This window comes from Salvia hispanica, chromosome 5 (genome assembly GCF_029641045.1).
Source record: "Salvia hispanica isolate PSC_SH4W2 chromosome 5, Shi_PSC_v1, whole genome shotgun sequence".
NCBI lineage: Eukaryota > Viridiplantae > Streptophyta > Magnoliopsida > Lamiales > Lamiaceae > Salvia > Salvia hispanica.
This window is the reverse complement of record NC_142696.1, coordinates 39,467,972-39,610,803: the sequence shown is the minus strand read 5'-3', so window position 1 is coordinate 39,610,803 and position 142,832 is coordinate 39,467,972. Positions and strand designations below refer to the sequence as shown.

The 142,832-nt window shown below is 37.7% G+C and overlaps 13 protein-coding genes and 1 non-coding gene across 16 annotated transcripts; 8 read left to right on the top strand and 6 right to left on the bottom strand.

Annotated features, from left to right (window-relative positions):
• Nucleotides 1–3,253: 3,253 nt before the first annotated feature.
• LOC125188625 (uncharacterized) lies at nt 3,254–8,256 on the top strand. Its single transcript, XM_048085586.2, has 5 exons — nt 3,254–3,447; nt 4,472–4,904; nt 6,467–6,495; nt 6,624–7,601; nt 8,033–8,256. The coding sequence occupies exons 2-4, from the start codon at nt 4,577–4,579 to the stop codon at nt 7,578–7,580; spliced, it is 1,314 nt and encodes a 437-aa protein (XP_047941543.2). The 5' UTR covers nt 3,254–3,447; nt 4,472–4,576; the 3' UTR covers nt 7,581–7,601; nt 8,033–8,256.
• A 3,060-nt stretch (nt 8,257–11,316) lies between these two features.
• Nucleotides 11,317–12,404, top strand: LOC125198824 (uncharacterized). Its single transcript, XM_048097085.2, has 2 exons — nt 11,317–11,683; nt 11,994–12,404. The coding sequence occupies exons 1-2, from the start codon at nt 11,429–11,431 to the stop codon at nt 12,177–12,179; spliced, it is 441 nt and encodes a 146-aa protein (XP_047953042.2). The 5' UTR covers nt 11,317–11,428; the 3' UTR covers nt 12,180–12,404.
• On the top strand, nt 12,207–14,963 carry LOC148926828 (uncharacterized). Its single transcript, XM_089059262.1, has 3 exons — nt 12,207–12,210; nt 13,244–14,209; nt 14,658–14,963. Exons 1-2 carry the CDS (start codon nt 12,207–12,209, stop codon nt 14,005–14,007), a joined length of 768 nt encoding a protein of 255 aa, XP_088915388.1. The 3' UTR covers nt 14,008–14,209; nt 14,658–14,963.
• Nucleotides 14,964–19,302: 4,339 nt separating this feature from the next.
• LOC148926827 (small nucleolar RNA R71) lies at nt 19,303–19,409 on the bottom strand. The gene has a single exon (XR_016131879.1). It is a non-coding gene; the product is annotated as a small nucleolar RNA R71 (small nucleolar RNA).
• Nucleotides 19,410–57,959: 38,550 nt separating this feature from the next.
• Nucleotides 57,960–61,311, top strand: IMPL2 (inositol monophosphatase family protein). Of its 2 annotated transcripts, none has more exons than XM_048083531.2 (9): nt 57,960–58,497; nt 58,622–58,700; nt 59,311–59,405; nt 59,498–59,598; nt 59,674–59,798; nt 59,984–60,050; nt 60,497–60,586; nt 60,867–60,981; nt 61,070–61,311. In XM_048083531.2, exons 1-9 carry the CDS (start codon nt 58,161–58,163, stop codon nt 61,138–61,140), a joined length of 1,080 nt encoding a protein of 359 aa, XP_047939488.1. In that variant the 5' UTR covers nt 57,960–58,160; the 3' UTR covers nt 61,141–61,311. The 2 variants fall into 2 exon arrangements, with proteins under 2 accessions (XP_047939488.1, XP_047939489.1); XM_048083532.2 differs by having other exon boundaries at nt 57,961–58,497; nt 59,498–59,547.
• Nucleotides 61,312–61,967: 656 nt separating this feature from the next.
• On the bottom strand, nt 61,968–65,481 carry LOC125186511 (26S proteasome regulatory subunit S10B homolog B). The gene is made up of 10 exons (XM_048082883.2): nt 65,276–65,481; nt 64,272–64,391; nt 63,778–63,914; nt 63,496–63,657; nt 63,329–63,415; nt 63,172–63,258; nt 62,937–63,074; nt 62,623–62,814; nt 62,425–62,523; nt 61,968–62,205 (listed from the first exon to the last, which is right to left on the bottom strand). The coding sequence occupies exons 1-10, from the start codon at nt 65,376–65,378 to the stop codon at nt 62,131–62,133; spliced, it is 1,200 nt and encodes a 399-aa protein (XP_047938840.2). The 5' UTR covers nt 65,379–65,481; the 3' UTR covers nt 61,968–62,130.
• Nucleotides 65,482–66,060: 579 nt separating this feature from the next.
• On the bottom strand, nt 66,061–70,842 carry SAE2 (SUMO-activating enzyme 2). Its single transcript, XM_048086332.2, has 11 exons — nt 70,570–70,842; nt 70,400–70,489; nt 69,646–69,729; nt 69,341–69,559; nt 68,952–69,053; nt 68,159–68,617; nt 67,847–68,076; nt 67,525–67,618; nt 67,234–67,416; nt 67,053–67,150; nt 66,061–66,749 (listed from the first exon to the last, which is right to left on the bottom strand). Exons 1-11 carry the CDS (start codon nt 70,600–70,602, stop codon nt 66,404–66,406), a joined length of 1,938 nt encoding a protein of 645 aa, XP_047942289.1. The 5' UTR covers nt 70,603–70,842; the 3' UTR covers nt 66,061–66,403.
• A 2,845-nt stretch (nt 70,843–73,687) lies between these two features.
• On the top strand, nt 73,688–79,938 carry DRD1 (SNF2 domain-containing protein / helicase domain-containing protein). The gene is made up of 6 exons (XM_048082461.2): nt 73,688–73,850; nt 74,143–74,219; nt 75,031–75,614; nt 75,917–76,123; nt 76,966–77,124; nt 77,998–79,938. The coding sequence occupies exons 2-6, from the start codon at nt 74,150–74,152 to the stop codon at nt 79,777–79,779; spliced, it is 2,802 nt and encodes a 933-aa protein (XP_047938418.1). The 5' UTR covers nt 73,688–73,850; nt 74,143–74,149; the 3' UTR covers nt 79,780–79,938.
• A 178-nt stretch (nt 79,939–80,116) lies between these two features.
• On the bottom strand, nt 80,117–84,652 carry BLH7 (BEL1-like homeodomain 7). Its single transcript, XM_089057963.1, has 5 exons — nt 83,794–84,652; nt 82,247–83,209; nt 81,411–81,790; nt 81,264–81,324; nt 80,117–80,963 (listed from the first exon to the last, which is right to left on the bottom strand). Exons 2-5 carry the CDS (start codon nt 83,102–83,104, stop codon nt 80,325–80,327), a joined length of 1,938 nt encoding a protein of 645 aa, XP_088914089.1. The 5' UTR covers nt 83,105–83,209; nt 83,794–84,652; the 3' UTR covers nt 80,117–80,324.
• A 9,742-nt stretch (nt 84,653–94,394) lies between these two features.
• On the top strand, nt 94,395–95,684 carry LOC125189358 (uncharacterized). Its single transcript, XM_089059261.1, has 2 exons — nt 94,395–94,678; nt 95,192–95,684. The coding sequence occupies exons 1-2, from the start codon at nt 94,395–94,397 to the stop codon at nt 95,682–95,684; spliced, it is 777 nt and encodes a 258-aa protein (XP_088915387.1).
• A 2,636-nt stretch (nt 95,685–98,320) lies between these two features.
• LOC125191355 (chromatin remodeling protein SHL-like) lies at nt 98,321–101,237 on the top strand. The gene is made up of 5 exons (XM_048088900.2): nt 98,321–98,488; nt 98,604–98,949; nt 99,811–99,879; nt 100,077–100,212; nt 100,717–101,237. Exons 1-5 carry the CDS (start codon nt 98,416–98,418, stop codon nt 100,741–100,743), a joined length of 651 nt encoding a protein of 216 aa, XP_047944857.1. The 5' UTR covers nt 98,321–98,415; the 3' UTR covers nt 100,744–101,237.
• A 1,618-nt stretch (nt 101,238–102,855) lies between these two features.
• Nucleotides 102,856–107,646, bottom strand: LOC125186052 (Transducin/WD40 repeat-like superfamily protein). Its single transcript, XM_048082371.2, has 12 exons — nt 107,184–107,646; nt 106,367–106,476; nt 106,130–106,199; nt 105,371–105,515; nt 105,129–105,266; nt 104,797–104,936; nt 104,646–104,693; nt 104,034–104,144; nt 103,761–103,942; nt 103,547–103,668; nt 103,393–103,469; nt 102,856–103,285 (listed from the first exon to the last, which is right to left on the bottom strand). The coding sequence occupies exons 1-12, from the start codon at nt 107,385–107,387 to the stop codon at nt 103,175–103,177; spliced, it is 1,458 nt and encodes a 485-aa protein (XP_047938328.1). The 5' UTR covers nt 107,388–107,646; the 3' UTR covers nt 102,856–103,174.
• Nucleotides 107,647–131,135: 23,489 nt separating this feature from the next.
• On the top strand, nt 131,136–133,268 carry LOC125190352 (uncharacterized). 2 transcript variants are annotated; one of them, XM_048087632.2, is made up of 4 exons: nt 131,136–131,367; nt 131,777–131,865; nt 131,980–132,077; nt 132,741–133,268. In XM_048087632.2, exons 1-4 carry the CDS (start codon nt 131,358–131,360, stop codon nt 132,820–132,822), a joined length of 279 nt encoding a protein of 92 aa, XP_047943589.1. In that variant the 5' UTR covers nt 131,136–131,357; the 3' UTR covers nt 132,823–133,268. The 2 variants fall into 2 exon arrangements, with proteins under 2 accessions (XP_047943589.1, XP_088914657.1); XM_089058531.1 differs by lacking the exon at nt 131,136–131,367 and having other exon boundaries at nt 131,743–131,865.
• A 453-nt stretch (nt 133,269–133,721) lies between these two features.
• Nucleotides 133,722–136,699, bottom strand: PAP10 (purple acid phosphatase 10). Its single transcript, XM_048088294.2, has 8 exons — nt 136,322–136,699; nt 135,827–136,027; nt 135,626–135,737; nt 135,195–135,424; nt 134,929–135,067; nt 134,547–134,767; nt 134,245–134,366; nt 133,722–134,132 (listed from the first exon to the last, which is right to left on the bottom strand). The coding sequence occupies exons 1-8, from the start codon at nt 136,502–136,504 to the stop codon at nt 133,934–133,936; spliced, it is 1,407 nt and encodes a 468-aa protein (XP_047944251.1). The 5' UTR covers nt 136,505–136,699; the 3' UTR covers nt 133,722–133,933.
• Nucleotides 136,700–142,832: the final 6,133 nt, after the last annotated feature.

Genomic DNA, 142,832 nt, shown 5'->3' with positions numbered 1-142,832 from the left:
CAGTGTAAATAGAGATATAGAGATGTCACTAAAATAGAGTAATTTACTGTATTTTACTTCAACAAGGCCTTCCACCGTGAAAAGAAATAAAAGAGATATAAAAGGTGTGTATGAGTTGGTCTAGTATTAGAGTGGTAATGTCTGAGACTAAACGTCTCAGATTCGGGTTTCGAGTCCACCGTAATGCAGCGTTTAAATTTATACTCATCTATCTATAGTGGTATAAAGAAAGTATAATACAAAGAAAGTATAATACTTCTACAAATTTCAAATAATAGGAACTAGGAAAGAAACATTGCGGATTTCTTCAAACATTTTGCTCTGATAAAAGGGCAAAAGCTAAAGTAAAGTCTAAAAGAGACTATTTGCTTACTTAGTGTGTTATATCTTTTCCTTTACCATGTAAATTTCATAGTAAACACATTAAAATAGTAAGGCCTAGTAACAAAGCAAGACAATACAATTATACAAATGAATACTATATACTCCACAAGCAAAAAAAAATAATCAGATTTCTTAATTCTTATTCTCGAAGACTTCCTATGTAAAGCCAATGCTTTTCTGACTCCACTTCCTTTCCCTTTTCCTCTCTCTCTCTCTCATCAACGCTCCAAAAATTATAGAGAGAGTTTCAAATGATCACACAAAACATGAATTTGTGGTGTTGCCTTTTCCTTTGATTACTTCCTTCATCTTTCCCCTTTTCAGACACTTCCACTTCTGCCTCAAATAGTCGGGCCAAACATTCCTGAAATACGGGCTACAAATAGCAAAATGGGCCCGACTCAAAAGCCCTATTATTTAGGACCACGAAATCTGTTTCAATAATTAATTACAACTGCCTTTGTTTTCTTTTTTTGTTTTTTTTTTCAGTATGTAAGGGTGTATGGATTGATTGCGATTGTTCCTCTGAAAAATGGAGTATGTTTTTTTAAATAATTTTGTTTTGTATTTATCTATCTATCGATCTATATATAGTGTTTATTGTTTTCACCTAGGCTTGACATGTGTGTTTTGACAATCAATAAAAAAGAAACAGAGACAGAGGTTGATTAATGTTGATGGGTTTTGTACCACAAGACAAAAGTCACCTCTTTCGATTGAGTTTTAAATTTTATAATTATATGGTTTCTATATAATGATTAATTTGTTATTTTAATTTTCCAATGTATCATAATCATTGTTCGGGCATGTACATCAGTGGATGTATAATATGTACGATAAAGGATTGATGTGGCAATAGCGTGAAAAATGTTTTATTCCAAGATAATTTTATATTTCGAGTTCCATATACCATATCTTACAATTTTAATGAATGTTTCGGAATCGATTAATAATAACTATTTTATAATACTAATATATAGGATAGACTAATACCCGGATATCCCCAATAACATATACTCCCTCCGTTCCATAGTAATAGAGACGTTTCTTTTCGTCACGGAGATTAAGAAAAATTATGTTAAGTGAGTTAAGTAAAGGGTGAATAAAGTGGAAAATAAAAAATAGATAGAGAGATGAAGAGAGAAAAAAAGTAAGAGAGGGTAAAGTAGGTGTGAAAAAATGTGTTGACTTTTATTAAAAAGGGAAATGACTTTATTACTATGGAATGTATCAAAATGACAAAATGACTCTATTACTATGGAATGAAAGACGGGGAGTCAGAAATTCTATCAAATTATCTCCCCCTAAAAAATCATCTAATGATTCGTTGTAGTAAGAAATCTAATAATTTATCAATCCACGTGTTAATTGTAATGTTTTAATTTATTTTAAACAAACTATACAATAGATAGACATCATTCACAATTTGTCTAATACTATATTTAATAGTAGTAAAAATTATGAATAACATGTGAAAGATCACAGAAATTTGTCTTGATTTATCTAATTGATTTCTCAATCACTCGATCAAAGAGTTCTATTGGAAATCTTAATTATGACCTACAAAAATAATCTAGCTACGTACTTATATTTACTAACTCTGATGTAGTTACAAGTACACTATAATGACAATACTCCTACAAAGTTGAGAATTATTACACGTTTTCTTGATATTCCAATAAGGTCAATTATAAAACAGTGCATTGTTTTCTACATTTCCGATGGAAAAAAATTGCAGTAAATTCTTATAAGTTCAAACTGAATTTATGTAAGTATATGCAGATTTTCAATATGTAATTGAAAAGAGTAACTTTGTTTAGTCAATAATTAATTTTTGTTACACGATTACATACGAAATCCTATAAAACAAAAGCTTGCAAACAACACGGACTATATCAATATAAAATACTACTATCTTCGTCCTTGATAAATAGAAATTTTTGAAACGACATTCAAACGTTTGAATGCACAATTAAAAAAATAAGAGAAAAAATTTGTAAAATAAGAAAAAGGAAAAGAAAAATGGGAAAAATAAGAATGAGAAAGATAGTGCATTGTAAGGTCCACGTCACAAGGTAAAAAGTTTAGAAAGTTTCTATTTTTAAGGGACGATCAAAAATGAAAATAGTCTCTATTTTTAAGAGATGAAGTAGTATATATTTGTAATGAGCTATATTTTATAATTTAAAATAGAATAAAGTATTTTCGAGCTTGACCCAATAACTTATAATTTGAGCTCCAATTAGACATTTGGATTTAACATAACTCAAATATGCCAAATTTGACTCAATTATTTGTACCTTCTCTTTCTCATGGTGTATGATTGTTTCACAATTTTAATTTCTTAAAAACTCGAATGACTTTTGAGTCCGTTCAACTCACTCTTTTTATGTAGTTGCACTATAAATTTTTAAGATACTATTATTTATGTAATTCATAAATACATATATGTTGCATAAATCAACTAAAATATTGTCCGAAAAAGAACTCCTACGCGCAAAAAAGGTCAACAGTCATAATGTACAACTTGACAGGCATAAAGTACAACTCCACACAGCACAGAATCTTCTGCGAGCAACCAAATTTATGAATTATTTTACCGACATTAATATTACAGGAAAAAATAAAGAAATGAATAAATAATTCACAAAACTCCCAAAAATAATAAAATACGCATGGTCAGTTGCTTTCGGTGTTTGCACGCTTTCTTTAATCCGTCCTTCGCCGTTTGGAATGAAGCCTGCGCCGTTAACCCCATGGAACTAAGACAGTGCGCCAACTAACGCCGTCAAACAGATGTCCGTCTACTCCTTGCCTTCCTGAAAATAATAGCACTGTCGTTGAAGAGGTAGAATCAGAGCCCTTTTTCTCTCTCTACTTTCCACGTATTTCTTTCACCACACACACACACACACGCACAAATCTCATACATACATTACAATTACATACACACTGCCGTTTATATATTAATGACTTTCAACATACTCTGCAATCTGAATACAGCCTCCTCTTTTCGCCTCTTTCTCTAGGATTCCTCACTGCTGAAAGGGCACCGTCGATCACGTAAGTTTGCTTATTTTATGCGAATTAATTAGCAACGAGCTATGTGGATTTGTTATTATTGCTTTTTTATTTTATTTTGGGAGAATTAGGTTAATCGGTGATGGAAATTGGAAGTTTGTGGATTGGAAATTGTTAATGATGGTAAAATAGTTTAGAATTGGTTTTCAGTTGGATTCAGGAATGAGTTTCGGATCTCTGTTGACCTCCGCCAGTCTCGACTGTTCGTATTTGTAGGGTTTTTGCGAGTCTTCTTCCAAATATAGCTCTTAAAACTCGAGCATAACTGCATCAGTTTTTCATTTATATTTATATTATTTGTATGTATCCAATATATAGTTTATATGTTCGATTTATTGTGGACTGTGTTACACGTTTTGTGTTCTGTGCGTGAATAGCTGATTACCAGTTTTTCGGAGTGTGAAATTAGCAGGGGTGGTTTACTAAAGTAAAAAGTGTATTCGGATTCTCGATTAGTTGAATGTTTAACTCAGTTTATTGATATGTTTACCTGAACCCTATTTGTTCTCGAAATAAGGTTTTTGTACAGGCTTCTTCATTTATTTTGATTTCTAAAGTGTATTCCCATACCCGATTAGCTGAATGTTTCATTCAGTTGATTAATATGTTTATTTGGTTGAGATTATTTGATCTTAAAAGTAAGGCTTTTGACTGTGGAAAGTATTTTACAACAGCCATGTGCAGTTTGTGAGAATCTTGATTGGTAGTATTATTTGGTGAAGGCTTGTTGCACAGTAGTTCCAACTTTTACTCTTTCGTTCTATGATAATCACATTGCCCTAGTGATTTTCATTTTCTGCAAGGTGTAAACTGATTTGTCCTTTTCAATGATCTATTGAAATGGTATTCCATGTAGTTCATCTGTGTCTTTTAGCCTAGTAATAATTGAGATATTTATGTTTTAATTATGATTTTCTAAGCCCTTATGTTTAGATTAGGGTTTATGAATGTTTTCCTGAATCGTTGGATGGATAGTTGATTTTTTCTTTTTCTTTTACTGTTGCAGGTAATTTGTATCCTTCTGGTCCCATGCAAATAAATTTTATTTGGTCATCAATGTGAAAGGAAATCGATCACAATTATCACCTTTTATACCTATCTGTAAAGGAGAATGGGGGCTGCTTGCTGTGTTATTGCTAAGGACAGAACTATTACAGATGGATCACCTGGTGACTCTTTGCAGAGGCATATCCGCTATTCTCCAAACTGGAGCTTTCGATGGGATAATCGTGGGAGGGTAGCTGGGGAAGAGACACATGGGAATTGGCCCCATGATCGTGGTTGTCCCGATGATAGAATTGAAGTCAAATCTGGTACTACGGTTGAAACTGCATTTGCTTCTGAGGAGGGTAGTCCAATTGATAGTTTCCGATCGGTTGTGTGGCAAAAGTCCCCAATATCTGAAGGAAATGATGGAATTTTAAGACTTCCGTCATCTGGTAAATCGCTATCTGGCACTTCCTGTCTTCCAAGTATATCATTCTAAAAATATGAAATGTTGATTGAGAGAACATTTTTTACTGCTATTTTATGTGTGATTGAGATAGTATTCTTCCCAACTTCCATGCACATAGTATATCTACTTTCCAGGTTAAGAACAATATTCTGAAAAGACTTGTATGTGCAACTCTTTAGGTAAAAATAAGAATTATCTACAGCAATGGTAGTACTAACCAGAAAATCCTTCAATAGACAGTTAGTTCTCTAGTGAAGTAGAGAGAGATTGGATTTCTTGTATGGGAAAAAAAAGAGTGCTGAGAGCTGGATAAGAAAGATAGAGGATCATTATTTTCAATTAACAGAATCGTCAAATGAATTAGGAAAATGGGATGTCTTGTAGGAGGAAGGCGTGTTGATGGCTGGATGATGAGGATGGAAGGATTGTTACTTTAATGTATAACATATTTACAATTATATGCTGTGGATCTTTCTTCGCCTTGCATAAGTTCAAGTTGCAATGAGATTGGAACTGCCTACGCATGAATATTATGGATGTTTAGTGTAACAGACTGGAAATTTCGTTTGCTAAATTTAGGTTTCTCTTTGGGTGCCTTTTGTTTCAAGAAAAAGGTGGAGTTAAATTTGTGTACAGCATGTGAGTCTAATCCACTGCTAAGTGCTGATATACCACATTCAGTAATGTATAATGAGTTCCTTCATACTGTGTCATTAGCATTTAGCAGTAATGGTGCCCCCATACTCAAAATAGAGTAAGGGCGTTATCACTCCAACTGCTAGATATTTGTATATCCCACAAAGTTTTCCCTCTTTTATGTTTTCAGTTTTGTAAGCATTTTGCTGTTATCTGTGCTTGAGTATATAGGTATGTTAAACAATGTTGGGCTGTTTTAATGCTGTTTTATAATTTCTGAAAGATAGGATTAGTTGTTATATTGAGATCCAAAACTGTAACACCCCACTTTTTCGAAAAAGTGGGGTGTTACAAAAACAATGAGCTTTTTATGTACAAAAACATTAAGCTTTTCTGGTTTGTGGGAGGGGGTGTCTCAGGCCAAATTGGGGATGTGATTTTCTGGTGGGCTGAACTCAGTCATTCTTTAGTCATGGTAATTATTGCACTTGTAATAGGAGGCTTGCAGTAATTTTCAAACTTGAGAATGTTAAGCTGTGTTTGTTTGTGTGTGTCTATTAATATTTAGGTCTCGAACTATACAATTACCATACCTGGTTTTTATAATCTCAAATTATTTCATGTTGATCCAAGAGATTATGTTTAGGGTTTAGGGACCTCTGAAACAGGTTTTATAATCTCAAATTATTTCATGTTGATCCAAGAGTTTATGTTTAGGGTTTAGGGACCTTGATTAATTATTTCATGCGACTTGTGCTTATTCTTTTACAGTATATGAATTACCAGCAATCAATGTGTTACAATAAATCTTCAACATTTCGCTTATAAATACAAAATGATATTAATGGATATACTTTTCAGACTGGATTTTTTTTTCATATACTTACAGTTTTATGTATTCTTTTGCAGATCAAGCTACGCCACAGAATATTGTAGAGGTACGTGGAGGGCATTGAAAGTTTATATTTATTTTTTTGGTCCATTTGAACATGCCACTATGCAATGTGGAACTCCTCTGTGGCTAAACGTAGTTTGCCTTTTGTCTTTTTCTTTGTTTGCTGTTCAGGTGAAGGAGTCAACAGACTCATTATCTGTATCATACCCATCACCAACAAAGCTATCCCCTTCAGTGCCTTCTGTTTCATCAATGTCAGCATCTCCTGTGTCCTACCAGAGCCACCTGCCTCCTCCGAGCTCGACTCCTTCAAGACGGCATCATCGATCTCTGGGATGTCGGTTATTACGGCAAGTATCTGATAGTAGAGTTCCTGAGTACAAGTCGCCCACATTCTCAATATCTGAAGAGCCATCTATATTTATGCCCCCTGGTTGGGGCAACGGATCATCTAGGGGTTCTAATGGCGGTTCTTCAGATAGTTGGTCAGTCCCTGCCTTCTCTGAGCTCATGAGTACTCGCAGGGAGAGGTGGTCTTTTGATAGCGAAATATCAGGCTTCAGCCGAGATAAAATTTCCAGAACAAGTGGTCGTGATTCAGGATCTTCTTGTTCTGATCTTCAAACTTGTGGAATTTGTACGAAGCTTTGTACCCAGAGATCTTCGTGGGGATGGAGCAATCAAACGATGGTATCCACCAATGAACTTTCTGTGGTTTCTGTTTTAAATTGTGGACATGTTTACCATGCTGAATGCTTGGAATCTATGACTCCTGAGATTAACAAGTATGACCCAGCTTGTCCGGTTTGTACTTTTGGGGAAAAAAGGGTCTTGAAGATGTCGGAAAAGGCTTTGAGAGCCGAACTGGATTCAAAAGCAAGAAAACGCTCTAGGAAACGCGTTGTTGACAGTGATCTGAGTAGTGAAATTATGTTTGGTCGTCATAAAAGTGGTGGACTTGATGGAAGGGGTCCGAAGATGAGCTCAAGTTCTAGCATGAAGAGCTCAGCTGGAAAGCCTTTCTTGAAACGGCATTTCTCATTCGGCTCCAAAATAAGTAGATCGATGTCTGCAAATCAATCTGCACCTAGGAGGGGCTTTTTCTGGACAAGACCTAGCAAGGGCTGAGCTTCATCATGGATTTCCAATGTAAGTGCCACTTTTCCTCTCTCACGGAAAACATGTTGCATTTCTTCATTTAAAACATCATATAATCTTCATCTCCTATGTATCATAAAAACTTGCGTCCAACTTACCCCACCCCGCGGGCATCTATATGTGAATTCAAGCCCATGCCTGGTGCACTTTTTTGAAATTTTGATGGTGTTCGGCTGTTTTTTGGATCTGAATAAGGATATGCCGTCCATAAAAACTGTGAACAAAGCATACTTGTATTGTTCAAAAAACATTGTTTTATGTGTAAAAAAGCATAGTCGTAGAGAGCATAATCTTATGTGTGTTAAAAAGCACATGCCATTGGGAAAATAATGAATCCAAGATCTGTGGACAAGATTTGATCCTTCTCCTTTGAATATATGTTTACAGTATAGATTTCTGAGATGCATTACTTTGGCTTGCAGCAAATTCTCCATTGGACAGTGAGTAAGAAGATATTGGGATAGAAAGTGATTGGGCATCTTCATCAACATAGGATAGCTTCTGCAGACAGTGTAAAGAAGGTCGTAAAATACTAAGTGAAGTTTCCAATTCATCGTGATATAGAAAAAGGAGATTCTTATGAAAATGGATCATATGTTTGTTTGCTATTTTCGTCATATAATTTTAATATGTTTTTGTTTTTCCATGTTTTTCCCCCTGTGCTCGAAGCATGACAATCTCTTTTATAGTTTTTGGAAATTTTGCACCATAGATCTCGTCTTAACCACAGCTGCAATCTGCACCCATAACTGGTGATTATTTGGAATATGGATATGCATATTGAAACTGAATTTACGTTCCTACCCATTGGTTAAGTTTCATTGGGCCCAACTGGCCCATAATTGAGCCTTTAACGTGCCATTTAAACTCTGGGATATAACCCGATCACGACTACGAAATTATAAGTTTTTATATTTTTTCTAAATGTCGCCCCTTGTATTTAAATATTTGACTATTACTACTATTTATGTAAATCATAATGGGCGTATGCCAAGGAAAATTGGGGGTAAGAGCACTCCCAATGGCCGGCGGCGTTAAATCCGGCGTTTTATCGCCGGATTTCGCCGAGAAATCGCCGCCAATGGGGTGAATTCGGCGTTTTTCTGGCGTTAATTCTACCGAATTAACGTCGGGCCCCGAAAAAACGCCGAATTAAAGCCGAGTGAACGCCGGCCACTGTAGGCGCGTTCGGCGTTTTCCGGCGTGTTTTTTTTTTTTTTTTTTAATATTACCCAACGGGTATTTTTTCCCCTATATATAATTCCTCCTCCTCCTCCTCCATTCATCACACACAATCTTCATTTTCTCAATTTTCAATCTCATTTTCTCAATCTTCTATATTCAATCTTCAAAATTATGAGTTCAAATAGGAAAAAATCTCGAAAAGGTAAAGGCAAAGAGTCGAGTTCCCAAAATCCCACCCCCACTGATGAAGCAAATCAGCAGTGGATGGCCTCGTTGTTGTCGATGGGTTCTCCCCCCGGCCAATATCCATATGCGGGTCCGTCCCCATTGCAGACTCCTCCGGTGCGCAGACTTTCTCCGTACTTCCAGTCTGCCCTCAGCATGCCCTCTCCAACCGACGATGTGTATCGCCCCCAGATAGTCACATCGTTGTTCGACACCCCTGGAGCCACTCCAGACGACGAAGGATCTCAGGCCGCGACGTACACAACGGATCCGACACTTAGCACGGACGACTACGAGGTGGAAGAAACGCCCGCCGACCCGCCTTCCAGGAGCAGGAAGGGGAAGGCGCCGTCGCCGGAGTCGACGGCTGCGACTGATACGGCTTCCGATGAGAAGCCGAAGCGGGCCAGGACTACTTACACTCTGGCAGAGTCCGAGCTTATAGCCAACTGCTGGGCGGACACGACGCAAGACTCGGAGCGCAGCAACTACCAGACTGAGCTCATTTTCTGGGAGCGGGTTGCGGAGAAGTACAAGACCAACAAGACTGCCTCGATGAAGGACCATGGTAGCGAGGCGATCCGCCGGCATTGAAAGCGCCTCATGAGGGACTGCGGCCACTTCAACGGTATATACTCTAACTTGATGACGAACATGACGAGTGGCCAGAACGAGCACATGGTCTGAGATGAGGCCATGCAAAGGTATAGTGGCAAGTACTTGACGAAGGGCTTCAAGTATTGGAACATCTATGAGACGCTGAAGGATCTCCCCAAATTCCGGACGGGGATGCACAGCGCGCTGCACGGGAAATCGTGCGCTCGCGACTTAGCGGTGCGGAGAGTGAGGGCAGCGCGATCCCCATCGACTTGTCTGAGGATGGTCCGCACGAGCGCCCTGTGGGAGCGAAGAAGGCGAAGGGGAGGCGGAAGGGGAAGGACACATCGTCAGATGCCCAGTCGGAATCCCCGTTCTTACAACAAGCCACGTTCTCTTCCAATGCCGCCACTCTGGCGCAGTTTTACACGCTGTACTTCACCGGCGGCGGAACCCCAGAAGAGAAGTAGTCCCTCTGGTCGACCATCCAAAATATGAAGATCAAGATGGGCCTTTCGCCGGACGCTCCTCCCTCTTAGTTTTTTAAATCCTTGTTTTTTATGGTTTTTTATTTGTAGTTTTTTTTTTTCGTTGTATTATATTTTCCAATGATTAATACAACGACGAATTGTTCATTTATAAATCTATTTATTAAACACATTTGTAGGGAAAATTAAATAATATTAAAAATGATGATGTAAAAATGAAATGTTGAGTTAGGAAGAAATAAGGGAGAAACCATTGGAGCAATTGGCTAAAAGTTGGCTAAAAACTGGGGATAAATTTTGGTGCTGATGTGGTGCTGATGTGGTAACTCGTTAGAGAGAAATAAGAGAGAAATAAGGGAGACCATTGGGAATGCTCTAACGATAAAATTTTCAAACGCCTAGTTACTGATAAGCAGTGGATTTGTAAGGAGATTAGAGTTATTGGCACAAAACATCTAGCAATGGAACGAAGGATCTAATCTGATAACCTCATAAACCTTTTTAAGGAAAAAAAAAAAAAAGCTAAAGCAAACAATTGTGTTCAAGATTCTGTTTATTAACAAGTTATGAATTATTATTTACATCTTTGGTCACATTTTATTCTGTTTTATATGCTGATAATACTATTTAGAAAATAATCACTATGAATGATGCGTATTGCATAAGGTAGAGCCCTAAATTTCTGGAATGTGATAGATACAATGCTACCCTTAATCTAGAATATCATCCTGATTTTATACTTTTACCGCCAATTAAATAAGTACTCTCTCCGTTCTTCAGTACGTAGACTAAGAAAAATTGTGTTTGGTGAGTTAAGTAATGAGAGAGTAAAGTGGAAAATAAAAAAGGTAAAGGGATGAAGAGAGAATAAAGTAAAATAGAGTAAAGTAAGCGTGTAAAAATGTATTGACCTTTGCTAAAAAGAAAAATGACTCTATTACTATGAAATGTACCAAAATGACAAAATAACTCATACACATGGAAAGGGAGGGAGTAGTGCAGTGCAAAGATTCAAATCATATTCCTACTATATCCAATACCAATTGGTTAAATATGAGCACAAATCTTACGTGTCCCCATGTCTCTTACGTGGCAGCTTACAATGTCATGCAAATCCGCATCCAACACGTACGTGTGAAGATCTCATCAACATGCAGATACAGACAACTCTTTTCTTCTCTCTCAATATAACCCACTGCTCATCCAAATCATCAAATTCCCAAACAGAGATAAAAACAAACCAAAAATTATCCTCGAGAAAAATTCCCCACCACTTTTGAAGCTCGACTTTAGGTGTGCGGATTTATCGGCTATCAATAAATTATGGCGGATTTGCGCGACGAGCACGGCAACCCGATCCAGCTAGCGGACCAGTTCGGCAAACCGGTTCAGCTCACCGACGAGCACGGCAACCCCATGCACATCACCGGCGTCGCCACCACCCACGGCGCTGCTTCCGCCTTGCACGTGCCTCCGGTTCCTCCTGTGGCTGAGCCGCTTCACGCCCCACCACCGGAGCCTCAGCATCACTCTCTGCAGGACCAATTACATCGCTCCGGCAGCTCCACCTCTAGCTCGGTTTGTTCACTAAATTAAATATACTACTCTCTCATTCTCTAAAAATAAGTTAATTTAGAAACGGCATGAGTTTTAAAGCTTAATTAGTAAAATAAGAAAGACACGGAAAGAAAAAAGTGATTGGAGTATCATTAGTGGGGGCGGAAAAATTCCTTATTTAGAATTGATCTAATTTTAAGGGATGGTCTGAAATGGTAAAAATGGTCTATTTTTATTTAGAATTGATCTAATTTTAACAGACAATTGATCATTTTTAAGGGACGGAGGGAGCATAATTTTACTTATTTGCATTGGTTAAATTTGATTGTAGTCGGAGGATGATGGGCAAGGGGGGAGAAGGAAGAAGAAAGGGGTGAAAGAGAAGATAAAGGAGACCTTTAGCGGAGGGAAGCATAAAGATGCGTCACACGAGACGACGACGGTGCCGGGGCACGAGAAGAAGGGTATAATGGAGAAGATCAAGGAGAAGCTCCCCGGCCACCACCACAATCCCTGAGGGAAGGGAAATCATTAAATAATAGTAATGGGTAATAAATGATGATATCCGGTGTGACCAAGTATATATGTTGTTGTTTGGTTATGTTGGTTGTGTGATTATTTACATGTATGTTGGAGTTTGTTATGCACATGAAACCTTGTGGGACTTTTGTTATGCATTCGTGTCTCACCTTTCACGATTCGGTGGTTGTGTGATTATTTAATAAATTTGGTTTTAGTTTTACGGTACTTGTTAATTATTTTATGTGTAGCATAACCTATTCTTCGAAGATGGGAGCTATTTTTTTCTATGAAAGAAGGATCAATAACGGTTTTTATTCGACGACTCCGAACTTTTTATGAGAGGAGAACATCATACTAATCAAGTTATGCTTTAATTATATATTGTCAATTTTAAGTCGTGATCCAACAATAGAGGAGAGAATATATGTTTTGCATACCATCATCCTTTTGAAGAATGGATCTTTGGGTATTCCTAGATTATTAATATTAATGCGATCTCTCTTAAAGAGTGAACAATAAGCCAAAGTGTGTGGTACGCAATATTAATCAAGTAATAATCAATGTAATGAGATGGTTTTAGTGTCCGACAACTTGTTCGAAAGAGAGAATAATTTTTGTGTTGGATATTATTTATATTAACATGTGTTAGAAGATATTGCACAACATCAGGAACTGATACGGGAAAATTTTGTTTGTAATAGGAGAATATTATTTAATTTAGGTTTACCAGGTATAGAATATTCTAGGTTATATAAATCTGTAAACTCTACATTGTTGATATATTGAATAAGAAACATCCCTTCTACTGATTTCTACATGGCCTCAGAGCAACAACGATCCGGGTTCAGAAAATCTTCATCATAGCCCTAAAATACCTATCCTGACCTTTTTTCATTCCAACAACAGAAATCGAACCCTATAATCAGCCAAAATGTCAGACTCAGACGATGCAAAACTAGAACAAAGAAATAGCAAGAGTGTCACAATCGCATTCAAATTGAATGGGAAGAATACCCCTGTGGTCAAGATTGATCAAGGTGAAAATCGGAGGCCGATGAGCCTATTCGTACATCCGGAATGAACCCCCAGAATCCGGAAGTAAGGGGTTTGACGAGTGGGAGGAGAACGACTTGGTGGTGTTCTCGTGGATCGTTGACAACATCGAGAATGATATCGTCGCCGATTTCGCCCACCACCAGACAGCTAAAGCGTTGTGGGATAACCTCGTTGTGACGTTTGAGAACAGAGTCGAAAAATATCACATCTACGACCTGGAAGAAAAGGCGATAAACATCAGACAAAGAATTCTCGATCTCGAGACGTATTACCGAAGGATCCATGGGCTGTGGATCAGCATTGACAGAAGCCAGAAACAACCGATTAGCTGTTTTGATCAGTTCCGAACGCATTCAAACGGGAAGCGTTTGATTAAGTTCCTGACTGGACTAAATCAGGAGTATGATTCGATTCGAAGGGACATTCTGAAGAAGGAGCCGACCCCATCAGTAGAGGCTGCGTATGGATGGGTGAAGACGGAGGCGGCTCGACGTCGGATCATGCCACCGACGTCGCCTCCACCCACCGGAGAAGCCTACGGTGGAACCACCGATTCATCACTTGGGGAAATCGGCCAGGGTTTCGCCGCACAGACCCAGCGACCTCCACACCGTACCGGACCACCACCGCCACGCTCTGCCACCAACAATCGACCGGGAAACAGGCCTGATATGTCAAAATTATGGTGCTCCCATTGTGGAAAACAGAAACACACTTGGGAGACTTGCTTCAAACGGCTTGGATACCCAGAATGGTGGGAGGAATGACAAAAGGCAAGGGCATTACAAGCCCAAGCAAAAATCGCGATCGGGGTGAACAGAGATGGAAGGCCACGGCGGATTGAAGCCGGGAACCATGGGGAACCGACCGGAACTGGAGCAGGGACGCATCAGGAAGCTTCACCGGCCGGCGGTGGAGTGAGGGGTGCCGAGAATTTTGCAGAGAACGTCGGCGGCGCATCTAGAGGAGGTAAAGGGACCCCATGTCATTAAGTTTGAACCCCCAGATTTACCGAAAATTAGAAATTCACTCTTCCCAGAAATTAAATATTTACCCCAGCTTTGAGTCAGAAAATCACTTTACACCCCTACGAGATTTTTCCGCTGCATTTCATGTGTCTGATATTACTGATAAAAATTCGAAGGGCTGGATATTTGACTGTGGGGCTACTGATACCATGACTCCAGATAGAGATGATTTTCTTGACTTTAGTGAGGTTCCGAGATCATATATTAAAACTGCGGGCGGGGATTTGATTAATGTTGTGGGATCTGGCACGATTGAAATTTCACCCACCCTCCGTCTTAAAAATTGCCTATATGTCCCTACTTTATCTTAGAGGCTGATGCCTATTAGTCATGTGACTAAGGAATTGAATTGTACACTCCTGATGCATCCCGACTTTTGTATCTTGCAGGATATTCAGACGAGGAGGATTCTTGGGCGTGGCACTGAGAAGCAAGGACTCTACTACGTGGACGAGATAGCTCAACATGGTAGTGCGATGCTGGCTCACGTATTCACGAAGCAGGAAACTTGGCTATGACACCCCTCCCCTGGTTATTTTAAATTGCTCTATCCGAACATTTCTATTCCTTCCGACTTTTCTTGCGAAACTTGTGTTTTGGTTAAGAGCCACAGACAGTCATTTAAACCTACAAACAATCTTATGAAATCCATGTTTTCTTTAGTACATTCTGATGTATGGGGTCTTGCACCAGTTATTGGGGGGAATGGCTTTTGATATTTTGTTATTTTTGTTTATGATTGCACTAGAATGACTTGGATTTATTTTTTGAAACATAAATCTGAAGTTTTTGATAAATTTGTCACCTTCTTTAAACTGATACAAACACAATTTCATACCACTGTCCAAACCCTTAGGTCTGATAATGTGAGAGAATTTGTTAACAGCCCCATGAACCAATTTTGCAAAGAAAACGGTGTGATCCATCAAACCTCTTGTGCCTATACACCCGAAATGGGGCAGCTGAACGGAAAAATAAGGACTATTTTAGAAATGACCCGGGCCCTTATAATTGAATCCAAAGTACCCAAGTTTTTCTGGCCAGAAGCCATTGCCACATCATTTTACCTCCTCAACCGCCTCCCAACCAAAATCCTCCACATGAAAACCCCCCTCGATACACTATCCAAACAGACCAAAATTCTACAACATATGAACCTCTCACCCAAGGTATTCGGTTGTACTGTGTATATTCATATCCCAAAGCATGAGAGAAACAAACTGTCTCCCTGTGCAACCAAATGTGTGTTTGTAGGATATGGGGTGAACCAGAAGGGATACAGATGCTTGACTCTCAAACCAGAAAAATCACCACGACCATGAACTGCAATTTCATGGAGACTGAATTATTTAATATAGTCAAAGGGAGAATCAATTAAATAATTAAGTTTTATCTTAGATAATCATTATCCAATTACTGATAGGATTTATCAAGATAGAGTTAACTATCTAAATCCATTCAGGATAATTCTAGATTTTATTTCGATAAAATCATATCCTACAATTCAAGATAACGTTGATTTAGGATTATCATTAATTAAATCGTACTAGGATATTACTAGATGAAAACAATTCCATCAAAATCCATTAGATAAATATAAAATCTTTTCAACCATTTATATCAATCTCAATTCTGTTTAGAATAGACATCATGGATATATCAAACATTACTTAGAATTTCTTAGATAAATAAATTTATCTAAATCCAATTAAATAAGGATTTTCTTATATATCATTAACATCCTAATCTATCTAGGATATAAATCCAAAAGATAAGGATAACTTGGATTAATACTTATTTTAGTCCATCTAAGATTTGTCTTAATAGAATTAAAAACATTCAAATCCATAGGATAAAATAAATTAATATAAATGTTTATCCTAATTCATCAAGGATTTATCTTGGAATAAATCCATACAAATCCATAGAATAAGATAATATTATATTATAACTATTCAAATCTATCCAAGATTTATCTAGGAACAAATCCATATAAATCTATAAAATAAGAATAAAATATTATATTATCACTATCCAAATCCATCTAGAATTTATCTATGAATAAATTCATATAAACTCATAGGATAAGAATAAAATAATATTATCATTATCTAAATCCAACTAGGATTCGTCTAGGAATAAATTCATAGGATATAGATAAAAAATTAGATTGTCATCTTCCAAATATAACTAGGATTCATCGGAATAAAATCCATATGAATCCATAAATGATAAAAAAATCTAATTAATCATAGTTTAATTCTTAAACTAAATCTCATATAATATATAAAATCCACAAAGATATATTCAAATTATATTTCCAAATTAATCTTGAATACTTTCCAAAATTAATTGCAAGGATTTGGAAAGCGAATTCACGGAACTCGAGTCCGGTAAACTGCCCAAGAAGGGCTCCCACTCGAAGAGCTGTCGCCCCCGGAAACCTACTGTCTCGCGCAGACATTTGCTGCGCTGCTGTTCCGCTTTACGCAAACTGCCCAGCCCAAAGGCTTGGGCTGCCGCCATAGCCTACCCAACAAGCCACGCAGTAATCAAACTTCATGTATTCCAAATTGAAAACAAAACCAATCAATTTGATTCTTGATGGAATAACAAGAATTGAAAATTCTTTTCCACCGAAATTGCGCCGCAAGAAATTGATTCCACCATTAAAATTGATTCTGATTTGTTGGCTGCCCATGGGTTATATTCCGCATCACGATGTCGTGACTGGAAATCTCAGCCTTGATTCTCATCTTCGTAATTGTTGATATACGACATAATCAAACAACATTAACAACAAACGCTCAACGAAGAAACCCATGCATTCAATCAATTCACATAACATGAAATTAATCCACATGATTAGAGCCAAAAATCTTGCTCTGATACCAATTGCTGGGGTTTGTTGCCTGATACGCCCGGATTTTGCACTGTTTTAAGGCCATTATTTGGTCCGTTTTTGTTATCAAAATCACTCTACATGTCCATTATTTGCATATTCTATACATTTTGGTATTTTGACGTGTTTTATGAGAAATGTGCATATTTGAGCCGAAAAGGGGAGTAAAAACGCATAGTCTGGAAATCTGGAGTCAGACGGCGACCAGCGACCGCCGCGAAGTTGTACGGCGACCGCCGGCGCCCGGCGGGCAGAGCTATGTGGCGGCCCGCCTCGGAAATTTACGCTAGGAGAAGAGTCTCGCCCGGCGACCGCCGGAGGACATGTGGCGGTCCGCCACCGAAGGGTCAGAATCTCTGGACTCCAACGCGGCGACCGCCGGCCAAGGTGCGGCGGCCCGCCGGAGAAAGGCGGCGAATCCGACCAGCCCTAGATTTGCTCCAAGATTTACCAAATTTTGCAGATCTTTCCCTTCTTTGATGAGGAATAATCTTCCCCTATAAATAGGACCTCAAGCTTCATCAAAAGAGAGTTTTTGGACACACAACAAGAACACATTCATAGAGATCAAAAGCTAGAGTACTTCAATTGTGCAAGGAGTTGGAGAAGGATTTCAAGAACATCAAGAACGACAGGGATTCAACCTACGGGTTTTATTTGCTTTAGTTTTATGTTCAGATTGTTTTCCCTTCAATCTATGTTTTTAGTTTATTCAGTCATGTGTAACTAAACTCATAGGATTCTAGGGATGTGTTAGTAGCAACTTTGGTTATACAATTCCGTTTTCTATTTAATATCCGTTTTGTTTTTACTTTGTTTCTTCCCTAAGTTAATCATGATGCTTCATAATTGAGTGACACAATTATGTATGATTCAATACAACTTGCTTCATAACTGTGACAGAGTTCTAGCGAGTTAGATCCACTTAGTAGACACTACAGTTAGCTTCCTTTAAAACGGCACTGTTAATTGAGAGTGAGGACTTTTCAAGGGTCTTAGGAGCTTTTTGGAGTTACGTGTTAGGATTGACAACCCTAATGTTAGTAATCAACGTTTGTATCGCATGAGCATAAGCTAGGTGACTCGTCCTTTCAAAGTATTAACTGTGCCAGGGTATTGTAGTTTGGAATTTGTATAACCATAAAAGTGAAAGCACATCCCTGGAATTCCCCTTATCTCTATACTTTTCTCTCCGTGATTTGCTTGCATTTAGTTGTTTACTGTTTTTAATATTTACTGCTTTCAAAAGTTTCCAAAAAAAATTCTTGTTTCTCCAGATAGTAATTGAGTTCTAGTAGAAGATAGACACTTTGTGTACATGTTCCCCGTGTTCGATACCCGGTACTAACCTTTTGCTATACTATACCTACTCTGTATACTTGCAGGTATTTATAGTGCAAATAAAAAGTGCGACAAGTTTTTGGCGCCGTTGCCGGGGAAGACAATTCACTTTGGAGTGATATCTTCAAACGGATAATTTTACTACTTTGGATTTTTATTGCTTTCTGTTTTAATTTTTTTTTTTAGTTTAATTTGTTTTTGTTTTCGAGTCTTGCAGGTTTTGTATGCGAACGCGTTCTGGGAAGTACATCTTAGAGCCGCTTGATTTAGAACTTGAAAGAACTCGTAGAGCCATAAGAAGTGAAAAAGGATCAGAAACAATGGGTGACCGAACAGATATTGAGAAGCTGCAGGAGATGGTGAAGTTGCTGATGGATGAGAGAGATGCGGAGAGAGCAGCCCGAGAAGCCATGGAAAAGAAGAACAGAGAAACATTACCTGTTATGAACATGTTCAATCATGGGAATATGATCACTTTTCCTAACGGCCCTCGTATTGATGCTAACAATTTTGAGTTACGCATGCCCCTTATCCAAAGGGTCGAGCAAACTCCTTTTGCAGGTAGGGCGACTGAAGATGCTAACCGCCATCTCTCCAAATTCGTGGAAATCGCAAACACTCTGAAATTAAATGGTGTCGACGACGATGCCATACGGGTAAGACTTTTTCCATTCTCATTGATTGATTCTGCTAAGGAGTGGTTTGAGTGTATGCCACCAGAAAAGGTCTCCACATGGAAGGACATCGTAGCTACCTTCCTCGACAAATACTACCCGCCAGGCACTATTTTGAAGCTCAAAAGTGAGATCTTTCAGTTCACACAAGGCCATGACGAGCCCCTCTATGAGGCATTTGCTCGTTTCAAAGCTCTTCTTCGAAAGTGCCCAAACCATGGCTTTTCCATAGACCATCAGGTAGGAATCCTCTATAATAGATTTAACGAGAAAATATGTGCTATGCTTGATTCAGGGGAAAATGGAGGATTTCTAAGAAAGACAGGAGAGGATGCCATGGCGGTGATCGAGGAGTTCGCCACCAACAGTCGGGGGTGGTCTAAGGAAAGGCATGCCACGAGAAGAGTAGCAGCCATAGAAGAGACCGAAGAAAGTTCTTTTGCTAAGGAGTTAGCAGAACTTAGAGTCAGGATTGATCAAATGGACATATCGAGGAAGGAAGATCCAATTCCGGCAACTTCCATAGTGGCGGTCAATGCACCCGAAACTGCCATATCAACTGTGGAAGAAATCAACTACGTGCAAGGAGGCGGTCCCAGAAACTACAATAACAATTATCGCCCTAATCAGGGGGGCGGTAATTTCAATAATTATAATGGGAACCGTCCGCACCCAAATCTTTCTTATTCTAACAATAATTACTTGCAACCCCCTGCAGGATTCAATGTTAGCAAAGGAGGAGTGGTTGAGCCGATGAAGAAGGAAGACAAGTATGAACAAGGAATCACGAAGATCTTGGAAGTAATTACGCAAGATAGGAAGATTAATGACACCAAGATCGGAGTGGTCGAAGCAAGGATAAACAACCTCGAGCAAGGAATGAACACAATCTCGGCAGCTGTAACCAATATTACCACTCAAATGGAGCAAATTCAGAAGAAGATAGATGAGGATAGAGCAAAGGTAGCAGCAAGAGTGGATGATATTAACAAGAAGTGGGTGGCAAAGCAGAAATCTGGGGACTGCCCAGTCGCCGGCGGACCGCCGCAGACCCCGCAGCGACCCGCCACTGAGACGGCAGAGTCAACCACGCAGGACTGCCCAGTCGCCGGCGGACCGCCGCACACCCCGCAGCGGCCCGCCACTGACAAGGCAGAATCGTCCACTAAGCAGGAGCTTGTGCGGCACAACGGGATTGTACTCCCTTTTCAGCCAAAGAGGAAGTTCAAGCTTGAAGAGCAGTTCAAGCAATTCCTTAACATGTTTTGCAAAGTCCATACTAACATTCCACTTGTTGAATCGTTGCAGGAGATACCAAAGTATGCGAAGCTACTAAGGGAGGCGGTAATGAGGAAAAAAAAGCCGACTAAAGCCGACCTTAAGCTACCGCATCATTGCAGCGAGATCATCCAAAAGGAACGAGCAGTGAAGCAAAGAGATCCGGGCCAGTTCATCATTAGGTGCCGAATTGGAGAAGGGAAGGTTGACAAAGAACTGTGCGACTTAGGATCGTCCATCAATCTCATGCCACTGAAGTACTACGAAAAGCTCAACATCGGGCCACTCAAAGACTGTAGGTATGATTGAGGATGTCTTAGTTAAAGTTGATGATTTTATTTTTCCTGCCGACTTTATTGTGCTTGACATGAAAGTAGACAAGAACGTCCCTCTAATCTTAGGGAGAGATTTTCTTGCCACTTGCAAAGCTTTGATTGATGTAGGTCGTGGCGAGATCACAATCAGTGATAATCATGGTCAATCCACCTATAAGATCGAGAGCGAAATGCTAAAGTTTGAGGAGGCAAAGCGGGCAAAAATGGAACAACAGTGCAGAGCAGTCATGGCTACCGACTTGACCAAGTCCAAAGATCCCTTTAAAGCGGAAGATCCTTCAACCTCCACTATCTACATTATCAAAGAGGTAAGACACTCTTCTAAAAAGGGTGATGCTAATTCTTCTACATCTGCTCCACAGAAGAAGAAACAGAAGAGAAAGAAAACACCCAAAGAGGACCCCGAGATATACGTCATCAAAACGAAAGAGGGGAAGTACAAGTGGTGGAAGAAGCTAGGGACCAAACTGCTCCCTATGCCAATTTTCAACACTCGAGTTATTGATCCGCCCAACTAGTGGGCCACTTCAAGTCGAGCTAACGACTTTAACAAAAGCGCTTATTGGGAGGCAACCCAATTTTCTTTTATTTTTTTTATTTTTATTTTATTTTCTTGTTTTTTTTATGTTCTGTTAAAAAAAAAAAAAAAAAAAAAAAAAAAAAAAAAAAAAAAAATTGGTGGCGGTCGCCGCACTTAAAGCACGGCGGTCGCCACACGTGTGTTAACATGTGCAGGAAGGATCGGGCTTAGGGCGGGCCAGAGTAACCGCTGCACGGGCCGCGGCGGCCCGCCAGGATTGCTGTTTACGAAGGCCCGTGTGGCGGCCTGCCACGAGAGACGCGGCGGTCGCCACACGCAGTCCAGAGACGGGATTTCCACCATAAAAGGTATGTTTTCCATTCCTTTTCACATTCTTTCTCAAATTCCTTCCTTGCACACAACCCCCACCTATATAAATCACCAAATTCACACACCCACACTATCATTCTCTCAATTCTCTCAAAGTCTAGAGCTCTTCTTCTACAAATTCTCTCCACAAAAAGGTATGAATCCTAACTCAATTTCTGGGTTTTTTTTTCTTTACTTCTTCCATGGATTGTGCTTTATTTTGGGTGAATTGTTTGGTAGAATCTCTTAATTCATGATGGGGGATGATTATGTGTATGAATTTTTGAATTCTATGGTTTAAAATTTGCTTGATTGGTGATTATTAAGTTGTGAATGATGATTCTCTCTTGGTTTTTAGAGTTTAAAAGTAGCAATCATGTTCATAGCATTGTGAGGCTATTATTACTTCTATGAATTGCAATATATGTGATTTTGTAGAGATTGTTGGTTTTTATGGATATTTGGTTGATACGTCTCTGCATGGGGGATGAATTCACGTTGGAGGATGATTTTTTGTGTCCTAATTTGGTTGTTTTTGCTTAAAATGTTATTATGCTAAAAATTAGGATGCTATTTTACCCAAGCTTGCATTTAAGTTCTTATCTCTTGATTTTTACTTGGTTGAATGCAAGTTTGGGGGAACTTTTGATCTCCCACTTGTTGATGCTCTTTTAAGAGTGTAATTTCTTTTGTAGGATAATAGGATCAAAAGGGAAACCGGAGAATGCAAAGAACTTTGGCATTAGCCTTGCCACGGAAGAGCAAAAGGCTATGTGGAAGAAAGTGTCGGCCCGAGAAACGGCACCTTCTAGATATCCCCACGATTTCCCTCTCCAAACTTTGGGGATCATGGAGGATTTTTGGAAGTTGCGCGACGTGGGTGATGGGAATGGCCTCGCCTACATGTTCCAAAGGAAGTGGCCATCGTTTCGAAAGTATACTCTCGAGTTCCTCAGCTCGCTAAAGGTTACTAAGGATCGCCGCCAAAATTTTCCACTTAGCATCGATTTCCGCCTAGGGAACCGTTGGCACTCGCTCACCATGGAAGTGTTGGTGCTGGCAGCGGAAGAGCATGTAAATAAATCACATAATAATCAGATCTATTTAGCAGATTATTTAGACAAAATCTATTCGCGTAATTATCACATGTATCATGCTCATAACTTGAATTAATCATGTTTTAAGAATATTGAAAACCTAAAACATGCTTTTCTACGGAGTAGAATAATACCTTATTAATTCTCCAAAGAATTGAAGATGGCTAGCGACTTCTCCACGTGTAGCTTTAAGTACTAGACCACAAATCTTCTCTCTGGTTCCCGAACTGTACTCCAATATCAGTGTGGGCTGATCTTACTAGAATACTAGGACTTAAATAAAGAAGGCAGAAGAAATCCTTTTTGGAATAGGACTGAAATTCGAAATCCTCTTCAGCTTGGGAGAGGATGAAATTTTCGAAAATCACAACAATGAGAAATTTTTTTTTGTATTTTCTGTCTCCTTTATTCTCCTATTTATATTAAGTTCCTTTTGGGCCCAGACAGGGATCTATGGAAGGCTTTGGATATGGGCTCATCCAATTTACTTTTTACTAATTAAATTGAACCCACAATTTAATATAAGTTATAATTGGAATATTACGAGCAGCCACTACAGAAGTAATATTGAACTCTCCCCATCCAAATCCGAAATTATAAGTAATCCGGGTTTCCGTTTATCTTTTATTTCCCGTGCTTAAGATTAATATGTCCATTAATTAATTAATGTCTGCTATTGACTTAATTAATTAACTTCTTATTAATTCCAAGAGTGGACTTAGCATGAAACACTTATTTATTATTCATAGAGTAATCATACTCCAACTAGCTAGGTTCCGAATAATAAAACTTAGTTTCGCGCTCCTCTTGAGGACATTATCAAACGAGACTCACCTCGTGCACGATTCAATATAATAGCAATCCTAGCACCGCTAGATATCGATCACCACTGCCCAATATATCAGGATAATTGGGCTACGAAAAACCCGCACCATTTGATAAGTCAAAGCAATGCATAATCAATACCGTATGCTCAATGCTAACCTACATTGATTAAGAAATAAATGTTTATCAAGACCTCGCCTTTCAGTAGATAGCCTAAGGCAAGTCTTGCTGTTAGATCCGTTCAGTGCTATACCACACCAATGTCATCTTATTTCAGTAAGGCTTAGAAATATACGGACTGACATTGCAACCTTTCTCGATGGGTAGTCTAATTCCATCTAGGTTGTGAAATTCATATTTTTCTTTGTTTAGAACTGACCGTATTACCTTAAAGTGGACGACGCCCACAACCGGTCTACTGAAACAAAGACTTAGACTTTGTTAAGTTAACTTATACATTTAAACATGCATAAACATCCATTAAATGTAAAACATAACAACATTATGACAAAAATAATCTGTTTTATTCATTGGAAAATAAAATAAGAGTTTTACAGTATTCAATCACTCGAAACGTGATTTCTAGTATACAAACTCTAACAATCTCCCACTTATACTCAAAACACTTTCGAGTATACAAAATGTGCTAACGTCTAAATCTCCCACTTATACTGAAAGCGGATTGAGGTCTTGAATTAGTCGAACTCCCATTCCTTCAACATGGCTTTCATACGGTTTTACCGCTAACGCCTTCGTGAAAGGATCTGCCAGGTTGTTTTCTGACTCAATCTTGACCACTTGTATGTCTCCTCTCTGCACTATATCTCGAATGATATGATACTTCCTCTCCATGTGCTTGCTCGCCTTATGAGCCCGTGGTTCCCTCGAATTTGCCACAGCACCAGAGTTATCACAATAAACGGTGATGCTCTTGGGCATATTCGTAACCACACCTAAGTCCAGAAGGAAGTTCTTAAGCCATACAGCCTCCTTTGCAGCCTCCGAAGCGGCCACATATTCGGCTTCCATGGTAGAGTCTGCAATGCATTTCTGCTTTACACTCTTCCAAATTATAGCTCCACCTCCTAAGGTAAACACATATCCGGAAGTTGATTTTCTCGAATCCAGATCAGCCTGAAAGTCTGAATCTGTATATCCTAAAGGACAGAGCTCGGCTGCATTGTAAACTAGAACATAGTCCTTAGTCCGATTAAGGTACTTGAGTATGTTCTTTACGGCAGTCCAATGTCCTTGGCCGGGATTTGATTGATATCTTGCTACCATGCCAACAGCAAAGCAGATATCAGGTCTAGTACAAAGCATAGCATACATGAGACTACCAACTGCCGAGGCATATGGTATTCTTCTCATCTCTGCTATCTCAGATGCTGTCTTAGGACACATCTCTTGAGATAACTGGATGCCATGTCTAAAAGGTAGGAAACCTTTCTTGGCATCTTGCATGCTAAAGCGTCTAAGTACCGTTTCGATGTAAGATTCTTGGGATAAGCACAACATTTTCTTACCTCGGTTCCTAAGAACCTTGATACCGAGAATGTGTCCCGCATCACCCATATCTTTCATCTCGAACTGGCTGGACAACCAAGTTCGCACTGATGACAACATCTTTTTATTGTTTCCAATTAGAAGAATGTCATCTACATACAAAACTAAGAACACAACATTTCCTTTTTCAACCTTCTTATACACGCAGCTTTCATTAGGGCACTTTTCGAATCCAAACTTTTGAACAGTTTGATCGAAACACTGGTTCCATGATCTAGATGCTTGCTTGAGACCATAAATGGCCTTCTTAAGCTTCCAAACCATGTGTTCCTTGCCCTTCACTACATAGCCTTCGGGTTGTTCCATGTAGATGGTCTCCTCAAGACTCCCGTTTAGAAACGCAGTCTTAACGTCCATCTGCCATACTTCCCAATCCATGTAAGCTGCTATAGACAAAAGTATACGGATCGATTTGAGCATGGCCACTGGGGAGAAGGTCTCATCGTAATCGATGCCTTCCTTTTGGGTATACCCCTTAGCCACTAGTCTTGCCTTGAAGACTTTAACTCGTCCATCGGGTCCACGTTTACGTTTGTATATCCACTTGCTCCCAATGGCAGTACAGCCTTCGGGTAGGACAGACAAATCGTAGACGTCTTTGTCTAACATAGATTGTAGTTCCGAATCCATTGCTTTCACCCATTCGCAATGATCGACATCTGCCTGCGCCTCTGCAAAGTTCCAGGGATCAAGTACATTGCTGTCCGAGGAGTGATCCATACACTCACCCAAACCAATGTATCTATCGGGCTCATGAGAGACCCTCCCACTGCGGCGCGGCACTACAATATCTGGAGTATCAGTTGAAATTTCTGGAATTGTTGTTACACTAGGTAATTGTTCTTGGTTAATGGAAGTTGAAACTTGAGTTAGCTCTTCAAGAGCAATCTCACTGCTGGACTTATGATTCATTACATAGTCTTCCTCTAAGAATGTGGCATGGGTGCTCACAATCACTTTCTGATCTCTGAGACTATAGAATTCATAAGCTTTCGTTCCTCTAGGGTATCCTATAAACACACAAACCTCAGTCCTAGACTCCAGCTTAGTTGGATCCTTTTCCAATACATGAGCCGGACACCCCCACACTCTGAGATGTTCTAGATTGGGTTTTCGCCCAGTCCACAACTCGTATGGGGTAGTAGGAACTGATTTAGAAGGTAAGTGGTCTAAGAGATAAGTTGCGGAAAGCAACGCATGCCCCCAAAACGAAACAGGTAACCGTGCATAACTCATCATCGAGCGGACCATATTCAATAAGGTCCTATTCCTTCTTTCAGCCACGCCATTCTGCTGGGGTGTGCCCGGCGCAGTCGTTTGGGATTGAATTCCCGCCACTGATAAGTAGTCCAAAAACTCGGCACTTAGGTACTCGCCTCCGCGATCAGATCGCAGGCATTTGATAGTCTTACCATGACGCGTCTCTACTTTAGCCTTAAACTCCTTGAACTTGTCAAAAGTTTCAGACTTGTAGCGCATCAAATAGACATATCCAACTTTCGAGAAGTCATCTATAAAGGTGACAAAGTATCGATAGCCGCCCCTTGCCTCGGTTGACATTGGTCCACACACATCAGTATGAATGAGCTCAAGTACTTCCTTGGCCCTATTCCCCTTTGACCTAAAAGGTCTCTTAGTCATCTTGCCTTCGAGACAGGATTCACACTTCGAAAACGGTTCCTTCTCAAGACCTTTTATAAGATCTTGATCAACCATCGCATGAATCCTTCTTTCGTTGGCATGACCAAGTCTAAGGTGCCATAAGTACGTTTCATTCATTGAAGTTGAAGGTTCTTTTCTCTTCTTAGAAATTTTCGATGTAGCATTGAGTTCAGATTTACGTTGATTAAACTGTGTAGAAGTGATTGTGTACAGATTGTTTTCCATGATACCACGACAGATATAAGAGCCATCTTTCTTAATAACGCAATTGTCATTAAAAGAAATCGAATATCCATCAAAAGACAATTTAGAAACTGAAATTAAATTTCTTCTAAAAGAAGGTATCAACAAAACATTCTTCAAAATCAAAAATCTATCACTAGAAAAACGTAAATAAACGTCTCCCACTGCAACGGCCGCCACTTTCGTAGCGTCGCCCAGCTGGACCTCTATCTCACGATCATGTAGCCGTCTTGTCACCTGCATTAAGTCAGGATCAAAACATATATGATCAGTTGCTCCAGTATCAATAACCCAAGTATGAGTAGATGTCAAAGCCAAACATGACTCGACTACTAGAGCATGGTGCATACCTGTAGCCTTGCCCTTTTTAGGACAATCTGGCTTCCAATGACCTTTCTCTCCACACTTGAAGCACTTTCCAGTTTGCTTCTTATCACCCCGCTGTTTCTTCTTTCCCTTAGCATTGTTGACTGCTACTTGGTTCGGTGCCTTTTTCTTTCCTCTTCTAGCCTTAGAGCCAGAGGAATTAGGCGCCAAACTCAACATAGCTACCTTAGCTTGAACCATAAGGTCCTCCCCCGACTGAAGTTCAGTCAGCAACTCTGCCAAAGTATAATTCCGCTTGTTCATCTCAAAGTTGAGCTTGAACTGCTGGAAGCTAGGGGGAAGACTCTGAAGGATTATGGTAACCTGGGACTCGGGATCGATCGTCCCTCCCAATACCTCAATCTGGTTGAGGTGACTCATCATCTCGAGGACGTGTTGCCTCACAGACGAGCCTTCCTTCATAGACTTCGTCATGATACTCCGAAAGGCTTGAGACTTTGCCGTTCGATTCTGAGTACCAAAAAGATTTGCGAGATTCGTCATGATCTCGGCGGCAGTTTCCATGGCAGAATGCTGATGCTTGAGTACTGATGACATAGAAGCCAACATGTAGCACTTAGCCATCTCATTCGCCTTATGCCACCGTCTATGCGCATCTCGCAATGCTTGGCTGGCATTAGCAGCCGGCACAGCTGGGCGTGGAGTAGTGAGTACGAACTTGTACTCTTCTGCTGTGAGAACGATATCCAAGTTTTGTTTCCATTCGATGTAATTTTGGCCTTCGAGTTTGTTTTCTTTGAGAATGGCAGAAAGAGGATTAAAAGACATCTTGACGGATTTTAAAGCACTGTAAACAGAAGATTTTGCTATTTGTCATAAACTTATGTAAGGAAATTGAGTAGATTAACCATAGAACTTTTCAAAATCTTACAACAGCAAAATTAATAAATTGTATCCTCCTTTGGAGGTTAGCACGCATTAAAAACTTCACAATTTTACTGGTCACAGCACCTAACGCATCAATATCTTCCTCCTTTGGAGGTCAACACGCCAAATGCTGCCTAAGCATGACCATCAGATTTAGCATTACAGAATTTTATTTCTACAACACACTCCCATAACAATGTTCGTGCGTTGATAACAAAACCAAGCTATCTCATAAATTCTGATTGAACCCTGAAAATTGTAGTTCCTTAGGATTATTGTCCCCACTTTGCAGGTGGCAATAATATTGGGAACCACTTTCTAGTTCATTCTATTTATTATGTGAGAAGTCCGCCCTTATGAACTCACTGTTTTCGTAGGATTATTGTCCCTACTTTGTAGGTGGCGATAATATTGGAAAATCAGCTTCACAAAATTTGGCAGTCCAACCGATGGAGACCATATATAAACCATAAGTTCATAATTATCGCTTAGACATTTTATTTATGGTTTTTCATTAATTATCCTTTAGCCTTAAGGCAGATTAAGACTAATTAAATTCTGTTGGTATTTAATTGACTGGATAATTAAATCTTTTATAATCTTTAAAGTCTTAGTATGGAAATTATTAATCTAGGATTTAATTCTTATTCATGTCATACTATAAGATATATCTAAAATAAAGTACATTATTTATAATCTTAATTAGACATGAAAAATTAAATTCATATAATTTCCAAGTTCAAGATTAGGAAGAATATTAATTATATTATTTAATGTAATCTTATATATATCATATCTTATAATAGATTCTAGATATATATTATAATTAGGAAACTATTAAATTATTCTCATCTATATCATCTAGGATATAAAATATTCATAGATATAGAAAATAATCCAAATATTCCTAAAATCTAGGGAAATCTTCCCAAAATATTTTATTTCATTAAATAATATTATTTTTAATGATATCTATTAATTAAATAAATAAATAATCATTAAAATAATCTTTCGTCAATATCTAGAGATTCGAGGTTCGCACGAATCTACACGACGAAGATTTGAAGATATCGACCGGGGACGCTTGCCGGGGCAGCGAATTCGCCGCCCGACCGCCGCCGGAATCCGCGCCGAATGGCGCGACTCTTCCTCCCTCGTATCGCGGCATCGCCGCGACTCCTTCCGTCGGGATCTCCCACTGTTCCGGCAGCCTCACACGAGCCACCAGCCGTCGCACAAGGCGCGGCTGCTCTCGGTCATGCACCACCGGCGAGGGCGACTAGGGTTAGGGTTTCTAGGGTTAGGGATGGCGTCTCGGAAGCTCTCGGTCGAGCCTCCTCGCCACTCCGATCCGCGCGACGTTGCAGGGCCGGCCTGGGTGCGCGGTCTCGACCGGCGGCGCGCGCGAGCCCTCGCTCGCATGCGCGTCGCCGCGAGATCGCATCCCTCGGCTCCCGATTTCGTTCGCAGCACGTCGAGCCTTCGTTGGGGCCGGCTAGGGTTTTTCGGGTATTGGCTCGGTGGCGCGCTCGAGCCCTTGCTCGCCGGCGCGTCGCCCCATGCCCGTGACCCTCGGCTCCCACTCAATTCGACAACCCTACTCCGATCGCACGTAGTGCGATTCGTCCCGGCGCAAGCGCCGACGAATCGCTCATCTCGTACGTTCGAATAATTCAAGTTCTATGATTCGAATGTTCTTGAGTTCAACATGCATAAACATAAATAATAAAAACACAAGAACATGCTTCGTAATCAATTAAGACATGCATACATGAATTTCGCGAAATTTAAATCCAAATAATCAGAGCCAAAGACTGGCTCTGATACCAATTGATGGTTCTGGCAGCGGAAGAGCATGTAAATAAATCACATAATAATCAGATCTATTTAGCAGATTATTTAGACAAAATCTATTCGCGTAATTATCACATGTATCATGCTCATAACTTGAATTAATCATGTTTTAAGAATATTGAAAACCTAAAACATGCTTTTCTACGGAGTAGAATAATACCTTATTAATTCTCCAAAGAATTGAAGATGGCTAGCGACTTCTCCACGTGTAGCTTTAAGTACTAGACCACAAATCTTCTCTCTGGTTCCCGAACTGTACTCCAATATCAGTGTGGGCTGATCTTACTAGAATACTAGGACTTAAATAAAGAAGGCAGAAGAAATCCTTTTTGGAATAGGACTGAAATTCGAAATCCTCTTCAGCTTGGGAGAGGATGAAATTTTCGAAAATCACAACAATGAGAAATTTTTTTTTGTATTTTCTGTCTCCTTTATTCTCCTATTTATATTAAGTTCCTTTTGGGCCCAGACAGGGATCTATGGAAGGCTTTGGATATGGGCTCATCCAATTTACTTTTTACTAATTAAATTGAACCCACAATTTAATATAAGTTATAATTGGAATATTACGAGCAGCCACTACAGAAGTAATATTGAACTCTCCCCATCCAAATCCGAAATTATAAGTAATCCGGGTTTCCGTTTATCTTTTATTTCCCGTGCTTAAGATTAATATGTCCATTAATTAATTAATGTCTGCTATTGACTTAATTAATTAACTTCTTATTAATTCCAAGAGTGGACTTAGCATGAAACACTTATTTATTATTCATAGAGTAATCATACTCCAACTAGCTAGGTTCCGAATAATAAAACTTAGTTTCGCGCTCCTCTTGAGGACATTATCAAACGAGACTCACCTCGTGCACGATTCAATATAATAGCAATCCTAGCACCGCTAGATATCGATCACCACTGCCCAATATATCAGGATAATTGGGCTACGAAAAACCCGCACCATTTGATAAGTCAAAGCAATGCATAATCAATACCGTATGCTCAATGCTAACCTACATTGATTAAGAAATAAATGTTTATCAAGACCTCGCCTTTCAGTAGATAGCCTAAGGCAAGTCTTGCTGTTAGATCCGTTCAGTGCTATACCACACCAATGTCATCTTATTTCAGTAAGGCTTAGAAATATACGGACTGACATTGCAACCTTTCTCGATGGGTAGTCTAATTCCATCTAGGTTGTGAAATTCATATTTTTCTTTGTTTAGAACTGACCGTATTACCTTAAAGTGGACGACGCCCACAACCGGTCTACTGAAACAAAGACTTAGACTTTGTTAAGTTAACTTATACATTTAAACATGCATAAACATCCATTAAATGTAAAACATAACAACATTATGACAAAAATAATCTGTTTTATTCATTGGAAAATAAAATAAGAGTTTTACAGTATTCAATCACTCGAAACGTGATTTCTAGTATACAAACTCTAACAGGAAGAGCTTAGTGGGATCTTCCATTGCTTCGACCCCAACCCCGAAGAGGACAATGAATATGAATTTTCAGAGGTTTGGGGGCGATGACAAATGAGCAAGAGCATGCAGCGGGCTATGCCAAGTCTTCATCAATTCGCAACCCCGTCTTGAGGTACCTCCATCGTGCTATGACTCAGCTTATGTTTGCTCGTATCGATGGGGGAAGTGTCTCCCAAACGGAGCTCAACGTGATGTGGTGCCTACTCAACAAGAAGGGAATCGATTATGGGACCCTCTTTACTTACTATGTGGATAGGATCACGAAGAAAGACGGGGGCGTCATTTGTTGTGGGGGATTGATTACGGCAATTGGCGAACATTTGGGGGTCTCTTTTGCCGGTATGACAGAGGATGGTGGAGAAAAGTTTATCACTTATGAGGTGCTATTTTCGGTGGGGCTTTTGAAGACCGATCATGGGGGTCAAGGGTATTTTATGCAAGTAGCGGGGGATCACTTTCCCGTTCCACTCCCGCAATTGACCAAGGTCGATGTTTGGGCAAACCAAGCCAATTGGAAGCTCGACACACCCGCCCACCGGAGAGCTATCGAGGCTAACCCCGTCAATGGGGAATTTAGAAAGAGGAACATTCCCTCTCGCATTCCTCAATTTGAGCCCGATGAGGATTCCGCATTTGATGCCATTGATAACTATGAAGAAGGCGCGGAGCATTCACAAGCTCAAAGGAGTGCAGCACCGCCACAACCGCAATCCCAACCACAACGAGAAGAGGAAGAAGAAGAAGAGGAAGTGGAAGGACATCGCCGCCGGACACGAGCGAACCGCCGCCGCGGGAGGCCAAATCCGGAAGAGGAGTTTCAAGTCAACACCTCCGCCCAATTAGGAGAAATTTTCTCCTATATGCAAAACATGTCCAACGCTTGGGACAATCGATGGGCGGAGCAACAAGCGGAGAATGCCTACAACCGCCAAGGGTGGACGGCTCAAGGCGATTGGCGCACGGCGGAGCAAGGATTTTGGGAGCAACAACGTTTGGAAGACGTTCATCGGCGTCAACAATATGAAGAGCTCCGAAGGATGGCCGCCGAAGCTAGAGAGGAACGAGAGACAATGAGGAGTGATATCACGTACCTCGTTGGAGCTTTCGAGGATCTTAGCGCCCGTTTCCCTCCACCTCCTCAAGATTGAAGAAGTCAAGCTCGATGACTTTAAATGAGCATTTGTACCATGTTTTTGGATGTTTTTGAGACGATTTATTTCCTTGATTTAACAATTTTTGCTTTAATTTTAAGTATTTTTGGTTTTGGTTTAATTTTGTGCTTTGCAAAAATTTTCGCAGGTTCTGACCTCTCCGTGGCGACCGCCGCAAGCTCTGCGGCGGTCCGCCACCTGAGCGCTGGAAGGCATCTTTGACGTGCGGCGACCGCCGAACAGCTGCGGCGGACCGCCACCTGGGCACAATTTTCCAGCGCGATTTTTCGAAATTCTTCGAATTTTCGCCCCGCTCAACCTCTACGTGAAATTTTTCAGGGTACGTTTTTGTTTTCAGTAGTATACTCACGTCCCTACCGACTCTACAAACTTATTTTACACTTTGTTGTAAATAAGTTTGGGGGGATGAAATGGTGGACCGTGAGTTTAGGGTTTTCTTTTTGTTGTTATTTGTTTTTGCTTTAATTTTCCAAAAACCCGTAGGAGATTTTTTGTGTTCTAAAAATGTTTTCTTGAATCCATGTCATGAACATAACATGAAGAACTTAGAAACACGCATGCTTAGGGACACATTAGACCGAGTTGCCAATGATATTATATTCCATCTATGTTTAAGTGTGGCTTAACGTTTTGATATGATGGTTGGGTGAAAAGGTGCATAATTAGTGAATTGCTTGTTCGCCTTGAATCGTGCTTCTACCTTGTGAGATTTGAGCCTTAAATTCTTTCTTGTGTGATTTATCTGTATGCATGTATATGTTTCTAGAACTTGCTCCTAGTCTGCCTAAGTTTACATAGTGTTTAAGTTGATTTAGGAGGATGTTAGGCCATCTTTTCTTAGCTACTTTTATATCCAAAATTTTCGACCCTCTCAAATTTTTCCTTTGGAGCCAATTTTGAGCCTTTAAGCCTTTTCTTTTCTTTGGAAGCCAAAATAAATGGGGGGACAATTCCTTGGGTTAGTATAGTTTTTGTTATCTTCTTTTGTAAAGGAATTGGAGAGATAAGGAGGAAAGTACAAAAAGTAGTGTGCTTAATATTAAGAAAGTACAAGTTGTGAAATTGAGAAAATTTCCAAATATGTGCTTGATCTTAGAAAAAAAAAGAAAGGATGTAAAAAAAAAAAAAGAAAAAAAAAAGAAAAAATGTGTGAAAGGTTGTGAAAAGAAAATAAAATCAAAGGATTGAAAGTAAATTGAAGGAGAAAAATAAAGTGTTAGAAGTGCCTTAAGTTTTAGAAAAGTGGAGTCATCTTAACTCTACTTGGGATTTTTTTTATATTTGAGTCACTTTTTAGCCAAATATTCCTCACCTACCAAAGAGCCTACGTTACAACCGAAAAGAAAGACCTTTCGGACTTTTGATGCTTAATCACATTGAGTAGAGGAGGGATTAGACTTTGAGCAAGCCTATGGTAAACTTTGCATGATGCATGATTTGAGTGATTTACACTTTACCTTTATACACTTTGAGAGTGAGAGAAAGAACACTTCCCATCTTTGGAAGTTTGCCACATGTGAGTGCTTGAATTCAAGGTGTTCCACGAGTTAGTAATGAAAGTGCACTATTAAGCCTTGCTTGATTTGATTGTGTTAATCCATGCTTAATCTATTCTTTCATCTTTTGAGGCAATTATGACGTCTAGTCCTTGTGCATTCCGTGCGTCTATTCTTGTGTCTTTAGTGTTTTGTTCGAGGACAAACAAAAATGTAAGTTTGGGGAAGTTGATACGCCCGGATTTTGCACTGTTTTAAGGCCATTATTTGGTCCGTTTTTGTTATCAAAATCACTCTACATGTCCATTATTTGCATATTCTATACATTTTGGTATTTTGACGTGTTTTATGAGAAATGTGCATATTTGAGCCGAAAAGGGGAGTAAAAACGCATAGTCTGGAAATCTGGAGTCAGACGGCGACCAGCGACCGCCGCGAAGTTGTACGGCGACCGCCGGCGCCCGGCGGGCAGAGCTATGTGGCGGCCCGCCTCGGAAATTTACGCTAGGAGAAGAGTCTCGCCCGGCGACCGCCGGAGGACATGTGGCGGTCCGCCACCGAAGGGTCAGAATCTCTGGACTCCAACGCGGCGACCGCCGGCCAAGGTGCGGCGGCCCGCCGGAGAAAGGCGGCGAATCCGACCAGCCCTAGATTTGCTCCAAGATTTACCAAATTTTGCAGATCTTTCCCTTCTTTGATGAGGAATAATCTTCCCCTATAAATAGGACCTCAAGCTTCATCAAAAGAGAGTTTTTGGACACACAACAAGAACACATTCATAGAGATCAAAAGCTAGAGTACTTCAATTGTGCAAGGAGTTGGAGAAGGATTTCAAGAACATCAAGAACGACAGGGATTCAACCTACGGGTTTTATTTGCTTTAGTTTTATGTTCAGATTGTTTTCCCTTCAATCTATGTTTTTAGTTTATTCAGTCATGTGTAACTAAACTCATAGGATTCTAGGGATGTGTTAGTAGCAACTTTGGTTATACAATTCCGTTTTCTATTTAATATCCGTTTTGTTTTTACTTTGTTTCTTCCCTAAGTTAATCATGATGCTTCATAATTGAGTGACACAATTATGTATGATTCAATACAACTTGCTTCATAACTGTGACAGAGTTCTAGCGAGTTAGATCCACTTAGTAGACACTACAGTTAGCTTCCTTTAAAACGGCACTGTTAATTGAGAGTGAGGACTTTTCAAGGGTCTTAGGAGCTTTTTGGAGTTACGTGTTAGGATTGACAACCCTAATGTTAGTAATCAACGTTTGTATCGCATGAGCATAAGCTAGGTGACTCGTCCTTTCAAAGTATTAACTGTGCCAGGGTATTGTAGTTTGGAATTTGTATAACCATAAAAGTGAAAGCACATCCCTGGAATTCCCCTTATCTCTATACTTTTCTCTCTGTGATTTGCTTGCATTTAGTTGTTTACTGTTTTTAATATTTACTGCTTTCAAAAGTTTCCAAAAAAAATTCTTGTTTCTCCAGATAGTAATTGAGTTCTAGTAGAAGATAGACACTTTGTGTACATGTTCCCCGTGTTCGATACCCGGTACTAACCTTTTGCTATACTATACCTACTCTGTATACTTGCAGGTATTTATAGTGCAAATAAAAAGTGCATCATTGCCCCTTGCACATCGGAAGACTTGTACAAAACAAATAAATCAGATAAGGATCTATTTGACCGATTATGCGATTAATCAATTCACATGTTAAACAGATAATTGCATGCTAGAACGCAAATAATTCACGTTTAGAAAAATATAAATCCTAAACATGATTTCTACGGTTTAGGGTTACCGATTTTGACTCTCCAAAGAATCGTCGATTGCTCGTGCCTTCTCCACGATGATGATCTTGAGTACTAGACCACGGATCTTCTCTCTGGTTCCCGAACTGTATCTCGATATCAGGGTGGACTGATCTTATCAAAATACTAGGGCTCGAATAAAGAAGACAGAAAATTCCTCACGGAGGAGGAGCTGAAAAATCTCACGGAGGAGAATAATAAGAAAAATTCGTCCCTTACTCTAACAGAGTGGACATTATTTTCATAATGAATAATCAATTATTCTGTCTCATTTATTCTCCTATTTATATTAAGTTCCTTTTGGGCCCAGACAGGGATCTGTGGAAGGTTTTGGATATGGGCTCCCCCAATTTGCTTTTTACTAATTAAATTGAACCCACAATTTAATACAAACTTATATTGGAATATTACGAGCAGCCACTACAGAAGTAATATTGAACTCTCCCCATCCAAATCCGAAATTACAAGTAATCCGGGTTTCCACTTTGTTTATTATTTACTTCCCGCGCTTAAGATATAAATGCCCATTAATTAATTAATGTCTGCTATGGACTTAATTAATTAATATTTTATTAATTCCAAGAGTGGACTTAGCAAGAAACACTTATTTATTATTCATAGAGTAATAAAACTCCAACTGGCCAGTTTTCCGAATAATAAAACTTTTGTTCGAGCTCCTCTTGAGGACATTATCAAACAAGACTCACCTCGTGCACGATTCAACATAATAGCAATCCTAGCACCGCTAGATATTAATCACCACTACCCAATATATCAGGATTACTGGGTTGCGAAAAACCCGCACCATTTGATAAGTCAAAGTAGTGCATAATCAATACCGTATGTCCTCTTGAGGACATTATCAAACGAGACTCACCTCGTGCACGATTCAACATAATAGCAATCCTAGCACCGCTAGATATTAATCACCACTACCCAATATATCAGGATTACTGGGTTGCGAAAAACCCGCACCGTTTGATAAGTCAAAGTAGTGCATAATCAATACCGTATGCTCAATGCTAACATATGTAGATTAAGAAATAGTATTTGATCAAGACCTAGTCTTTCAATAGATAGCATAAAGACACGTCTTGCTGTTAGATCCGTTCAGTGCTATAACACACCAATGTCATCTTATTTCAGTAAGGCTTAGAAATATGAAATATGCGGACTGACATTGCAACCTTTCACGATAGATAGTCTAAGCCTATCTAGGTTGTGAAATTCTTCTTCTTTTTTGCAAAACATTGCATAGATCTGACCGTGTTACCTTAAAGTGGACGACACCCACAACCGGTCTACTAAGCAAAAGACTTAGACTTTGTTTGCTTCTTATACATTTAAATGTTTATAAAACATCTTATAAATGCACAAGCAAACACTATGTAATAATATAATGATTCTATTCGTGCAAAACTGCTCGAATAATACTGAATCGGGTTAAAAATGGATTGTAGAGTTTTTCGTATACTAACAAGATTCTGTTCGCTCGAAACTGCTCAAAATATGCTTTTCAGTATACCAAACCTAACAATCTCCCACTTATACTCAAAACATGCTTTCAAGTATACCCACTGCCAAAAACTCTCCCACTTATACTCAAAGTAGGTCTTTGTACTAGATATATCGAGCTACCATTCATTTCACAAGGTGAAAGAAAAATCTGCTTGGTTATTCTCTGATTATATCTTTTTCACCATAATGTCTTTGTTGCGTACTTGATCTTTAATTAATTTCATCCCCATATTTGATTGCTTAGCTTAATAAACTCGTGTGTCCCTTGAGTTAGCCTTCACTAGAGTAATAAAAAATAATACTCATAGGCATACTCAAACTTTACGATTAAAGCTATTAGGAAGATATTCCTAAGGTAAACACATATTCAGAGGATGACTTACTCGATCACTGATTAGTCATAAAACTAAGACAGTGTAACCCCAAGGACATTACATGAATGACTGGTAAAGTAGATATAGTTACTAGTCTTTCTCAAGCACTAGGGTATATTCATTACCTCAATCAAAATCCTTTGCCATGGTTAATATGATATATACTTGCTATGCAAAAGCACAACTAATATCAAACTTAGTGCACATTATAGAATACATGAGACATCTATCTCCAAAACTAGTCTCATTATTTTTTATCTCACTAAGTGTCAAACGACACTCGACTAGAGACAAGACAATTCCATCTTGAAAGGTAAAACCTTTACATGGAAATTCTAATGCTAAAACGTTCCAAGCAATGTATAGATATACGATTCCTAAGAGAATGTCATCATTCTTTCTAGCAATCTTAAAAAGACTTAGATGCTCAGAATGTAATTAGTTTCTCTTTAATCCTTTATCTTAAACTGGGCAGACAACCAGTTTCATACGTCAAATGTCAATCTTAGTTGTTTGCAACTTTTGTAGATTTCATCATCGTAGAGTATCAATAATACCATATGTAATGCACTTTCAACTTCCTTGTGCTTACAGCACTGCTATGGGCAAAAGTCAAATTCCAGATATTTGACAATTTTGATAAAACACATATACTATGATTTAGATGCTTGCCTAAGACCACAAAGGTCTTTATAAGCTTCAAATCATGCGTTTCTTGCCCTTAATTACGTATCCATTAGGATGTTCTAGTAGATGATTTCCTCAAGACTTCTATTTATAGAAAGTTATCTTGACAATCATATTACATACATTCTAATTTATGCAAGATCCGATAGACAATAGGATCGAATCAATCTGGCACAACGACATACGAGAGGATTGTTCTCTTTGAGTATAATCCATTGTCATTCTCTAGCCTTTTGAGATCCACATATACGCTTGCAAATATATTAGCTCCCACTGACTGACACAACCTATAGGTAGTATTGCAAGTCTTGTAAAACATATTGTCTATATTAGATTGTAGTTTGGAATCTATCACCTTTTCAAGGATGAATATCCAAATGACCAATACTACATTGTAGTTAAATGGATTATGTTCAAGTTAATCTAAGACTAAGTCTTACGACACCTTTAGACCCATGAACTTGTTATGTTCCTAAGAACGCTCCCACTACGACCTGGTTCTCACAATCATAGGTTCTGAAGTTGATTTTATTAGTGCAAAAGTTTCTAATGGTATGAATCCTTGGTAATGTGGAAAATCCGATATCTCTCTCTTTATCTTGAGAATTATCACGTTATTAGGCTTGTAGTTCCTCTCTTGATCTTCATACAAGAATTTTATCTTTGAAGATTAAAGAACTATAACCTTACATCATTTGGGACAAGCTTAAATCATACCTCAGTACTCAACTCCAATTACTTGGATACCTCTCCAACATGTGTTGGAACAACATTACACCTTGAGATGTGCTAGACTAGAGACGCTCTAGTCCACAACTTGTGTTTTGTAGAAGGTACTGATGTTGGTAGTTTCTTTAACTCTTATCCCATCAATGATAAGATTTTAATAAGTACAACTCATCACTTAATCAAACTTGTCTTAGAAAGACTTCGATTCCTTCTTACATAACTATCCCATTCATTAGAAGAATGCTTGGATTCGTCAATGGAGATTAGACTCTCACTACTGATCATAACCTTTTCCTCGTCTTCTTATGTCGTAAACCATTAAGACTCGCTAGTCTTTCTATGTTGCACTTCTATAAGTATTCTGAATCAAATGATTCTAACTCATAGTGCATCAAACAAACATTCTCGACTTTCAAGCTATTTAACAAACAAATTGTTAAAATCTTGATAGTCTAGATCAGTTTGAACAATGGCTAAGTATTTTCTTGGCCTTAAGACTAAGAGCCATAAATACTTTATCATTCAATGATTAAGAAGTTGATGTGTTGTTGAATACTCAACCTTGTCGCATTTATATTATTTTAATACTATGATGCCTTAAACATCAACCATAAAACAATAATTGAGCATTAATAGCTCCCACTACAACAAAAACCTAACTGGATCAAGACCTCTAACTTAGAAGTTGCATTGTCATGTAAGTTATTGTCCTTCTATAAAATAGGTCAATCACTCACAAAACATCTTTTCTCGCTTTAAACAAACTTTGATATGACAATTCAGGCTCTCCCATTTCCACATCTAGTCTTTTGTTCAAATGAACTAGGACTTAAGAAAAATGCAGCCTTTATGAATTCGTCATCTATCATGTTACTTTCCTCTAACAGTAATATAACGACTATTATTCTGAAGATTTTCTACTTTTCAGTTAAACCTTCTTGTAGCCATTTCTTATTACTTTAGGCCATGACTTGTGTCAGAAACTATTTGAGTGATCAAAAGATCCTCAAAACATTCTATCACTCTAGGATATTCCAATCGAATCATCTTGATAGATTCTATTGATATCCATCTTTAATCGTCATTAACCAAGACTTGTCAAGCTACTTATAGGAAAATAGCTTGACCTTATTCCTCAAAGAGCTTGTTAAGTACATGCATAATGCATTCTCGAACATTCTTCGTGGAATTATGTCGAGGAAATGGAGGACATGAATCATTGAGTATAAACTCCAAGCTTTCAGCGATGAGAATCTTATCCATTTTCGTTTCTGGTCTACATAATTTAGGCATTCGAGTTTATTTTCTTTAAGGATCGCAGACAAATATTAAATGACATAATGAAGATTTGACAAATAAACTTATTATCACATACTTATGCTCAATACATAATCGCAAATAACCACAAAACAATTATGTACCTTGCAACTGTAAAATCGAAAACAGGTACCCTCCATAAGAGGTCAATACTCAGTCACAACTTTAACATTTTTACTGGTCACAACACCGACGAATAGTCTAGAGACCACAAAGTGGCATGGCCGCCTAATGTTGCCTAAGCACGACCATCGGATTTAGCATTACAGAATTTTATCTCTAAAACACACTCCCATGACAATGTTCATGTGCTGATAATAAAATTAAGCTATCTCATAAATTCTGATTGAACCCTGAAACTCGTAGTTCCTTAGGATTATTGTCCCCACAGAGTGGGTGACGATAATATTAGGAACCACTTTCTAGTTCATTCAATTTATTGTGTGAGAAGTCCGCCCTTATGAACTTACTGTTTCGTAGGATTATTGTCCACACGGAGTGGATGACGATAATATTAGAAACTAGATTCATAAAATTTGCAAACCAACCGATGGAGACCGTATACAACGCACTTGTTGTAATCATCACTTAGATATTTTGTATGGTTTTTGCATAATTATAACATAAGCAAATAAAACAAATAATCCACTTTATATAAATAAACACCAAATAAACATATAAATCCATTTAATGCATGGCAATTAAACAAACATGATAATTATCGAAAATTATTTAATATAATCAAAGGGAGAATCAATTATATAATTAAGTTTTATCTTGGATAATCATTATCCAATTACTGATAGGATTTATCAAGATAGAGTTAACTATCTAAATCAATTCAGGATAATTCTAGATTTTATTTCGATAAAATCATATCCTACAATTCAAGATAACGTTGATTTAGGATTATCATTATTTAAATCGTACTAGGATATTACTAGATAGAAACAATTATATCAAAATCCATTAGATAAAAATAAAATCCTTTCAACCATTTATATCAATCTCAATTCTATTTAGAATAGACATCATGGATATATCAACATTACTTAGGATTTCTTAGATAAATAAATTTATCTAAATCCAATTAAATAAGGATTTTCTTATATATCATTAACATCCTAATCTATCTAGGATATAAATCCGAAAGATAAGGATAACTTGGATTAATACTTATTTTAATCCATCTAAGATTTGTCTTAATAGAATTAAAAACATTCAAATTCATAGGATAAAATAAATTAATATAAATGTTTATCCTAATTCATCAAGGATTTATCTTGGTATAAATCCATACAAATCCATAGAATAAGATAATATTATATTATAATTATTCAAATCTATCCAAGATTTATCTAGGAACAAATCCATATAAACTGATAGGATAAGAATAAAATAATATTATCATTATCTAAATCCAACTAGGATTCGTCTAGGAATAAATCCGTAGGATATATATAAAAAATTAGATTGTCATTTTCCAAATATAACTAGGATTCATCGAGGAATAAAATCCATATGAATCCATAAATGAGAAAAAAATCTAATTAATCCATAGTTTAATTCATAAACTAAATCTCATATAATATATAAAATCCACAAAAGATATATTCAAATTATATTTCCAAATTAATCTTGAATACTTCCCAAAATTAATTGCAAGGATTTGGAAAGCGAATTCACAGACCTCGAGTCCGGTAAACTGCCCAAGAAGGGCTCCCACTCGAAGAGCTGTCGCCCCCGAAAACCTGCTGTCTCGTGCAGACATTTGCTGCGCTGCTGTTCCGCTTTACGCAAACTGCCCAGCCCTAAGGCTTGGGCTGCCGATATGGATGTCAATTTAACCCGAAACCCGTGGGCCGGCCCGAACAACCCGGTAAAATGAGCGGTTTAGGGTTGTAATTTTATTACCTGAATACAAAATGGGCTAAACGGGTTGGCCTGAATGGGTTGACGAGTTAAACGGGTTGGCCCGAACGGGTTGCGGGTCGGCCCGATGGGTTGCAACTTTTTATTAAAAATTATTAAGTTTTAGGGTTTTTTTAAAAAATATTTTTGAGTCCTCAATCTTTTTACATAATCATTAAACTTATTCAATCTTACTTCTATACTTTTCCTGTAACATCCCGGAATTTAGAACCCTAAATTAAAGCCCTAGAATTATATTTGATGACGTGGAGTCGTGAATGCATTTATTTCATGGGATCTTACCAAATATTCTATTCTAATTACCTAAAGATCTTGTTGAGCACTATAAATAAGAGAAACATCAACCCTAGCCCCCATAATTTTCGGCCCCCACCCTCCCACACACTCTCTCAATTTTTCTTCTACATTACTCCATTAATCCTTCATCCTTTGAGAAGAAATTGAAGTTTAACCCAAGAACTTTGAAGAATCAAGGCTAATACTTGTTTTCTACCGAATGTTTTTCGCTAAAAAAGGTATTTTTGTTTAAGAGTTATGTTTGTTCTTCTTCTACCTCTTCTCTTTCTTCTTCTAACCCATTAATCGGTCTTCTTGAACCCTCATGCATCTTGGTTGAGTGAAAGAGGGATAAAAAGGGATGTGGGGACATGTGTATGTGTGTGTGCCGTGTGTGTGTGTGGCGTGTGTGTGTGTGCGTGTGTTGATGTGTTGTGTAGTGTGTGTTTGATGGTTAAGTCTTCGTGTGCGATAAACATGATCTTGATTAATTAGTAATGATAAGATAAATCATTAGGAAGAGGGAAAAGTAATGAGACATGCATGAGTAAGAGTAGTATTGAACCTAATTTGTGATATGTGCCTATGTGATTAAAAGGTGAAACTTTGGTTGCGAAGCCGGATAACGGAAAAGCGAATCTACTTGAAAACTAAGCAGTCGAGGTGGGCTTTACTCTAAAAACTCTCTTTTATTTTATCAAAGTGTTGTTCGGGGTTATAAGGGAGGTTTAACTGTTATGCCATGCCTATGTTTGTATAAATGTGATTGTTGGATATGCTTATACGAATTCGGGTCTGAGTATGGGCCGCAAGCCCTACCAGGCTGTGTACACAATGGGATCGAGAGCCGTCCTTGCTAGTCGGCCGGTCTCGTGGGCGAAAAGTGTGGCCACACTTTCGTCGCACCATGGAATGATTGTTAATTGATGAGAAAATGGGAGGTTATTTTGACTGGCCAGTCTATGAAAATATATTTTGTGATACTCGTGATATTCCTTTTATAACTGCTTAAAACTCGAGTTCACTTGGTAAGAGTGGCATAACTTATAAAATGTTTTGGCAACGAGCTCACTGAGTATTTCAAAATACTCAGCCCTGCATATGTTTTCCTTATGTGCAGGTTGAATGACGACGAGTGGTGGCGGGTGTTGTGCAGATTAATGAATTAAAAAGGATATGTTGAACTTCAAGCGTAGTTGTGTCTTCATACATAGCTATACTTTCTCTTGGTCGTTTTCCGCTGAATTTTTGATACACTCTAGAATTTCTTTTTGGAATATTTGCATCTTGCCTTCGGTTTGAAGCCTTAGTCTTTCCTTGTGATTTTGACTTGGATATGATGTCGTACTCTCGAGATTTTGATCGTGATTTATGATACTTTTCTTTCCTCTAATCATCTAGGTTAAGTTGTTGCATTTAATACTCTGATATCTCTTCCAATTCTTTTGGTCAATACTCTTTAAATGAAACCCTAGTCTATGTTTACTTCTTTAGAGTTGGTTTTGGGTAGCAGCCGCCGCATTTATTGTACCCTAGGAGGGCGGGCTGTTACATTTCCACTCGATCCCACAATAGCAGCTTTCAAGTTCCACCTCAACTCATTATTCCACCGTCCCATCATCTGCCACTGGTGTCTTACCACCACCAAAATCAATCAAGACAAAATTAAGAAATAACTCATCAAAATCTTAATATATTTATCATTTTAATAATGATTCATGTAAGATATGATTTTTAATTTTCACAATAGTTACGAACAATGTCAAAATAATGACACGAACACAAGCTTTAATTTATGTTGTAGTTGATCGAGATGAAATGCTTCTTTCCAAGTATTATTGTAGAATACTATGAAAAAATGAAGATTTAATATGATTCTAACTAAAAAGAAAATAAGTATCTAAAATTTAAAAACATTTATAGAAGAAAATTTCGATAAAAGAAATTATTTTCGAATGCTTTTAGGCCCGAATAGCCCGATGAGTTAGCCCAAAACCCGACAGTTTAGGGTTAGGGTTGAAAATTTATAACCGGAAAAATCCATAACCCGAATAGCCCGCACCCAAATAGCCCGACAACCCGAGTGGGTTGGCCCGAACCCGAACGGGTTAGCCCAATTAACATCCCTAGCTGCCGACATAGCCTACCCAACAAGCCACGCAGTAATCAAACTTCATGTATTCCAAATTGAAAACAAAACCAATCAATTTGATTCTTGATGGAATAACAAGAATTGAAAATTCTTTTCCACCAAAATTGCGCCGCAAGAAATTGATTCCACCATTAAAATTGATCTGATTTGTTGGCTGCCCATGGGTTATCTTCCGCATCACGATGTCGTGACTGGAAATCTCAGCCTTAATTTTCATCTTCGTAATTGTTGATACACGACATAGTCAAACAAAATTAACAACAAACGTGCAACGAAGAAACCCATGCATTAAAAAAATTCACATAACATGAAATTAATCCACATGATCAGAGCAAAAAACTTGCTCTGATACCAATTGCTGGGGTTTGTTGCCCCTTGAACATCGAAAGACTTGTACAAAACAAATAAATCAGATAAGGATCTATTTGACCGATTATGCGATTAATCAATTCACATGTTAAACAGATAATTGCATGCTAGAACGCAAATAATTCACGCTTAGAAAAATATAAATCCTAAACATGATGTCTACGGTTTAGGGTTACCGATTTTGACTCTCCAAAGAATCGTCGATTACTCGCGCCTTCTCCACGATGATGATCTTGAGGACTAGACCACGAATCTTCTCTCTGGTTCCCGAACTGTATCTCGATATCAGGGTGGGCTGATCTTATCAAAATACTAGGGGCTCAAATAAAGAAGACAGAAAATTCCTCACGGAGGAGGAGCTGAAAAATCTCACGAAGGAGAATAATAAGAAAAATTTGTCCCTTACTCTAACAGAGTGGACGTTATTTTCATAATGAATAATCAATCATTCTATCTCCTTACTTTCATAATGAATAATCAAACTGTCGCCCAGTGCAACCAAATGTGTGTTTGTAGGATATGGGGTGAACCAGAAGGGATACAGATGCTTTGACCCTCAAACCAGAAAAATCACCACGACATGAACTGCAATTTCATGGAGGCTGAATTATTTAATATAGTCAAAGGGAGAATCAATTAAATAATTAAGTTTTATCTTAGATAATCATTATACAATTACTGATAGGATTTATCAAGATAGAGTTAACTATCTAAATCCATTCAGGATAATTCTAGATTTTATTTCGATAAAATCATATCCTACAATTCAAGATAACGTTGATTTAGGATTATCATTAATTAAATCGTACTAGGATATTACTAGATAGAAACAATTCCATCAAAATCCATTAGATAAAAATAAAATCCTTCCAACCATTTATATCAATCTCAATTCTGTTTAGAATAGACATCATGGATATATCAAACATTACTTAGGATTTCTTAGATAAATAAATTTATATAAATCCAATTAAATAAGGATTTTCTTGTATATCATTAACATCCTAATCTATCTAGGATATAAATCCAAAAGATAATGATAACTTGGATTAATACTTATTTTAGTCCATCTAAGATTTGTCTTAATAGAATTAAAAACATTCAAATCCATAGGGATAAAATAAATTAATATAAATGTTTATCCTAATTCATCAAGGATTTATCTTGGAATAAATCTATTTATTTTGATGTTGTGGTGTTTGATATGGAATTTGGTGATAGATCTGTGGTTATTTGAGTATTCGGAGTTCCTTGTTTAAATCTGACGTGATGAAGAGTTTCTGTTGGTTGGAGTTCGTGTCGGACGCTTGGATCCGGAGTGGATTTAGCGTCTGAGGTTGGATTCGACGTGTGGAAAGAGAGTTGTTAGATGGATATTCAAATCCATAGGGATAAAATAAATTAATATAAATGTTTATCCTAATTCATCAAGGATTTATCTTGGAATAAATCTATTTATTTTGATGTTGTGGTGTTTGATATGGAATTTGGTGATAGATCTGTGGTTATTTGAGTATTCGGAGTTCCTTGTTTAAATCTGACGTGATGAAGAGTTTCTGTTGGTTGGAGTTCGTGTCGGACGCTTGGATCCGGAGTGGATTTAGCGTCTGAGGTTGGATTCGACGTGTGGAAAGATAGTTGTTAGATGGATTCTGTTTTCTTCTTGTTTTCTGTTTTGCTTCGTCTAGAGTATGCAGATCTGTTAGGTTCTTCGTTGATTATGCATTAATTTGATTTAAAAGTCAGTTGCTCTGTTTTAATTTCGCTTAAGTTGAATTTCTTAAGAAGTTTTACGCAATTTGGTTGTAGAAGACGATGTCGCTGTTAGTTAGTACGAGAGTTAGTTATTCTGCCAACTTTTCGTTCGTACTTTATTTTTTTTTCAGTCATGGTCCCCACAGTAGGTTTATTTCTTAGGTCTAGTAGTGAAGTAGTTTTCTTAGATCACGTGTCGAACAGTTAATTTCCTTTACTACGCTCTTTCATGATTTTTGCCTAGGTCTAGCTGTTAGCTTAAGAATTTTAAAGTTTCCCAAGTCAAGTTAATTTTGTTTTTTTTCCTCAACCTAAGAAAATGCGTGGCAGCAGCCAACACCAAAAACACACCCAAATCCTTGAACATGAGTATTACGCATCCTTCTCTGTGGGATCGATCCCTACTTCCCTATACTAGGTTTAGTAAAGTGGTTGAGGGTTTTTGAAAGAAGTGCTCTGTGTGTCCGACGACCGGGATTCCTTGCGATCAACGAGTTCCTAGACCACGTGATCTAGTGGATTTGCTGGATCTAGGGAACCTGTTATTTCCTATTTGAACACACAGTACATCTACCAGAGCTTTTCAGTACACGATCGGATCGGGTGCCGTCCTTGCTAGTCGGCCGGTCTCGTGGGCGAAAAGTGTGGCCACACTTTCGTCGCACCATGAAATGTTGTGATTGTTATTTTGATGAGAAAATGGGGGATTATTTTGACTGGCCAGTCTGTGAAAATATATTTTGTGATACTCGTGATATTCTCTTTTAACTGCTTAAAACTCGAGTTCACTTGGTAAGGGTGGCATAACTTATAAAATGTTTTGGCAATGAGCTCACTGAGTATTTCAAAATACTCAGCCCTGCATGTGTTTTCCTTATGTGCAGGTTGAACGATGACGAGCGGTGGCGGGTGTTGAGCATGATAACTAATTAATATGGATATGTTGAACTTCAAGCGTAGTTGTGTCTTCATACATAGCTATTCTTTCTCTTGGTCGCCTTCCGCTGAATCTTGATACACTTTAGAATTTCTTTTGGAATATTTGCATCTTGCTTTCGGTTTGAGGCCTTAGCCCTTTTCTTGTGACTTTGTCTTGGATATTATGTCGTACTCTTAAGATATTTTGACCGTCATCTATGATACCCTTCTTTTTCTTTTAAACTTCTAGGTTAAGTTATTGCTTTAAATACTCTGATAATTCTTTCAATTCTTTTGGTCAGTACTCTTTAAATGAAACCCTAGCCTATATTTACTTCTTTAGAGTCGGTTTGGGTAGCAGTCGCCGCATTTATTGTACCCTAGGAGGGCGGGCTGTTACAAGATGGTAGCATCGCACAAGAGTGTGGTAGCGACGACTACGGTGTGCCAGAGCACGAGAAGAAGAGTATAATGGAGTATTTCTTTTTGAAGAATTTGTTTTTGTTTTGTACATGTACATTAAAGTTTGCTATGTACGCACACGAAACCTTGAGACTGGTGCTCAATTAAATCATTTTTGACCCAACATAATCTATAATTTAAACTAAGATGAAGACTGTATATTCGAAGATTTTAATACTAATTCGCGAGTTCTCTTAACCAATACTCAACAAGTTAGAGATTATTTTAAGTGACCAATAACATTCTCCAAAAGAGCACTTGATTTAAGCGTGCAATCAGAGTTATATTTGTAAACGGTGGAATTCTTGTAATTGAGCACTAGTATGCATGACTCAAGGGGAGATTAATTAGATTTAGACAGAGACAGAGAGCATGGGTTGTCATCAAATCTCATACTACTTACTTCCTATCAATTGCATGAATTTAATTATAAATTAGTCCATTGATAGTTCATGACGAGAATTAAATAGTATGAAATTATATTAATGGATGACGTGAGTTTTAGTGGGTGACATGAGTTTAATATCAATTAAATAAAATTCTTTTAGAGTGGCATGAATTTAACATAAAATTATTTTAGTGGATGAAAACATGGTTTGATAGATAAAAGAAAAGGTAAAAAAAACAGGAAAGTGGTGGATAAAGGGGCTACGTTTTGGAAATGGGACAAAATAGAGTAAAATGAAAAATAACAACATTGAGAGTAGTTATTTTTGTGACTAATTAAAATGAAAAAACAAAAACAAGACCATTAATTATGGGATATGGGATAATCATGAAGGTAAATGGAGAGGGAATAAGAGATCCCTTCTGCAGTCCAAAGTAATTATACTGAGAGAGATTTTTATGCAAAAGTAATTATAATTAGAAACATTTAAGTAGAAACAGGGGGCATATTGTGCGGATTGGTTTTTAATCGGGTTAATCTAATAGTAAACATTTTAACTCAATAAGACTAAATCAGATTATGATATGTTAAGAAATCATCAACCCAAACATAAATAAAATTTGCTACATCCAAATTTGAACACGATCTGCATGTGACATGAATATGTTAGCAACATGATCCAATCTGTATTAGACAACACGACACGATCATGATAAGAATTCGATAACACATGAAGGACTTACAATAACAACACGAAATGATTCAGAGGCAAGGAATAGAGGCGTCATAGTGATGGTATAGTAAAGGCAAGGAATAGAGGCGTCAAATAGTACTGTTAAGGAAGAAAATTAAAACATGACCCGACTCTGATAATAATAAGAATGAAAAATAATTACTCCGTATAGCAATAGTATGTCAATTCAAGATTATCGTATGTCTGTTGGGCTGACTGATGAGAACACAAACACAATAAGATTTTACACAAATTCATTAATTTTTGTATTTGTGTCCCTGAGAGCATCCCCATCCGTGCTCTTAGCTAAGAGCACGGAAGTGGACCCGAGCCCATTTTTACTCCCTGTCCTTAGCTAAGAGCACAACACCCACATCCGTATTCTTAGCTAAGGACAAGTTCAAGGGTCCCCCCATTCTATTATTCAATTTAAATAAAAACATTCTCACAATATTAAAATGCATTAAAAATACCCGGAATACTATTACAAATTACAAAATAATTAAAAATTACATAATTCAAATCCTAAAAATTAAAAATTACTCCCTTCGTCCCGGCTAAGATGACACATTGCTTAGCCGGCACGGGGTTTTAGGAATTATTGGTTAAAGTGTTTAATTGGAGAGAGAGAAGGTGGGTGTAAGTATTAAAGTAGAGAGATAAAGAAAGATGAATATTTTAATAGGAGTGAGAAAAAGTGGTTGAGTGTATCAATTGGAGAGAGAAAGTTACCAAAAAAGGAAATGTGTCATCTTAGTTGGGACAAACTAAAAAGGAAAACGTGTCATCTTAAGCGGGACGGAGGGAGTACATAATTCAAATCCTGAAAATTAAAAATTACATAATTAAAATCCATAAAATTAAAAAGACCCACTACTCGTTACCGAATTTCGCCCAAATGTGATTGATTAGATCTTTTTGTAGCTCAGTGTGGGCTCTTGTATCGCGCATTGTGTGTCTTCTTTCGATCCTCTTGTTCACCGTCGTATGCACACCTCGGCGTGGAGGAGACCTCGCAGTTGAGCTTCCGGCTTCATCCTCGTCATAAAAGTTAGCCGTCATCGGTCCTTCATCAGCTATAATCATGTTGCACAAGATAATACATGTGTACATGATGTCGGCGATATTCTTAACGTACCAAAGCCGAGAAGGGGACTTCACAATGTTGAATCGGCCTTGAAGGACCCCAAAAGCTCTTTCGACGTCTTTCCGAGTAGACTCTTGACGCTGCGCAAAAAGAACCCGTCTCGCCTCTTGTGGATTGCTGAACGACTTCACGAAATTCGACCACCTTGGGTAGATACCATCGGCGAGATAGTAACCCATGTGGTATGCATTTTCGTTGACGGTGAAGTCGATCGCCGGTGCTACACCATTCAAAACATCATTGAAGAGTGGTGAAGAATATAGCACGTTCAAGTCGTTGTTGGATCCGGCAACACCGAAATATGCATGCCAAATCCAAAGGCGGTAGTCGGCGACCGCTTTAAGGATAAGCGTAGGGCCGTCGCCTTTGTGGCCGCTTAAGTATTGCCCCCTCCAAGCAGTCGGGCAATTTTTCCACTTCCAATGCATGCAGTCAATGCTGCCTAGCATACCGGGAAAACCGTGGACTGTTTCGTGAAGATGAAGCAACCGTTGACAATCGTCGGTGGTGGGTGCCCGAAGGAATTCCTAGCCGAAAGTAAACCGAACGCCGTCGCAAAAACTCTTGAGGCATAGGATTCCAGTTGACTCATCGACATGCAAATACTCGTCGAAGAGGTCAGCCGTTTGCCCAGTAGCAAGTTGTCGGATGGCACAAGTACACTTTTGCAACGCCGAGAGACTTTGTCGACCGGTTGCGTCTGCACATGATTGAAAGTATTCAACACGGGTGGACAATGTGTTGACAATACGCATAAACAACCGTTTTGACATGCGAGCCGAAAGTAATCTTCTGGATACCGCGGCTGGTCGAAAAAATAGTCGGCAACGAGCCTTTCGTGGGCTCCCTCCCGATTACGAGGGATGTAGCGACGTTTTGATCTAGTTGGTTGAGGATGAGGGGCGGGGGTATTGGCGGAGACATAGGCGGCATGATATTGTTCATAATATTATTGTTCTTCGCGCTCCGCTTCCGCAATAAGATCGGTGAAATCTATTTTTAAATTTTTTTAGAGAGGGTTTGAGTGAGAGATTAAGATGTAGATGATTTAGTATGAAAAAGTATGAATGGGAGATAATTTGATGTGAAAAGTGGATGATGAATGTGTGTATTTATAGATGATTTTGGGATATAAAAAAAATCACAAAAATCCAAAAAAAACGTCCATAAACGGCTATATTTTTTGGGAATCCAATTTTTTTTTTGGTATTATTTCTGAATTTAAAAAAAAAACAATTTTGCCAACGGCTATCGTGCCACGTAGGGCTGCTCAGCGGCACGGACGGACGACTCGCAGCGGCGGACGAGCTCGTCCTTGCCGCTGGCACGGACGGACGGACGACTTTTTTTACACCGCTGCGGATGCTCTAACTATCACTACATGATTATATGGGAATAAGACTTTGTGGATATTGTTGTGTTAGGACAATCTCACAAACAATTTTCTCACGTTTCCTACGTCCTATATAAATAGAGACTTTTGAGACTACACGAATTCTATTGAGAAATTGGTAAATGAGAGTGAGAGAGAGAGAGAGAGAAAATTAGTTACAGCAATATTTGTTGTGTAATGTTTGGTGAAAAAATTAAAAAAAAAATAGAAGTGGACTAATTTTGGTGAACGAACTAAAAATGGCAAAACGAGACTACTTTTTTTGGACAAGTGGAATACTAATTTTCTAAAATGATTTTCACATATCAATTAAGTAAAATATTAGTATTAAGTTTTTATTTATAAATTAATATTTTCTCATAAAAAAATTATGTGCCAAATATTTATTTTTTCCCTTTAACTACAACTATATTTTTATTTAAATTCATAGATCATTAAAATAAATGCAATCATATTAGGAATTTTATTGCATACTTTTATTTTCTATTTTATTATATTTTTACACATTTTAATCTGTCTATATAATTGGAATGAGGTATTATAACATTATTAAAAGTATATTCAAAACTTGTAAGAATACACCAATAATAATAAATACTAGTCTATACATATATAAAATGCGAGTTTTGTCTTCTTTTAAAATATTTATAAGTTTTGTCCTTATTTTGGAATATTTATAGGTTATGGGATCAATTTAAATATTTATGGAATAACTAATTCCTTCCAATGGTCATTATATGCATATAGTTATCATCATATTATATTTATGTATATTTACGTTACATTGTCCGTTACTTTGGCAATTACTTTGATGATTATTAGTCTCACACAATTTTAAAAGTTACTTTGTTTACTTACAATATCCATATTAGTGATTGAACAAAATATAATTGTTCCTTATTGTTTTGTAACCGCCACATTAATGATTAATTTTTAATACTTCATATCTATAAATATGTATCAAGATTCTAATTCACTTCTTCACCGTCTCCCTTCACTCCATCACAAATTTTCGGCAAAAGTAAAAATTTGTTCATAGCATGGAATTCACATTCCTTAACGATCTACAACCTAACAATACTTCGCTAGTGATTCGAATGCAGTGCAAGCATGTTTATGTTTATTAAACGTGGACAAACTAATGTAATCTTCTTGGAATGTGTGTTCCACGATCGGATGGTATGCGTGTCAATGCTTAGCTTATTACTAATTTTTAGTTATTTATCTAGGGTAGTGATATAATGAAAACCATATATATAATGAAAACTCAAAACTTTAATCCTAGCCACTAAATATTACTCCCTCCGTCCCCGATTAAGAGTCATACTTTTCTATTTCGGTTCATCCTCAATTAAGAGTCACACTTCATTTTTACTATAAATAGTAAGTAGGTCTCACATTCCACTAACTCAATTCACTCACATTTTATTATAAAACCAATATAAAAAAATGGGTCTCATATTCCACTAACTTTTTCAACCAACTTTTCTTTACATTTCTTAAAATCCGTGTCCGGTCAAATTGTGACTCATAATCGGGGACGGAGGGAGTACTAACCAACGATTATTATTATTCCAGATTAAAATGTCAATAACTTATCTGAATATGTCAATAGAGGGTATAATAGACTAATTCATAACTTATTCCAGATTTTATTCCAGGTTTCGTCGCTCTCTCCTCCACTAATCACGTAATTAAAGTTTCAATTCCCCCCTCATTGACTCATTCCAACTTTTAGTCGTCTTTTTTCTTTGTCGATTTCTTCTCCTCATTCTCTCAACCCTCAGCAACGAAGCGCGGCGAAACTTTGTGAATCAACAACGAAGCAGTGGCGACATTTTCAATGAGTTCTGAGAGGCAAAAAACTAGGCAGGATCCGGCAGAGTCCTCGAAGAGCGAGATTTTTTGCCAAAACCCTAGTTTAAACCTGGGCAGGATCCGACTTCGAAATTTTTTTTCCGCAATTTGTTTTTTTTTTCCGGCTAAAACACCTAGCTAATTCCGATCATGTATTAAATCATCAGAAAAATTGGTTGAATTTTGTGTTGAAATTGCGTTGATTCTTTGATTCTGTTATTGTAAGATTGCTTGAATTTATTGTTGAAATCGCATTGAATCTTTCTTTATGCTATTGTTTATTTTTTGCGTGAAATTGGTTGAATTCTGTTCCGCTGATTGGTCGTTTTTTATTGCGTGAAATTTGTTGATTATTTGTTGCTGCTTTATTGATATCGTGTTGATTCTATGTTGATTCTAAAATCTGGGTTGGTTTTATGTAGATTTTATTTTGAATTTGTGTCCACTATCTCATGATAATGAAGCATTCGTGTTGATTTTTTGTTGAATTCTGGAATGCTGAATTTCTTGCGTTGAAAATGTGTTGATTATTGTATTCAGCTGAGTTTGTGATTAATTTGTATAAAAAATATCAATATAGAATCAACGAAACTGACCTCAATGAACTCGCACAACAGCTATAAATATCAATATAGAACGAACGAAAATGTCATTATAATTTCAACGTAGAATCAACCGTATATTACAAATGTCAACGTCAACAGCTATAAATATGAATACAGAATCAACGAAAATGTCATTTTAATTTCAACGTAGAATCAACCGTAGATTACAAATGCCAACGTAGGATCAACCACGTGCAACGACATATCAACAAAAATACCACAAAATTTCAACACGGGTTCAATAGAAAATCAAAATTCTAGAAATGAAACATCTTCATCATATGAAAAAAGGAAACACCATCTTCTATTGATTCAAAACGCTTGCCGACATAAGGCTTCAAGTCAGATCTACATTCTGAAATGATTGAGATTGTTACACAAAGCAACCTAACGTCAACAGAGAATAAAAAAATGACCTCAATGAACTCGCACAACAGCTATAAATATCAATATAGAATCAACAAAAATGTCATCATAATTTCAACGTAGAATCAACCGTAGATTACAAATGTCAACGTCAACAGCTATAAATATGAATATAGAATCAACGAAAATGTCATTATAATTTCAACGTAGAATCAAGATTACAAATGTCAACGTAAGATCAACCACGTGCAACGACATATCAACAAAAATACCACAAAATTTCAACACAAGTTCAATGGAAAATCAAAATTCTAGAAATGAAACATCTTCAACATATGAAAAAAGGAGCTTAGACATCAATGTATAAGGTGCTGAGTTTGAGCCCTCTTAACCTCAGTTGTAATTTTCTCCTTTCTTGGGAGTTTATATATAATATCCTCCTTCATATAGGAGTTATTTAAAAAAACATGAAAAAAGGAAACGCCATGTTCTACTTATTCAAAAAGCTTGCCGACATAAGGCTTCAAGTCAAATCTACATTCTGGAATGATTGAGACTGTTACACAAAGCATCCTAACGTCAACTAAGAATTAAAAAATGACCTCAATGAACTCGCACAACAGCTATAAATATCAATATGGAATCAACGAAAATGTCATTATAATTTCAACATAAAATCAACCGTAGATTACAAATGTCAACGTAGGATCAACCACGTGCAACTGACATATCAAAAAAAATACCACAAAATTTCAACACAGGTTCAATGGAAAATCAAAATTTTGGAAATGAAACATCTTCAACATATGAAAAAAGGAAACGTCGTCTTCTACTGATTCAAAAAGCTTGCCGACATAAGGCTTCAAGTCAGATCTACTGATTCAAAATTTCAACACAGGTTCAATGGAAAATCAAAATTTTAGAAATGAAACATCTTCAACATATGAAAAAAGGAAACGCCATCTTCTACTGATTCAAAAAGCTTGCCGACGTAAGGCTTCAAGTCAGATCTACTGATTCAAAATTTCAACATAGGTTCAATGGAAAATCAAAATTCTGGAAATGAAACATCTTCAACATATTAAAAACACTTCAACAACACTTCAACAGGGAGAAATTATGAATCACGACTGATTCAAACTACGACATACTAAAAGCAAACATTTGGAAAGAGGAAAATCAATATTCGTTTGAACACAGATTACGCCAAATGAAATTACCTTTATCAGCGTTAGAATCCTCCATATAATAGAAAACTTCTTTGACACAGATTACGCAAATTGATTGTATGAAAGATGAGATTCAGCCAGATCGGAGCATTATGCAAAATGAGTTTCAGACAGATAATATTATTCCGATGCTGCACAGACAAAGATATCAATTTAATTGTTAAGAATGAGACGTCATTCACAATTGTGAAGATTGTAATATTTTAATTTGAAAAGTGGGAGAGAAATTAGGAACGTGGAAACTGCTCAGAAAATTAAGTTACAAAATTACCCTCTGTTGACAAAATACAAGCACTAGTTGACATAAAAATTGAACGCAATATTAACCACAAATCTGATATAATTAGTGGCTAGGATTAAAGTTTTGAGTTTTCATTATATATATGGTTTTCATTTGATCGCATCCCTATTTATCTAAAACTAAAATCATTAATTGTTCATTTTTTCATACATGGAATAAGGATTCAAGGCACAGTTCCAAGGAATTTACATAATACTTTCAACTTTTTGTCTATAAATATGTTTAATTTGCTAGCTTATAGTAATTCATTTCTCATTATCTTGTCTCATTGCATCACGGATTCTTTGTAAAAAGAAGAAATTTTTCTCAGTATTGTTATTACTATTTACCTATAGTAGTACATTTATATGAGATTATGTTGTTTCAACAATGTTAGTTCATATTTAAGTTTTTTCTTAATGTTAGTATGTTTTATTTTTATTAGTTTTGTTTTAATTTTTCTGTCCAGATTATAATAGTTCTTTTTATACAAATATAGAAATCACATAAGCTTCTATCAATCTATAATATTTTGAAGCTACAACATTACACATTTGTCACCAACTTCGTCACTCCATAGTTTTCATGCAAAGAAAATACCTAAAGCAGCGAAATGACGAAAGAAAGCAAAGAAGACGAAGATCATAAACTATCGCGCATATGCATAAATCATTAATTTGGAGATTAAAGAGGAAAATAAGGCTGAGAAAGAGTCATCGGGATATTGGAGTTTGTGTTTGATAATTATTTTTTTTAATTTTGCTATTCTTATTATTGTACAATTAAGATTGTTCACATATAAGTTTTTTCATGTCTTACAAGTATTGTTTTATTGTTCTAATGTTTATATATGTATGTTTTTTATTTGTTTTGCACATTATTTTATTTTTAATTTATTTAATCTATTCACAGTATGTAATTAATAGAACAAAAATATTATGTGTCGCGCATAGCACGTGGGCTAACCCTAGTAGTATATAATACTCTACGTGTGGAACATATCATAATCCGGCGATCATATTCCATTGAATATTTTTTTTACGAAATACTCCTAATTTCCTATTCTAGTAGTTTTGACGTATTATTACAGAGATAATGCCATTTAAATCAATTTTTAGATAAATTTTAAAATTTGAATATAAAATCACAACCATTAATTTTTTTGCAATAGTCCCGTGATAGTAAAATTGATATTAATACAATTAAATTAAATATAATATGACTGCAAAACAAATTTATTTTTGACAAAATTGCATCATTATTTGTTTTGAGTGTTAGACGGCTTCTCTTTCAAAATTCATTTCTTTTGCTGCCCTCAGTCGACAGTGAGTCACGGTTGCTAGAAACTATCTTGTGTTTCTCGTGACGTCACCACAAAAAGGCCGACCAATCCAACGGTGGAGACCACGTCCCTTCTCCACTCCTTCGCGTCCCCCTCTCTCTCTCACAGTCACCACCCATCGTTGCCTCCTCTCACTCTTTCCCGCCCTTAAATTCCCCATCAATGCAGATGCAATCTCTCCAGCTCCTCCCCCATTCTCGCTCCACCTTTCCCTCTCTAACTCCGCCGCCTGCATTTCCTCTTGCTCTCTCCTCCGATCGTAAGCCTTCAGCCCTAAATCTCGCCTCGATTCGATTCAATTCAATTAAGATGGATTCAGCTCGTTGCTCTCTCTCTAATGGCCACGGAGGTACAAGTCAAGCCGCCATTGCCCTAGAATTTGACGATTGCGACCTCGACCGTTTCGCAGACGTCGGCAACCAGCTTGCAGACGCCGCCGGCGATGTCATCCGCCGCTATTTCCGCAAGAGCTTCGACATACTCGATAAGCCGGATTTAAGTCAGTTTCTCTCACACACACTCTCTATACAATTCGTTGTGTTATGTTAAGAGCGTTTCCTTGTGTTTAGAGGCAGTATTCTCCAGTAGGCTGGATTGTTTTAAGTTGTTTTTGCTATCATTAGGTCCTGTGACGATTGCGGATCAGGCGGCGGAGGAGTCAATGGTGAAAATTATACATGAGAATTTTCCTTCTCATGCAATGTGAGTATTATGCGTTTTCTGCCTTGAGTAATTTGTTCCGTCTATAAGACTTCTGAACTTTACCGTTCTGCTTGTCTAGTTTATCTGCAAATTTTGTTAGTCGGATTGTTTATTTGATCTATTTTCTGAATTGAAGCTATTGATGTGATTACAATTGTACTCCAGTATTCTGGACTTTTTGTTTCTCAACTGCTAACCAGTGACAAAATCTGTAAAATCAGGCACCAAGTGCAAACTTACACAGAAATTATTAATGCTTTTTTCTCCTATCCCATTGTTTTGTGATTGTACTTCCCTAATTATATCCTAACTGTGTCCTGCTTTTTGGCTAGTAGTTTTTCCTCACTTAGTATAACTTTAGTTAAATGAATATATCAGGAAGGAATGTAATCTTGTTACACGTCATATATATGGTATATTTGGGCGTACATACACACACACAAGACACACATATCTACGTATGTTATTGAGTTGAATTCTCATCTCATCAGATAAGGATGTTTAAACATAAGCATGGAGAAGATGCACTGTATATTCATTTTTTTTAATCAAAGTTCTTGTAGCTTGTTCACTTTTTGGTGTCTAAAAAACAACTGATCGTCAATTTCAGTTATGGGGAGGAGAATGGATGGATGTGCAAAGAAGACTTTGCAGATTTTGTTTGGGTTCTGGATCCTATAGACGGCACTAAAAGTTTTATCACTGGTATATGTCAACATAATTATTGTTGCTTTGTATATAATAAGTATGTCTTCCTTGTTAGCTGTGTGGTGGCTAATAATTGTATACTTATACAGGCAAACCTGTGTTTGGAACTCTAATTTCTTTACTCCACAAGGGGGAACCGGTAAGGTTCCCAGGTATTTACTCCAGTGAGGAAGGCTGTGAAGAGAAATATGTTCTGCTTCTTTGGCTTTCCTTATTTTGTATTTCGAGTCCAGTTACTGAACTTATTTTGTGAATGTTTAAACAGATTCTTGGCATTATTGATCAACCTATCCTTAAAGAAAGATGGATTGGCATAACTGGGAGGAGAACTGCTTTGAATGGACAGGAGATCTCAACACGTTATTGTGAACAACTGTCAAAAGCATATATGTATGTTTACCATGTCAGGAGAAACATCTTATCTCATGCAAATCTAACATAACCGAGTTGATATTAGTCACTCTAGAAAATTTGATCTTAGCTGTTTGTTTGTGATACTATTATCTTATGCTTTTGCTTTTCACCTCATTTGTTTTGTTGGTCATGGGTTGTTGCCTTGTTGGGTTCTGTTTCAGGTATACAACTAGCCCTCATTTATTTACTGGGGATGCTGAGGTGGCATTCGCTCGGGTTAGAAGTAAGGTATATCTAGTTTTAGTCAGTATAATTTCAGCATGTGTAGTCTTGCTACTCCTTTTCGTTTTGCATGAACAGTTCTCTAACTGAAATTTATGACAACGAGATAGTTTTGGCAGTATCATTTTATAGCCCTTACTGGATGGTATAGTGGATTTGTTTGAAAAAAGTTCTGAATTCATATTACTAAAGAAATATTTCACTAGTTTATTTATTTTTAACATCTTGATACTTTAGTAGGATGGGATCTATTATACGCCCTTCTTTCCTATTGTTATTTATTTTCCTATGGTGTGATCAAATGCCCGTTCTGTTGGCTAAACTTCATAATTTAAGTCTTATTTCTAATACTATGATTTTTTCTTTAAGTTTTATTTCTAATACTATGATTTTTCTTCAAATATACACACAGGGTTCTCTTATTCTGATGTTATATTTGCTTGCTTCGACAGGTAAAAGTGCCACTTTATGGCTGTGATTGTTATGCTTATGCTCTGTTGGCGTCAGGTTTTGTGGACCTCGTGGTTGAGTCAGGCCTCAAGGTGCGTCTATTTTGATGCATTACAATCTTCAATCATGTAGTATTTGATTTGGCATCCTTGCAGTGGTATTTGATCAGTTTGCTATTTGATATCTGGAGGTCGTGCTTTTATTTATTATTCTTTTTGCTTCAGTTCTTCATCTGATATCTTGAATGCTCGTATCTCTAGATCGACAATAGTCTGTGATCTTGTTACTAATATGACCTTTTAGCCTTGCAACAGTTTATTTGCTCATAAAATGCATGATGCTAAAATCTCTGTTTTGAACCTATGTTCCCAGCCATACGATTTCCTTTCCCTGATACCTGTGATCGAAGGTGCTGGTGGAGTTATAACAGATTGGGAAGGGAATCAACTGAAATGGGAGGCTTCTTCGAAATCACAAGCTCCTCCAAGTATGGCCTTTCTCTATACACACTGATTCGCAAATTTATGATTTTAGCCGGTAACATATGCGTAAGAGACGTGGTCTCTGTTTTACAGGCTTCAACGTAGTGGCGGCTGGGGACAAAAGGGTTCATGATGAAGCTCTGGAGACGTTGGAATGGCACTAGTGCTGGTTTAGTAGTCTTCAGCTTATCCAAGCTAACGCACAGAGGAAATAATATGTGCAGCATGGATTTTAAATGGCGTCATATCTAATTGAGTGTTGTAGCATTAGGCTGTACTATATGCAACAGCCTCTTTATTTATCGATTCCTTTAATTAATTTTATCTTACTATTATTAGGTTTCCGGCTTTCATGTTTTCAATCGGCAATTCCAGTTCCAAACCTACATTTTCAATCAGAACTTCCCAACCTACATTTTCAATCATTATTAGTACATCAAATCCACCTGCATGTTGTGGGGACTTGACATTTCAAACCTATCAAAAGATTCAAGGTTTTATAGATGATTATCAAAATATACAGCAAATATAAGGGATAAATATTAGCAACAAAAATGTCCCGGCCTTAGTGTACTTGTGTGACTGCATTGTTTCAATTTTCACTTTAAAATGTAGTACTACCTCATTCCCCTCAAATATTGAGTTTTTATATACTCCCTCTATTGTAAGGAAAATGGCCTTATGCGATGTTATTATAATTTTAGTGATAGGTTATCTTCGTTGAAACAAACCAAAATCTTCATACCTAAAAGATTTCCCTAGAAATTTCTACTACTAGTCTCTTAGTTTGAAAAGTGACATGTATACACTTTCAAATTATTTAATTGCCACTCCTTCGTAGGACAAAAATACTCCTTACTCATTGAATAACTTACATCTCTCCCATTTTCAAACTTTTTACTGTATTTGTTTTATTCATGCTGACCTCTTCAATCTCATCATCTTTTATTTTTCTTCCAAATTTTATTGGATTTGCATTAACATTATGGCACACTTGGAATTCATGCAGTTCTTTCAAGCATTTGAGTAAAATCTAATACATATCCAAATTAAGGGCAACAAATCAAATATGGAAGGGAACTTTGGTCGTTGGTGTTGGTTTCTTCGAATGAAAAGAGAATGAACAATCATACATGTCTACCCTCTTTCAAAATCTACTCCTTCCCAAAATCAGTACTGTAGTGAGCACTTGACTCCAGCTTCTTCGCTTCATTCAGTTTCCTTACAGCCTGCAAACATTTTCAACCACAACCAACTCAATTTTCTACACAAAAAAATACAAAGTCTAAATTCAAGGATCAAATTGTCACATTTGCAATCACAAATTTTATTTATTGCAACAGGAACTTGAGGTAAATGATTCATACTTCTGCAGATTATTTATGTTTGGACAAGTTCGAGAATTAAGATAAAATTGAACTGATTCCTCAAAAACATAGGCAATCTACCTTCACAAAGTCTTCATGAATGACATAGTCACGTTCTGCCCGAATTGCAGACATTCCAGCTTCGGTACAGATGTTACGAAGATCTGCCCCGTTAAACCCCTGAACCACGCAACATATCAGTTCTCAAACACAGACAAAAAGATCGACATTGTTCTGAATCTGATGGAGGTGTTGAAAGTATTAGTATGTTTAACTTACTTCAGCCAGTTTAACAACAGCCTCATAATCAATTTCACCATGTTTGGCTATCCCAGAAGCATGGATTTTCAGAATTTCCATCCTTGACTGTTCATTCGGCAATGGTATCTCTATTTTCCTGTCCAGGCGACCAGGACGAAGAAGTGCAGGGTCCAAGACATCGGGTCTGTTGGTCGCCATTATCATTTTAACCTGCACTAACAATTCATTATATAAAAATATAGCAAGCCATACAAGACTATGGAATGATGTTTACTTATATCCTGCTACAAAAAAATATATATCCATAATTCACAATGGTGGTAAATAAAGACCTTCCCCAGCTGATCAAATCCATCAAGTTGGTTTAGCAACTCCATAAGTGTCCTCTGGATTTCACGGTCAGCACTTGTTCCCTCACTGAAACGGCGTCCACCAATGGCATCAATCTCATCCATAAATATGATGCAGGGCTTCATAGAGAGAAATTATCTTTGTTAATGCCATCCTATTCTTTACATCTAAATCTCCATGTACCCAGAAGAATAAATTGCATTGTATATTGCTTACTTGGTGATCACGAGCATAATTAAACATTTCCCGAATCAATCTCGCACTCTCACCGATGTACTTATCAATAATAGCACTTGATACTACCTGCAGTTAATAGTTATCAGCAACTGCACTTCACGTGAGGACTATATGAGAGGTGTTGGTAGCTTCCTACCTTTAAGAAATTGGCATCAATGTTACTAGCAATCGCTCTGGCCAACAACGTTTTTCCGGTTCCAGGAGGCCCGTACAGAAGTACACCCTAAGACGTGTTCACAAGTTATTGCTAAAATCCAAAAGCGGGTTGAGATGGGATTTCGGTAAATGACCTTGTCACATTACCTTGGGAGGCTTGATGCCAACTCTTATGAAGAGCTCAGGATTCATTAGAGGTAATTCTATAGATTCTCTCAGTTCTCGGATCTGATCTGACAGCCCACCAACAGCAGAATAACTAACATTCCCAGGATCTTCATGAAGCATGTTATACACAACAGGATCTACCTGCGGAGTACAATCAAATAATAATGCATAAGCAATGCTAGCCATAACCACTTGAAACCAAGTATCAGTTGATCATTAAATGATCCAGTTAATCAAGCATTAATGTTGAACACCGCATACCTCACGAGGGAGAGCTCGCATAATCGTAAGTGTAGTCATATCCAAAACTACCCGAGTTCCTGCTGTAAGTTTTTCCTTATCCACTTTATTGCGGCACCCAACCACATATCTTGGGCCACTACTGGCTTTAACTATCACTAGTATATGGAAAACAATTGCGTATCAAATATTAGAAAGTTAGACAAGAACTTCTAGGAACCTAATCAATGATGAAAACGTCAATGAAATATGATCATGCAAAAACACTTCAGAAGCAGGAACAATAATGTTGGTTACACTTTAAGCAGACCATTCATTTCAATATTGCAGGTTCAATATATGCCCTCAACTAAAATTACATTGGTGGTATTGCCAGTGCAAAAGTTCGGAGAAAGGCAGTAAGAAAGTTACTTTTATTACAGCACTTAAAAAAAAGGTATTTCAAAACGCATATAAATGGAAATAAATGGCAATGAAGAAGGGAATGAAAAAAAAAGGTAACATAAATGTCTTACAGCGTTCATTATCGAGGGGCCTCAGAACTTCGCCTATTATCTGTCCAACACTCTGAAGCGACTTTAGATCATCCTCTGTTTTATTATACTCCTTCTTTGTAGCCCTTAGATTATCTCTTGCTGCACAAATCATATATTACCATTAACCATAAGTAACTGTAACAAATTTTCAGACATAATAATACATTAATATACCATCACTCTAATAGCATGGGTCACACAAAATGCAGCCGAGATAGCAAAATCAAAGACTGAGCATATCAAGTTTTTACGGAAAAAGGGATCTCTCAGCCACTTGTTAACTTAAAGAAAACATTATTCGCACAACAAGTTAGTTACCCTAATTTGGGCCCACCAACGGAGAAAACACAAAACAAGAAAGTAAATGGTATCATATCTGATGCAAACCTTGAGGAAAAGACACATCTCAAATGCGTGCAATCTTCACATTCTACCCATGGATAGCGAAAATTACACAGTACTGGTTTGTCCAGTTTAGACAGCCCTTATTAAAATGGTAACTAATCCATGAATGAAATCACTGCAAATTTATCTATATATATGAAGATTCCTACACATGAACAGTTTTCGGATTCAATCATTCAACTACAATGATACTTCAAGTTGCACTCCAGCTCCACAATTACATCCAAGTGATAAATATATTGAGCCAAAAACCCTATTCTGATGCTTTAACTAAAAAAACATATGCCGCTGAGTCCGAATTGTCATATACCACAGCAAAACAAACAAGGCAGTTCTAGACACACGAAAAACAAGCATTCACAGCTTCAAACAAAGGAAAACATACGAAATCATAGTCAATCATAATAAGAGCTAACGAGTCACACATTCAATAAGCTATTTACAATTTCGCAGGACAAGGGAGAAAAAAGAGTGCAATGGAAACTAACACTTCTCACATTAGATTATAGAACTAGACATCGAACAGATAAATGCTTGACAAATAAATGCAAAAATTTAGGGTTATAGAACTCGATTACCAGATCGAACCCGGACATCAAGCTCCTTGTGAGTCAGCAGCTTCTTCCGGTAGTCAGCAATGGCCGCCTTGCGGCGAGCAGCATCGTCGTTCTCGCTGCTCATAGCTTCCGATTCGAAAGGAAAGATCGATAGATTTCTGGTTTGATATCAAAAAAACAATGAAGAAATTGATTTCAAACTTGCTACCGAAGCAAGATACTCCTACAATTTTGTAGTCTAAGCTTGTGAGAGCGTTCTTGGATTTGGGCCATTTTATATGTTTGTGGCCCATTTTGCTTTACTTAATTTGTAGTTTAATACTTTAATATGTTTGTGGCCCAATTTTTGAGTATTTTTTAATTTTTATATACGAGTTTAGTGTATTTTATTTTTTCTGATAAGCAATTTTGATTAAATTAAATTATTGATTTATCTAATACACAGTATATTAGTAGTATGCTCTTTCCGTCCCACGTTGAGGTATTTATTAAGAAATTGTGTTTAATATTAATTAAATGATGATAAAATAATATATGAGAGTAAATAAAGTAAGTGTGATTAATATCAACTACTAATAGATTGATTGAAGATTTACTATGAAATCCAACATAGTTGGTAAGATGCTTAGTTTAGGTTATAAGAAGTAGTGTCCTCTATCCAATAGGTAAATAGTTCCACAATTATTGTACTATATTTATCCAACTAATTTAAGTCAAAACTTTTAGGCACGAAAATTAAGAAATTGTGTTAAAAAAAAGAAAAGAATAAAGTAGAAAAAAAGAGAGTAAATAGGTGATACCAGTCATTGACAAAGTAGTAGAACGAATGTATCATAACATGTTTTTCCTAAATTTGCAAGTTATTTGGTGGGAAAATAGTAGCAAGAGACAAATATTACAATTGTTAGTATTAAATAAATCTCAACCTAATTTAGGCACTTGGGAGTGGAATACATGATAGGAGAAGGGCAAAATCAGTTGCACATTCACATTTAGATCCGACAAAAGCTCCTAATCAAAAATCGAAGGTGCCTAAAAAAGCCAAAGTCTACAAGTTAACAAGCACCAAAAGAATCACCTTTCTCTTTGTATTCTACCAAGTTAGGGCGAGGGTGCTCGTCAAAGTCTAACAAACCCAAATGGGCCTTGCTATGCTTCTCCTTTCTTCACTTTGTTGCCGTCGTCAAGCATGACTATGTCATTCTCACCTTCGATCTCTTCTGCCTTTCTCTTGATCTTTGGTTCCTTGGCAGCAGATGGAGCACCTGAAGTAGCAGTGACGTCGGATAGCTTTCTCTTCCTTCCTGATACTGATGGTGGAATGATGATTTGTAAGTCATCGTCATCCTCGGGCTCGGTGGAAGCAGCTTCAGATGCACCAGAGGTGCTCGCACCATTGTCAGCTGATACTTTGCTGTTCTTTTCCGCTGCCTGAGCTTGTGTCCAGCCGAAGAGAACCATTCCATCAGGTTCCTTCTCTTCATCAAATTCTTCCCTGCAATGTTGTCAAGTATGAATAAGAGTCGGGAGACTATCCTATTTTCAGGTGGATCGGAAAATAGTAGTATATCCAAAACTACATGTGGTGGTGTCCGGGTGATGAAAAGCATGAAAGGGAAAGGATACTATTATGTGAACTGCAGAGTTCCACAAATTTTAATCAGATTATTCAGTGATTAAAATCTACTTGCTCGAGTTTCCTGAATGATAAAATTTTATAGAGATGCTAAAAAACCAATTGAGAAGATATGGAGGATCAAACCAAAGCAGCCACAACTCGCCAAAGCACAGGACAAACCTGTGCTTGATATTGATGCTGCATTTAAACTCCTGTTGAAGATCCTCAACGGTAAGAATTGTCCCACCACGGACTGGAGAAGGAAGCTCAGATAGCACCTAAGAGAAGGTGTAAACCATGATTAAAAAAAGAATGGCACTAATGCAATTATGTAAATGATGGAATAGGAATATAAGTCAACCTTTTCAAGGTTTGCTGCATAATTGGCAACCTCTCCTTCATCAAGATCATCACCAACCTCATAAAGAAGTGTGGAATCTTGCATGATTAGGGGTGAGCTCATGCCAAGCTTTGCCTTCACAATCTTGTCAACAAGGTCCCTCAGCTTTGAATGGCGTGTATTAATCTCAAGCGTCAAAGGTGTCTAATTACAGAAACATATCAGTCTTAGAAATTAATTGGTCTAATTCATTTAAATACATTCTCAGCCAGAACAAAGCACATAATTGGAAAAGATGATCAGACCACAAACCTCGGAGCAAACATAGCATGACTTGTTTGCCTCAAAGGGCTCGACTGGCATGAGTAGCATCTTATTTGAAGAATGCTCAAGACAGAAAGTCATCCTACATGCAGAGTTAAATAGAATATTAATATATACTGAAGCTGTTTTCTAAGTATTCACCGAAAGGATGAGTAGAAAAGGATGCAAATTTATCACTGATCTATCTTCTTGCAACATTGTTAGAAATACAATATTCGCCCATAACTAAATTTAGTGTAAGAGATTAGAAAGACATCATTTGTCATAAATAATTGTTACTACTAGAGAATGTAGTAGAAATAGGACCTACCTATAGTTCTTAACATCATTCTCCAGCACCTTAATAGCCTCGATCACAATCAATCCAGCAATGACAGCATTTGTTGTGGCAACAGCATGTACAATGTTTCCAGCAATACCTTTGGTTTCAAAAAGGCTATGCAAGGGGATGCCAAATGAAGTAGCTCTGATATTTGCCGCTGCAGTAACAAGTTCTACAGCCAGCTGATCATCTTTGTCAAAACTCAAGTTACCAATTTCCTGATGTGAAAACATTAGATATCAGGCACAAAGAAGGAATCACATGACCAAGAATATTATGTATTCAGAAGTTGCCTCATACCTTTTCTCGTTTCAATAAAAATAATTTTAGAGCCTCAAGAAATACTGCTGCGTTCTCTTTCAAGCTCCAAAGATCCTGTGGATTTTTCAGACCTAGAGTTGCCATTGCAGACACTGATGTCATATCTCCAGCTGCTGAGCCTCTACCTTGATTTCCATTTTGGTGAACATGCTCAGCTAGAATGACATCTTTGCAATATATAGGCCTTGGCTTGCCACGAGATTTCCATGTATCTTCATTCGACAAAGCTAACTCAATGTTATAACCGAATACATGATCAAATATCTTCCTTGCATATTGTTCAATTTCTTCCCCATTTTTGTGTTCAAAAACATCTTCAACTTGTTCGGATGAGCTTGAAGAATCACTAGAACGAACATTCAAATCATTTTCCTGATTTTTGGGGCCAAATAATTTTGCAAAAAGCAGGTCCTTCGCCCATACTACACAGTGTACAAACTGCAATTTTGAAAAAACAAATCATAATAATCAATTGACTGGATCAGAAGTCAAGGAGTGTAAAAATACTGATAGAGAATGGCCTTTATCAACTCAAGCCTCATCAGTTAACTCCACAAGCAACGCGGTAGAAAAAAAGTAAAACATCTATGGTCAGGATAAATTGCTCTACAGGTGAAGGCATTTTAGACCAATAGTCCTGGTAGAAATTTATTCTCATGCATCATAACTATGATGGAGATAACCAAAATCGCAGTAGTTTGCAATACTAGCGCCCTTTTAGAAAAATAAGACTCCAGACACAAGAGTATTGTGCAGTAAGAGATTGTTGTACCTTTGAAGGAGTACTTGTAATAGTACAAACAGGGTAAGTTTTTGGAGCTGGCTTATTCTGACATTCATAACATTCTGTTTTACCCTTTATGTGAACAGTCACCTGCGTCCAATCATCCAAATAGAAGGTTTAACGAAAAAAAACAGAACAGAAAATTAGATATGGTAATTCATTACTTTAGTAAGTAATATGGATCACCAGGCTCATCCATTAAATATAATATCATATAAAGTAGGTTTATATCACCAAAGCATGAACAAGTACTATTATATTCCAGACCAAGCAACCAGAAAACTGTGCAACTGAATATATGAGAATAATGCAGGAACAGCTATAGTACTACAAAACAGATGAAATTCTATGAACCTTTTCAAATAAGAAAACACCACCTGTCCCAGAAAGCCAGTGGTACCGCTTTCAATCAATGGCACACCGGATGCCAAGCAAAGGCGGTTGACATGCCGTCTGGCATCCAAATTGTCAAGCCCATTCATAACAACATTGAACTGCTTAAAGAAATCAACATTGAAATCAGGGTCCTTCACATTCGCATGGTAGGATGTGATGCTAATGTCAGGCCTAAATTTCAATACTGCATCTCGAGCAACCTGGATTGACATTTATGTAGATCTATATCAGGAAACATGTTAAACCATAACAGACAAGGATTAAGGAGGTTGAATTTTACACTCACTTTGGCTTTCGACTGACCAACATGTGATTGTCGAAATAAGAACTGTCTATTTAGATTGCTGACTTCAATTGTATCCATGTCAATCTGCTCAAGGCAGGCAAAACTTTATTCATTATATCATTCTATGCCCAATCATGCATTACAAAATTAGGTACATGAGTGCCCATCTTCTCAGAAGAGTCACTTCAGCAGATTGGAAATATGAGACACCGAATCCAAAAGTAAGAGTACAAATACAAAAACTTCATTTTGTCCTTCAGGGATACTAAATAATCAAATACAGTAACTTATAATCCACTTTCTTGACCTGCAGCATAGATGAGCAAATGGATGCTCGAGTACAACTGCCACATCCTAATTAGTTGTGAGACATCAAGTAACAAAAAACTGAATAATCAGGCATGATTAAAAACCATTGTAATTCAAATATTAGAAGCTAATTATTTTCAACTCAGATCTCTATACCCCACCTCCCTTCTCCAAAAGTACTCTCTATTTTTCAAAATCTCTACTTATGTGCAAAAAAAGTCCATAATGCCCCTCTCCATCAGCCAAGGGTCACGATAAGCTAAGCCAAACACGGATTCCCCAATAGGGTGAGGGTTTCCACAAGTATAATCTGCATAAGCAATGCCTCCGACCAAATAAATAAGCACTTTCTTAAACCCTAGTAAAAGACCCCTAAAATGCCATGACTATCATATATTCAAAACCACACGAAATCAAATTTCAAGAGGGAAATAACAGAACTCACGATATGGATATCTCTGAACCCCGATAGAGCGAGGGTTTTCAGTAGCTCGCACCCTATGCCGCCAGCGCCCACCATAAGCACTTTTGCACCCTAACAGCATTTAATTAAATCAATAATTCATTCCAATTAAAGTTAATAACTATCTATAAGCAAAATCAAGTAAAAACTACCTCAATTGCGGATTGCTGCTGCTCGGAATCCATTGTTGGTCACAGAAACGATGAATAAAAAAAACAGCAATTGCAGATTACGGCAGCAACTTTGCGCCCAACTATTGCATAAAATGTTGGAGAAGACCCGTTTCTCGGAAGTGAAGCAGCGAGAGAATCTCGGAAGCAAAATTTGGGGGGGAATTATCAAAGAATGGGCGCGAAATGAAAAATGGTTTACTCTTGCTCCTTTTATGGTAGAAGGAAGTGAGTTTTGCTGCGCTACGAAGATCTTATTATTCGTTCCTACTTAGCCTTTTTTTTTCTTTTTTAGTAATTTCCGCTTTACAATTTGTTGACGTCGTGATTGGATTTTAGATTTTTATTTTGTTTTCACATTCATTGCTTGGAAAAGTAGCCAAAGAGTCGTCGTGTGCAAATATTGTGTTTATTTTCATTAATTTTAATTACTACTATTAATTGCACTCTGAAGTCGTAATTATATGATAAAAAAAAAAAAGTCGTAGTTACATGATGGTAGGTACTTGTGAACATTATATCATTTCTTTATTTGGGTTATTTTTCTATTTTATCTCAATTTCTAAAATCTATAGCGTGTACATATACGGTCAAATATTTGGTGTATTAACTTTAAATGAAAAGAAGTTGCAATGTCGCATTACTATTTGTAATATGTGAACAGTGGTGAAAATTTAATACTACTAATAATTGGGACATTATCTCAAACGTTGTGAAGAAGAATTGTGGTATTTCTAAGCTAAACAAAGTAATTTAGAAGTGGAAAATAAGATTGATGATAAAACGTTTAGGGTCCTTCACGAAATATTAATATCCATGAAGACAATTTAATTTCTTTTGGGTCGAATTTATTACAAATATGCTTAGATCACATCATCTTCTCTCTTTTTTTCAATTTTTAGAGGTTAACTATGCTTACTTAATCCAGTAATATTAGTAGTACAGAGGGTGGCAAAACGGGTTACCCGCGGGTAACCGCACTCGACAAGTCGGGTACCCGTACCCGATTTTAGCCAAATTTATTATCCCAATACCCGCCCTGTGATATACCGGGATTACCCGATACCCGTGACAGATATCCCGTACCCTACATTCCGGGTACCCGTACCCGACCCGAAATCCTAATAAAAAATCTTTAATTTACTTTATTAATATCAATGGTAAAACTTTGAATAGATTGACAATAAACGTGAAGGGACACTCTATTGCTAGTTTCGGTGAGTTTTCTATTGTATGTTCGTAGGAATATAAAAATGTTTCAAAATAACTCTTAGATTATAAAGTACTCCCACTGTTCCGCCTTAATAGAGGCATTTCATTTTCTTCACTCATTTTGGAAAAATAATAATACAAATACTCTTCTCTACATTATATTTCTCTAACTTTATTTTTTCTCTATTCTAACTATTATTATTTAACTATTTACTTTTTTTTCTCCATTCTAACTATTATTATTTAACTATTTACTTTTTTTCTCCATTCTAACTATTTGAAATGCCTCTATTGATATGGAACGGGGAGAGTATTAAAAAATGGTATATAACTAATACTAATAATAACTGGTATTATCGAGACTAATGGGTATACCCGCGCGGGTAATGGATATATCCGCTACCCGCTAAACTCTGAATAAATATTTAGTGAAACAAGCATAATATAAGAAAAAGCAAAAATAGTAAGATAATAAAGTATATGAGAAAGTAAAGTAAGAAAAATTAAGTATATTAAATTTTGCCAAAAAGAATAACTTAAGTTGAATGAAATAATTCATTTTTTTTTAATTGAGATTCTTCTTCGTCAAAAATATATTCCTAAATTAATACTCCCTCTATTTGTTGTAGTTAAAGCGTATATTTATTCTTTAGACAGAAATATTAAAAGTGTCGTTTATTGTGTTAAATGGTGAGATAATAAAATAGTGTCGCTACAATTGCTACAATTTAGAAGAATAAGTCAAGGCATAATCAATCTATCCATCAAATAGTTCATCACCGTCTACTATAATGTCATTCGAATTTTTGCATTTCTAAACCATCATTGAACAAACTAAGTAGGTTAAACTTAGTAAGAAGACAAAATCGAAGCATATGCTATAGAAACATAATGAAGAAAAAACACAGCTTTGAAAAACTAGCTTTCAAATCAATACATAAGAAATCGCCTTCCAAGTCGGGAGAAGAGTTCATACAATGTTAGAACCTTAGAAAGTTGCAACTCCTGTTTGAATTTTGAGGGGAGAGTTGCAATGGGAGATCTCAGAAATGGAGAGGGCAAACGTCGGTAGAGATTCGTGAAAGATTACGAACAAAGATTTCAGAAGTGGAGAGGGGAAATGTTGGTAGAGATGCAACTATAGGGTTTGCAGATTCTTGTGTGATCGGTTTGCGAAGAATGGGTGGGAAGTCGAAAAGTTTTGAATTGAATGAGATTTGGTGGAGACGTGCACTAAACGTCCAGAGTAATCTCGCGCCTTAAAATGGGAACTACCATTTCAGTAATCTCGCGCCTTAAAAACGGGAACTACCATTTCAGTAATCTCGCGCCTTAAAAACTGGAACTACCATTTCAGTAATCTCGCGCCTTAAAAACGAGAACTATCATTTCAGTAATCTCGCGCCTTAAAGATTATGCTATGCCCGATTTACCCTTCTGAAACAAAAGATTATACAAACAATGCAATTCGAATTCATGATATTTGCACCATCTTCCTCTGTATCTAAGGGTCACTATTAGATGGATGTTATATCGATATGAGTGTATGGAGTATAGTGCGCCCCTACGCAGTCAATCCCAAGTTAATTATTTTCTATTCATTTATCTTTCAAACTAAATAAGTCATTTAATTTTATAGAAAAATAACTATTTTAACTTCCCCTACTTTAATTTATTTTTAAATATCTATTTTATGCATTAATTGTCGATTTCTTAAGTTATGGATTATATTATTTTATGTCTTTTTATAATATAGAGAGTTAAAAGTAGCACAAATTTCAGAACTTTCATGTAATACTACTAGAAAGACTTTTGCAATATTTTTAAATATTGAGATAGGAGTATGTAAATGACAAAGCATAGGGTTAATTTAATTTTAAGGAAAGCGCAAAGCCGCAAGGGAAAGGGTAGACTGTCCTTCCCTTTTTAACGGAGTATACAAGTATTTTATTTTTCAATTGCATTTGCCAACTGGTTAGAGTTGCCCCTACTGACTGAGCTCTACGTTCTTCTGCAAATCATCTCATTTTCCACAAACCAATTTGAGATATGTAAGTTTTGATTCTGCAATTCGTTCAATATTTCATCCTATGGCCTTAGGTCAGGAGGATTTGCATTTCCACTATCAGTTATGGTTACAATTTCGTTTTATAAGGGTTCAATTTTGGGGATTCGGATCATTGTTGGGTAGTTTAATTTATTTTTTATATTTCTGTTAACCAGAGCTATACGATTCTTATGTTATGGCATGCAAACGATTTTCCTTTTTGAGGTACATGCATTTGCCGTTTGTGTTTGGATAGAGTCGACATAATCTGTTTTATTTTATTGTTGTGTGTTTAGCCGGAGAATGGATGCTGATACCGACAGAAATTATCTCAGTCCATTTATGAAGAGATTTCCGGCTACTTCTTCAAGCGGTATTAATTTTATCGCTCTTTTTTTTTGTGATTCTTCTTGTACAAGCTAGCACAACTCCCGTTCACACACAACTTCTATGTGATTTTCAACAGGGGAAATGTTTATTCTTGTTCATTGTTACTCTTGTTTATGTATTCTGATTTAAAGTAGTACAAAAATGGAAAGAGAAAGCTGGTCTTATTCATTAAGGTTTATGTTTGGTTATCAATGCTCATTGTTAAATTTATTGGTAGATGCAATGGAGCATCTGTTAAATTGGGTGTAGATGCTCATTGATGTGTCGGATGAATGATGCAGCGATTGTATGCTGCTTCTGTTTACTCCACTGTCAGTATGATATTCCACGTTAACCATGGGTGCATTGACCTTCACGAGCTTTTAGATGGCTTAGATTGTTGACAAGTCACACCTGAAAAAACTACATTAACTTATGAAGTTGATATTAACTGATGCATTTGTTATAATTTTTCTTGCTGTTTTGTGGTGCAATTGTAATTGTGGAGATGTTATGTAGACTTTAAAGGAACTCCTTTCTCTGTAGATGGTTCAAATAATTTGATATGTGTTGTTGACTTATTTGATGCATTGCTGATGGTATGGGCATTTTTCAAACTAAGGTTCTACAGTTCACCAGGAAATCCACAAAAACCACATTATTTCTGTTAGTTAATACTTAAATTGTTAGTCTTCAGTAGTTTCACATGCTTTGCTTATATCCCAGAACAACTATATATGAACAGTAATTTCAATTTTCCCAATCAAATTATAAACTATCTAAAACTTTGTTGAATATGTTATATTGCTTGCCAGATTTGGGCCCAAAACGACGCAAAAGGATAAAAGCAGATGAAGGAAGTAATTATAGTTATGGTACCTTTCCTGCTTCATGGCGATATGTAGTTGAGCAGAGAAGAAACCAAACATATACACAAGCTCTGAATGAATCGGATCCTTACACCACAAAGATTTTGCTGAACCAATTGGATTCTGGTAGATTTGGGAGTGTGACGAAGGAGATAGAAGAGCTTATTAAGCGGAGACGGCAGGTGTTGGATTACTTTTATGCACAGAATCCTGAACTATCATTGACCACATGTCCTGATGTGCAAGAGTCAGTGGTGTCAAAGCCGATGGAGCTAGTTGCTCCTGATGTCATTGACCTTGATGATGATAATGATGGGGAAATGGAAAGGTTGATTCCAGAATCACAGCTTTCCCATCATGCTGCCCCAGTGGTTATCATTGATTCAGATGATGATAATGATGCTACATGTGGTCCACTGGAAGTGGATTTGAAGCCACCTTCTATTAATCTTCTCATTAAGGATAAACCTACTGCAAATCTTCTCATTAAGGATAAACCTACCACAAATCTCCTCATGAAAGATTATGTGGTAATGCACTTCTCGACTCACCTATGTTTGGAGCCTTATCAATTTACTTACATGTGACAGGCTCTTTCGAACTAGTAATTTTGATCCAAATGAGACTTATTATGCTACTCTTAGGTGGCATGTTTAGTTGTTTACATAACTTTTACAATGGGTTTGGGGTGCTAAAAAATGTACTCCTGACTGGAGCATTTCATAATAATTCCATTATGATTAAATATTATTGCACTATTTGTGTAGTTTCTTATGGTTTGATCTTCATGGCTTCATTATATTTGAATTTATTGTGCCTTAACTTTATGTAGGACTGGAATTCTGGCAAAAGCAAAAATTTTCTAGAAGCAGGTACTCAAATGCATATTACAGACGAAGCTGAAACTGGAACCACAAGTGATAAAGGAGTGTATGTGGGTACCGATGACTCAGAGGGGGATGATGAATTGTCTAATACCAATTCAGATGGTCTGGATGATATCTGGCAAGAGATGACGAAGGCTTTAGTGGATTCAAAGGTATCCTCTTATTCTTAGTTTCCTTATGAATATTATACTTTGGCTCTGTGGTACATCTTTTTAAAATTTTCCCATACGAAGGATTATCCAGTTAGCATGTCAACTTTGTTGATAAAATAATGTACTGTTATTTGTTACTTGTCTCATCATAAATTAATTCATAGGTAAGAGATATTACGTAAATAGGAACTGTTGAGGCTCTCTGGATCTTAGATGCAGGTATCCTGAAGTATACTGATTGTCTCATTCACATAGTAATATAGAATAACAAGAATCAAGTGATCCAGGGAGACATGAGTTCAAGGAATAGTTTAGTTGACATCATGAAGGTCTCTAATTTAAAACTTGTTCATTACACCTCTTGAGTATACCAGGAATATGTATATCTGAAAATTTTGTGGGACTTCTGATATGTTGAAATTTCCTTTCCAGTATGTCAAATGACAATGAGGATCATCACATCTTTCATTCTACACATATTTTGAATGTAGTTTAGTATTTTCTGCAGGAACTGCACATAATAGATTTTCTTATGCTTGTTAGCTTTCAGTCCTATATGGGCTATCTTGATATAATCCTTCTTAGTTAGTAATATACTCAGTGAACTGTCATAACATGGTTGAGTAATTATGAAATTTACCCATTCCTTTGTGATTTAAATATTTTTATACATAAACTATTCCTACTTCCATTCACAGACTCATAAATATGCTCAATACATTGTTTCACTAATCTGTATACGTTCTTAGCATATAGAATATATAATTGCTAGTTTTTCTGCCTACTTTGAAAACTGTAGTTAGAGGCAGGTGTTTAACAACTCTTCCGTTGATATGCGGCAGGATGCTACTGGAGAAGCTCTACATGATCAATATGATGTTGGGGATGAAGAAGACTGTGAGCATTCTTTTATTTTTAAAGATGACATTGGTGATGTATGCCGGATTTGTGGGGTTATTAAGAGAGGAATTGAAACCATTATTGAATATAACTTCTCAAAGGTATGGCCTGCACTTCTTTATGCTACAAACTATGTTGTCGTTTTATTGGAATATGAGGTATTGAGAAAATTAATTTAAATGATTTATCTAGCGTGTACCCAAAATTGAGGTCTCAATCAAGCATAAATAATAACTGTTGAAGGTGGATTTCATATTCCGTACACTTTTACCAAAGAGTCCATTTTCTTGTGGAATTATGCCTTTATAACCTTCACACTTTCAGACTTCACGTTTTGCGAAGGAAGATTGGCATCCCCACTTTTCTCGTTTGTATGTGTTGCGATTGATGTATCTCATCGCCTTTTTTTTTCTATGTATGCGGTTGTTTTTGATGTATATCTTCCCAACTCCTTGATAACCACTATTCCAAGAAAAGTGCATCCACATCAACCTTGCATTACACTTTAGGAGCCTCTCATGTCAAGCCACTGGAACAGTTTTCTAGGCAAGTAGGTCTTCCAGCTAGTAAAAGCAATGTGCATAAGAGCTTTGAAATCTTCAGTTCTTGAAAAATATCAGAAACAAGATTCATGTATCTTCTTTTTGCATTTATAGAGAAAAATATCATTTTTGCTTATCTTAGGTGCAATAATGTTGCAAATGCCAACTTGGAACAGGTTTTATGTGTTTACCCTGATAACTGACAGATGGCTAGTTTTTTGTTGTATTGGAGAAGGGCCTTTTATCTGCAAAGCGTGTTTCCCTTGTTCTGATACTTGCATGGCATAAATCCCCCCCCCCCTAATTACAATAAAAATTGTATGTATGTTTTTTCCGTGTGGATGAACGAGTAATTTTTTGATAGTGGGAGAATTTTGTGGCAAAGACTACTTGATGTTGAGAACTGCTTTGCTTGCTCTATTCTAAATACAGACCTCAAGGACTACAAGAACTTACAAATATGAAGGACGAACCAGTAGGGAGTATGAGCATATTGATATCCCCCTTGATCGATTCAAATTATCGGATGGTGATTCTACTGTTGCTGAAATTCACCCACATCCACGCCACAAAAGGGAGATGAAACCCCATCAAGTTGAGGGTTTTAACTTTCTTCTGAGCAACCTAGTGGCAGATAAACCTGGAGGTTGTATACTGGCACATGCTCCTGGTTCTGGTAAGACATTCATGATCATAAGTTTCCTTCAGAGTTTCATGGCCAAATATCCAAATGCAAGACCTCTGGTTGTGTTGCCGAGGGGCCTCTTGTCGATATGGAAAAAAGAATTCCTCCGATGGCAAGTCGAGGTGATACCTTTACATGACTTCTACTCAGTTAAAGCTGACAGCCGCATACAGCAGCTTGAAGTTTTGAAAGAATGGAAGAAAGAAAGGAGCATACTGTTTCTAGGATACAAACAGTTCTCCTCTATTATCTGCGATTCTGACAGCGGGAATGTTGCTCGGGCATGCCAAACTATTTTGCTGGAGGACCCAGATATTCTCATCCTAGATGAAGGTCACACTCCTCGGAACCAAGACACTGATGTCTTGACCTCACTGGAGAGGATTGCAACTCCTAGAAAGGTGGTTCTTTCTGGGACACTCTATCAAAACCAAGTGAAAGAAGTTTTTAATATCTTAAATCTTGTGCGGCCAAGGTTTCTGAAGATGGATACTTCTAAAGTCATAAGGAGGCGTATCTTGAGCAGGGCAGAGATATCTGGCAGAAGGAATTTGATGAAGCATGGCACAGACAATGAGTTCTATGAACTTATAGAGCATACGCTGATCAAAGATGAAAACCGACTCCGGAAGGTGACTGTGATACAAGACTTGCGGGAAATGACTAGAAGTGTCTTGCATTATTACAAGGGTGATAACTTAGATGAACTTCCCGGGCTTGTGGAATTTTCAGTTTATCTTCAGCTCAGCCCCAGACAGAAGGCTGACGTTAAAGAGCTGACAAAAACAGTGGCTAGGAAGTTCTCAGTTAATGCACAAGGAAGTGCTATTTATCTGCACCCAACATTGAAGACACTTGCCAAGAGTTCCGGTGTAAAAGATAGAGTTGATGAGGGGAAAATTGACGCCATCTTGGGGAGCCTAAATGTGAAAGAAGGTGTGAAGCTCAACTTCTACCTTAATCTTCTCCATCTCTGTGAAGCAAGTGGAGAGAAACTGCTAGTGTTTAGCCAATACCTCCTACCCCTGAAATTCTTGGAGAGAATAACGGCTAAAGTCAAGGGTTACAGCATTGGCAAGGAGATGTTCATGATCACGGGTGATTCAGATGCAGAGACACGTGATTTTTCAATGGATAAATTCAACAGTTCATCTGAAGCTCGTGTCTTCTTTGGCTCCATCAAAGCCTGTGGGGAGGGGATATCTCTGGTGGGGGCATCTCGCATCATTATACTGGACGTCCATCTAAATCCATCAGTCACTCGCCAAGCAATTGGGCGAGCATTTAGACCTGGCCAGCTCAAGAAAGTCTACACTTACAGGCTGGTCGCATCTGACTCACCTGAACAGGAGGATCACAATTCATGCTTCAAGAAGGAGTCAATTGCGAAGCTGTGGTTTGAATGGGAGGAGGGCAGTGGTCCGCTGAATTTTGAGATGGAGGAAGTTGACGATGTCAGCAATTGTGGAGACGACTTTTTGGAGACTCCGCGACTGAGGGAAGACGTCGTCAAAGTGTATAGAAGGTAGTGCGAGTGAACCCCCTCCCCGATGGATGTCTCACTTCCACCATTTTCAATATTGCTCATGGTACATGCTATATAGCTTATTCTGCTGGATTTTTGCTTGGTACTTTAAAAAAAACTCTGTGTCTGCAAAACACAAAACTCAAACTTTGTATTCTCATTAGTTTCAGTCTCTTATGTTTAATCTATAATATAATTTTCTGCCAAGATTGAAAAAGAAAACAATGAGATCAGTTATACTAGTATACTGTAGTACAACTAATGAAGTTCCACTATCACATGTCAATTCTGTACTCAAAAAGTTACAACCTTAAAATCTCTCTTTTCGTGGGATGCAACAGTTAACCAACCTTATTTCCTTGATACAACAAAATCATCGTATTCTGGTTTCTACACAGACCAAACACAGTAAATTCTTTACAAATAAACCCTTCAACCAATTTTTCTTCCTACAATGGATTCACAAAACAGGAGATAAAACCTAGACCTTCTTCCCAAAATATCAAGATCCACCCCCCTAATTTTGCCCGGAATCATCTCCGGGCAGAGTCAGGTAAAAGAAGGTAGCAACGACGAGACGAGCCGATGCTGCCGGCCACCGGAATCCATGCACTCAAAATCTGCAGGGTCACCCCCCATAGCAGAAGCTGCTGTGTTATATACATCAGTTTCTCTGAGTGGAATGAATGCATTGTGATTGCTATTAGGCATAGCCATCCTACCCCCACCCTCACACTGTTGCAACCCTAGTGTGAGTGAAACTCCTCCACCAACACTACCGAATCTCTCGAGCTCCGATATATGGTAACCGGCACCCATGAACCTCTCACTCCCACAGCTTGATTCCGCTACTGCGTCTTGGAAGAGGCCTGTCTCGTGCTCGGCCTTCTCACCCTTCCCTACTCCGTACTCGCTCTGGAAGATGGAGTTGGCGTCCGACCCCATCATCTCCACGTCGTTCATCTCAACACCCTTCGGCTCCATAAGCTGCTGCCTTGCGGAAGCCGTGCCATGCTGCAGATCCTCTGCTTTGTCTTCAGAGGCTTTTGCACCGGGCTTCGAGGCTCGTGGGTTTGTCTCGGACGAGGAGTTGGAGTCAACATCAGCGTCACCTGTCTCCTCTTTGTACATCTCCTCAACCATCGGCTTCCAGAGACGCACTCGAGCGTTGATGAACCAGTTTGACACCTAAACCAACCACATTAGTCATATAAATTAGCAAGCAAGGCAAGAAAAAGACTTGTGTTAGTTCTTCTGTCTCAACATGTTTCTTATGAATGTCTTTCGATAATAACTCAATAAGGCAGAGAAATTGTTTTAACATCCAATGATGTCAAGCATCACTTACTTAAAAGTTCCAACAATTCTCTCCATAAAAAACCAAACATTTAATTTCACCATTATCAGAAATTAAGAAATAGAAATCGCAACTTCCCAATCATATGTAAATGATTAATAAGTTAATCAAAAAATGAATTTTATTTGCACCTGACTTCTTGTCAATCCAGTCTGCCTCGCCAGCATGATCTTCTCGGAATCTTTCGGGTAGCTGCAGCATGAAACAACATGAACTCATTCATCACAGATATCCCCTGAAAAGAAAAGACGAACACAAGAATCGTTTTTGCTGCTTACGGATGGAGAAAGTGTTCGAAAAGCCAAGCTCTCAAGATGGAAACAGAGGACTCAGGCAGTCCCCTCTGTGGCCTCCACGCGTGCTGCTGCATCATGCCGAGCTGCTGCAGGGCTCTCTGCTGCCGGAGCTGCTGATCCACATAGCGCAGTCGGGATATCCCAACCCCCCTCTCGTTTGAGGAAGCATCCTCCTCTCCGAGGCTCCTTCGTGCTACTTGAATCTGCCCATTTATAGCATCATGTAGGCAGCGGAAGTGACGGGAAATGGTCTGAAGCGCGAGCGCAGTGTAAGGTTTGGCTGCTCCGGATCCTGCTATTACATCGAACGAAGACACCACAATCTGCATCTGATGGTAATACTGTCTGTATCTCCTGTCAACCTGCATCACAAATCTTGAATTGAGAAACCAATGTGGTAAAATAAATCAACCTTAAGATATGCATACAACTGTTGCTTGAGTCATTCAAAATCTTTAATGAGAAACCATGTCAAAGAACATAACATCCTTAACAAAAATTACAACACATGACTTTAAAAAACCACTTGTTTGCAACCTCATCAAAATCTTGAATTGAGAAACCAATGTATATTCTGAAAATGCCTTGCTCGATATTCCTCAATGTCCGGGTTATACACAGGATGTGCCCGGAAGAAATCCAAGAATTTACCAAAATTATTGTAGGAATTTTCAGACAAGTGATTAGACCAGCAAACTAGACATACTAATCTAACCTTAACATTGTTTCTCACCTCATCAGAATCTGGCAATGTAATAAGACAAAGCAACCTTAACAAAATAAAACATATAGTATGAAAAGAAGGCATTAGTTCTCACCTCATCCAACATTGTGAGAAGCTTAGTCAGTTTATTTTGCAACTCCTGCTTCTCGGCTGCTGAAATCTCGACACGGGAGGCCCCAGTCTCCTTAGGCGTGGCTGAAAACGAAGGGTCCGACCCTCCATCTTTCAACTCCCCTTCACCCTCTCGCCTCAACTCTTTCCGAGCATTCTGCTCCTTGATGGCTTTCTTCACATTCACAACTTCATCCAGCAGCTCCTGAGCCGCTCTCAAATACTTAGAGTTAGGAACAGCTCTTGCAATACTCGGCATTCCGTAGGAGGACATGTCACTCGCCCCATCCCCATTATTACCCCCCGCGAAGCCAGCAGCAAAGCTATTATCTTCATTCTCAAAAGAAATGTTCCTCCCCCTGTCTTCGCCCTGCATCAATGCATTAGACCCCAGTATCGAGGAGAAATCAGCGCCCTCGTTCTGGTACGGGACGTGCAAGGGGACGTGCGTGCTGAGACTAAGCGACAGCCCCTGCCCCTGCATGCTCGGGCCGCCTTGAAGGACACAAGAGCTGCTCCCCCCTGCTTGGTGCATCATGAGCATCTCGTTCCTCCTGTCCTTCCACGTGTTTAGCTGGCTCTCCAACGCCCGTGAGCCCCCAAAGTTGAGGAGAACCTCCTGAGACGAGGCGTTTGAGTTTGAGGCAACAGGTGGAGCATCCATACAGCTGCTGGCTATTGCATCAGAGAAGGGCTCGGACGAGGGCGGGAAGTTCATGTACATGATGGTGTTCCCGGTTAGAATCGGCGTTGATGAGTGAGAAGCTGGGGCAGGATCCTTGGAGTAGAGCATTGATGCAGCATCTCTTTGATTGTTTGACATAGGAAAATAAGTTCCCATGTATTCTTTTCTTAGCCCTTGTTTCTTCCCTTGTGGGATTTCAGTTTAGACTCTTCACAATCTCTCTCTTGTTTAAGTGCAGCTAGGGAGAGATATCAAATAGCTCTGGAAATTCCCAGGTGGAAAATTAATCAGTAATTCAACATAAGCAATAAAAGCATGCTGTGTTCTTGATTTCATGCAGACATTCATTTGGAGAAACAAATAAATCAAATGAATTATCTTTGATTACATATGCACACATAATCAGACTGCAAAAGAACAAAATACACACACACAAATACAAGCATATGCAGAGGACAATTGTGATAGCTATAAAAGATCAAGAAATCCAAAAAAATTGCTACTAATATTCATGAACCATCTTGCTTGCTTATCCTATCAAAAAACCCCACAAATTGACAATTGACAATCTAAAAACAAGGAATTACAAACCCCAATCCCGGGAAATCAAACACCAAAAAGAAAAAATATTAGTACTAGCAAACAAAAGTGGGTTGAAGCAAGAAAAAAAGAATAAAAAAATTGCAGTAATTCAACAAAAGCTGCAATCTATAATCACATCATTGTACCAACATCATCCAATACAATCAACATTAGAGAAAGGGACACCAAAATTTCCTGTTTTTTCCCTCTCCTCATCAACAACAAATAAACAAATAAAATAAAAATCAATCACATCTCCAAACCTGAAATTCAGCATAAGCTGTGTTGCTTATGGGGAACAGCAGCTCCACGATCTGTCTAAAAAAACATTTCTTCACTGCAAACAAACAGATCCCAATACTCCATCTTTCCCTCCCTCTCTCTCTAAAAAAAAGAATCAAGAAGGAAGGAGGAAGAAAGAGGCAAGAACAATTAAATCCCAAATGAAAAAGAATAAAAGAAAAGGACAGAAACTTTTTATTTTATCTTTTTCTCCTGTCTAGTATATAGTAGAGTTGCAAGAATTTCAAAGTTGAAAGTACAAGAACATTATCACCCCTTTAAATCTTTGCTTTCACCTTTATGATAACTATTCTTGCATAAGTTCGTTCATCATCTACTCTTTTTATCTATTCCCACGTGAGACTTGCATACACCAAATTTTTTTAATTTTTTTTTTATTTTTGGAGTCGTTTTCTATCTCTCTATATCTATCATGTAAAAAAGGGAGCTCTATATTACTACTCAGAACAAACAAACCCCACACCAAACACCAGAAAAATAAAAATAAAAATCAAATCTTGATTTTAAAAAAAACTGATACTAGTATTTTAGTATTTATTTCAAAAACATCCCTTTCTCCAACCTTTGTAGGGGGGAAATAAATCAATTGTAAATAATGGGAAAAGGAAGCTATATATGTTGTCTTAGCTGTTGCTGTTGTTTGTTGTTATTATTTGTTGCTTGACTTGGTTGATTCTTTGTTGCTGTTGATGGTGTTTGGTTATGGAGTGCCAATCTCTAACCACCAGTTGGTGGACCTAAAGCTTCCCTTAAACCTCTTTCTCTCTCTCTCTTGAGTTTCTCTCTTAAGTTAAGCATGGATGGAAGGTCTGCGATATCCACCATCTAATGCTTGCTTTATTTATTCTTTTGCCTGCATTATTATTATTCTAGTGGTTTGGATGGAATATTTTAATGGTTAGGAAAATCTTTTTATTTGATTTTTTTAAAATGTACCAATAGGGGGGGTGCCCATGTCACTAATATTTTTGTCTCGATGTGGCACCTAATTCTTGGCCCTATGATTATCAGTTTGGACCTTTGTATTTAACATATTTGTGTATTTGCCTCTCTAAATTTGCAAGAGATTTATTTATTGCCCCTCTCATTTATTTATTGTAGTATAAATTGTTTTCTTATTTCTTCTTAATTTCCCCTTTGATTTGGAATTATTCTCCATGGAATTATGTGCTTTGATTATTAACATTCTTCTTCATTTAATAATGTATGTTTATATATGTATAATTATAAAGAATAAAACTTTTTCCGTCCAGCCATAAGCAAGAAAGAGAGTTGAGTACTTTAACTAGAACAATGCAGACTTGCAGAATAAATAAAAATTAATTGTGTGAATTTACATAATAACATCATTTTTGTACTATGCAAGAAAAATGCAGTAGTATAACATTTACAATATGTGTAGTTTATAATATTATTGGTTTGTTTTCAATCAAATTAAAACTTACATGGTTCTTGATAAAAATACATTAACTATGAAAAATAGTAACTTCATTATTTAAGTAGGTTGATTGGCTAGTCTAAGCATTTTTTTCTGCTACCAGATAATTGCTTTATATATTTTCTTAATTTAATTTGACTTTTTAAGCATTGCAAATTATAAAACAAAATCAATGCTAAGATTAAATTGTAACACAAACCTAAAATTGAGTAAAGAGTTATACTAAATAAAATTAATTCAGATCTAAAACATGTTGAAAGATATTAAATTGAAATAAAAATTAATGAGCACCAACTTTTGCTTAATGAAGGTAGGCATATACTAAAAGAGTGGCGTATGCCTGCCAACTTTCTTTGCCTTGCTTGTTTCTAAGCACTAAAATCGCCTAATTTGGTAGTCATTTTTCTTTTGGAAGTTCGTTGATAGGTGGATTGCAAAAGAGCATCTCTTTAGTGTGGATTAGCATATTTTTGGTAGCAAAAACCCTCATCGAATATTGCTTTCATTTAAAAAAAAAATACACTTAAAAAGGCATATTTAGCTTATGACTCTCTCCCCAAAGTATTAGTGATTATATTTAAGAGGCCTATTTAATTTATCCACATCAAGAATTGGAAAATAATACTCAAGTGATTAACATAAATTATATTCAAACCTACATTTAACCCCACCAAACCATACATAATTTATTCCACTTCAATAAGATTTATGAGGAAGACTATTAGGTAGTCATTTAGTCACAAATTTGATTCATCGTTTCTTGGTATTCATGGTCCATACACTTTTATTATTGGGGTCCAATTTGGGAAGAAGTGATGAGGGCATGTAAGCAATGAACTAAAAGCCGAGGGGCTAAAAAGCAAAAAGAAAACAATATTTAAAGCCTGTGAATTAGACAAAGCCCAGAAAGCAGCAAGTGATATGCAGAGAGACGTCAGAGAGAATTACTGTAGTCTGAGGGAAAGCATAGGGATTCGGAAAAGGGAAGAATCTAAGGTTGCAAAAAGGAGAGAAATCATTGGCTGGAGCATGGAGGCTGACTCAATGCATATGCATCTGATTATAATTATATTAAGCCTCGTTGATAGTGTGTCCACTTATTAATTGAGATAATAATCGATATCAAAATTAGTACTACTACTATTGTTTAGTAGATAAAATTATTAAAAAATAACCATTTTTGTGAGGAATTTGGAGGTTTAAATTTGGTGGATTAAACATAAACATATTTATTTTATTATTGTATAAACAATAAAGAATAAAAAAATTAATCATAAATTGTGAATCAATATTGTTAATCGATTAATTATATATAACAGTCTTATAAGATTTTGATTATGCATCTCCTTATTATTCTTTATTAGTATAATTGGGTATTTATATACTGGTTCGACTTCCTACAAATGAGACTTCAGTTGTAAATTATGTGTGAGGCAATCGATGCGAGAGAAATGAGACATTAATAGTATTCTAATGTATATATTGGTATGATTATTCTCTTTTGTACGTCAATCAATAAATTTTTTATCGAATTACTCATACTTTATTATGCCATCTTTAGTATCCAATATGTAACGTCCGGATACCTTCATCTTATAAGAGCTCGAAGATTAAACAACACGTATAATCTCGTGTTATTCTAAAATAGGTGACTCTCTTGAGAAGCCTCTCTAAAAGTGAGTGAGCGACGACAAACAAAGCACGCTAGTCTCACATAATAATGACAAAACACGTTTGAAAAAAATCCATCCTGGCATACGTGTAACAAATTAGGACATTCATAATTTCTAACAAATTATTTTTCTAGTTTTTCATTTCCTTTTAAAATTGGGTGAGATTTCATTTTTTAGCTTGATTTGATAAGATGATACTCCATTCAATAGGTCCATATACAAGCAAACATATAATTAATGGTGATTAGATTTTGATATAATTATAATATCATCATTGTTTGACTCTGACTAATTATATCGAATTCAAAAATAAAAATTAAAATAAGAAAATTATCTTAAACAAATTTACATAAACATGACCTAGCGTACATAATAGTATATAGGAAATGCAGCTATATGCAGGTTTTCACGAAAAATAAAATAAAATTGATAAGATCCACCACTCAAATATGGAGTATTTAACTAAAGTCGTAGGAGAGCAGTATTGAATTAGATTAATAATGAAAAATTATTAATTCCGTCGAAAATGAAATTATTATTTTAGTGAGATTGTTGAAATAAGGCACCACATAAATTTATTTAATAGTTGTAGTAGGTCAGTCGTATGAAAGTCATATTATACATAAAATCCCATGACATTCGCCATTTACTAAACTATTGTCAGCTAATCTAGTTAATCTAAAAATAAACAAGATTATCGTAATTTTTTTATGTAGTGATTACCCTAATGATATCTTAATTATTAGAGTGTCGGTTATCGATCTGCTTAATTTGAGCACGCATAAAATTTAGTAGCTTCTAGGCCCTAATCATGATTAAATGATTTTTACAATATTATTTGGCGAGGGCTTATGTCACGGTAGTTGGATTCTTACTAACCAAATTCATTTTAAATATTCATATGTTTTGGTTGGATGATGGCAAGCACAAATACACGACAGCAAGATAGATTTAAAATCACACTCCACCAGAATTTTGTTACACCAGAATTCAAATATGCGATACCAACAATTATTTAATTTTGTTGAAAAAGATGCTTGTTAATGTATAATGCACTGTATAGAAAAAGATCTAGCTTAAGTGATAAAAGTTGGAATACCATATGATTCTCCTTTAACGAGAGGTCTTAATTAGATCCAATTCCAGCCTTAACGAAAGGTCTTATATCCAATTCCGGTCTATATTTACTATAATATCACTAAAAAAAACTTATATTTTAAGATAAAAAAATTGAGACACATTACTAGCATTTGAAAGTTTTTAAAAATAATCATATTTGAGTATTTAAAGAAAGCGTTTCTAAGTTAAAGACAAACTATCTCAATATTTTAATTTTTTAGAATGTTTTATTTGTGTTCCTTAATTTTAGTTGGAATAGCATATGAACTTTGTTAAGCGTTGGTGATATAGTTAGTTACACAAATTAACATCTTTAATAACATTAAAATATATCCTTAATACGTAGTTTTTTTTTTTTTTTTAGTGTGTGAATTTAAGAACATACCTAAAATTTGATAATATCTTCTAAGAAATATAAATACTATTTATATGTTGATTTATTTTGTGAGGTGTATAATGATTTCGGACTAAATTCAATATTTTGCATACTGCTTTAATTATCTCTAAATAATCCATCCAAGTTTGATATAGATGCGAACTTATATCGTTAATCTGACTTGAATTGCAAGTTAGGCCCATCCTAAAAGAATAATATTATCAATCGTATATTTTGATGCAACTAAACATTTCATAAATTTTGAACTTCTCTAAAAGAATGATTGTTTCAAATACTTGTTCAATTTTATGGTACGATCTAATCATTTGAATGACTTACGCCAATACATAAAAAATGTCAACAAAGTAATTTAGAATAATTAGTAGAATAGTACAGTTGTTATATGTAACACTAAAGGCCATTTCTTTAATTATAAACATATGATCATGTTATAATTTGGGTCCAGATTTTAGTTGATATCAATAGTGAAGGGCGGACAACTAAACATTAGAGATTTTAAAGTCCATTATCTAATCTTCGAAATTCCTTTTGGACGTCTCACCATGAAATCGTACGTCAATGGGGAATTTCGAAGGCGGAGCTAGTGCATGAATTCGAGCATGCGATCACATTTCTTCTTACAATCGGCCACATCGGAAACCTCCAATCGGTTAATGAATGTCGGTAATTGACCAAGATGAAAGCAGTGGCGGCATCGATTGAAGGGTTAATTTTTTGGAGTTAAAACCCTACAATTTTCTTGCAAATTAAAAAATCAACAAAATAATTAATCACATTGAAGTGTTTATTAATTAATGTCATAAATTTTCAGGAGATGCGCGAATTGAAGACCTAGCTACGCTTCTAAAGTGCTTCGCCAACATACACTTTCGTGGTTGAGCATTATAAAGATTTCGAAGATAAAATGATGGACTTTATAATTGTTGGTTTTGCTTCCCTTCGACATCAATAACAACCAAAATTTGTGTTAAAATTATCGTGATTCACGTCGCTAATGAAACGGCCCTGGCAACATAAATATTTACAGCTCCATTAATTATTGTCAAAAGAATGAACAACTCATAATACAGCTTCGTATTAAAAGCTAACAAATAGTATGATGTTTTGATCAAAATCATAAAAAACTCATATATTTAGGAGTTAGGACTAAATGGAGTTTAGTCAGTGTTTAAGTTACTAATTGGTACAAATCGTTTTAACTATCAAACTTAACGATACCGTCACTTTTACGACAAATATATCTATTGCTACAATGTTAAGATTTAAACTATCAAATGGAGTATAATATTTCGGACTAAAATGGTAAAATTGCCAGGAAAAATTGACTATGTTTTATATGTGATCACCTTAATTCTCGAGAACTTCACATTCATCCGTCGAAGGAACTAACGACTCACGAGCGGCGACACCTCCAAGCAATTAGAAATACTTCTGTTTTTAATCAAATTATTGTACTCCAGTATATATCTGCCTATATTTATATTTACGCTAATTTTAAAATAAATTTTAATATTTTTAAATCAAAGATTAATCATTTGACGAAAATAATACTGTTTATAATATTTAATATTTTTACATTGGATATTATTACTAATATTTAGTGTCTTGTAATTGTCACATGGAGTACTGGAGAAGTATATAGTACTCTCACCGTTTCACAGTAATAGAGACATTTCATTTTATGCACTCGTTTTGAAAAAATAATTATAAATAGTTAAAGTGGAGAAAAAGTAAAGTAAAGGAGAGAATATTGTATATAAGACTCTTCTCTACATTATTCTCTCTCTTACTTTACTTTTTGGTTCACTTTAACTATTTATTTTTACTTTTTCAAAACAAGTGCAGAAAATGAAATGTCTCTATTACTGTGAAATGGAGGGAGTACTACACCAGTAGTAGTAAATATCTGATGTCGACATTTGATACTGTTAAAAAATGGATGCATTAATATGTTCATTAAATGACGCGATAATCATGAAACTTGAAAAACTTACGTGGGTTAATAATTGAATTTAACACAATCTTTTAGCAATTTCGCAAGCACTACATAAATCATGAAAATCTCAGTTTATCAACAAAACTATGTTGATACGTCCAGTAGCGGAGCCAGGAATTTTGTGATGGGGTCCAAGAAAAAAGAAAATTTTTAGCGCTCATTATTAATAAATATAGGTATCTCTCGATTATTTTGTCGTCGAAATTAGTCGTAGGAGGACCCTTTTATATTTTGCCTTTTTTCATCATTTAGAATTTTAGAAAATCTTAAAAATAAAGGAATGTTTTCATATATTTAGTACACAAGAAATAAACGCATAACAAGAAAATTTAATAAATCGGTAATAATTGATATAAGAACTTTGTGATGACCTTAAAAGAAATTTACCTACTAATAAAATTAAGTTTTTCATAAGTAAAGCAATTGTTTAAGTGTACACATTAAATTCTTTTGATAAAACTATTAATTATATTATAATACTAATAAAAGAAAGTAGTTTAAAAATGTATATTATAATATTTACAAGTCATTGAACAAATAATATCATTTCAAACTATATCCTTTAAAAGTTATGAATTAAACACATCTCAGAAAAATGGATTGACAATAAAAGTTATTGAATAAATATAGCACATCTCTAAAATATAATTTGACAAAAAAATAAGAATATAGCCTTAGATAAAAAAATCGTTCATAGTGATTAACTAAATATTGCAATTTATTCGACAAGAAATAGCTTACTAACATAACACATTGGGCAAATATTTAAAAAAGAAGTCATGGATGAGAATCAATCTCAGCACCTCCCCCCTCAACTATGATCCAGAGCCGGCGGACTTTGCCATCTGCTCTACCAAGTCATATGGTTTTTCTTCTGAATATATATAATATACGTAAGAGTCGAATGGCTGGGGGGCGCAAGAGCCCCCATGCCCCAGCGTGGCTCCGCCCCTGGATACGTCTATGACAAATAATTGGGCAATTATTATGGTATAATGTACAATTAACATCCATGACCAACGTAATTTATTGTATAATTATATGATGTGCGTACTCGTTAGTCGTTATATGGCCCATTGAAATTGTTTCTCAATTCAATAATATCAAATCTAAAAAATTTAGTAACACACGCTGCAAGGATTATTTTATCGCTGTTTCAACTTTCAACCCTTGATGGTAAACTTCTGATATTTTATTAAATAAGTCTATGATAATAATTAATTGATGATTATTAATATTTGCCACGACGTAAGCTATGACATCGAAGTGGGATCACGCAACAAAGGGCCGGGCCCCAGCTGATGTTTGGCCTTGTCTATGTGGATGCATTTTCTTAAGTTTATTTTTGTTAGTATAAAATTATTACTCCCTCCGTCCCGGATAACTCGTCTCATTTTGACCGGACACAGATTTTAAGAAATATAATAAAAAGTGAGTTGAAAAAGTTGGTGGAATGTGAGTCCTACTTTTATATATTAGTTTTATAATAAAATGTAAGAAGGAATGAGTTAGTGGAATATGAGGTCCACTATAAAAAATAGTAAAAGTGAAATGGAACAAATTATGTGGGACGTACTGAAATGGAAAAATAGGACAAATTATCTGGGACGGAGGGAGTAAATTATTAGGAAATGTCTTTCCGGATTTCTCGTTGGACTACAATTTTTTCAGGATTTTGATCTTTTTGTAGTAATTGTAGTAGAAACAAATTTAATTTCATGAAATAGGAAATATATGTTTTAACGATAATATTCTGAAGATATATCTCACTGAAGATAAAATATATACAAAAAAGATGAGATATTACTGATTGCATGAAGGTTTTTTTTAAACAAAAAAAACTCCGTATACTCTTAGCCTTCATCAGCACATGTCATGATTCATTTAGAGATATTGCTCGCATTTGAAAATCTTAGTGAAATATGCGCATAAAATTTGATTACATCTATAAATCTTCGAATTAGTTGTCCTATATTTCCATCCACAAAAAGATTTTCAAGTTTGATGAATATATGATAATAGCTCCTATATACTCCAATTATGTGTGGTACTATAAATTTTCGATAGTACAAGAGTTTGTTAGGTTTTATAGCATTTAGTAAATTTCTATTCCAAGAAGAGGCAATATATAAAAGTTGTCCTTATCTTATGAGATATTTAGGCCCAACACTGAAAGGCCCGTTTGGATTCCCGTCTAAATTCATTAAATTTTTAATAAATCTCGTGGTATTATTTTCTCTTTTTTCTAGAACGTTCTCCCACACACATTGACATTATCTAATAATCTAAATTTAATGTGTATATACTTATGATATTTTTAATTTTGCAATTTTCTTAAAATTTATTGTCCGGTATTTAAACACATATAATAAATTATCATTTTCGAGGTATCATAATTAATACTACAGAGATGTCAGGAGTTCATATTTTCATAAATATAAAATAAGAATATTTGGCTTAGATTTTTATTAAGGCGAAATTTAATTATTTTTCCTAACTTAATCATTCTAAATTTTTCACAGTATTACTTCATCATAATTAATATTTTATAAATAATTTCAACCAAAAATAAGATTAATATAATTGGGGTTTCGGCATTATGGTGAGATAAGCTAAAGCAAATGGGCTAGTAAAACCAATGTGGGCCCACTTTGGAAGAGATACAACTTCTATATATTTTGTGCTTTGTAAAGGTAAAAGTGTAGTTAATTTGATGAAATGCTGTGTGCATGCATATAGTATATGTATGTCTATGCAGTTTGTTTAAATGATTTCTGCTTATTTAATCCACATAAAAATTTGAGTACTATATTTTAACAGCCACATATTTTTCATTTAATCTAAAATCATAAAAGTTGACTTTGTTATGGGCCTTATCTTGAAGCTGCATTATGATTTAAGTTTATGACACACTATTATAATCCTATAGTTAGCTAGCGGGTCACCTATTAATGCATTTCTTTAGGGGAATTTCTTAGCCAAGAAAACGAATAATACTTGTATTGGCCACAGCCATAAAGGCGTAGTATAATTTATATAGCTACTTTTATACTCCTATTAAACACATTTCTATCCTTAATAGATTCCATAATGTATGTGGTAATGTGGTATAATGATTTTTTTATTTAATATTCCCAAAAATAATAGCAATTGGTATCATTTTCTTTTTCTGAGTTGTTTTTTATACTATAAATTTTTAAAGACTGCGTTATTGTGGACTCAAACTCATGATACTATCAAGTATCAACACATATATACTGATGCTTTTCTTTTTTGTTATTACTAAACGACACTTTTAAAGGGGCATGTTTGCATTTAACTATTTTTCGGCTATATAAGTTGAAGTTGTACTCCATTGATAAGCTTAAACACGTATTCTAGTTATTTTGTTATACCATCTGAGTCTATGATTATCAATTTATCATAATTTATTTCAGTTTTTGAGGTCCCATTTTCACACTCACTATCATTTCCGCTACGCCTTGATTTAATTTGGTATTTTTCACTCCTTTTTATGCATTTTACAAATTTGATTAAATTTTGAGTTGATTTTCCACCTTTTCCTATTATCATTGAATATTATGGCTTTGGGACTGTCATGTTTTTGAAATTATGTATGTAAGAGCGTCCACAGTGGGGGAGCCGCGGCTCTCGGCCCGGGCTTGGGCAGCCCGCGGCCCCCCACTACTGAGGCGAGGGGTGCCCGTGGCTTGGGGTGGTGGACGAGGGAGAGCCGAGCGCTCGGCCAGGCCGAGGCTCTTGGGCAGGCGGCTCGGCCCGCCACTGCAAGGGCCGAGAGCCGCGGCCCTGCCCACCGAAAATTATTTTTATTTTTTTTTTCTTCAAAATTTTTAATATATTCATCCATTCTCCTCCAATTTTTTTACTCCAAACCAAACTCTACTCTTTCCACTTGATTTCAATTTCAGATTCAAAACATGGATTCCGACGATGAAAATTTTCAGCGCTTGGTCGATGAGGAGTTCGGAAAACTCGTTGCAGCGGTGCAAGATGAAGCCGACGAGGAGGAGGCGGCGGCCATCCCTCGGCCGAGATACCGTCGCCGGTTTATCAACCGTGACCATGTCGGAGCCGACCAGCGGTTGATGGAAGACTACTTCGGCGATAACCCCCGTTATAAGCCGGAGATTTTTCGTCGGCGATTCAGAATGTCGCAACGACTCTTCATCCACATTGCGGATTGTTTGTCTCAGCGATACAGGTGCTTCACCTTGCGGAGTGATGCCACCGGTCGACCCGGATTGTCGACATATCAGAAGTGCACGACCGCAATTAGGCAGCTTGCCTATGCCGGGCCTGCTGACATGTTCGACGAATATCTACAGATGGGCGAAACGACTGCCCTCAAGACGCTGAGGCAGTTTTGCAAGGGTATCAAAGAACTCTTCAAAGGGGAGTACCTACGGAAACCGACGGCCGAGGAATGCCAGCGACTGATAAATATGCACGGGACAGTGCATCATTTTCCGGGCATGATGGGCAGCATCGATTGCATGCACTGGGAGTGGAGGAACTGCCCGGTGGCTTGGAAGGGGCAGTTCACTTCTGGTTTCAAAGGGCTACATCCCACGATGATTCTTGAAGCCGTTGCTGACTATCGCTTGCGAATCTGGCATGCGTATTTTGGTGTCGCTGGGTCGAACAACGACATCAACGTTCTACAATCATCGCATCTCTTCAATGATGAGTCCCGGGGTGAGGGTTCACAAATCAGCTTCGTGGCCAATGGCACGCAGTACAACAGAGCATACTATTTGGCCGATGGAATATACCCTCGCTGGCCCGTGTTTGTCAAGACGATCCGACAACCTGTTGGGCCGAAGCAGACCTATTTTGCAAAAAAACAAGAGGGTGCTAGAAAGGATGTTGAGCGGGCTTTCGGAGTCCTCCAATCGCGATGGGCCATTTTACGGTGTCCGGTTCGACAATGGCACGAAAATGATGTCGCGGACATCATGACTGCGTGTATCATACTGCACAATATGATAATAGAAGACGAAGGCTTTACTGCAGAGCGTTGGACACCGGAAGATGGTGCTAGCACAAGTCACGGTATTGCAACCCCTCCTCTGCAGATGGGTGTACCACGCAGTAATGAATACTTGATTCAGCGCTTCACCAATATGCGGAGTGAAATATCACATTCAACACTGCAGGCTGATTTGGTTGAAGAGGTCTGGAACTGTAGAGGAGGGGGCGCAGCGTGATAGGGGTTCTCTTTGTTGTTCGCGTTGTATCGAAAATTTTCGTTGTGTAATTTTCGCTTTTATTATAATACAACGAAAATTTTGTTATAATTTTGTTTAGTTTAATTATTTCTATGTATTTTAATAATTATATGCAAGTAATTTTTATTCTAGCTAAATTAAAATATATCAACAAAGTTAAGAAAATAATTTTAATTGGAGGCCCGGAGGGCCACCATTGTGGTGGCCAAGTTTTAAGGGCAAGGGCCAAGTTTGTTGGGCATGCCCAAGAAATGGTGGCTTGGGCATGCCCAAGAGGGCCACCATTGTGGACACTCTAAAAGTATCATGTGGTCCATGTGAATTTTCAATTTGTCCTCCATAGTGCCATTGGTGCCTCACAATTAAATTTGGTTCAATCTACTGTTTGTGGTTCGTTATGTGAATCCAATTTTGAGTGTATATATGACCGTTGAGTGTCTTAAAAGTTAACTTTCAATGATCTACTCAAACATTTATGAAGCTTAATTGAACCAATTGGAAAGTAATTTTTTTTTGTTAATCAGACAATTATTTGCCCTTATAGCAATACATTTACTATTAAGCTTAATGATCAACTCAGACTTAATACAGTACTCCATTAATAAGGATATAGTAAACCCTAATGACTTAGGAATTTCAAATACTTTTTTCTTTTTTATCTCTTTCGTACTTAACTAATTTCGCATTAAAACTCATGCCATCCTCAAAGTCTATATTTTTAGCAGACAAAAGAAATATAGGAGCATTATTTATTTACTTCTAGTCAATTAAGTTTTAAATAAAAATAAATTAATTTTGTAGTAATTGTTCTGTAAAATCAAAGAATTTGTGATATTATATATGGCATGTAATGTGGTATAAGCAAACAAATTAAGAAAGAGAAAAAAAACTATATTAAGCAAAATTAAACAATAATATGATGAGTATTTAATTGTAAAAAAACCAGAGTGATCCTATGAATTAAAATTGCATTTTAAATACATAAAAATAAAATGAAAGACATGAACCAAACTAGTACAACAAAATGAAAGCCTAATATAATAATTCAGTAAATCTTAATAAAATATTCTTATATTACTATTAATTATAGTGCCAAGGATAGGTTTTAGTTGAACAGTCATCTGATCGATCTTGTTATCAAGGTCAAAGTTCATAGCCTTCATAATTTGTTTGAGTTGGTAAGTCAGTAACATAAAGTTTAACTCAAGTATATGTTGGATATTTTAGTGTAATTGGATTAACTTGATTGATCGGTTATTGTTATAATGATACATCATTTTAAGTATGGAGGTGCGGAGTGCACGCTTATTTGAATTCATTATGATGTTAGGGGCGAAGCCCCTAAACAGATGAACGGGGTTCGGGGGCAGCGCCCCCGGGTAGCGGGGTCCAAGGGGCAGAGCCCCTGGCTGGGGTCGAGTTGTTTCAGAAATTCATCAGAAAATGTAATTTCTGAAAATCGAAGGACTAATTTGCAATTTCGAAACCTTTTTGAAAATCAGTTATTTTCAGTTTAAATCCCAACGGATGCACTGTTTCGTCAACAGCTGCATCGGTTCATCTTCTTCAAAATCCGATCAAGTCTTCTGGTTCATCATCTCGAATACACATAAGAAGGTTGTGCATTCTCTGAATTTTATCCGATCAAATAACTTTAATAGAACCACCGAAATTGATTTGATCTGAAAGTGTTTTGCACGACTTTCAGATATCCGTTTTCTTGTTCTCTTTATTGAATCTCCCTATCAGTATGTCGAATTATAAATGCTTATCGATTTCGGTAGTAGCAATAATAACATGGAACTTCATGATCGAATGAAACTATAAAACTCAATATTACCATAATAACACAAAGCATGTTGTGATATCAAGCTATAAACTTGTACTCCTACTAACTTAAAACTTAGTGAACCCAAACCAATTAATGGTGGGAGCCTCTCCATTGATCATAAATATAAAAAAACAAAAATTTAGCCAAATAACAGTTACTCTCTCTGTCCAGTCTGCGAATAGGAGTCCCGTTTTTCCATTTTAGTCCGTCCACAAATAGGAGTCTCGGTTCATTTTTGCCATAAATAGTAATAGAATTCCACCTTCCACTAACTCATTCACTCACATTTCATTTAAAACAAATACTACTATATAAGTGAGACTCATATTCTTCTAATATGTTTGCATCTACTTTTCTTAATACTTCTTAAAATCCATATCGCCCATACTTAATACTTCTTAAAATCCATATCGCCCATAAATAAGACTCCTGATAGCGGATGGAGAGTATAATACTACAATTATTAAAATCACCAAACGTTTAATTTTCACGGGGTAATGTTAAAATTAAATAAAATAACAAACCATGGGATAAAGCAACAACAAATCAATCCTATTGGATAGAAATAAAATAGAAAAGGACTAAGTCAACCGACGACGACTTTATGCAACTTGCTGTAACAAATTTTCCCAAATAACCCTACTAACATCGCATCGACCCTGACGTGACGATCTGATCAATCTCCACCGTTAATAAAACAGAACAAAATCTAGGTCCATGCACCGCGACACACGCGAATATTGCTCGGCTGATTTTATTTCCCTTTCCATATTAACATTGAAATCGGCCGGCGAAGAATCTCTCTGCATTTTTCAATCTTCGCTACATGCATAGCACTTTCTCTCTCTTCCGCACCTCCTCTCTTCCGCCGTGCCGTACATGGCTAAGCCGAAACTCGTCCGCCGTGCTCTCGATTCCTACACCGTTAAGCACATCGGCAAAGTAATCTGCCGTGAGTCTTCGCGAACTTAACTCTCTCTCTTTCTCTCTCTAACGCGTGATTGAATTGAAGTAGAGCTAGGTAATACGATTTGTTAACATATTCCGTCGATTTTCGGCCCGTGCAGGCGGCGATTGCGTTTTGATGAGGCCGTCGGACTCGTCAAAGCCGTCGTACGTGGCGCGCTTGGAGCAGATCGAGGCGGACGGCCGCGGCGAGAACGTGAGGGTGCAGGTGAGGTGGTATTACCGGCCGGAGGAGTCGATCGGCGGCCGAAGGCAGTTCCACGGCTCGAAGGAGGTGTTTTTGTCCGATCATTTTGATATTCAGAGTGCTGATACCATAGAGGGCAAGTGTACGGTGCATAGCTTCAAGAGCTACACTAAGCTCGACGCCGTTGGGAACGAAGACTACTTCTGTCGTTTTGAGTACAATTCGTCTACTGGTGCCTTCAATCCTGATAGAGTCGCCGTGTAGGTTTGATGTTTTCTGCTAGTGCTATAAATGCTCTGTCTTTTTTTTGCTTAAATGGTTGGGGAAGATGAGTTGATGTTTGAAATTGACAATTTCTACGTTTTCGGAGGCGATAAATGGTATCATAGAAATGTTTTCGCTTAGCTTTTCAGTTTTTTTGGTTCCAGGATTTATTGCTTTTTTATTCCTAGCTTTAATCGAGAAATTTAACAAACTTGTTAGCCGTATATATGTATGAGACTTTATAAAGACTTTCAAATGAAAGAGAGAACTCAAATGCTTCCGATAATTATATGTTGAATTTTTTTGCCTTACTTGAACTGATCAGTTTAGGTGGCTCTCAAGTGTTTGTATGGTTTCATGGCAGACTTTTCAGCTGTGGTTAACACTGAGCTTACTTTCGAACAGTAGAACTTGCAACTATAATTCTATTAATTTCACTACATTTATGGAGAAAATAAGTTTTGTAATTTATTTGCTTATAGTAGTAATTCATTCTTTACCTTTGTATTTTGCACAGCATATTGTGTGTTACTGGGGCCTTTACTTTGGATAATAGCCTGTATTTACTATATAAGGATTGAGCATTTCAAGGATACATGATACAACAAGCTCAAAGTTGTTCAATTCATCAAAGTTTGTGGTGAATTAGCCTGGAGTGTTATTTTTTCTGTATCCAAACTATCACATGTATCATCCAGAGTAAAAGCTCTGAAGTGTCTTATAAAAACGGGAATCTATCTTTTTATCCACCATGTGCCGAAATTTGTAGTATCCCTAGCTTTTCTAGAAAATAAGTCACAGTTATTGATCCCTTGTTTTAAAGAGATTTTTATTCCTAGCTTATTTGTTTATGGCAGGTATTGTAAATGTGAGATGCCTTATAATCCTGATGACCTAATGATCCAGTGTGAAGGATGCAGCGACTGGTGAGTTTGAGTTTATCCATAATCGATATTTAGTTGGTTTTGAGGTGTGAAGGTGTTATATGTGCAAGGCATGCATTAACTTGTTCGTTGAAAATTAGTATTTCCAGTCAACCTTTGCACTATATTTTCACTTTGTTTTTGAGCTAAATGCTGGCACTGAGTCATGTACTTATTTCTCCTGATTTCTCCTGATTCAGGTTTCATCCAACTTGTATTGAGGTGAACCCAGAGGAAGCCGAAAGACTAGATCATTTCTACTGTCTTGATTGTTCCCCTGAAAATAAAAAGAAATTACAAAGTTCTCGCGTGTCTACTAGAGAAACTGATGTCAAGGTATTCAGACTACTACTAATGCATTTCATTAATTCTGTCTATTAAGAGTTCCCTAGAGTTCGGATAACTGGCATTAAGAATTCGAGGACCTTAACGTGATTAGTATATATTTGTATAATTAAGATGTCAATGAACCGAGTAATTCTCAGTTATGAGGTTTCCAGCTTGCTTCTTTTTAAATCTCAGAGAAGATTGGAACAGATACAAGCTGGTGATAAGAGTACGAATAATTCTTCTGTTAGAGCCTACTTCTTTCGAGGAGAAAGGTATACATGAATAATACCCTGGCACGTAATACTAAGACATTGGAAATTAATGTACCATGTTGAAATTAGTCTCTCCTCTCTGCCTCCTTTTCCCTGCTCAAGCACTAGTATTAGTTGCACGACCTGTAAGTCCTGAATCTAAGAGCGCTATAACAGCTGAAATGTTTCTCAGATGTTAGATTGACTAGATTGGCATTTCAAATTCTCAATTTCAATATCTGTTGCATGGATCTTTCAGGTGGATACAAAACGCCGACGCAGGTGATGAGTACAAGAACTGAATCCACACACTGATATTCACAATGCAAACAATCTCTGAGGTAAAAGAAAATTTGAGAGGAGATAAGAACTGAACTAGTTGGGAAACTCATCATGAAGACCAACTTATGTCCTCGTAGGGGTTGTCTGTAAACTGTAGTTATGTATTTAGGCTAGCTAGATGTATGACGTCCTTTAACCCCTTTATACGTATATTTGAAGGACTCTTGCTGCACTGACCAATCCTAGAGTAAGAGACCATAAGGCTTATGAGATGCTACTCTACTTACTAGGGTTGATTCGCGAGTAATGGGATAAACGTGAGCATGAAATTCTAACCATTCGCAGATGCTACCTGTCTGGGTAGAGCATAAGGTTGAGTGGTAGATGAAGAGTTGTTCGGAGTGTGGACTATGTATGTGGTATGTGCCTTGTGTTAAATACTTAAAATATCTCCATGTAGCTTCCATTTTGTTTATATCACTATCATTTAGAGCAAAACCATTGGCAGGCAGCCCCCATCTCTCTCTCTCTCTCTCTCAACTTTTAGGATTTGTTGCCTTTTTCAACTTCGATATGAAAAAGAAATGTCATGCTAGCGTTGCGTATTGACTTTCATGTGAATAGGTTGAGATTAATGTTCTAGTAGGACCCTTTAAAAAAAATTTATAGCAGGAGATTAACATATAGAATAAAATAGTCAAAATTTGTCGCAATAGTTTTTGCATAATTGCGGAGGTCTAAATCTCGATACGAAATATGCTACTACATTTGTCCTGGACAATAGTGTATGTTTTTGGTGTGATATGTTTTAATAAAAGTTAGGCAGATATTTTGTGAGTGGAAAAATAATTTCATTTTGTTGTTTTTTGGATAGTTAATACAGATGATGATAGGTCATGTTTGAAATTTTGCAAATAAGTGAGCAAAACTAGAGTAAATAAGGAAATGTGTCCAGAGCTGGAAGTTGAGAAGAATGTATATTTTGAAGGACTTTCCAAAATTGCTGAGTATGCTTTATTTTTATTAGACTGATGAATATTTTCCCTCTTTGCCAAAATAAATACTCCATCTATTTGACAATATTGAATTTTTTTAAAATATTAAGAAATATAAATTGACAAAATTAGTAGTAAGAGATCTTACTTTCTATATGGAGCATTAGTTTTATAGTCCACCACCCGATAGGATACTTTGGCCTTAATTTGCAAACCCGATCAAGCAGAGTTAGTCGGATTTCGCCAAAAGACGGTTAATACACTTGTGCTCAATCCTAAGTGTTTGAATAAATGAGCATATCAGCTAGGGAGAGTGGTGAATTAGATCGAGAAAATAAAATCAAGTTGAAATTGGAGGAGTGTATATCGAAAATATCACGCTATATATTGTGAGAGCTTATTTTGTAACTTAAAAAATTATTTGCGAACTTAATTTGCCAAATACTTTTCAATAATGGTAGAATACTAAAACATAAAATAGGGTCGACAATTAGCTCCGATACTTCTCCAAAACCAATCCCATTTTTGATTCTTGAGTAGAGAACAAAATATATTTTTTTTCAAATTTTATCAATAAAGATATATAATATGGAGAATATTTTTAAGTTTTAGTGTAAATGATTGATATAAAATTATTATTTAATGTGATGTTTATATTAAAATAGATTTGAATTTAACATAAATAATTGGAGATAGCTCTAAGAACGTCGTAAGCTCAGCCAAATATATCATACTAGTAGCTTACTAGCTTAAAAAGTTTATAAGCTCAGCCAACATGTAGTCGCCATTTATTAATATATCATACTAGTAGCTTACTAGCTTAAAAAGTTTATAAGCTCAGCCAACATGTAGTCGCCATTTATTAATATATCATACTAGTAGCTTACTAGCTTAAAAAGTTTATAAGCTCAGCCAACATGTAGTCGCCATTTATTAATATATCATACTAGTAGCTTACTAGCTTAAAAAGTTTATAAGCTCAGCCAACATGTAGTCGCCATTTATTAATATATCATACTAGTAGCTTACTAGCTTAAAAAGTTTATAAGCTCAGCCAACATGTAGTCGCCATTTATTAATATATCATACTAGTAGCTTACTAGCTTAAAAAGTTTATAAGCTCAGCCAACATGTAGTCGCCATTTATTTGCACCTGTGACATATCAATACGTGTACATGTTTACTAACATAAAAATAAAAATAAAAATAAATGCTGCCTAATTATGTTTCGCCGTCTATAAAACTTACAAATACACGGTCTCAACTCATCAACACATTTTATTATTTCAAATCAGCGATTAACAAACAGTTCTACAATCTACACTCTGTTTCTTTCCCTTTGGTTTAGTGTACATCACGCTATGGTCGAAGAGACAACATCGTTGTTCTCGTCATCACCATACAGCATCAAGGATTCATCTGAATTACTTACTACTGGTTTCACTTTGTTTTCTCTCTCTTCCATACGATAACAGTGCCGCCAAAATCCGAAGAAGCCAAAAAGTTCTCTCCATGGTTCCAAGCAATGCCTATTACTGGGTAGCCATGACCCTACAGTTACAAAATATCACAATTGTTGATAATGTTGGATTTCTGCTAATAAAGTTTATCAAAATAAAAATTAATAAAGGAGTTTGGATGCTATGAACGGTAAAAACCTGCAGTTTGTTCACGCATGCATGCTTTGGCCGTGTTAAGTCGTAGAAGTAGACATTTGTGTCCTCACTCCCAGCCACTGAATCAAAAAGCAAGAGATATCAGCCCAAGATAACGATGGGAATTTCCACGCAACAAGTGAAATCGCATGCCTACCTATGTACTCTCCTTTCTGAAGGGAAAGCAAAGGGCAGAAGGAGGCGCGGATGCTGTGCAGACGTGGCGTCAATTTGAGAGCGCAACGAACAGTTAAATAGCCTTGTAACTCCAGAGAGACGCTGCAGTACCAAAGGAATCCATCAAATTAAACAATCTATAATTATGTACACAGCATCTATAACTGAATGTGTAGGTGTTTGTTCAAGATTACCTGAAGAAAGCCAAACTTCCATCGCGAGAGAAAGTGAGCAACACTGGACCACGTGCGAGCAAAGAAAAGGTTCTGTACTGGACGGTGGTGATTGGAGATGGGTTATTGGCTTTACTTCGATGGCGGTGAGTACGAGAGAGGGCACCGGTACGTGAATCCATAGTAAGTGTGTATACACATCCCTGCAAAGCCAGGCAGTAAAAAAATTTGTCTGGGAAACAATTTAAAGGCTTATCCAAAAAGGAAAGCCCTCCGTGCCAAGTACATATATACCTGAGCATCGCCACAAAAAATAATCTGACCGGTGTGGTCATGGTCCATAGCCGTCACCTCACTGTAAAGAGTCATTTTATTGATTGTTCTACCTGTGCTAAAATTGAAGACCTAAAAATGCAGGTTTACATAAGGAAGAGAGGAAACAAGCAATGATGAAAAAGTATATTCTATCTTGTCCAAGAATATAGTACTACAGATTGAAGAATATAGTACTACAGATTGAGGACATAAAAATGTACATAAGGAAGAGAGGAAACATGCAATCGTGAAACAGTAAGTATATTTTATCTCGTCCAAGGATATACCACAGAAATTTATCATTCCAGTTTATTTTCAAATGATGAATGAATATTTTTTTATAAAAATTGAGTATTAACAAGGAACACTCACAGAAAGAAGCAACAAATTTAGCAAAACATCCTCTCTCACACAGTTTTTGAAAGAAATGTAGTGAGTTTCAGACTTTATATAAAAAAGATTTCCTAATTTTGGCACTCAAAACAGTAAGAGACATACAACTACTAATCAACCAAACCAAAAACAAGGGAGTAACTTTTTCAAAGGTATAATTTTATTTGACGTAATTGGTGTATGTGGTGAGAAAGTTACCAAAATTTCTTTATTTGCATTTCCAGCCGAAAGAAAATTGTTGTTAACCTGCAAGAGTGAAGAAGAAAAGATACTAATACATTTGTATACAAACCAGCCAAATTCTTAGACTGAAAAAGTGGCATGGGCCCAGAACATATGATCCACTCACAGGGTGAAAGCGAATACAGAGTTGCGAAGAGACTCCATAAATCACTCTTATGCAAAGCCCTTTTGAGATATCCCATACTCGCACTGTCTTATCAATTGAGGCAGATGCAATATATTGATTGTTTGCTGAGAAGTCAAAATCTGGAAAGGGCATACTTATAAATCTACTAATGCCAAATTATGCAACCAACTCTAACTTCAAACCTCCTTAAAATTGTTAAGAGGAAACAAATTGAAATTGGATATATAAATGCAGATGAACAAGTACCAAGCAGCAAAAAAATAACAACCAGAATAAGAAAAGATGACACAGTCAGTACCAGTTAATCCAACCTGTGACATCTTTAGTGTGCCCAGTTAACTGCTGGAGTACTGTTGGTGGCATAGAGACGTTACACACTGTCAAGATTCCATCGGCTGATCCATAAGCAAGAAGATCCGAACTCATGTTACCAAACTTTATCACAGTAACTGCCACGAGAAATTCTGGATAAGCTTCCTATGAATATGACAATTTTAACTTTGGAAATGAGTGACAATGCAATATAAACGGATTTTGGCATGTCAAGGATTACCCATGGCCTTGGCTTGGTCAAATATGCAGTGCATCCCTACAAAGGAATATGCAGGTTCAACCTTTTTTCGTGGGTGCTCAGTTTCACTTGTAATTGAACTTAAACTTGTAGTGCGGCTTAGTCTTCGGCTAGAACTCCGCATATCCTATAACAAGATAATGAAAAATATATGTTGTAAAGATATTCATTTTAAGAAGTATGTTCCTTTATGTGGCTTCTGATAAGCAAATTCACTTATTCTAAGTCATTGACGTGTCACAAGCCATCATCTCAAGAAAACCTGAGATGCAATGCATATATCATTCGACTTAACAGGGGAGGGGGTGATCTTATTTAAATTTTTCAAGGAGACTCCAAACCAGTCATCTCAAGATAATACAGGTACCACTGTACCCAGCCTATACACAGACTCGTATAAATATGCATATTTGGATTTAATGTGGATTTATATGCCTAATTAGGATACAAAGCTCAAACCTATTCTGGCAGAGAAACTGAAGTGCTGGCCAACCTCACAGTTCAGTATTAATACAACAATCATTAAGCAAATATAGTTTAATACATGTTGTAACTACTAGTCCCTAATACAGTTTATTAATATAAGGAAGCAATTCCCTGCAACTTATCTTCTCCCTCCAGCTATAGGTCTGAATACTTGCCTTGGCTATATCATCAACAGCATGTTGCCCAGCCTACTACTCTCATGTGGTTTTTCGTAAATGTAATGGAATTGAAAGACTCATAGAGAAAGGCACGTACCCTGCCAGTACTCCAGCTGTCTGCATCATGAACTGGGAAGCGCGGACTTGGAGATTGTAGCCATCGTCCACTGATGCATCAACCAGTAAATTAACCTGATGTGAGAACCGTATGGGAGAAACTTAAATAATAAACTTACATCAGAAAGATACATTGGATGAAATGAAATCAATCAATTATAAGAAATTGGTACTACACTAGCCAATATTAATCAATATCAGAGCCAGAATTAGCAACCTCTGTCCTGGTGTGCTTGATAAACTTGGTGTCTGATTACTCTCCCAATTCCTAGGCCTATTAATGAAATTACGGAATGCCACATAACCTCTTTCATTACATTTCCAGCCCTACAACATGCAAGCACAGGATTTGATTAGGGACACAACCATGACATGAAATTTATGACTACGTTTGCTACATAACTTATTCGAGAAACTGCACTTGTTCAAATGTTCGCATACTGGATAAATGTGGTAGTACAACATAATTATAAGAAAATATTAGCCAACAGGTACAGAAACAAATAATAATGTTTTTCCGACTCTCTACTAAATATAAGTAGTCATCAAACTAGTTAGGGAACATGATATAAGAATCCACTTCCAAAACAGAATTCTTCTTCAACATGTGTTTCAAGCCACAACTAGATTCAGTTAAACGAAATTAGACAGTTATATGCAGCTTCTGACAATCTCTCCTTTTTTCTTTACATATTCATGATCAGTCATGGACCTAATCAATAGAAGGATTTTCATGCATTTACTGCGTACCATGTGTATTTGCAATGATTAGAAGAACTGCATCCTAAACTAATATTTGACCGCAATCTAGAAAGCATCCGCTTAAACTCAATTGGCATGCATTAATTATTTTACGAAAAGGCTTCCACGGTTTGAACCTAGAGGTTATTCATCTAGCAGACTTAGGACTAACAACTTCATTTAAGCTTCATGCCCGATCTCTTCCACAAAGATCAAGTAAAACACCTAATTGCTCTAAATACAACATAAATTGCAATCGAGGTGCAAGCTTCATCACGAGAATTTAAAAATACCTTGCGATTGAGCCGGCCGGCCTGCGCCTTCCGATGGAGGAGGAGGCGGCGGATTCCGATGTAATTAGGATCGGAATCGGGTGGCGAAGGCTGAAGCAAACAACTCAAAAATTCCGGATCCAAATCTTGTTTTTTCTTTTCACCATTTTGTGATTTCGCCTTCTCCCCTTCCGTGGAGACGCCGCCGACCGTTGGATCGGCCATTGCGAGTTGAAGTCAATTCAAACTCCTCATCAATTTATTGTTTCACACACTACGAAATGCAGATGAGAATGTGAATTTTAAGTGTTCGGCTATAGATCGGAAGCTGTGATCTCTTTGGCGACGAACTAGTTTCGAGATAGCTGCAAGATTGAATCTATTTACTGGAGATTCGTGGATTTTTCAGTTTTACTGATTGTTACATGGAGTATCATTTACACAAATATTTAAGCCAATGATAATTACGTATACAAAAGAATAGATTATTGGACCATTACCGCACGAGAAATAGTATCAATATGAGTTTTATGGTAAAAGGGAATCAAACTTCTATTCTATTTATTGACAGGCTAAAAAAAAATCGGCCTATTCGCAAACGGAGATAGTACTAGTACATAATAAATTGATTTTGGCGGACAATTTTAAAGGAAAATTTAGACTATTTTTTTAGTACAATATTTAAAATAAATACACTAAGTTTAGTAAAACAAAAATTGAAAAAAATATAATATAAAAAAATAAAAAATTAAGAGACAGTAAATATTTTAATTTAACTAAAAATACAGAAAATAATCAGGACAACAAAAAAGAAAAATGAATTAGTTACAGTGAAAAGGAGTAGTATTTATAAATTTTTTCAATCAATGGGCTCTGAGTGAGAGGTACTTTGTGGAGTACTTGTTTTGATCACAATATGCATATGATTTTGGGGTAGCATTAGGGTCCTATTGCCCCTTTAGTGTCTATTTCCTTCTTAATATCAACAATAAGATGTAAATAGTGGACGGTCCAGATGATGATTTAATAACTAATTGCGTGTTGCATTATTTTATATATTTGGTGCATTATAAGGGTAATACTGTAAAAAAATATGGAAGGACACACGATTCAAAACGGCAGGTGCGAAAAAAAAGCGGTATTATGATTAACCTTCCATCTTCTCACTCTCTCTCTCCCTCCAAACCTCTCACTCCTCAACCCACGATCAAAATTGGTCGCCCCCAATTCCCCCTATTATCAAAACCCTAGCTGCCACCCAAATCCACGAAACACCACTGAAATCGGTCGCCCCCAATTTCCCCCGCCGCGGAAACAACCCCCGGTCGACGGTTCACTGTTGAAGTGTGTCTCCCTCCGTACGCGACCACCTAGTCGACGATTCACTAGAGTAGGGTTATAAAAGCTTCAACTTTTGGTAAGATTCCCGTCTAATCATCGATTATCGGCGTTAAAAAACAACCTAGTTGACGATTCACTGTGTTCTCTCGAACTATGTCATTATTTTCACAAACCCTTGGTCGATGTTTGCTTAATTCATTAAATTTTGTTGATTTTTTTGTTACGGTTCTGTCATTATTGAACAATGTAGTAGTTAATTATTCCTTCAGACATATGGTTTGGTGGATTTTGTTTAGGAAATCTAATTGGTTTTTTATTGTGGTTTTTCTGCCGGAACATGTATGACGAAAAGAGGAAGGCCGTATGAAAGCCAACTGAAGCGACTAGAGTAGACGTGCAGTTTTGCGCTGTGTGTGATATCACTCGATCTAACAGGTCCAGAGGATTCGACTAGACTTCAGAGGCTAGAAGATCATGAAACTATCAGAAAGGGGTCGTTGGGTGCACTCTATTCCTTCAAAAACCTCAACCCACTATACTACAACTTAGCACAGGGAAGTAAAGGATCGATCCCACGAGGACGAAGGTGTTACGAAACTGCATTTGAGGATGTTTTGGGAAAAGGGGTTGGCTGCTGCCACGCAATTTTTGTGGGTCGAGAACTTAAAACTACTGGGTCTGAGAGATAAGAAAAACTTTACTCTACCTACTGGGTCTAAGAACTGAGAACGTACGGAACATGCATGACTAAGAGAAATGAGATATTTTAAGGTTCTAAGACAACTGGAGTTAACTTAACTAGACGGACTTTCCTAATTTGGACAGACAAGCATAAAGCGAAAGGTAAAGACAAGTTTCCTTAAACTACCAGGGTCTGGAAAAGCATGCAGAAAAGTAAAAGGACAAAGCAGATCGTACTGACAGGGTCTGGAGAACAATGCAGAAAAGTAAAGTACATGCTGAAAAGTACTGACATAAAGCAGATCTGGTTCTAACTACCAACAACTTCATCTTCTTCGGGAATCAAACGAGAATAGCAGGTAAAACAGAGTATTAAACACCATGAAAACAAAGCAAACTTTAGATCTAAACTTAAAATGAGAAATTAAAGCCTAAACTAAAAGATCTACGCTACTGGACCTAAGGGATGCAGAAACAGAAAGTAAACAGCCATAATCATGCACAACGTAAACAACAAACACCAGATACACGAAACTTCAACTCAAATACACCACGATTCAACAAATCCAGACATCTCCATACGCAAATCCACAACCTCCATCAACAAACCAACAGATCTCAGCTCCAAACATCCAACAATAAACAATAACGGAAGCTAAAAACAAGAAATAAACGTCAACTCAGCGAGATCCAACAAAAGCAAACATAAACTTCCATAATAACGAGAAATAGGTTCGAATCCAGTAGATCAAAGTCAGAACTCGAGTTGCGAAATTTAAAACCAACAAGTACTAAACGAAAACAAATAAAGATTGTTTCTTCGCCTTCACAAGGCGGTGTTACACAACAGCAAAATAACGATGATGAGAACCACGGTGGCCAGAATCCTCCATCTCCAAGCGCGCAGCAGACGAAATGAGAAATTTGAAGTGTGGAACTAGGGAATGGAATGAGAGCTAAGCTAAAGTGCGAGTAGAAGTGGTTGTCTTGTTCTTCAAGGTTGAGCTCTTTATATATGTGAGGCTCTAATCCCTAGGGTATCCCTCTAGTAATTCGACGCTTTTGCCCTTGAATAAGACTCTTTAAAATAATATGCTCTTTCTCCATTCTGCTCCTGTTGCCAACTTTTAATTCTCCCAGGTCCGAACGACGACTTCTGATTTTTACTTCAATTCCATCTCTTTTGCATCTGCCAGGTCAGGTAACAGCAACTCCTCGGTCCAGCAGATTTACTACGCACTTGAACTCATAAACACATATTAGCGCCCCAAATGCACAGAATTTTAACCCAAAACCAATGCATGAAACGAGCCTTATCAAACTGCTCACACTTAAACCATACTTGTCCTCAAGTATAAAGACAAGAAAAAGGAATATGGCAAGTTTCAATGCATGGTTTCCCCTTAACCGACTCTACTAAAAAAAAGAAAAAGACTCAAACTACTAGACCTAGACGCTAAAGGACTTAGACAAAGAAAACAGACAAAGACACATAATAAAACACATTGACACATAAATGCATAGAACTGGTTCATTTTCTAGAAGCCATCCCCACAAGATTAAGGTCAATCCAAGAACCTACAGTCTCCGAATCTTCCCCTTCCCTTCTTCTATCTAATCGGCTTGTCAGTTTGTCAAGATAGCCTCTAACTTCACTAACTGTTGGATTCTCTCGATCACTCATTCCTCACCAGGGATGTTAGGATCGTTCGCTCTTATATTTCAATACCACTGATGCCTCGGGTCAGAGAGTTCTCCTGTCTTTGCTCTTATTATAATTTTTTCTCCTTCCCTTCTGGACTTCGTCCAGCTTATACCTCCCTTAACTTTGTCCAGCTTATACCTCCAGTTTTTTTTTCCAGCTTATCCCTCCTCTTTAGACCCTGGAATTCGTCCAGCTTATACCTCCAGTACCCTTTCCCTAGGCCCGAGAGGTTATTTCTATCACCCAAAATTTTTCTCCTTCTAAATTCTCTCCCTAAGCATCAAGTGGCAGTCCTCTCATTTTGTGTTAGTATGAAGTGTTTAAGGCTTATAACTCACTTTTATAGAGGGCTTCACAACTAGATCAGTCGAGGCATATTCTATCATCCTTACTTCGTCCAAACCGATTTTGATCTATTAAGGAAAAGGGCATCAAAGTTGACAGGAATTCTCTCTTCAATTACTCTCACTAAGGGGCTTTTGCTTTCTATTTACCAGTTATGCATAAACACAGAATTTCCTACTAAACGACTTACTACTAACTCCTAGACCTAGCAAACAGACTCACATGCTTGACATTAACTTGCACTAACTCCCTCCCCCGTCCCACTGACCATGCTTGTCCCCAAGCATTTTCGGTGAAGTGGAAAACAGGGCTAAGTTAGTGCGACACTTAACAGACTCATAAAACACATATTATATAAAAACAAACTTCTCACACTTAGACCGAGCATTGGGCTAAGTGGGAGAAGATACACAATTTAACAGACACCAAAGCATGATATTTAAAAATAAACTTCTCACACTTAGACCGAGCATCGGGCTAAGTGGGAGAAGATAGCTGACACATATATACATTAAGATAACACAAGTATTCACAGTCACATATAAACATGTATGCTTTGTAAAAAGAACTAAAACATAAAAAGACATAAAAAAAATGGAAATGGAAACTGAAATTTAAAATTACTTGGTTGGGGGGGGGGTCAATTCTGGCTCTGGTCCCCCGTGGGACCAGACTTCTTGGGCACCGTCTTCACTTTCTTCTGGCTTGGTTTGGGTTCATCATCTTTCTTGGCCTTCTGTTCCCCTGGCTAGGGGTATCCTTCTTCACTGGTACACTGGTGGTGGTCTCATTGTCCTTCTTCTTCCTTTCTGATGGCATTCCCTGGACGCTGGAGGCTGGCTTCTCTGGGGTCACTCCCGGAGTCAGCTGCCTAAGTTCTGTGGGCAACTTCGGGAGCATGCGCTGCTGCTGGGCCCGGAGGATCTTTTGGTCAACCACGGTGACCATTCTCATCATTGTCTCCACAGCCTGGGCCATCTCGTCAGCTTGCGCAGCCATCATCTCCCTCTCAGTTACCGCCTCCTGGTGCAGCTTCAGCAAAATCTCCTGTTGCTGCACCGTATTTGCGCCCAGCTTCAACATCGTTTCCTCCATCCTTGTCTGCCACCCTTCATTCGCCATTCTGTCACCACCTTCTTCTTCTGCCTTCTCGGTCTTTATCTTCACTCCATCAGATTTTCCCACTTCGTAAAATCTCAGCACGTCATCCTTCATTATCATCAACCCCTTGTTGAAGAAGAACGGGAGATCGAAGTATCCTGGGGCGCTACACATTGGCAGGTTAACGACTGAGTCGGCTATCTTCATTGACACATTCCTCTGGAGGTATGCTCCCAGTAAGTTGCACGTGTAGAGATGGCGGTCGGAGTGAGTTCTGACTCTCTGGCATGCATAGGCAGTCCAGTACCCGAGGTGGACCTTCACATTATTCAACATACACCACATGAAATACAGCTCTGGAGTAGTGAGAGTTGCACCTACTTGACCCAGGAGATTGTACCCAATGTACACTTTGAAGGGGTTGGCAGCGGAAGCGCTCACATAAATCAATTACATAATAATTCAGATCTATTTAGGGGATTATTTAGACAAAATCTATTCGCGTAATTATCACATGTATCATGCTCATAACTCAAATAATAACATGCTTTAAATTAATTGAAACCTAAAACATGCTTTTCTAAGGTTCAACCATTATACCTTGATGATTCTCCAAAGAATCGAAGATAGCTAGCGCCTTCTCCACGTGAAGAACTTTAGTACAAAACCACGGATCTTCTGACTGGTTCCCGGACTGTGAGCTGATATCAGGGTGGGCTGATCTCACCAGCGCACTAGGACTTAAATAGAGAAGACAGAAATCCTTTCCCACGGAGGAGAAAAATTCGACCTCTACTAGGAGTAGGGGGGCCGAAAATTTTGAGAGAAAAACAAGTGTATTTTCTGTTTCCTTTATTCTCCTATTTATAATAAGTCACATATTGGGCCCAATCAGGGATCTATGGAAGGCTTTGGATATGGGCTCCTCCAATTAGCTTTTTACTAATTAAATTAAACCCAATTTAATATAAGCTTAAAATTGGAATATTACGAGCAGCCACTACAGAAGTAATACTGCACTCCCCATCCAAATCCGAAATTATAAGTACTTCGGGTTTCCAATACTTTATATTTATTTTCCGTGCTTAAGATAGAAACATCCATTAATTAATTATTGTCTGCTATGGACTTAATTAATTAATATCTTATTTATTCCAAGAGAGGACTCAGCAAGAAAATCTTATTTATTATTCATAGAGTAATTAAACTCCAACTAGCTAGGTTCCGAATAATAAAACCTTATTTCAAGCTTCTCTTGAGGATGTTATCAAACGAGACTCACCTCGCGCACGATTCAACATAATAGCAATCCTAGCACCGCTAGATATTAATCACCACTACCCAATATACCAGGCTTATTGGGTTGCGAAAAACCCGCACCATTTGGTAAGTCAAAGTAGTGCATAATCAATACCGTATGCTCAATGCTAACGTACATTGATTGAGAAATAATTTACGAGACCTCGTCTTTCAGTAGATAGCATAAAGACTGTCTCGCTGTTAGATCCATTCAGTGTTATACCACACCAACGCCATCTTATTTCAGCAAGACTTAGAAATAATCGGACTGACATTGCAACCTTTCACGATAGGTAGTCTAAGCCTATCTAGGTTGTGAAATTATTCTTTTTCTTTGTTTAGAACTGACCGTGTTACCTTAAAGTGAACGACGCCCACAATCGGTCTACTAAAACAAAGACTTAGACTTTGTTAAGTTACTTATACATTTAAATATGCAATAAACATCCATTAAATGTAAAACATAACAACATTATGACAAAAATAATCTGTTTATTCATTTGGAAAATAAAATAAGAGTTTTAACAGTATTCAATCACTCGAAAGGTGATTTCTAGTATACAAACTCTAACACACTTGTGCCAGGCGGAGCACTGGATCAGTAATGTGTACCCCCTTCGATGTGCTTGTCTTGAATTTGGCCACCTTTTTGTGGGCAATTGACATGGTCCTAAGAGTGCAGTGCAGGTTTGTACTGTGATATGTGTCACTCGATCTAACAGGTCCAGAGGATTCGACTAGACTTCAGAGGCTAGAAGATCATGAAACTTCTCAGAAAGGGGTCGTTGGGTGCACTCTGTCCTTTCAAAAACCTCAACCCACTATACTATAACTTAGCACAGGGAAGTAAAGGATCGATCCCACGAGGAAGTAGGTGTTACGGAACTGCATTTGAGGATGTTTTGGAAAAGAAAGGGGTTGGCTGCTGCCACGCAATTTTTGTGGGTCGAGAACTTAAAACTACTGGGTCTGAGAGATAAGCGAAACTTTACTCTACCTATTGGGTCTAATAGATCAGGAGAACTTTACTCTACCTACTCGGTCTAAAGGATCAGAAGAACTTTACTCTACCTATTGGGCCTAAGAAACGAAAGCGTACGGAACATACATGACTCAGAGAAAATGAGATATTTTTAAGTTCTAAGACAGCTGGGGTAAACTTAACTAGACAGACTTTCCTAATTTGGGCAAACAAGCATAAAGCGAAAAGCAAGACAAATTTCCTTAAACTACCAGGGTCTGGAAAAGCATGCAGAAAAGTAAAAGAGACAAAGTAGATCGTACTGACAGGTCTAGCAGATATGCAGAAAAAGTAAAGTACATGCAGAAAAGTACTGACATAAAGCAGATCTGGTTCTAACCACCAACAACTTCATCTTCTTCGGGAATCAAACGAGAATAGCAGATAAAACAAAGTTTTAAACACCATGAAAACAGAGCAAACCTTAGATCTAGACTTAAAACGAGAAATTAAAGCCTAAACTAACAGATCTACGCTACTGGACCTAAAGGATGCAGAAACAGAAAGTAAATAGCCATAATCATGCATAACGTAAACATCAAGCACCAAATATGCGAAACTCCAACTCCGAAACACCAAGATTCAACAAATCCAAACATCTTCATATGCAAATTCCTAACCTCCAACAACAAACACAGATCTCAGCTCCAAACATCCAACAACAAACAAGAACGAAAGCTAAAAACAAGAGATGAACATAAACTCAGAGATATTCGACCAAAAGCAAACATAAACTTCCATAATAACTAGAAATAGGTCTGAATCCAGTAGATCAAAGCAAGAAACTAGAGTTGTGAAACTTAGAAATCAACAAGGTACTAAACGAAAGCAAATAAAATTGTTTCTTCGCCTCCACAAGGCGGTGTTACACAGCAAAATAACAACGATGACGATGAGAACCACGGTGGCCAGAATCCTCCATGTCCAAGTGCGCAGCAGTCGAAGATGAAAATTTGAAGTAGAGAACTAGAACTAGAGCTAGGAGAGCGTAGAAGTGGCTGTTCACCCACCCTTGTTCTTCAAGGTTGAGCTCTTTATATATGTGAGGCTCTGATCCCTAGGGTATCCCCTCTGGTGATTTTACGCTCCTGCCCTTGAGTAAGACTCTTTAAAATAATTTGCTCTCGCTCCATTCTGCTCCTGTCGCCAACTTTTGATTCTCCCAGGTCTGAACGACGACTTCTGATTTTTGCTTCAATTTCATCTCTTTTGCATCTGCCAGGTCAGGTAACAACAACTCCTGGGTCCGACAGATTTACTACGCACCTGAACTCAATAACGCACATTAGCGCCCCAAATGCACAGAATTTTAACCCTAAACCGATGCATGAAACGAGCCTTATCAGCAATCATCCTCCAGGTCTCCTCAGCATCGAAGCCTGCTGTATTCTTGGGTGCGCCGATCTCTCTCTCATTCACGTTCCTTCTTCCTCCTCCTCGGGTGTGAGCAGTCACATTCTCAGCGACCATTCCCTAATACTCATCTCCATCTCCTTATTGAACATCCTGAAGGAGATTGTGTCTGCATTGAGATCTGTAGATTGTTTGAATTTGAAGGATGTGAAGAACTCCTTCGCCAGAGCCACCGGTACTTCCTCTTCGCTGTGGTTAAGAAGCCACTCGAACCCGATGCTTTTGAAGTAGGAGATGAACTTCTTCTCCACTCCCAGATCCCTCAGGTCCGAGAGGCACAGCTTCTTTCCGGATTTCGCCGACTTCCCATTCGTGGCGCGGCCATCACATGCCTTCTGCAACTTTGGGTCCTCAAACTGGACCATCGCTTCCAACAACCTCTTGGTCACAAGGACCTCCATTGTTCGAACGGGCTTTCCTCCACGATTGGTATCTCAGCCTCCTCTTCTTCTGTCGGATGGGCAAATGGCACACGGATCGCCTCTGGCTCGCTAATCACCACAGTGGTGTTCGCGGGGCGAGATTTCTTCTTTTGGGGCTTAGCAGTATGCTTTCCCTTCCTTTTCCTTTCCGCCTCATATCTTGTCTCCAGGGCCTCCGGAGAGATCTCCTTCTCGGTTGGCACAGTTTCCTGGACCAGGGGGATATCATCCCCTGTTTCCTCTATGTCCTCCAGCCTCAGGTGCTTGGCCCTGCCTGCCTCTGCCTCATCCTCTTGCTTCCTATATTACGACGGGATTGCCTCCTTGTCAACCTCTCATCTGTCGGAGTCACTTGGTCATCAGTAGTTGTATCGTCCACCACGACGATGTCAGTTTCTATCTCCTCACTCTCTTTCTCGGCATCTTTTCCACTGCCGTTTCTTTCCTCTTCCTTCTCAACATCCTCCTCATAAATCTCCTCTTCCTCCTCAGCTTCCTTCTCATCAATCCTCTCATTGACATTCTCACCTTCTTCATCATCAACCGCTTCACCTTCTTTACCTACCTTATGATCACCAACTGCCTCTCCTTCTTCACTTTCTCTACCCTCACTACCCTTCTCACCATCTACAGCCTTCTCCACATCCTGCCCTTCTGTTTCATCTACATCCCATGTTTCCCCTTCTTTGTTCTCCCTCGCCTCAACATCCTCCCCACTATCTTTACCCTCTCTCTTTTCTCCCTCATCCCCTGACCCAGTGGCTTCTTCATCCAATATTTCCACTTGCTCAACTCGTTCACCCTCCTCCTCTCTATCAGATTCCTCAGTATCTATCCTATCACCCTCCTCCTCACCAGTTTCTTCTTTATTTACAGAGGACTCGGCTAGGGGCTCAGTTTCTGTTTGAGGAATAGTGTTCGGGGGGTTCGTTTCTTGGGTTAGGGTTTCGGGTAAAATTTGGGGGTTTTCTGGGCGTGTGGGTAAGGCTTGTGCAGTGGTTGTTGCAATCAAGGTTTGGGGCCTTGGTGGGATTGTAAGTGGGGTTATGGCAGGAATTACCTCTTCTTGTTTCCGAAATGCCTCCGACATCTTGGCGAAGAACTTGCTTGCCTTCGGCTTTTTTCCATATTTCTTCATGAATTCCTTGATGACCTCCTCTTCGTCTAGATCTTCGTCTTCGGATTCCGCCTCGGTGGGGATAATTTCGGCGGCGAGGTTGTCTTGGCCGATGTCTGGTTGTGGTTGAACTTCGGTCGGCATGGGCTGCGGTGGAACTTCTGGTGGTGTGGGATTTTCTTCTGGTGGCGGTGACGGTGTTTTCTCGGCCGCAGGGGTCGAACTCGTCGCCTCCGTTGCATTCTTTTTGGTCCTTTCTTTTGGTGGGTTCTTCCCTCGGGCTGAGCGCGCCATCGGATTTCTCTGCATCTTTGTTTACGGCGGTGGTTTTGATGGTTCTCGGATCTGCAGAGAGAGAGAAAAAACGTTTGTGAATTAGGAGTTGTGAGGAAATTATTTTAGGTGAGGGAAGTTAATTAGTTTTTTTTTAGGGAAGTTATTTTAGGAAAAAGAAAATAAAAGGAAAATAAAAGAAATAAAAGGAAAAGAAAAGAAAAATAAAAAGGAATATCATGATTGGCTGCAGGCGAACGGTCGCGTCTCTGACGCAAGCAACCGTACGCCTCGCCAGCTTTTTGAATTTCAAATTTCAAACTTCCCCCTGATTTTTCTCACTTCCCTCTGATCGGGTAATCTTAAACACTTAGTAAAAAAAACGAAATTTGCTGAACGTCTGGGTCAAAGAGATAAGTTTTTCAAATTTTTGCATTTCCTCAGACGCTCAGAATTTCAAAAATCTTTTTGAGTTTTTGAACTATATATATATATTTTTGTATTTTCATAAAAAAAAACTTATTCAAGTTATTTACATCTAAATGTTTAAATATTCTTGGGAACTAACTGGTCCAGTCAGCTGATTGAAAATTTTACCCTATCTACCTGACCCAGTAATTCCCGAAGAATATTTAAACATGGCTTACTAGGCAATAGTGGAAGGTGTGTGGTGTGGAATTTCTTCCACTTCACACAACTCCGAGCTATCCCTAAACACCTTCACTTTATGACCATTAACGAGGAAAGGAACAGAGTTAGCATTGACTCCCTGAATTTCCACTGCTCCATGCGCTCGAATGCCAACGATTGTGTAAGGCCCTATCCACTTGGACTTCAGCTTTCCAGGCATGAGCTTGAGCTTCGACTGAAACAGGAGTACTTTATGTCCGACTTGCAGCTCCTTGACCCAAAGGTTTTTGTCGTGCCAGAGTTTGGTCCTCTCCTTATACCACATGGCTGAATCATATGACTCCAGCCTCAATTCCCCTAGCTCTTGCAGTTGCATCTTTCTCTCTTCCTCACAGGCATGAACCTTCATATTCATTTCCTTTACTGCCCAATATGCTTTTGCTCTATCTCCACGGGCAGGTGGCACATTTTTCCAAATACCAATCTGTAGGGTGACATCCCTATAGGTGTCTTATAAGCGGTTCTATAGGCCCAGAGAGCATCATCCAGACGCTTGCTCCAGTCCTTCCTCGAGGTATTCACCGTCTTCTCTAGGATGCCCTTGATTTCTCGATTTGAGATTTCAGCCTGCCCATTTGACTGGGGATGATACGGAGTAGATAACCGATGGTGGACTCCATATTTTCTCATCAGTGCTTCAATCGTCCTATTACAGAAGTGAGTCCCTTGGTCTGAGATGATCGCTCGGGGCACGCCATATCGGTTGAATATATTGGCCTTTAGAAACTTTAAAACTTCCTTCGCGTCGCTTGAACTTGTAGCCTTGGCCTCTATCCATTTGGACACGTAATCCACAGCAACCAATATATACGTATTTCCATATGAAGATGAGAATGGACCCATGAAATCCATGCCCCAAATATCAAAGATCTCGCAGACTATTATCGGAGTCTGTGGCATCTCATCTCTCATAGAAATCCCTCCGGTCAGTTGGCACCTATTGCAATTCTGGCAGAACTCAAAAGCATCCCTATTCAGCGAAGGTCAGTAGAAACCGCTATCCAGAACTTTCGTTGCAGTTTTCCTTGGGCCGAAATGGCCACCACACGCTAGTGCATGGCAATGGTTTAGTACGTCTCTTTGCTCCCACTCTGAAATACACCTTCTTATCACTTGATTTGAACCTATCTTCCAAAGATATGTGTCATCCCAAAAGTAGTACTTGGATTCACTTTTAATTTTCATCCTCTGGGCCCTAGTGATTTCTTGTACGGCAGGTAGTTCTCTAGTAACTAAATAATTTGCCAGGTCCGCGAACCAAGGCTCGTCATTCGGTTTTCCTTTCCGTTTCTCCGACTCCTCGGGCCCAGTTAACGCTAGCACTGCTACCCATCTGATTGGTCTAGTGGATCCCCCTAAGTAATACAAATGCTCCTCTGGAAAAGCATCGGGCACGGCTTCCTCATCTTCTCCTTGGGTAATTCTGCTTAAGTGGTCAGCCACTCTATTCTCGGTCCCGCTCTTATCTCTGACTTCCCAGTCGAACTCTTGCAATAGCAGCACCCATCGGATTAGCCTTGACTTAGATTCCTTCTTGGCTAGGAGATATTTAATGGCTGCATGGTCAGTGAACACTATTGCCCTCGACCCCAGTAGATATGGTCGGAATTTTTCAAATGAGTACACCAAAACCAACATCTCCTTCTCGGTGGTGTCATAATTCTTCTGGGCCTGGTTGAGAGTCTTTGAGGCATAAAATATGACATAACTTTTTCCTTCGATCCTCTGGCCCAAAACTGCTCCTATTGCAAAGTCACTTGCGTCGCACATTACCTCGAAGGGGTAATTCCAGTTGGGCGAGCGGATTATCGGAGCTGTGACTAGGCGATCCTTGAGTAGCTGGAAGGCTTTTTTACACTTATCATCAAACTCAAACTCCATATCATTCTGGAGAAGTCTTGTTAGGGGCTGGGCGATTTTTGCGAAGTCTTTAATGAACCTTCGGTAGAACCCTGCATGCCCCAAGAATCCTCCAATTTCCTTCTGATTCGTTGGGTGTGGAAGCTTAGAGATTACCTCCACCTTTGCTTGATCTACCTCGATGCCCCTATCAGATACAACATGTCCCAGTACTATCCCCTCCTTGACCATAAAGTGGCATTTCTCATAGTTCAGCACCAGGTTCTTCTTCCTGCATCTCTCCAAAACAATATCCAGGTGCCCCAGGAAAGTCTCGAAAGAATCTCCATATACGGTTAAATCATCCATAAAAATTTCTATGCAGTCCTCCAGTAGATCTGAGAAAATGCTCATCATGCATCGCTGAAATGTCCCAGGTGCGTTGCACAGACCAAAAGGCATTCTTCGGTAGGCATATGTTCCAAAGGGGCAGGTAAATGTGGTCTTCTCCCGATCCTCCGGATTGACATAGATTTGGAAGTATCCACTATAGCCATATAGAAAGCAGAAGTATTGCTTTCCCGCCAACCTTTCCAGCATTTGGTCGATGAAGGGTAGCAGGAAATGATCCTTTCGTGTGGCCGCATTAAGTTTGCTGTAGTCTATGCACATTCTCCACCCCATGACTAACCTTGTGGGCACAAGCTCGTTACAGTCATTCTTGACTACTTGTATTCCTGATTTCTTCGGCACCATGTGGACAGGACTCACCCACTCACTATCGGGAATGGAGTATATGATTCCCAGGGCCAGCAGCTTCAATACTTCCTCTCTCATGTTGGGATTGAGTTTCCTCTGGAGATCCCGATGTGCCTTGGCTCCTTCTTCCAAACGGATGTGGTGCATACATAGATCGGGGCTAATCCCCACTAGGTTAGATAGAGTCCACCCTATTGCTTTCTGGTTCCTCCAAAACACTTCCAATAGCTTGACTTCCTGCTCCTGGGTCAGAAGGCTGTTGATTATGACAGGCAGAGATTCGCCTTCGCCTAGGTAGGCATACTTCAGATCCGGAGGAAGGTTCTTCAACTCTTTCTTTGGAGGTGGTACTTCAAGGGGCAACAGATTCTTCTCCATACCTTTCTTGACCAGCTAGTCCAACTCTGGCAACTTTTCCACACTGGCCAGTTGGACTGATCCCTTGGACCCAGGGGATCCTGCCTCGCCACAAAAGTCCATTATTGCCTTTGTGATTTCTTCATCAGATAGCCCTTGCTTGATAACTGCTTCACACCATCCTGCAACTTCTTTCCTCATAGATTCTGTCATCTCCGATGCATCAGCCTATTCCTGCAATAGTTCGGTCTCAAGAAACTCCTGGACCAGGGGGTTAATGACATCAACAAAATGGAGGTTTTCCACGTCAAGTGATTTCCTCATGGCTTCATCAATGCTAAAAGTGAATTTCTCTCCATTGTAATCTAAACAGATGGTGCCATCAAAAACATCAATTATAGTGTTAGCGGTCCTAAAAATGGTCTTCCTAAAAGCACGCCACTAGACTCAGCAGTTTCGTTGTCACTCATCTTTATCACATGGAAATCAGCAGGGTATAGAAAATCATGAACTTTTACTATCACATTTTCAAACACTCCTTCAGGGCTAATGCATGATTTATCAGCTAACTGGATCACCACTTTCGTATCAGTCATTCTTGCTCCTACCAGTTTTTTATATATGGAAAGCGGTAACACATTAATAGACGCACCTAGATCACACATAGCATGCTCGACTCTGACACCTCCTATAGTGATAAGTAAGGTAAACATACCTGGGTCAGTCTGCTTCGACGACACTATCCTCTTCTGAATTACTGCAGATACATTCTCCCCAATCACGATCTTTCCATCAGATTTTGCCTTGCCCGCAATGAACTCCTTAATGAATTTTCTGAACGGGGGCAGCTTCAAAGCCTCCAGGAATGGGAGGTTGATCTCCAGCTTTCCAAAGATCTCCATGAAATCCACGGGGTTGTCCTTTTTCTTCTTGACATCCCCTTGGTAGGGAAAAGGTTTCACCCTCTTTATTGCGTTGGTAGGATCTTCCTTAGAGGGTTCTTCCGCCTCTCCTTTCTCTTTTTCAATTTCTACCTCAGGCTCCAGGTCTAAGAAAAATGGGTCAGCCATCCGAGGTAACGGTCCTCCCAAATCACCAGCTTGGATATCATCCTATGCTCTAACTTCTTCTTTTTGCTGGACCGGGTGGATAACTTCATCGCTCATCGGCACTGACATTTCATCATTTACCTTCAGCTTGGGTCCTTCATATGCTTTCCCGGATCTCAGGGTAACCTGGCTGATATTTGCTCTTTCTGGTGGCTTTACTGGGGCTGGAATCCTCTCTTCATTCCCTCGCATGTCGCTCAAGGATGTCGCGATCTGAGATAATTGCTTTGACATCAGATCCATCGCGGCTTTGTGTTCCTGCTGAGCATCCTGGAGCCTGTGGACTACGTCATTATTTGCCAGTAAGTTGTTCTGCATGTGCTGTTGAGAACTCACTAGATCATGGACCATAGCATCCAGATTCCTCTGGGTCCTGGAGTTCGGTTGACTGCCACTTGGCCCTTGACCATGATTTGGTCCACCCCCTTGATGTGGGCGAAAGTTTTCTTGACCTCCTTGGTTATTGTTGTACTGATTCCCTGGTCCCTGATAGTTGTTGTTCCTTTGGTGTGGGGGTACATATGAGTTTCCCTGGTTATTTTGATTCCTATTGTTCCAACTGGGTTGATTTCCTTGACCTCCTTGACTCCAATTACCTTGTGCTCCTTGATTCCAGTTGCCCTGTCCCTCTTGATTCCTTCCGGACCAGTTGGACTGGTTCCCTTGGTTTCCTTCTGAGTTAATAATCTGGAGTTGAGGGTTTTGATTCCCATCGAACCACCTGAAGCATGGATTGTCCCTCCATGGAGTGTCTTTAATTTTCCACTGATTCCAATTACTGCCCTGATTATTTTGGTTCCAATTTCCTACAACATTTATATGGGCTGGACAATCCATCCCTTCTTGAGATCCGCAATAATTGTAACCATCCTCTGGACCCAGTGCTTGTTTATCTTTTTCTGTTGGACCTGGTGAATCGTTCTTCCCCAAGGCAGTTAGAATAGTCTTCTCTAGCTGCTCCATTCTAACATCCATCCTTGCATCCACTCGGGCATCCACTCTTTCTTCACTTTGCACTGTTACTGCTTCTGCACTTCCTCTCCTTAGGATGGTACGAGGTGAATCGTATGCCTTTTTTGCATCAATTAATCTTCCCAGTATCTCTCGGGCCTCGCTCACCTTCCTCTTGTTGAAATTTCCTCCACTAGAGGTATTCATCAGGTCTTTGGACTCAGGTTTTGCCCCTTCATAGAATAGATAGTAGATTTCGGCTTCCATCATACTGTGGTTTGGGCAAGCATCGAGCAGCCCCTTAAATCTGGACCAGTATTGACTCAACGATTCATCATATTCTTGCTTGCATTCCTGGATCTCCTTCTTAAGAGCATTCGTTTTGTTAGAAGGGAAAAAGTAATCCAGGAATTCCAGCTTGAAATCCTTCCATGTATGGATTGAGTCGGGTGGCAACCTAACCAAGTGTTAGCTTCTCCCTTCAGCGCAAACGGGATCACGCGTAGTCGGTAATCCTCCTCTGTTGCATCGTTGGGCCTCTTCTGAATACTGCAAAGCTTACTGAACTCATTGAGGAATTCATATGGACATTCATTCCTCCGACCTGAGAAATTGGGTAGAATACCCAGCACATTAGTTTTGATGTCGATCGCCCTCTGGCGCTGGGTACAGACGATAGCCTTGGCGGGCTCGCCATCTAAATGGGCAGTGAGCCAGCCGATCTCCGGGTCGTCTTCGCCTGCGTTGGCCATATCTTCAACGCTTTCCTCCTCTGTTTCTGAGGCTGACTTTGGTTCCTTCTTAACTGACGAAGCTGACTCCTCGTCGCTCTCCGAACTCAGGTGGACTGGATCCCCTGTTGTAAGCCCCGATCTGGTGGTAACTGGGAATATCACTTCCTTGACCCACCAACTAGTCTGGGCGCTTCTCCAACCAAGTGAATTGTTCTAGTGTCCGAAACGGTAGCTCCTGTTCATAAACCGAAAAAAGAAACAAAAGAAAACATAGTAAATAAACTATTTACACCAAAACATTCGCAAACACACAAATAACACCATGCATCCCCGGCAACGGCGCCATTTTTAAGCGACTAGAGTAGACGTGCAATTTTGCGCTGTGTGTGATATCACTCGATCTAACAGGTCTAGAGGATTCGACTAGACTTCAGAGGCTAGAAGATCATGAAACTATTAGAAAGGGGTCGTTGGGTGCACTCTATTCCTTCAAAAACCTCAGCCCACTATACTACAACTTAGCACAGGGAAGTAAAGGATCGATCCCACGAGGACGAAGGTGTTACGAAAATGCATTTGAGGATGTTTTGGGAAAAATGGGTTGGCTGCTGCCACGCAATTTTTGTGGGTCGAGAACTTAAAACTACTGGGTCTGAGAGATAAGAAAAACTTTACTCTACCTACTGGGTCTAAGAACTGAGAACGTACGGAACATGCATGACTAAGAGAAATGAGATATTTTAAGGTTCTAAGACAACTGGAGTTAACTTAACTAGACGGACTTTCCTAATTTGGACAGACAAGCATAAAGCGAAAGGTAAAGACAAGTTTCCTTAAACTACCAGGGTCTGGAAAAGCATGCAGAAAAGTAAAAGGACAAAGCAGATCGTACTGACAGGGTCTGGAGAACAATGCAGAAAAGTAAAGTACATGCTGAAAAGTACTGACATAAAGCAGATCTGGTTCTAACTACCAACAACTTCATCTTCTTCGGGAATCAAACGAGAATAGCAGGTAAAACAGAGTATTGAACACCATGAAAACAGAGCAAACTTTAGATCTAAACTTAAAATGAGAAATTAAAGCCTAAACTAACAGATCTACGCTACTGGACCTAAGGGATGCAGAAACAGAAAGTAAACAGCCATAATCATGCACAATGTAAACAACAAACACCAGATACACGAAACTTCAACTCAAATACACCACGATTCAACAAATCCAGACATCTCCATACGCAAATCCACAACCTCCATCAACAAACCAACAGATCTCAGCTTCAAACATCCAACAATAAACAATAACGAAAGCTAAAAACAAGAAATAAACGTCAACTCAGCGAGATCCAACAAAAGCAAACATAAACTTCCATAATAACGAGAAATAGGTTCGAATCCAGTAGATCAAAGTCAGAACTCGAGTTGCGAAATTTAAAACCAACAAGTACTAAACGAAAGCAAATAAAGATTGTTTCTTCGCCTTCACAAGACGGTGTTACACAGCAGCAAAATAACGATGATGAGAACCACGGTGGCCATAATCCTCCATCTCCAAGCGCGCAGCAGACGAAATGAGAAATTTGAAGTGTGAAACTAGGGAATGGAATGAGAGCTAAGCTAAAGTGCGAGTAGAAGTGGTTGTCTTGTTCTTCAAGGTTGAGCTCTTTATATATGTGAGGCTCTGATCCCTAGGGTATCCCTCTGGTAATTAGACGCTTTTGCCCTTGAATAAGACTCTTAAAATAATCTGCTTTTGCTCCATTCTGCTCCTGTCGCCAACTTTTAATTCTCCCGGGACCGAACGACGACTTCTGATTTTTACTTCAATTCCACCTCTTTTGCATCTACCAGGTCAGGTAACAGCAACTCTTAGGTCCAGCAGATTTACTACGCACCTGAACTCATAAACACAGATTAGCGCCCCAAATGCACAGAATTTTAACCCAAAACCAATGCATGAAACGAGCCTTATCACCAACCCACCCAGAATTCAGGTGAGATAACTCTGGATTTTGCCATTGGTATTCATTATTTGTTCTGTACATTGTATGGATTGGTTTACATTATGGTTTTTGGTTGAGTAAATGTTATATAATTTCGTGCATTATTTGATGGAATGTATACATTATTGTAGTAAGTTTTGTGCATTATGTTTTGGATTGAAGCTACATCCATCTATTTGATAACATGACTATAAATGAATGAATTTGATATTCATTTGTGCATTATTTGCTGTCATTTGTACATCATAGTCTGGAGTGGTGTACAAAAGTTTTTTTGTTATTTTAGTTTATATTTGTACATTATTTGTTGCTATATGTACATTATTGTAGGGAGTGGTGTACATTATGATTTAAGTTTTAATTCAAATGCATTGGGTTTAAAAAAGGTAGTTGAGAGAATGTAATATTCGTTGGTGCATTATTTAATTAAATTTGTACATTATACAATTAGTGTTGTGCATTAATGCGATGTATAACTGATTTTTTGACAGCAGCGAAGAAACCAAGGTTTGACATTGACGAAGCGGTGTTGATGTTTTTCCAATTGCGATTGTGAAAATTTTCAGGGATAGATTGGCTAAGCAAAGGGTCGAGACTAGTACCTCCCATGAAGGCGCAGAGAAAAGGAAGCTGAGAGGGTAGAAAATCGACCATCTCTACTGTCGACGGACCCCATCCGAGTTCTTGAACTGTTTAAAAACCCTGACTCCACAGATAATGATCGCATACGATATTTATATTACTTTGAACTCTCTGTTTTTTTTTTATAATTGATGTTGGAAGGGAAAATAGCCGACTTGTGGTTTGGTCTGTTTTGAACAATTTCTAGTGAGCATGTTTACTTGCAAACAGAATCATATTTTGGTACTAGTGTATGATGTCGTTAATACAAAACATATAATGGATGTAAAGTATCGAATAATGTCACTGATAAGGCTAATTTCATGCATCGGTTATGTGGTGAAAAACACTTTATTTTGCTGGGTCTAACGCAGTTTTTAAGCCAGGTGTGTGAAGGAGACGCTAGATCCAGGAAGAGCTGGAGACAATGGACTAGCGAAGGAAACGGAGGAAAGTGAGCAGACTTGAAGAGAAAAAAATGGCTAGACGAAGGAAGTCAATAGCTGAGGGCAACAAAGACTGTTCATACCTCGCTGGACCCACTTCAACGCCTATAAATAAAGGAGCATGCAGCACACGTCACATACATGATTTTGCTCTTAGCTCTCACACACACACACACTTGGGAAAAATGAGAATTCTTGATAGTTAAAGGTTTCTAGGGGTTCATCTTCGGCGAAAGTTAGTCGTAACACCGTCCCCGCGGAGGGCGAAGAAACTATCAGTTTACATTCAGCTTTTCGCACCTTTATTCCGTCGAACTTCATCGTTTTGGAAGTCGATTTGGTTGTTTGCTATTACCGTTGTCTATGCATTTAGTTTATGTCATGATGGTGTTTATCTTGCGTTGATTTACGTTAATTCTGTGTTTTAAGGTTTAATTTCGGAAGTTGACTGTTATTCTTTGTTTTGGATAATTCTGTGCTTGATCTGGGGAAGAGGTTGTGGATCTGTGTTGTTGTTGTTGATCGGTGGTTGTTTGGCGAATCTGTAGCTATGGGTATACTTTTGGTCGGAGTTTGGTTTCGGACTTTCGGATGCTTGGATCCGGAGTGGATTTAGCATCCGAAGTGTGGATCTAAACAGGGGAATCAAGTTTTGCATGGATTTCGAACTTTTTGCTCTCTTTCTATTTTACTTCATCTAGTAGTCGCAGATCTGCTTAGTTTTAAATTGTTCTTCGTTTAATTGCTTTAATTTCAGTCTGCTTCGTTTTCGATTCACGTTCCATCTCTGTTTCTACTGAAATTTTTATGCAAATTGATTGGAGAAGATGATGTCGCTGTTAGTTGGTACTTTAGTTAGTTGTTTTTCAGCTTTTCATCCGTACTTTACCTTTTCAGCCAATGGTCCCCACCGTCAGTTCATTTCCCAGGTCTAGGTAATTTAGAAAACAGTTTCTTAGATCTAGTGATAGTCTCGTTTTCCAGTTTACATGCATGATTTCTGTTCTGCCTAGATCTAGCTGTTAGCGTAGCAGATTTCAACTCCAAGTTTAGTTTAATTTCCTCAACCCAAAAATGCGTGGCAGCAGCCAACCCAAAAATAGTCCCGAATCCTTGAGCATGTTTACTTGCGCATTCATCTCTGTGGGATCGATCTCTACTTCCCTGTGCTAATTTTTAGTATACGTGGTTGAGGGTTTTGAAGCGATATTCTATGTGTCCAACAACCGAGATCTTCCAACGTTCCGTGAGTTCCTAGACCCTGTGATCTAGTGGATTCGCTGGACCTAGGAAACTTGTTATTCCTTTCTGTGCATGCAGTCTCTAAACTGAAAACAAGAGAAGAAATTTCAGCAGGCTTCAGTCACGTTACTGCTTAATAATGTAAAAAAGGAAGAAGATAATGCAGAACAAGTTAACTGGATTTTAATATTAATGTACAACAAAATGAAAAAAAAATTGTATAATGGATGTAATTAACCGAATAATGTATAGAATGGACTTAGTAATGAACTGAACTGGAATAATAATGTACAGTAAGTTGAGTCCTTGTGAACAATAATGTACAACTTCATGAATAATAATGTACGTTAGCAGTTTAATAATGCAAAGTTATTATGTTTAATGTACAAAATGTGTCTAATAATGAACTATACTCGAATAAGTGGTTGTAAACAATAATGTACAACTTCATTAACAATAATGTACCTTAACATAGTAAAAATGTAAAATTATTATGCATAAAATGTTGACAGTGGTAGGACTAATAAGACTAAGACAACGAATTGAATAATAAGACTAAACCGAAAAACAAGATACATCAAGATTTCCTCTTGCCCTTACGAAGCTCTTTCTCCTTCACCATCTCTTTAAGCATTGGACAGTTTCTAGGGTCGTGATGTTCCATCTCATCGCACGCCTCACACCGTCTAAGAGGCCTGGTAACCTCCTTTATAGTCGTTTCCATCTGGGAAATCAGACAACTCGCGGAGCTGCTAGCGTGACCCTTGGTCTTGACCACATTCGGAGGATGGACTAATAAGACTAAGACAACGGCCACTGTGAAAAAATCACAAAAAAAAATTCTCAGCAAACATATACAATTACAAAAGAGAAATCGTCCATTACTGAGTTAATAATAACCATTACACAGTACTATACGTACATTACCCTGGACGAATGACTTAAACTCGTTCACTTTGAAAACGGTTGTGGAACTCAATACGTACTACACCCTAGCTCCAAGGATTGCTAAACCCTTGGGGGATGAGCGAAGCGTAAGCCAAATAATCAAACACGACAAATCTGTGTTGAAACCATGAGATTGTAAATATGACCTTATTGCACGACAAATCTGTGTTGAAACCCTTGGGGGATAAAGAAACGTAAGCCAAATAATCAAACACGACAAAAACGCTGATAAAACCTTATTCCAATTAACGAAAACTCCACCAAAACGGTTTTCATGTAAACAAATCAGTTTAATAATCAACGTAGGGACTACTTAAATTACCTTCTTCCATTGTTGAAGAAAACGCAAAGGATGCACGACTCCTCCAATAAATTCGATTTGTACAAAGAGATCAAACCAAGGGAATTTTCGAAATAATTTATAGAACACCGGTGGTCTTCAATGGAGAATGTTAGGAGAATAAACGATGAAAGAGAAGAAGATTTGTGGAATCCTAGGAAATAACCGCTGCAATCTTTTGATGGAGAGAATTAAGCAACTTACAATAACCAACTCAAATGTTAATACCATTTAAGCCCTTTTCGATTTTTTTAATGATTAAAATTGAATTAATCAGGCTCTATTTTCGGCCATAGGATCTTGAAAATAGAGGGTCGAGATTGAGAAGGAAAAAGAATAAAAAATGGAAAAAGGATATGAATACATCCCTATGATTTTGTTGAATTATAAGCTGTGGTACTAGTAGTATGCATTTTGGTTCCATAGTACTCCCTCTGTTTCTTTATGAGAAAATTCTGTTAAGTTAGTTAAGTGGGAGAAAATAAAATAAGCAAAAATAAAATAAAATAGAAAAATGAAGAATTAATAAATATAATAGAGAAAAGACACTCCCTCTGTTTGGTATTAGGAGTTCCGAGTCCCAGTTTATAATTTTAGTCTGTCTGTTATTATGAATCTCGATTCACTTTTAATGTAAATGATTATAGACTCATATTTCACTAATTCATTTCACTCATATTTTATTTGTAAAACTAATATATAAAAATGATACGTCTTTACTCTTTTTTCTGTTCACCTTTCTTTATATTTCTTAAAATTCGTGTCAAACTCAAATATGACTCGACATAGACAAAAGGAGTAGAGAACCACAATTTTTCTTGCAAAGGACGGTTATTGTATGCATACACTAAAACATTGTTTAATACTCCAAGCACGAAAAAAATAGTAGATTACATTTTTATAATTAAAAACTTATATATATTGGTTTGATAATCAAAATTATACTTATTTCAAAATGATCAAGCATGTTTGAAGTAGTTGGTTTGTGACATATGCGTGCTCAATGCATGAATAGTTGAATACTACTAACATTTATATTTCTTCTGCTAGTAGGAATTAACTTGAATATTAGAAATATAATTTTGAAAAATTATATATTATTAAAATATTTATGAAACATTCATAACAGGAATTCGTAAATCAACACAAAAATTTGATTACTTATACTAGCAAAATAATTCTACTTTCAGAAACAAAAATATAAATGGTCAGAGACTCACAAACGACTAGGCCGCTAATAGCCATGCCCAATTATTAAAAATTAGCCTAAGATGAAAAAAAGCCCAATTCAAATTTCCGGTTAACCGGCGGTGATTTTGCCTATTTCACGAATTCATCTCCGACTATCCTCGCCTAGCTGAGAACTGAAAATCGAAAAAAGAGAAATAGAGAGTTTATCGACGAGGATTTCTCTCGGTGAAAATTCGTTATTTTCATCAATGAGTGCAGGTAGTAGAATTATCCCCAATTTTAGGGCTTACTTGTTTGGTAAATTGTTACCTCAGCTGTTTCTAAACATCATTGAATTATTTGTTTGTGTTGAATTAGCATATGATAAAATTATGATTGATGGTACCTAGTTTTCAACATTCATTTGTTGGTCCTCTCCCCGGAGTATATTTTTTCATTAAATTAGCTTTAGGTAGTTCGGATGATTTATTGGTCGATCCAATGCAAACAAACTGGAGTCAAATAGAAGCTTTCGTGCTTGTTCGGGATGTTCGTCTTGGTTTATAACTAGATTGTGATGTTTTTCCAGTAGTTTCATTACTAGATTTGATACCTCAAATGGTGACTGTTGACACTCTTTTAAAAATGTACAGTAGTTTGCCATTATTAATGATCTTTGTTGCCATAGGAGGTGCATTTGGTGGAAACAGAGGAGCAAGACCAGTGCCACCAGAAAAGGGTGTTTTCCCTTTGGATCATATGCATCTATGTGACCTGGTACGGCGTTTTGTAGGAGATTACCGAATCTCTATGCCGGTTATGATTGATTTTTTTTGTTAACCTAGGTTTATGCGTGGTTATTTGCTTAGTTTTTTATGTTGATTGATGCAGGAAAAGAAAGAGTACATTAACTGTTTGAAGAATGAGGGTCATAAATCTGATAAATGCAGACAGTTTTCCAAGAAGTACCTGGAGTGTCGTATGGAAAAGTAAGTGTGCCCGGTTCCTCTATCGTGCTCTGGCTTCCGTTATTAGTCGTTATATGATCATAGAGATATCATGATTGAGAGGATTTGTGATATGAAAACTTATCTTCATTTTCATCATTCATCCCTACAGATAGAGATCAGTAGAAGCTACCAGAAGTTGTAAAGTGTTGCATAATGAGAAATATATCTTGATAGAGAGAGGAGTTATGATCTAAGAACTTTCGTTTTCATTATTCATCCATAGGAGAGAAGAGAGACAACATTTAACTTAACTTATTCTGAGCTGGCTAACTAACTAGTAGCTCATGTGTAAATTTGTGGCGCGATCTAATTTAACATATCAGTTGAATTTGTATCTAATTTAACATATCAGTTGAATTTGTATCTAATTTAACATATCAGTTATGATCTATGAATTCTTGTTGCTACTGGTTTTGTAAGTGTTTTTGACATGTCATAGATGGTTAGAATGCCATGGCATATTATATAGCTCGTGGCATTATGTTCATTACAATAGGTTAGCTTATAGCTATGATTAAGATATGTATTCTCTTGGTTGTTTTCATGTTTCTTCTTGCTTTCAAATGGTACGCTTCTTCATTGTTTTTCGTTGGGGTGTACTCTGTATGGTTCTTTTAATTAACTAGCACTGTACTTATGCAGGAATTTGATGGCAAAGCAAGATATGTCAGAACTTGGATTTAGAAAAGGAGATGAATTGCAAGCTCCTCCTAGTGAAGATTAGGATGGACTGAGGTATAATGAAGACTGAAGACCACATTCTCGAAGTTTCTTCAACAAGAAAACATTCTTTTCGCCTTCATTTTTCAATGTATTGACCTCAGGGCCCATCAAGAAAAGGGAGGAGAGACTCTTCTCATGGGAGATATGTTGACGTTCATGGTCCAAACTCATATTTTAGTGACATATTTGTTATTATAAATATGTCATTGTATATGAGTTTGAATATGGATCTCGACCACCTCCTCTAAGACGACCAGACACCAGTATCAAGAAAATGTTAACTCTCAATATTTGACCCATGGACCATGGTACATCATATTTCAGGCTTTTGGCTTGTGATTCAGATTATTGGTGTGATTTTGGTGGGGATTAAGGAAACTATGTCATATCAAATGAGACTGTTGATTTTCAATGAAGAAAAGAGTAGTATTTACTCTATAGACTGTACCACGTTGTTAAGTTGTGCTTTTTGATTCATTTGAGTTGGAAAAAAGAGACTTAGGATTTAATTTTGATCTCACATCCTCATATGAGTAAGAAATAGCACAAACTAAGTCCGAATAATCTACTCCTACTGAATATTTTCAAAAAACCATAATTCAATTAATTAAAATACTGATACATACAAATTATCTTAAAAAATTGTACTAATACATTTAACTATCAAACAATTATTTTCAAAAAAGAATAATTCTATCAAAAAACTTTATGGACATGATCATATTTAATTTAACTGGTATCACTCAAATAGTAGAACATTTATAATAACCAAAACTTGAATCTAACACCAATGTGAAACTCAATAGTCAATACCAAAGGCATCCACCCTTACCAATGAATCGGTATTTGGCATACTATCCATCTCATAACACTAATGAAATGAAACATAACTCAACCATGTGACAAGCAAAGGACATATACTTCAAAGAGAAAATAATAAAAACACAAAATGTTACAACAGCTGCCATTTTTCCTCTCATTTAAATGTTGAAATTATTGTGGAAATACACATTCCCAATTCATAATTCCTAGCAAAATACAAAGAGATGTGAGAATTCCCACTTCTCATAGTCATGATAGAGAGAGAGGGTTGAATCCCAAATCCAAAAGTATTAAGCAGCAGTAGTAGTAGAATCATCAATCTGATGCCAGAATCTGTTGAAAAACCACAGGGAATCAGCTTCAACAGCATATCCATCTTGATTCCTATGCCAACTGTAGTAAGAGTGTGTCCTGTTCTTTATACTGAATGTCGCGTGTCCGAAGCTCGCCTCTCGATAAGCAGAGTACTTAGGCTGTGGCTCCGTCAAGCTGTAAACAACACCCAACACACTTATTCAATAACAGATGCAAAAAATTCTAAACTATGCTGCATCTCATATGTAAAATGATTGGTAAATGAGAAACACTATTGGAATCTTACTTGTTGGCGAGGCCCTCAATATTTCCACCGTCTCCGATGGTTATATACACCGGAGCAGACTGGTCACTGACCGGAGAGCAAAGGCCGTTGATAATATTGTAAGCAATGTTAGACACACGCTCCTGCATTAGTCACCAAAATGGAATAAATATTGATGCACTTCTCCAAAATGTCCAAAAATAGTCACTACTATGATTTACCAAGTTAAAAATTCAATGCAACAATTTTTATTTGGTAAAAATGTTTACAAGTACCTAGTGCGTCTATAATAGTTCAAAATGAGGAATGATATATATACATACCGAGCGCTCGTAAGCGTGGACATGGCCGGCAAAAACGACATCGACTTTGTATTTGACGAACCACGGCTCGTACATGACTCTCATGGTTTCACCTTCCATGTAGTGATATGTATTGCTATTGTACCATGGAGAATGCATCAGAACAATCAGCCACGGCGTTTCGGATCTATTCACTTTCGGTAGCTCATCCTCAAGCCATTGGTACTGAGGAGTGTATTTTCCTACACACACCAAAAACATATAAAAAATCAATCAAGAATTGGCTTGCATTTTTTATATAAAACACATATTTTCATTTTTTTCACTTTGTTAATATAAAGTGAAGAATTTTCATAGACATGATAATATTATATTCAACATTTTCCTTAGGCTGGGAATTTACCGTAGGCTGAGTATGAAGACAAAACAATGATATATGCAGAAGCCCTCTTGACGGAATACCAAAACGGAGCAGTGCTGTTCGATGCTTTGTAAGGGACGCGATAACGGTTGGTGTAAGGCTTAAACGGCTTCGTTTCACCCTGCAATAATACATCATAAACATTTTCATTTTACAACACAAGATTGGTAGAAATATAACAATAGCGGGTGGGGGGCTCGAGCACCCTCAACTACAAACTCTTCCTTAGTTAATATTCAGATACTTACAATTTCTGGAACAAAATCGATTTCGTGATTTCCAGCAGTCCAAATCCATGGCTGATACGCGACGCTTCTTTCTACAAACCTCGCCCACGTGTCCCATCTCACGTTGTCGTGAAACGGGTAGTTGTCGGCATAAGATAGATCGCCCACATACAACACGGTTTGTCCCTTGTTTGGATTTTTTTCATAATGTGCGAGTGTTATGTTGGAATCGTATGTCTGTCCAAGATCACCTGTCCAAAATATAACCTTAGTTATCTCCAATAAAAAATTAAATACTTTGTTGCATTTTAACTATTCCAATCAGTTTATGTAAATTGATCAAGCATGAGAGATGTAGAAATAAAAGACACTCCTAGTTTTCTAAATGGAAAATGAGACTTCGCTTATTAGATAGAGAAAGTAGTATAGCATGTAAAAAGATTGAGATGTACCTATGACGCCAAATGTATAGGGTACGTCAGGGCCCACTTTCGGCGGCGTGGTGAACCAGAACGTCCTCGCCGACGACCCGACTCCAACCTGGTAGTAGTACTTGGTGTCGTGCTAGCGAACAATATGTGTTAGTGTGATTTGCATACTATTGTAGTAGTAATTTATTTAAAAAATTGTGACACTGAAGTTGAGTGTTGTACCTGCAATTTCCTAATTGTGCAATGATGGATGTAGCCAGATGTGTAATTGTAGAATTTGTACTTGTTAAATTTTCCCTCTGCCTTATGCTTGTGACTGGTGTTCTCCGCCCAATATTGAACTACGCTTGAACCGGGCTCCTCTACGGTTACCCACGATACAATCACTGCTTCACCCACGTGATCCCCTTGCGTTATGTGCACCTGAAACCAAAAACATTAATAAAAAAATGAAAAATAAAAACAGAGTACTAGTACATTACAGAAATTTATTACTCTGGTTATCAAAGATTAGACTAAAAAAAAAACAGTACTTTCAGAATTTTATGCAGCAACTAATGCGATTGCCAAAATCAACCAAAAAAATGAGTATTTGCTTACCGCAGCAAAAAATTAAGTACTAGTAGTACTACTTAGGTGAAAAATGAAGAAAAGGAGTGAATAGATTGTGCAAGCCAAGATTTTTCCCAAAAATGGTGCAATATTAAAAAAAAAGACCTGTTGCGGCGCATTATAGCCGGGAGGCGCCTTGAACACGTCACTATCAAGCGGCATATCCACACTTTTCTGAGGGCTCCTCACGAAGCTACTCGTCATCCCTGCACTGCACAGAATCGCAGCATGTAGAACCGTAGCAGCAAACACCAACACCGCCACCGCCACCGCCATATGATGCCCCATTCTCTCTCTCCGTCTCTCACTCTTTCTATCTCTTTGAGTTTGAATAATATAGTAATGCTATATCAGCGGCCAAATATTATACTAGAAAATTCAACGGGTTTTGTGGGGTATATCCAAAGTTTGATTCTATGAAATTAAGTTTAGAGTCAACATATACACAGATTGATATCAACGGCTGAGGATTGAGATCTCTTGTGAGGGCCAATAACTATCCTATGCAGAGAACGCAATTTGTGAGTTAAAGAATGGTGTGGATTTATGTAGCAATAAATTTATCAAGACGTTGACCTTTTGGGCCATATATGGGAATATGCCTGTCTTTTGTTTTAGATTTCATTATAGATGATTGAATACTAATCTGAAATTTAGGATGACTACCAACAGAATCCCCTATATATATTGAGGATTATTCCCGTTGGGGTATGTTAATTAATGAGTTATTTAAATTTCTTTCTTTGGTTAGGGAAATAAATCTGTTGTCATTATAAATCTTTATTATATTCACTTGCAGTGTATGTACGTGTGTATTAACCCGAAAGAGAAAAATATTACCGTAGTAATGAATTTCGAATTAATTTGACATCTTTAATTAAAATAATATCCACCCTCTAAATGAGAATAAATGTGAAAAATAAATGTAATATATAGATTGGTACTCTCTCCGTCCGCGAATAGGAGTTCATTTTACATTTTAGTCCGTCCGCGAATAGGAGTCTCAGTTCACTTTTATGGTAATAGGATCACACCTTCCACCAACTCATACCCACTTTTTTTAATATTTCTTAAAACTCGTGTCGCTAAGAAATGAGACTTCTAATGGCGGACGAAGGGAGTACGTATTAATACAATAGATAAAGGAAATTGTTTGGTAGGTAGTAGAGTACAAGTTATTATTAATACAAAAGATATTGGTATTATTTAATTTAATTTAACTACATTTAGAATCGAGATGGGAATCGTTCAAATTTTATTGATTTTGTGAAATTGATAATTAATTATAAAATTCCATCTAAAAATAATAGAACGGCTTGCCAAATGTTGAAAGGTTGAAGAATTTCAATGCTTTTAAATCATCAGTATTCTGTCATGGAGTAATTATTTCTAAATGCACCAAGTTGCATCTTCCAATAGAATAACAATAGTATAAAAAAAAAGTATCAGATTATGGTCTCTAAATTTATGTTTATCGAACTAAAAAGAAGAAAGGGTGTTATATTGGGGATGAAGGAAATCTTATAATCATCCACAATCAATAATCTTATTTTTGAATCGTGAAAAAGAATTGCAAATAGTTCTTCAAAGCATATGTCAGTTGCGCATGTTTTAGAATTATCATAAGATGAAGAAATTGTACTAGAAATGTTATGTATCATGATCACGATTTAAAAATATTTGATGAAAAAATGTATAATTAATATGGTTGGTAAGGCTTCATCCTCAAATTAATAAGTGTATAATATTTATAAATCTAAAAAATGATTTAATTCACGAAACTTCAATTAAATTCCTCCCAATATTTACAAAATTTAATTTGACGTTTAGTTTTTGTACAAAATTGACATTGAAAATGTGAGGTATGAGAAGATATGTAAAATAAAATAAAATATACGGCTTCATATCAAGATATGTTGAGATAAGATTTTTTTTCTTTGTTGTGTGAGATAAAAAAATTTATATCAATTTGTATAGTTACATAAACATATATAGTTAAAGTTATAATTTTGGCAAAATTGAGGCGGACTCTAATTTTATACTATTAGGTTTTGAGTTAAGCTTAAATATAATACTCCCTTCGTTTTATAGTAGTAGAGTCATTTCATTTCTGCACTCTTTTTGGAAAATTATTATAAATAGACTGGTTATGTTTGATACGGTCGATAATTCATCTAGGGATGGAAATCCATGAACAAAAATGACATTTTTGTTTATAAATTTTCATCTCTAGATGAGTTATCACCGCTACCAAACATGCCACTCTGGACGTTGAAATTTAAGTCACGACTCATGAGTGTGTATATTACTCTGACATTGTAAACGATGGAATGCAAGCATGGCAAAAACTAATTAATGTTTAAAAAATTGGATCGATATTATAATATTGGTATATTTATCTCATTTTAAAGAAAGTCATTTTTCTGTAATATTCTTTTTTTTATATATATAATTATTGTCATTATTTTAAATTTTTATTACTATTATTTTTTTAAAAGTAAGTGTAAAAAGGCACCTCATTTATAAATGGAGTATATAACATTTTAAATTTTTAATAGGCGCATATTTATGTGTGCGGGTCCATTTTGCCTACATTAGAGCATCCGCAATGGTCGGCTAGCGACCGGCTAGCCGATTCGTCGCGCTGGCCGATCGGCTAGCCGAACCATTGCAATCGGCCAGCGCAAAATCGGCGAGCGGATCGGCGTGGGCTCGCCGATCGCTCGTCGCTGGCCGAAACGCTAGCCGATCGGCTAGCCGCCATTGTGGAGGCCCGATCGGCCAGCATCGGCCAGCGCCGATTTTCGATTTTTTTTTTTTTTTTAAATCATATATAAACGCGATTTTCGTTTCATTTTCATTTGCACCACTTGTTTTAACGAGTTTTCTCTCTCTCTAACTTTCTGTTCAAGAGCATCATCGAGCGATGGATCACGCGGGTGGTAGCGGTAGCGGTAGTGGTGGGGATCCTGAGGAGTACGAACGGAGGATGAACGAGGCTATGGAGGCCTACATGAACCGCGGGATGGAGCGGTACATGCGTATGGTGGAACAGCAGGCGATACCTCGCCCTCCTCCACCAGTTGTCCACCACCGAGCAGTGATTGATCGGGATCACGTAGCTGCACATCAGCGGCTGTACGAGGACTACTTTGCAGAGTACCCGCGGTTTCTCGCCAACATGTTCCGGCGGCGTTTCAGAATGCGCAGGGAGTTGTTTATGCGCATCGTTAGGGCATTGGAGCGTCAATATATGTGTTTCCGCTTCAGGCACGATGCGGCTGGCAGACCCGGCCACACCCCTATCCAAAAGTGCACGGCGGCAATCAGGCAGTTGGCCTACGGAGGCGCGGCAGACATGTGGGATGAGTACCTCCACATCGGTGAGTCGTCAGCCCTGAAATGTCTGAAGGAGTTCTGTGGGGGCGTGATCAGCATTTTCGGTGAGCAGTACCTTCGAAGCCCTACTCCCGAAGATTGTCAAAATTTGATGCAGATGCACGGGGAGAAGTATGGGTTCCCCGGGATGTTAGGCAGCATAGACTGTATGCATTGGGAGTGGAAGAACTGTCCGACTGCCTGGAAGGGGGCCTACACGACCGGCTACAAGTCAAAGAACCCCACGATAATCCTCGAGGCCGTAGCTGATTACCGGCTGTGGATCTGGCATGCGTATTTTGGGGTAGCCGGGTCCAACAACGACCTCAACGTCCTGAACTCGTCTCCCCTCTTCAACGAGAAGTGCCAGGGCGTCGGTCCAGCCGTCTCATTCGTGGCCAACGGCAACCGGCATGATATGGGCTACTACTTGGCGGATGGGATATACCCTCGGTGGCCGGTTTTTGTGAAGACGATCCGACAAACAAGTGATGAAAAGAAGGCCTACTTTGCGCAACGACAGGAGTCGGCGCGCAAGGACGTGGAGCGCGCATTTGGTGTGCTCCAGTCTCGATGGGCGGCAATCAAGGGCCCAACGCGTTTGTGGGATGTCGGATGCGTTTCCGAGATAATGTACGCCTGCATTATCCTGCACAACATGATCGTCGAAGACGAAGGCGTACAACTGACTAGTTGGGTCAGTGACGATGAAGCCGGTCCAAGCCACGGAACGGCCACCCCTAGTGTACGACAGGGGGTACCCCTCGATGAAGCCGGCCGACTCAAGGAATTTGCCAGCATGCGCCAAGTGGATGCTCATATTCAACTCCAAAAGGATATAATTGAAGAGTTGTGGGCACGGAGGACTGCACGACGATAGTTTTTTTTCTTTATTATGCATGTACTTTTTTTTTATCTATGTAACTTTTTAAAATGCAATTAATGAATTTTCCCGTACACGTGTCTAAATTTAATTCCGTATTTTAATCGTAATTTTAATTCCGTAAATGTAGTATATTTTGAATTGTTTTTATTGCGGTTGGCCTATGGCTGGCCTAAATCTGACGTGGCAGGTGGTTTTTTTAGTGTTGCTGACGTGGCAGAGGAGAGAATGGCTGGCCTATGGCTGGCCTATGCACCATTGCGGATGCTCTTATAGTACGAAATTTATGTGTTGACTATGGAAATAGAAAAAAACAAGCCAATAGCACTGGTCACACTCCTAAAGTCCTAAACCCTACAGCCGTTACATTCATATTTCTTTTTCCTTGCAATTCTTCTTGCTTTATGGCTTTATGCGTTAACTATTTTTGTGTGTCAGAGAAGGCGGGCCTGATTACAATAGTAAATTAACGAACATAAGTAATTCCTAGGCTATTATGCAATAATCAGATGCTAAATCCTATGGAGGAGGTATCTAAAGTATGAACTCCTCTAGAAAAAGGGGTAATGAAACAGAATATCCGAAGCAAAATTTCCTTCCCTATGCAAATGACTGAGTTAACTTTTTCTTTTATCTTGCCTTTCACTTTTCCACTTTGTTTTAACATGAATATAAATACTTCACCGACATTCTCACCAACCATAGATAATAACGAATCTTCCAAATGCATGAAATTACAAAAATTAAACCACAAATAATAAGGGGAAGGGTGTCATTTGAATCTCTACTCTCTATATCATGTATGTACCTTCTTTAAACTTTAAAGCATCATTATATCTCATCTTTTCCAATCTCTAATTTTCTATTTACATAAAGTTTGTATCTTTATTTTACACGAGTAGTATTAAAAGCGAATGGGAAATCGAAATGAGCACGGCTAGTGGACCATGCTAGCCTTCTTTTTTCCATTTGTAGGACCCAATAAAGCTTAATTTCTCCACAGCCTCTATTAGTGAAAATATTGGGACCAAATTCAATCCAACTATAGTATACAAAATCCAGCAAAATAATTTTTTATTGAGTTTCTTTTGATTTTTCTATATTCACTTTTTAGTCAACTTCCCAGCACTTTATGGCAGAAAGTGGACATATAGTACCTGAAATCATTATGAATAATCCAAAACTGTGATAATTATAAACTAGTGACTGAATAGTGTTAGATACCATCACAAAAGTATGGACTATGGATACAAGATATAATCCGTCTTTGGAGTATAATTTTTTTTTATCAGTAATACAGTCTCATGTAAAATTTTACCACTTTATGTCTTTCCTGAGATTCTGTTAATGTCAAAATTTCACACAGACCCTACCAGACCAAATTTTAAAGTGTTCACATTCATGTTCCATGCCTTTATTTCTCCATATCATTCAACTATACATCAATTTTGTATGATCTTCCTATTGAAAACTATGAAACTTTTTGTCCGCAATTTAATAATTTTTTGGTGGCTGAGATTAATGTATTTTTATTATTAGTTTTGATACATCATACATATATAATTAGAAATATATACTTATAAGACAGAGGAGTGATCAAGGTCTAACTAATTTTAAGTGTATAATTAGATAATAAATCTCAACCATACAATATGTCAATCCAAATGCTAAAAATAAAGGCAACAAACCTTTCATATTTAATTAACAAAAATAGAATAAGAGTATTATTGGAAACCAAATTTTATGGTGGAATCATTCAATCTCACCCAGAATTGCTAACGCAAAATCAAACTCGGCGACACCCTCCTCTGTTCCGCCACCGCTCGCAGCACCGGCAGACCTCCATGCCTATGCCTTCGCCTCCTCCTGCTCCTCTTCCGCCTCTTGCAACTTCATATCCCTCTCATCCATCACCGCCAGCCACTAAGACGTCTTCGACGCCGTCGATGTGGAGCGGCGTCGTAACAACAGTAGAACTCCTCTCTTCCTCGAGAAATTCCATCGCGTCAACAAGACGTAGCAAGACTCATGTTGATTTGTTGCAATCTTCATCGTTTACGCTTACGCTCAGCAATCTTCATTGTTAATTGCAAAATCTTCATTGCAAGAGCTGATTTCTCCATCTCACTTGTGGATTTCGCAATCTACTATATCTGTATATCATCTCAAAAGATGATTTCTCCATCGTCAATTGTCGATTTCAGGATCTACTAATTCAATATTTCATCACAAGAGTTGAATTCACCATCTCATGAATTGAATTATGAGATGATCGAAGATGGTGCACTTTAAGATAAAATTAGTTCACTTTACTTCACTAAAATATCAAACATCATATTTAATTCACTACAAACA

Coding starts and splice junctions, on each gene's coding strand:
- LOC125186052 (XM_048082371.2), bottom strand. CDS start 107,387: ATGGCCGATCCAACGGTCGGCGGCGTCTCCACGGAAGGGGAGAAGGCG. Junction 104,694..104,796: donor TCTGTATTCGCTTTCACCCT/GTGAGTGGATCA, acceptor TCACTCTTGCAG/GTTAACAACAATTTTCTTTC. Junction 104,145..104,645: donor ATGCAAATAAAGAAATTTTG/GTAACTTTCTCA, acceptor CTGCATTTTTAG/GTCTTCAATTTTAGCACAGG.
- LOC125189358 (XM_089059261.1), top strand. CDS start 94,395: ATGGATTCCGACGATGAAAATTTTCAGCGCTTGGTCGATGAGGAGTTC. Junction 94,679..95,191: donor TGTTTGTCTCAGCGATACAG/GTGCTTCACCTT, acceptor TTCACAAATCAG/CTTCGTGGCCAATGGCACGC.
- LOC125186511 (XM_048082883.2), bottom strand. CDS start 65,378: ATGAGCAGCGAGAACGACGATGCTGCTCGCCGCAAGGCGGCCATTGCT. Junction 63,416..63,495: donor TTGGCATCAAGCCTCCCAAG/GTAATGTGACAA, acceptor AACACGTCTTAG/GGTGTACTTCTGTACGGGCC. Junction 63,259..63,328: donor TTGATGCCAATTTCTTAAAG/GTAGGAAGCTAC, acceptor TATTAACTGCAG/GTAGTATCAAGTGCTATTAT.
- LOC125191355 (XM_048088900.2), top strand. CDS start 98,416: ATGGCTAAGCCGAAACTCGTCCGCCGTGCTCTCGATTCCTACACCGTT. Junction 99,880..100,076: donor TGTGAAGGATGCAGCGACTG/GTGAGTTTGAGT, acceptor CTCCTGATTCAG/GTTTCATCCAACTTGTATTG. Junction 100,213..100,716: donor CTAGAGAAACTGATGTCAAG/GTATTCAGACTA, acceptor TGGATCTTTCAG/GTGGATACAAAACGCCGACG.
- BLH7 (XM_089057963.1), bottom strand. CDS start 83,104: ATGGGAACTTATTTTCCTATGTCAAACAATCAAAGAGATGCTGCATCA. Junction 81,791..82,246: donor TTCTCACAATGTTGGATGAG/GTGAGAACTAAT, acceptor TTTGTGATGCAG/GTTGACAGGAGATACAGACA. Junction 81,325..81,410: donor TTCGAACACTTTCTCCATCC/GTAAGCAGCAAA, acceptor TTCATGCTGCAG/CTACCCGAAAGATTCCGAGA.
- SAE2 (XM_048086332.2), bottom strand. CDS start 70,602: ATGGATTCCGAGCAGCAGCAATCCGCAATTGAG. Junction 69,560..69,645: donor TTGGTCAGTCGAAAGCCAAA/GTGAGTGTAAAA, acceptor ATGTCAATCCAG/GTTGCTCGAGATGCAGTATT. Junction 68,618..68,951: donor TTACAAGTACTCCTTCAAAG/GTACAACAATCT, acceptor TCAAAATTGCAG/TTTGTACACTGTGTAGTATG.
- PAP10 (XM_048088294.2), bottom strand. CDS start 136,504: ATGGGGCATCATATGGCGGTGGCGGTGGCGGTGTTGGTGTTTGCTGCT. Junction 136,028..136,321: donor GCTATAATGCGCCGCAACAG/GTCTTTTTTTTT, acceptor TTTTGGTTTCAG/GTGCACATAACGCAAGGGGA. Junction 135,425..135,625: donor CTATACATTTGGCGTCATAG/GTACATCTCAAT, acceptor TATTTTGGACAG/GTGATCTTGGACAGACATAC.
- DRD1 (XM_048082461.2), top strand. CDS start 74,150: ATGGATGCTGATACCGACAGAAATTATCTCAGTCCATTTATGAAGAGA. Junction 75,615..75,916: donor TCCTCATGAAAGATTATGTG/GTAATGCACTTC, acceptor AACTTTATGTAG/GACTGGAATTCTGGCAAAAG. Junction 76,124..76,965: donor AGGCTTTAGTGGATTCAAAG/GTATCCTCTTAT, acceptor GATATGCGGCAG/GATGCTACTGGAGAAGCTCT.
- LOC125188625 (XM_048085586.2), top strand. CDS start 4,577: ATGGGGGCTGCTTGCTGTGTTATTGCTAAGGACAGAACTATTACAGAT. Junction 4,905..6,466: donor TTTAAGACTTCCGTCATCTG/GTAAATCGCTAT, acceptor ATTCTTTTGCAG/ATCAAGCTACGCCACAGAAT. Junction 6,496..6,623: donor CGCCACAGAATATTGTAGAG/GTACGTGGAGGG, acceptor TTTGCTGTTCAG/GTGAAGGAGTCAACAGACTC.
- IMPL2 (XM_048083531.2), top strand. CDS start 58,161: ATGCAGATGCAATCTCTCCAGCTCCTCCCCCATTCTCGCTCCACCTTT. Junction 58,701..59,310: donor AATTTTCCTTCTCATGCAAT/GTGAGTATTATG, acceptor CGTCAATTTCAG/TTATGGGGAGGAGAATGGAT. Junction 59,799..59,983: donor CAACTGTCAAAAGCATATAT/GTATGTTTACCA, acceptor GTTCTGTTTCAG/GTATACAACTAGCCCTCATT.
- LOC125198824 (XM_048097085.2), top strand. CDS start 11,429: ATGGCGGATTTGCGCGACGAGCACGGCAACCCGATCCAGCTAGCGGAC. Junction 11,684..11,993: donor GCAGCTCCACCTCTAGCTCG/GTTTGTTCACTA, acceptor ATTTGATTGTAG/TCGGAGGATGATGGGCAAGG.
- LOC125190352 (XM_089058531.1), top strand. CDS start 131,758: ATGATCTTTGTTGCCATAGGAGGTGCATTTGGTGGAAACAGAGGAGCA. Junction 131,866..131,979: donor ATATGCATCTATGTGACCTG/GTACGGCGTTTT, acceptor TGATTGATGCAG/GAAAAGAAAGAGTACATTAA. Junction 132,078..132,740: donor CTGGAGTGTCGTATGGAAAA/GTAAGTGTGCCC, acceptor GTACTTATGCAG/GAATTTGATGGCAAAGCAAG.